This window comes from Colius striatus, chromosome 7 (assembly GCF_028858725.1).
Source record: "Colius striatus isolate bColStr4 chromosome 7, bColStr4.1.hap1, whole genome shotgun sequence".
Classification (NCBI taxonomy): domain Eukaryota; kingdom Metazoa; phylum Chordata; class Aves; order Coliiformes; family Coliidae; genus Colius; species Colius striatus.
The window spans coordinates 41088102-41228913 of record NC_084765.1 but is presented as its reverse complement, the minus strand read 5'-3'; the positions used below and the strand labels follow the sequence as shown (position 1 = coordinate 41228913).

The 140812-nt window shown below is 51.2% G+C and overlaps 3 protein-coding genes and 1 non-coding gene across 8 annotated transcripts; 1 reads left to right on the top strand and 3 right to left on the bottom strand.

The window, feature by feature from the left end:
- Window positions 1–22392: 22392 nt before the first annotated feature.
- On the bottom strand, window positions 22393–52610 carry UACA (uveal autoantigen with coiled-coil domains and ankyrin repeats). Of its 2 annotated transcripts, XM_061999914.1 has the most exons (19): window positions 52500–52610; window positions 39271–39404; window positions 38705–38793; window positions 38222–38286; window positions 37252–37309; window positions 36689–36759; window positions 36478–36584; window positions 35381–35562; window positions 34898–34935; window positions 34424–34510; window positions 32434–32541; window positions 31424–31456; window positions 30208–30306; window positions 29985–30021; window positions 28937–28989; window positions 24874–27564; window positions 23947–24099; window positions 23322–23387; window positions 22393–22551 (listed from the first exon to the last, which is right to left on the bottom strand). In XM_061999914.1, exons 1-19 carry the CDS (start codon window positions 52554–52556, stop codon window positions 22480–22482), a joined length of 4200 nt encoding a protein of 1399 aa, XP_061855898.1. In that variant the 5' UTR covers window positions 52557–52610; the 3' UTR covers window positions 22393–22479. The 2 variants fall into 2 exon arrangements, with proteins under 2 accessions (XP_061855898.1, XP_061855900.1); XM_061999916.1 differs by lacking the exon at window positions 23947–24099.
- Window positions 52611–70512: 17902 nt separating this feature from the next.
- On the bottom strand, window positions 70513–94894 carry MORF4L1 (mortality factor 4 like 1). Of its 4 annotated transcripts, none has more exons than XM_061999317.1 (13): window positions 94749–94894; window positions 90213–90259; window positions 88126–88193; window positions 85831–85917; window positions 84241–84321; window positions 81865–81927; window positions 76881–76906; window positions 76436–76524; window positions 76033–76134; window positions 74366–74454; window positions 72979–73151; window positions 72556–72640; window positions 70513–71186 (listed from the first exon to the last, which is right to left on the bottom strand). In XM_061999317.1, the coding sequence occupies exons 1-13, from the start codon at window positions 94786–94788 to the stop codon at window positions 71102–71104; spliced, it is 1035 nt and encodes a 344-aa protein (XP_061855301.1). In that variant the 5' UTR covers window positions 94789–94894; the 3' UTR covers window positions 70513–71101. The 4 variants fall into 4 exon arrangements, with proteins under 4 accessions (XP_061855301.1, XP_061855300.1, XP_061855304.1 ...); XM_061999316.1 differs by lacking the exon at window positions 94749–94894 and adding an exon at window positions 94232–94403; XM_061999320.1 differs by lacking the exon at window positions 81865–81927.
- Window positions 94895–95083: 189 nt separating this feature from the next.
- Window positions 95084–95156, bottom strand: TRNAK-CUU (transfer RNA lysine (anticodon CUU)). The gene has a single exon. It is a non-coding gene; the product is annotated as a tRNA-Lys (tRNA).
- A 1060-nt stretch (window positions 95157–96216) lies between these two features.
- ADAMTS7 (ADAM metallopeptidase with thrombospondin type 1 motif 7) lies at window positions 96217–140365 on the top strand. The gene is made up of 24 exons (XM_062000444.1): window positions 96217–96292; window positions 96834–97186; window positions 98994–99165; window positions 101821–102017; window positions 103078–103161; window positions 103936–104060; window positions 105079–105228; window positions 105934–106077; window positions 109917–110061; window positions 110171–110263; window positions 111112–111257; window positions 113621–113790; window positions 114002–114135; window positions 115133–115253; window positions 115730–115974; window positions 120053–120194; window positions 122115–122241; window positions 122733–122946; window positions 125390–127132; window positions 129202–129354; window positions 129874–130047; window positions 130559–130705; window positions 131349–131508; window positions 140211–140365. Exons 1-24 carry the CDS (start codon window positions 96217–96219, stop codon window positions 140363–140365), a joined length of 5370 nt encoding a protein of 1789 aa, XP_061856428.1.
- The last annotated feature ends 447 nt before the right edge of the window (window positions 140366–140812 follow it).

Below are 140812 nucleotides of genomic sequence, written 5' to 3'. Positions count from 1 at the left end.
CACATTCCTGTGTGACCTGATCGAGGTGGGACCTGCTTTAGCAGGGGGTTGGGCTGGATGAGGTCTGAAGGTCCCTTCCAACCCCACCATGCTGTGATGCTGTTGTCAGTGGAGCTCAGTGCTTGGGGCTGAACCCCAGCAGCAGCCCCTGCCCACGCGGCTCTGAGCCCAGCGAGTGCCACAGCACACGGCTCTGAGGCAGCTCACAGCCTGCTGAGCTGAGACCGAGGCAACTCAAGCTGTAGCCCAACCTCAGAGCTCCTCTTGCCCTGCCAGAGCCAGGCTGTGGGTGCAGGGGCTGGGGAGGCCACGGCTGGCGGCGGGGAGCGGGGCTGAGCTGCGCCCAGCGCCGCGGGGCCGGGCCAGGAGCTGTGGGAGCAGCGCTGGGGCTGGGCACCAGGCGATGAGAGGGGCTGTCCCAGCAAGCTGGGCTGGGCTGCAATTAGGAAGACAATCTCCTGTAATGTTTTTATTGGGAGGCTTTCACATGCCGACGGTCTCCCGAGGCACAATTCGTGCCTGTGAGGTTTTGCTTCTCAGCCCATCCCTTTGTGTGATACTCAGCTTAAGCTGTATCTGAGAGAATCAGTCTCTCTTATTATCAAAGCCACAAAGCATCTGGTTCCACTTTCCTGGGGAAAGGGAATGAGTGGAAATCTGGTTTCACTTGGGTTTTCCTTCCCTGGGTTATGGTTTGCTCTGTGTTTAATGTTGTTACTGCAATATGATATTTGGGCAGTGGGTGGCCTGTTTCCCCCATTTGAAACTAATTTACAGCTTTGTCTGGCAAAATTGTTGCTTCCAATCAATTAGCACTGACACAGAAATTAAACCATCCTGGGGTCTCGACACATAAGGAAGCAGGTCCTCATTTGCTGGAAGGAATCCTGTGTGCAGAGGGGAGTGTGGTGGCTCACCCTTCCTCTGTGCCAGGCTGGCTTCTTAGGAGGCTTAATAGGCGAGACTGAGACCCATCACGGATGCTATTTCTGTTTTACAGCCCTGACCCTCATTAGGGAGATGGACAAACAAGCCAGAAATGGAATGCTAATAAATAAAGCCTGAATCCATCAAAACATCCACCACTGCCTCAAACCATGTCTTCTCTGAAAACACACCAGAGAGCTCCCAGCACTTTCCTCTCCACTGTTTCCCACCAGCCTGCTCACAGGACCAGCTCCCTTCCCCTCAGCCACCACACACAGTTCCCTTCTGATGGCTTCAGCTTGATGTGACCTGTGGGTGGTAGAGTGGGACTGCCCATCCAGAACTCCCCTGGCACTGCTATCTTGCTGCCTTCTTCCCCCCTTCCAACCCAGCTTACAGAGAGATGCTGGGAAGCCCAGGTGAGACAGGGGCAGAGAACGCTTCGTGTCAGAGCCCACGCTTGTCCAAAGACTGCCTGGGGAAGCCTTGGCTTGCCTCAAAGGCAGCACTTGCAGACACAGAGAGTTCTGGCTGTAAAAGCTAAGAATGGAGAGTCCTTGGGGAACAAAGGCTGCCCTGAGACAGAGGCGAGGCTCCACAGCCTGGCAGCGATGGGACGTGGGCTCAGAGGAAGGAACACGACCTGCTGAGTGTGGCAGTGCCACCCAGAGCCCCCCACACACAGGACCTGGCCTAAGCTGCAGCCAGACACCCAAAGCCTGCTTCTGCTGGAGCCCTAGAGGTGCACCAGCACTGGGTACCAACAAGAAGCCTCAATCCAAGCCAGACTCCAAACCTCCTGCAGGATTTCAGCTCCAGCCCCAGGAGCTGAGCACCCACAAGCCTGGGAAGCTCCTCATTGTGCCCTTCAGTCCCTGGGCAGGGGCTACAGCCCGAGCTCCTGGCTCACACACAGTACAGGCTGAGGGCCATCAGCCCTGGCAGGGACAGGTGACCCCATCTCTCGCTTTCTCAAGTCTCTCTCACTCTGCAGTACTATGACTCTGCTTTGTCTCTGCCCTGCACATGGTCAGATGGCTCCTGAACAACCCTACCCCAATTTGAGGCAGGCTATCCATCTGCCAGCTACACAGAACTGATGCTCAAGAGCCAGGTGAGGAGCTCACATCTCGCTCAGGCACAGCTCTGGTCAAGGCTGAAGCCATCCAAGCCAAAGGAGAGGCAGCCAGGTCTGTGGCAGAGCCATGCTCAGCCCAGCCCGTGCTCTGGGGCCAGGGCAGCACATCAGCAGCCTCCCTGCAGAGGGGGAGTGTGGGGAGCTCTGGGAAAGCAGCATCACCCCACCTTCACTGGGGAACATGGACCTGCCTGGGACCATGGAGCCCAGGGAGGCTGCAGGGAGGCTGCAGGGAGGCTGCAGGGAGGCTGCAGGGAGGCTGCAGGGAGGCTGCAGGGAGGCTGCAGGGAGGCTGCAGGGAGGCTGCAGCTGGCAGAGGGCACCAACCACCATTTGCTGCAGCCCTTTCCAGTGGCAGGGTGCACTCTCAGGGCATTGGGTGGAGGAAAACTCATCCTGCCCAGTGCTTTGCTCAACACCAGCCTTTGCTCTTCTGAAGCCTCAGCACACAGGCCAACACACGAGCCTCTGCACTGCTGCCTCGAGATGCCAACAAAGCCCTGGCACTACACAGACAAGTCCTGCCAGAGCTCAGCAGCAGCAGCACCTCTTTCCCCAGCCCCAGCAGCTGCTAAGAACTGGGCTTTCTAAACCTTCCTTGAAGGCTGGGACCTGCAGCAGTGCTGCAGGAGCGTGGATTGCCTAGGACAAGCAAACACAACAGAAAGATGTGACCTCCTGTCCCCCAACAGGAAGGCAAATATTTTTTTGAAGTACTGAAGTTTTTACAGCTGGGGAGAGACAGGGAGAGGGAAGGCTGGAGAGCAGGCCTGGCCAGCAGACTGCAGCCAAAGCAAGAGCATGGGAGAACACCAAGCCAGCCAGGAGGAAAGGAGATGAAGAAGCAGAGATAAAAACAAGATAGCTGACAGTCTGGTACCCATGGAGAAGGGCACCAGAGCCTCAAAGATGCACCAGTTATAGCTGGAAAATTCCCTGGCTTTGAAGACTGGGTCTTCCTGGAGACAAACAGCTCTAATCCACACTCCTGGGTAATTCTCTCTTTGGCAACACATCATACCAGCATCAATTCAAACCTCAGGGCAGCTGTACTGGCTTTAATCTAGGTTTTATTTTTGTAAACTAGAGTTTCAAGGAGAATGCTTGCAAAGTGGATCTGGGATGGGTGGCAGGGAACAGAGCCAGAATCACTAATGTCTGCAGTGGAAACACTTGAGCTTCTTCAAGTACAGGGACCAAATGTGAAAAGCTTTGATCCTAAAAAGCTAACAGCCCTGTCAGGGAGAAAAGAGGTCAACCTCTCCACTTCTGCTGGGGCAGCTCCCTCTGCTGTCGTTGCCTGCCAGCTGTTACCCACAGACACAGGTCCCTTCCAGATGGACTCTCTGCAGTATTTCAGCAACATGTGGTCATTAAGTCTCCTCTGTAAAGTTATCACCTAAGAAAAATAAACCCCAGGCTCCCCAGAAACCAGCCTTGGAAAGGAAAATGCCACCCCTGCAGCCTCACCCAGACACCAGCTGCGCTGGCCACAGAAAACAAACTACAACCAGAGGTTAGTGCAAAGCCAGGCAGGAGTCAGTCCCTGCCTCTGCCACACCTGCCCTGATCCTAAGCATTCAGCAGAGGAATCTGGAAGGTGCACACACACAGCATGGCAGCAGCACAGCCCTTGAGCGTGGTTTGACCAGGAAAGCCAAGTCCACAGAGGCTGGTTGGGTACCACCCACCACCAGTTCACCCAGTGCCACCCGCAGCAGCCCTTTGGTCCCAGCTTCCCCCGAGGATGCTGCTCCTGGGCATCAGCAGGAAAAGTCCCTGGTCTGGGGGGACAGGGCAAGAGGCTTTCACTTCTTTAGAAAGGAAAGATGAGCCCCAGCTCTGTAAAGCAACACCTCCCTAAGAGATTGTGCCCAGCTCAGCAAGGTCCACTGGTTCCAGTGTGAACAGAGCTCTTACACCAGCCTTGTGCTGGAAACAGACATCCCCTGCAGCAGGAGGGACCAGGGACTTCTTTTATTAGAGTCTGTAGTTGACCCTCAGTTCTTACCAAAGTGCTTTTAACAAGAAAACAAACAGTCAGCCTGACATCTCTGGAAATTAAGAGATCAAGTACTTCAGCCTTGTGATAGCTATGAACCATGGCAGGTACACTGCTGCACTCCAGACATCCTTGTTTTCTCAATGAAGGAGTAATTTAATAGCCTGCCAGACTATCCTTAGGCTTTTATAAATTGTGTTAAGCACTCTCAGATTAAGAGATTAATGAAAATGTCTTCAAGGATATTCAGAACCAGGGGAGATGCACATGGAGCAGCCAAAACACGAGAGGGGACGGCGGCCGAGCTGCTGTGCAAGCTCTGGCACACAGGGCTGATAGTGGATGTGCTCCTCCTCTAGATATTCTTCTTCACAGGGCACTTAAATAGCAAACCTTGCTGCTTTCTCTGCATCCATTACCTTTCACTGCACAGCCAGGGCCCAGGACCAGACCCCGCTGCTGCTGAAGCTGACACAAGGCAGAAGACTGAAGGAGCTATAGAGATTTACTTTGGTAGATGTAAGGGACCTTTCCCACACCTCAGGGTTGTTTCCAGTGTTGCTCCTGCTTCAAGGGAATATTCTCCACCTAGCATCACAGAATGGTGGGGGCTGGAAGGGCCCTGCAGAGCTGCTGCAGCCCCAGCCCCTGCTCCAGCAGGTTCCCCTGGCTCAGGGGGCACAGGAACGTGTCCAGGTGGGGTTGGGAACCTCCTGAGCAGGAGCCTCCACACCCTCCCTGGGCAGCCTGGGCCAGGGCTCCCTCACCTCACAGTAAAGAAGTTTCTCCTTATGTTCCAGTGGCACTTGTGTGTTCCAGCTTTTGTCCATTGCATCTTGTCCTGTCACTGGACACAAGGGAAAAAAGTGTGGCCCCATCCTGCTGACACCCACCCTTCAGGTGCTGAGCAGTGTTTCTGAGGTGCCCCTGAGCTCAGCCTCCTCTTCTCCAGGCTGAACAGCCCCAGGTCCCACAGCCTTTCCTCACAAGGAAGATGCTCCAGCCCCTTGATCATCTTGCTGGCCCTGCCCTGGCCTCTCTCCAGCAGTTCCCTGTCCCTCTGGAGCTGGGGAGCCCAGCACTGGCCACAGGACTCCAGATGAGGCCTCAGCAGGGCAGAGCAGAGGGGCAGCACAACCTCCCTCACCCTGCTGTCCACACTCTTAATCCAGCCCAGGCTGCCACTGGCCTCTTGCCCACGAGTGCACATCGCTGGCTCACGCTCAGCTGAAGTGGCACATTCTCTACACAGCTTCCCCTGAACTCAGGAACACCCTCAATACAGACCCCTGCTCCCTTTCCACGTGCTTCCCTGCATCAGCTCCCCAGAGCCCCCATCCCAGCCCCCAGACCCAGGGGCAGCATCAGGAGCGTCTGCACCATGTGTAAGCAGAGCACAGCAGCTAACTCAAACCAAGCCAGCACAAAGAAGCCACAGTGTGCAGGTACCAGTCCCTCTATTAACATGAGAATCCCTCTGCTGAGCTCATTTAGGGAAGCAAAACTACCCAGAGCATCTCTGCAAAGGGCAGCGTGGTGCTTAGTGATGGAGCTGAGCTCCAGCATGAGCCAGCCCCCATTTCTGTGACATTCCATGTCTCACAGTGGCTCGTGTGTTTATCCTCCCCACAGCCCCAGGGGAGACAGGGCAGTGCTTTTATCATCAGCAAACAGGCAGAAAGCTGAAGCCAAGAGAGATTTGGGGACCAAACCAAAACCTGCCTGCAGCGAGTCCAAAAAGCTGAGCCTCTCTCCCAGCTCAGCACACAGCAGTCCTCTGTGAGCACAGACCCAGCTCCTTCAGCATGGGGGAAGTAAACATTCTCAAAGCTTGGGAGCTTAGGATGACTTCCAGGAGCTTTACAGGACTGTGCTCCTGGGCACATGCCCAGCACTCACCAGGGTTCAGCAGGAGTGCTCACAGGCCAAAGCAAGTCCACAACAGTGTTTATGAGTCAGGGATGAGAAGTGCCCCACGAGGTTTCATCACCACCAGAGGGAAAGAATGTACCAACTTATCAGACCCAAATTCCCCAAACCAAGGGCAGCATGCTCCCCAGCACCATGCTGTATTCTCCTGTCCCAGCTGCAACTGAACAGGCCAAGTACTCACCCACAGCAAGAAGAAAGCACTGTGGGGAGTGCACATCCCTGATAATCCTCCCTCTGATCCACCTCCCAGCCACACAGCCCATGGCCAAGCCTCCAGGCAACACTTGGACCCCAGCATGTTGCCACAGTCCAGGGACCCCAGGCCCACACCATGCTCCCCTTGGACAGTTCTACCTGCTCCCCAGAGCTCAGCCTCTGCCATCAGGAGGGGATGAGCTGCCAACTCTGGCTGAGGCACGTGTCCCTCCCTCCCCCAGCTGCATTTCACTCACACCCCTGCCTGTTGCAGTCCCTGCTGACAGGCCACTTCACCAGCAGTTGCCAGGTTTTGGCTGGAGCTAGGGCAGTTTATGTCTCATTCTTTGGAGGAGGAGACAGATGTGATAGTTACAGGGAGGGAGCTGAGGTGAAAAGCAACCACTGGCACAGGGATGGAGAGGTCAGGAGGAACCCTGGAGATGGGTGCAGCAAGGCTGGGCTGATGCAGGCACCTGGCTCCTCACCCACCTTGCACAAGCAGCAAAACAGCCCCAGGATTTCCACTGTGAGGGGAAGCCCAGCACCCAGCCAGACCCACTGGGGAGGGCAGATTCCTCACAGCAGCTTTGACCAGTCACGGGCTCCTGCTCCCACAGCACGTGCTGGGGTGGGAGCAGGCAAGGGGAATTCTTCACCTTGCTCTTTGGCACAGCCAGGGCTGGCTTATCTCACAGCTCTGCCAGTTGCCAGCACCTCCCATCAGGCAAAAACAAACAAGCAGACATGCTTCTGAAGAGCTTTTGGCTCTGGTTTCATCATGGAATGTGCTGAAGGTTTAACATTTCTAGTTGTGCTTTTCTAAACACCTGCAAGTGGTTCCTCAGGTATCTCCTCAGCACAGCTTGGCACTGAGGGAATTGTGTGTGAGACCTGCACCCCAGGGCCCTCCTGCACCCCCAACCACACACATTAGCTTCATCAGCATTTCAGTTACCATCCTAGTGCTGGGTGTGCCCAAGCATGGAAGTGGGAAAAGCCTCCATTTCACAGCCTTTATCACCTAAAAGGGTTTCAAAGGCAGCCCACTGCTGGCAGGCTGAGGAATGCCATGCCACTGGCATCTTTCCTTCCCCAAGACTTTGCAAAACACATCCCCCTGCAGCAAAAATCAAAGCCAGACTTCAACATCAAATGATTAAAGGTTAACTAAGACTTCAAACAAGTATCATATGATGGGTCATTCTCTTTAAGAATTATGGAACATAAGCTAGGCTGCAGTTTTAGTATCTGCATTTCATTAGGGCTGTGTCTGAGGGCGATGAGCACAAAAGCACAAAGGCTTTGGGACAGATGTGCAATTCCTTCTGCAAATTCTTTGGAAAGAAAAATATTGCTGCACCTGTTAGGTGCAAAATGCTGATGAAGCCTCAGCAGAGAGGGGAAAGCAACCCAAGTCCAGCGTGAGACAGAAGCGGCCCGAGTTGAGAGTAAGCACAAGATGCCACTTAAATGCAGGGGTTTGTTCTATGGGAAACAAGGTCTGCTGGCTCAGGATGTGGGAATGCAGACACAAAGCAGGCTAGAAGGGAGCTCTATAGAGTGAGTGTGCTGCAAAGCCCGTGGGTCTCTCCACTTGGCCTCCAGAAAACACGAGGGCTGAGCACAGCACAGAGGGAAGCAGCACACCCCACGCTGGAAAGCAGCATCTGCTTCCAGGCACATCCTCTTCACACTTCTCCCCATCCCTCACTGAAGCCTAATCACAGCAGCCTTTTAATTACAAGAGGTGGCTCCATGCACCTTTTTCCTATTGATCTGGAGTCAACACGAACTCATAAACCAAGAAATTAAAGCAGTGATTTATAGGCTCTGGCCTGGCTGCCTGCAGCTCTGCTTGCCACATTGCACACAATGGTTCCCAGCCTCTGCCAGCACAGAAACTCCACACAACTGCTCCAAAAGGAGCAAAACCATCCAAACCCAAACCCCCCACACACAACCCTGGAAGGCTTCCTCTAGAAAGCAGCTCCGAGGACGGGTTTCAGCTCACCCTTTGTCTGATGTGGGGCCAATCCTGGGTTCCAATCCTAACAGAAAACAGGGCAGATGAAAGGCCAGGCTGCGCTGGTTTGCAGCTTGGGCCAGGTGTACAGCTGGCAGCCGCAGCCCCGGCGCTAACGTGCTCCAGTGAGGACATGTTAAAGCAATCAAAAGCAAACGAGGAACATGTGGCTGGAAGCAGCCATTCATTTCCCTGCTTTCCTATAAATGAACTTTCCCAGGGCAGTGCTTTGGGGTTTGGTTCTGACAGCCCTCAGTTCCACAGGCATGGCCACTGCAGGCTCTCCAGGACGGAGCATCCCTGGCACAGGGCTGAGATGCCAGCGAGAAGGTCTCCTACCAGCTGACAGCCTGTGAGGGGCTCAAATAGCTGATTTCAAACCTCCAAATAACCCAAATTCCTCCGAGGCAAGATGCCAAAGCTGAGCAAACAATTTGTATGGTATGTTAAGTGCAGGGGGAAGCCATGGAGCTTGTAATGAAGCCACGGCTGGTGTTTCCAATCAGAGGCAGGCAGGACTCTGAGCTACTGAGGGAAACAACAAACCACGGGGGTGGGAGGGAGGGAGGAGGGAGGGGAGCCGAGGGCACATTCACATACTCTGTTCTGAGGCTTGTTGAACAACATGACGTAGTGGTTCCGTGGTGGGGAGGGGATGGGCTGCTGCACAGAGCACAGAGCCATCTGCTGCTCACCACGTTCCAGAGCACGTTACAGAGCCTGGCTGTTCTCATCAGCTCAGCTTTGGGGCTGGGGTTTTCTTCCAATCCCTTTTTTTTCAGTTGCCCAGCCCACCCAGCAATACCCACAGTGACAGCAGCAGAACCCATCCAGCAATACCCACAGTGACAGCTGCAGAATCCATCCAGCAATAGCCACAGTGACAGCAGAACCCATCCAGCAATACCCATAGTGACAGCAGCAGAACCCATCCAGCAATACCCACAGTGACAGCAGCAGAACCCATCCAGCAATACCCACAGTGACAGCAGCAGAACCCATCCAGCAACACTCACAGTGAGCAGCAGAACCCACCCAGCAATACCCACAGTGACAACAGCAGAACCCATCCAGCAATACCCACAGTGACAACAGCAGAACCCATCCAGCAATACCCACAGTGACAGCATCAGAACCCATCCAGCAATACCCACAGTGACAGCATCAGAACCCATCCAGCAATACCCACAGTGACAGCAGCAGAACCCATCCAGCAATACCCACAGTGACAGCAGCAGAACCCATCCAGCAATACCCACAGTGACAGCAGCAGAACCCATCCAGCAATACCCACAGTGAGCAGCAGAACCCATCCAGCAATACCCACAGTGAGCAGCAGAACCCATCCAGCAATACCCACAGTGACAGCAGCAGAACCCATCCAGCAATACCCACAGTGACAGCAGCAGAACCCATCCAGCAATACCCACAGTGACAACAGCAGAACCCATCCAGCAATACCCACAGTGACAGCATCAGAACCCATCCAGCAATACCCACAGTGACAGCAGCAGAACCCATCCAGCAATACCCACAGTGAGCAGCAGAACCCATCCAGCAATACCCACAGTGAGCAGCAGAACCCACCCAGCAATACCCACAGTGACAGCAGCAGAACCCATCCAGCAATACCCACAGTGACAGCAGCAGAACCCATCCAGCAATACCCACAGTGACAGCAGCAGAACCCATCCAGCAACACTCACAGTGAGCAGCAGAACCCACCCAGCAATACCCACAGTGACAACAGCAGAACCCATCCAGCAATACCCACAGTGACAACAGCAGAACCCATCCAGCAATACCCACAGTGACAGCAGCAGAACCCATCCAGCAATACCCACAGTGACAGCAGCAGAACCCATCCAGCAATACCCACAGTGACAGCAGCAGAACCCATCCAGCAATACCCACAGTGAGCAGCAGAACCCATCCAGCAATACCCACAGTGACAGCAGCAGAACCCATCCAGCAATACCCACAGTGACAGCAGCAGAACCCATCCAGCAATACCCACAGTGACAACAGCAGAACCCATCCAGCAATACCCACAGTGACAGCATCAGAACCCATCCAGCAATACCCACAGTGACAGCAGCAGAACCCATCCAGCAATACCCACAGTGACAGCAGCAGAACCCATCCAGCAATACCCACAGTGAGCAGCAGAACCCATCCAGCAATACCCACAGTGAGCAGCAGAACCCATCCAGCAATACCCACAGTGAGCAGCAGAACCCATCCAGCAATACCCACAGTGACAGCATCAGAACCCATCCAGCAACACTCACAGTGAGCAGCAGAACCCACCCAGCAATACCCATAGTGACAGCAGCAGAATCCATCCAGCAATACCCACAGTGACAGCAGCAGAACCCATCCAGCAATACCCACAGTGAGCAGCAGAACCCACCCAGCAATACCCACAGTGACAGCAGCAGAACCCACCCAGCAATACCCACAGTGACAGCAGCAGAACCCATCCAGCAATACCCACAGTGACAGCAGCAGAACCCATCCAGCAATACCCACAGTGACAGCAGCAGAACCCACCCAGCAATACCCACAGTGACAGCAGCAGAACCCATCCAGCAATACCCACAGTGACAGCAGCAGAATCCACCCAGCAATACCCACAGTGACAGCAGCAGAACCCACCCAGCAATACCCACAGTGACAGCAGCAGAACAAGCATTGAGTCCAGTCCTCAGGTAACACTTCAGAGTTTCAAAGAACAGTTGATGTGAGGGAGATAAATGGGAAAGAGCAGCACCAGGCAGGGCTTCAACCCAGCAGGCTGTGTGAGGCTGCCCCAGGAGCTGGTTTAGGTGCCTGATCCTCCCAGCAAAGGACAGGGGTGAGTCTCAGCTGTGCTGCCAGAAGGCACCTGATGCCACACTCCAGGGAGTTACCCACCTGGGATGGAAAAGGCAGCATGAAGAACCCATGAGAGAAGAGAGAGCAGGCTTTACAGTGCCTGTACCAGATTGCTCCTGGCACAGCCCTTCACAGATCAGCCTGGGGATCAAGAGGAGTTAACAGACAGCAGGTTGTTGATGCTCACAATGAGCTTGAGTCGCTGCCAGTGCCCAGGGAGAACAAAGCTCCACGAGTCTGGAAGAGCCTCACCACTCAAAGAGTGCTGGACTGCCCTTCAGAAGCACAGAGGCACTGAGAATACAAACAGCATCCATGCTGAGGGACACCACCACTGGTATGAGACCAAAGCAGGTGCAAAGCTGGCCATGAACCAGCTCATGAAGGCCAGAAGCCATGAGCACCAGAGCCACGCAAGCAGCAAGGCTTAGTGGAACAACCTCTTCCTGAGAGCAGCTGTCAAAGGCATCCAACCTGCTCCTGCTGCAAGGGAGATCATCACATTGCCAGGCAGGCCAAACTCCAAACCCCAGCAGGAGCCTGCACAAGCTACCTGCACTGGCAAAGGTCCTAGGAACCATGCCTGCTAAGTGCCTCCCTGTGCAGACAAAGGGAACCACATGAAACATACAAATGACAACTGCACATGCAGCAGGGTGAGGGAAGCTTAATCAGAGCTTGAAGGAGCTTATTGAACAGAACTGGAGCCTTCAGCCTCAAGAGCCTCCCAGCAGTATTTCCAGGGTTTGTGGGAGTCAATGGTATGAACAATTCAGCTGTTAAGGGCATGCAAATGGTCTCTAAAGGTTCCTTCCAACCCCTACCATTCTATGATTCTATGAGCAAAGGCAAAGCACAAGGCTGCCCACAGGCCTGTGCAGCTCTGCTCCTGCCAAGACAGGGCACAACCACCCCTTCTTTTTCAATGACACACAATATCAGCAGAGAGCAAACTGCCTTTAAATTGGAATGAATTGCAATGCCTTCCCCTAAGCTTAATCATTCAGGAGTCCTTCTTTCCCCATTTGCTTGCTTATGGACACTCTCATTTTGAGACAAGTTCTAGAATTACTTATTCCTTTTAAAAGAATGCATCTCCCACTTACTCTCCACCTTGTTCTCTCCACACCACACAACATTTCCACAGCAAACATGGGATGCTCTGAGCAAGTGCCCACACAAGACTCAGCAAAGAAACGTGTGAGCTTCCCACAGCCCACCATGAATTAACAGAAATGTCCCTTTTCCACTTCTACCAACAGCATTAACATACAACCCTCAGGTTTGCTGGGGTAGCAGATGAGATGAGGGGCTCGATGGCAGCACAGAGTAACAGCCCAGGCTGCAGAAACCTCTCTGTGGGAGCGGTGACCTGCTCCAGAGGAGAGCAGATGGGTCACAGTCCTAAAGACAAGATTCATCTGGGAGTGATGCAGAGCAGGATGCTCTGCAGTTCAATACCCATCATCTCCCTGGTACTGAGCCTCAGAAGGTTCCACATCTAGACCCAAAACTACACACACCAAACGCTGGCCCACCTAGGAATGTGATGCTCTCTGCTTACTGCCCAGCTCCAGAGTATTTCTGATGTTCATTCCTGCTTCTATTCCCTGGAGCACGTTCCCAGGATTTCAGGACAGTTAAAACAGTCCCACACATGCTGTGGGACAGTCCTGATGAGGCCAGCCAGCTGACACAGTAACACACCTCCTCCTGGCCCAAGGAAAGCCCCATCTGCAGCAGTTTTAGCCTCTCCTGGGCATCTCTACTTCAAGAGAAAGTCAAGAGCATCTCATGCCTGAGATGGGAATGTGCAGGATAAGTACATTCTTGAGCAAAGGCTTTGTGTCAAGGTAGAGCCAGGATCCTCTCACCAGTGCTCCCTCCCCCACAACACTTGTTATACAGTTTATGACTTGCCATATCAGTGCAGAGTGAATGCTGCCAATTAGGAAAGTCAGCTGGCATGAAAAACCTCGGAGCCACAGGGCAGAACATCATCTCTGCCAGAGCCTACAGGCAGAAGCTCTGCAAGTACACTGCAATTATATGCATTTGAAACTAACAGGGGAATGTATGCATCTTCCAGAGACACATCTGATAGGAACCTTGACATGACAAGCAAGATGCCTTCTCCCCTGAACAGTACAGCAGGCTCCTGCTGAAATAGCAGTTTTGTTAGTCAGTCTACAGCCCCTTCTAGCTCTTTATCTTGCCTAGAAAACCGCCCAGCCTTTCTGCTCCCTCTTGCCAACCTCCTCCTGGCCCCATCACCATAACAGTCATCTGGAAAACTACATGGCCAAACCCAGACCTGCACAGGAGAAAGTGTCATCTCCAAGTCTCACCCAGCTTCAAGAAGAGAACAGGGTTAAAATCAGCTTGCAGCACAACAGGCAGAGATGGACTGTACTGGGGACCCTCTGTTTGAGCTTTTGAGCTCAAACACCCTTTTGAGCTCTCAGGTGCTTGACACAGGGTGCAAACACACTGTAAACATGCAGCCCAGAAGTGCTGATCCAGGATAAACTCCTCGAGGCAGTTCCAACACATTCCAGCAGTATTGGCACATCAACTTTGTCCTGGCAGGCTCTGTGCCAGATCAGGTAACCTCTGTCCTCAGCCTAGCTTGATCTGATTGCAGAGAAGAGGTTATGCCAGAGCAGGTACCATCTGTTACCCACAGCTGGCACAAAACCCACAAAGGCAGCGTGAGCTCGGGCTTGCCTGTTCCAGCCAGTCTGACAAACACCATGACAGCATCAGGCTTGAGGCAGACAAACTTGTACACCCAGGTGATCTGAGGGCACACAGGCAGATCATCACTAAGGCAGTGGGAAACACTTGGAACACAGCCCCACACTGCAAAGCTGCTGCTATGAATTCAGCCTAATCCCAAGAAACACCAGCAAGAAGCACGTGTGGCACTGAGTGGTGGCGCTTTCTGCCCCAGAGAGCATCATTAGACTCAGAAGGTGGGAAGACAAGGAGCAGCACATGATGGTTGTGATGACCAGAATGGTGAAGAAGCAGCCCCTGAAGAGAGCAATTGCAGTGTCCTTCCCACAGTGGCTGGCTGAGATCAGGAACAGACATCTCCTCAGCAGACACACCACTGGGGGAGGCTTTGTTGTTCAGCTGTTGCCTTTTTGTTTCTTTAAGGTCAACTCAATTAGAATGAATAAAAATACCCTTAAAAACCCCTGCAGACAGTCAGTGTCAGTGTTTTCAAAGGCACAAGAGCACTTTAGAAGCAGATTGGTTTATTTGTTCCATGTAATTTACTTCAAAATGTGTCCCTGGATTCCCCATCAATTGCATTTGAGATATTGCAAAGGTGACCTGGGAAGTGTTTAAATCACACGCTCTACCAGATGCCACAAAGCATCAGCCAGCCAGAGCTGTGTGTGGATCAGGGGCATGGGGGCTGCACCCGTGTAGTGAGGGGGTTAAATAAGCTCACTTCAGCCTTCCAAGGTCACATCTCTGGCAAGGACAGCAGTGGATGCCTGCAGACAGCCTTGACTGGGGGGAGATTCAGAAGAAGCATCTATACAGTGGAACAAGACAGACATGTGCAATCTCAAGCAGGTGATCTGCTGAAGGACCAGTAACTTCTAAGCTCTGCCATCACCCTTCCTTTATCCCCAAAGTTCACAGCTCTAATACAAGCAGATGGAATATTCTCCTAACATTTGCAATTAATACTCCCCTGAAGTTCTCCCATGCACTGTCACATGTGTCCTCCCCCTTACCCTTCAGCCTGATACATCCTTTGGATAGGGGCTTGTGAGCAGCACAGAGCCCTCCCTGGCAGGGAGCATCTCCTCTGTCCCATGGAACAGAGCACTCTCCCCTGTCACTGACAGAATCATGGAACTGCAGAACCGTTTAGGTTGGGAAAGACCTTTCAGACAGAATCCAACCATTCCCCCCAGCACTGCCACAGCTACCACTAACACACAGCCCTTAGCCACAGTTGCACAGCTTTGGAATCCCTCCAGGGCTGGGGACTCCACCACAGCCCTGAGCAGCCAGGGACAGGGCTTGATAACCCTAATGGGGAAGAAATTGTTCCTAGCACAGGTCTCAAAGCAGCCCTTTCTCAAGATAGCAAGTTTTGGTCAGCCACAGCTGAAAAAGTCTTTTCCCAACAGCATCTCCCACAGCAAAATCAAAAGCTCAGATGCTAAGAAATAAGAAGGTGAAAGCTCTTTTGATGTGCTGTGCAGAGAAAAAGCACTCCCAGCCTCCAAGAGCCTTCTGAAGCTTCAGTCACCCTGGGAAGGGCCAGCAGTGCCAGGACCCTGCTGCCAGCTCCTGCAGCCACCCTGCTCCTGCCTCTCACAGGCAGCAAGTGTTCATCCTTTCTGTTGAAGGATTTGCCCCAGCTGAGTGCAAAGTATTCCTCTTTCCTCAAGGACTCCCTTGGAGGGGTGAGGAAGTGTCTGCCCTTCCCATCAGTAGCCCCCTGTTTGTGGGTAACACAGGGCAGCAACTGGGGAGGAGCCCTCTCCTGTGCACAGGGGCCTGTGCTCTTTGTGCTCTCATTTGGAAGAGAGGAGAAAATAGCACATGATCAACAGGATCCTTCAAAGCTGCCCAAATTAATGTACCTGTGGAGGGTGAGGGAAGTACCTGCATCTGAAACCCTGGGAGAACCCTGCTACCCTTTCTTCAGAGGCTGCTCTCCCTCCACCCTAACCTCCTGCAAGTTATTGCTTTTACCAGACAACTCCCTCTTATCACAGCATGTCACTAGCTAAATGCCCCCTGCTTTTCTTTACCTTTTAGCAGCAGTAGGATGCGAGAGACTTGACAGCCTGAGGCTGGGAGGAGGCTGCTGGAACACTGTAACTCTGCCTCAGACATCTCAAGCAAAAAATATGCATGAGCACAGAGGTCTCATGTTTTCTGAGTGCATCACACCCACTCCTTGTATGTGTGGAAGATATCAACACAGCACCTCCAGAAAAACCTCCAACAGCTTGAGAGTGTCAGACTGAAGAGCTGAGATGAGTACACACAGTTGTCAAATTCCCATGAATCAGAGTGAGACACAACTCTGTTGAGCTCCAGATCAGAGGAAGCTGCCAACAGTCCAGTACTCCTAGAAGGAGACAAAGTCATCTCCTTGAAGACAATATCAGTATCACCTTTTGAAGGCCCCATTGCAGAGGATGCTAGAATTCCTACCTCCTGTAAAACCTGCACTCAACAGGTCTCACATCTATTACCTACACTTTCACCTTGCACTTCTGCAGCCAAATACCTCCCCTGGCACTCCCCTGCTGAAGCTGCAAGCCTCCTGTCCATGCAGCAGCAGACTACTGTTGTTCTAGACACCAGCTGCTGTAGGGACATCCAAGATGTGAAAGCAGCTCCCTCTTTGTCCCTCTGCTTTCCCCCTGCTCTACTTCAAACTGTAATGTGCACACACCCTGCTGCCAGAGGCACTGCAGACATGGGGCAGCTCATGCCCTGCAGAAGGGCTGCTGTTGAACAGGGGAGCACTGAGCCTCATCACCATCAAGAACACATCTCCAGGTAATGAAGCTTGCCAGCTTTGTGCCCCAACCAAGCACACAGCATGATGCAGACTGATTGCTCTGTGGCTGTTTTCAACGTGCCACACTAGCATTACAGAGTACTCATGCATGTATCGTTTCAGCATCTTCCTCTGAGCAGCAGCAGATGGGATCTGGAGTAATTTTCACTTCAGATCTGAAATGCACAAGGCAAAAGCACGTGGACTTCCCTGTCACACTGAAGGAAATGGAAGACTCCACGACTTCCACACGTGTTACCAGGTAAAACAGCTGAGAGCTGCCATGTTTTCCCAGCTTTACCACACTAGTAGCAACGTTGCATTGTCTCCCTAGACAAGCCAAGCACGTCCTGCTCCAAGAGATGCAGGCTGCCAGCTTCCTCAATACAGTTGGACAGGTCACTTCATCCCTCCTAATCCAATCACTAGCAACAGAAGTCAGCGTCTTCACAGGTTCATCTCAGCTGTGACTGCACAAAAGCAGTCAGAGCAGGAAAAGCCCTTTGCTTTTGCATTCATTCTTGAGCTAAAGTTCAAGCTTTTCAGAGAGGGATGTGACTCACAAGAGCCAACTCACAGCCAGCTCTCTCCTTGCTGTAGCTTTCACGCCAAGAGGACAATGTTCTCTCTGATTTTAGGCCATGCACTGGTAGCTTTAATATCATACCTCAGCACTCACTCTGCCATTGCCAGCCCATTCCTGGAACAGCTCACCAGCTGGAACATATTCCAGTTTCATAATTTCAACTCACTCCCATAAATACTTAATGGGTGTTTCTCAACTTGTTTCATTTAAAAACCTGTCCATTACTCTTGCTTGCAGCAAGGGCTCCTTTTAAGTCCTTTGTCTCCTCTACACACAAAATAACCTCCCCAGGGCTCTGGCTCTTTCCCTGAAGCCATTTTCCCCATTCTGGCAGGGTTTTTGTTCTGGGATCCCACAACTGACACTCCCTCTACCCCCCAGGTTTCTGTTCTTACTTTTTTTCCCCCCAGTGAATTCTCATTGACAAAAAGATCATCAACTTTGCCTCTCCCAAAAACTCCTGCCCTGCTTTCTGAGGAACCTGTAAGCTGGGACACATCTGCACTGTGACACCAGCACCCTTGTTCAGAGCCACAATGTTTACAGACAACTCTAAGCCAAAGGCACAAATGTTTCCAGCCATCAAGCCCCAGAACTGCCTGAAGACAGTGTCACTCATCCAAATCTGTCCTGACCAGGTCACGCTGCAACTTCATCTCTATTCATCACTTGTAAAGTTGTCCAAATCTTACAAGACCTGAACTGCTGCAAGCTGTGTGACATGACAACCAGAAATGCTTTTGCACCCAAAACAATCCTTAGACTACACCTGACCCTCAGGTTCTGAGGAACCCTTAGGAAGATCCCAATTTCCCTTAAAACCACCCCATTAGCTTATAAAACCCCACCCTGCTGCCCCGCTCAGAACGCTTCGAGCCTTCCCCGCTGCACTCTAAGAGCACGGTAAGCAAAAAGCCCAACACTTCATGAAGTGTAAAGCTAATTATTATGACACAAAACTAGCTGTTCACAAAGTGGAAACGCCTCCCATTTGCATGTCCTGTTTTGCTTTAAGATGTGTTGTTCCTTTCCCATCAGCTGGCACACGCTGCAAATGCAAAAGTGAACGCTCCTCACAGCGCTGGCCAAGGAAAAGCTTCAGGATTTAATGGCCCTTCAATGCTCAACATCTTTTTCACTTAATGTAAAACCCATCTGATCTAATAGCTGTGACTGAATCACATGTATGTTTTCTCTATTAGGAGTTAATTTTCTGAGTTGGCAGAGCAATACAAGCATTAGATGAGAAAAGCAGTAATCTCTATGAACTTTCTTCAGGGGGATTTCCAAGTCATCTGCTCAAAACAAAAAGGAAGTCACATCTCCACTTCAAAAAGTGCTATTGCATAATAGGAGCATTGTGCCAGCAATCAGTTATCAGCTGTATTCCCTTTTTCAGCTAGGAAGGGGATACCTCATGCTTGATTATACCAAACACACACCGTGATGGGAGGCGCAGCAATGGACACACACGGGCCAGAGCTCACCTTCAGCAAGGTGAAGGCCAAATGAACCACACCAAAAAACCCTCTAACTTTTACACCTGCCAAATGACTTGTTCATTTGAGCCTGGAGGCACAGCATTTAAACATTCCACACCTATTAAAACTGAGGCCATCAAGCTTACCTGCCTGCACGCTGGGATTTTATAGTATCACCTACACCAAGGTGACAAAAAGTCTGAGCCAGCATGTGCTACATGAATATTGAATTACAGCCTTCCCAAGGAAATTCAGAGGTAGTTTCTCATCTCTGTGGCAATTCCTTACCTTGTATTTATCTTCCAAGTGGGAGCACCTGAAAGGCCAGGCAGGCCCTTCTTCCCAAGTACAGCCCCGCTGCTCGGAGCAGTGTCATGCAAAGGGCAGCCAAAACTCCCCAAGCACCCTCTGCCACCAAGCTGGCAGCAGCCCTGTGGCACAGCTCCTCCAAAAGGAAGCCAATTCCTGGTGTGCAACTGAAAGGCTACTGCAGAAGATGTGCAGCTGGGCTCGGTGGGTTTCTCTCCCTGTCCCACTCACCCCCTGGCAACAAACAGCAACTTCTCAACTAAATGTTCTCCTTTTTAGCACCACATGAGCAGCAGACACAGAGGAGCACTAAGGAACCCCAACACACCCACACAACTTCCCAACACCAGCTACCAATTCACACTTCACAGAAAAATGGCAACTTTGTCTTGTTTTTAAGGGATTAATTCTGTCCTGCAATGGACAAAGCCAGGAACCCTATGGTGACACTGGGCTGGAGCTGCAAAAGTGATCTTGGAGTCATTTAACACAAGGAGAAACCTCAGCTGTATGCCACTTCATTCAGCTGCTGGAATGGTAATCACAACAATAGAGTCTCAATACAAGAAGAACTTAGAAGTGCATTTCCAGGTATGTCTGGTATGGGCCAAGGAGTGGGATAACAGTATTTTCAAAGGTCAGGTCACCTTTGAAGATGTTTCAGGCTGGTGTTTAAGATTTATGTTTATCTCCCCCCACCACCTTAAAACAAGGATGGTAAAAGCAAAACACAGCAGCAGAAAGAGATTACTTTTATCCACAAAAACTAAGAAGGCATGTAAATGCAACTGAAAAAAGCTTTTAAATCATTAACTTCACTCTGAAGGTAAAAACCCCATGGCTGGAGATAAAAATATCCACATAATACACCTGAGAATATATAAAGCTATCAGAGAGTCAGCAGCAGAAAAAGCACTTGACAAAACCCTGTAGGGTAGCTGACTCAGTAAAGCTGACAGAACACATCTACCAGCACAGGAAAGGTTTAGACACATCAAATCTTGGAGCAGTTCTATCCAAATACCAGTTCTTCAGAAGAAACCCCACCTCAAATGGATATATGTGTCTACATATATACTTACCTTTTTATTTCCAAGGTCAAATTAGAGATGCACAAGAGCCATGGAGAGAGCTCCTGCTTACAGACTCAGAACACAAGCCAGTCCCTCAGACACCTTGCTCCAGTCACTGTTTAAATGCAGCAGAGTTTCAGCTGTGCTGTTGCTACCTTAACAGCTGAACCTTATTCCCTCTCATGTCCCACTGCCTGGGTGAGATCATCCAAATAACCAAACACTACATTGAAACTAAAGGTGAAGTTCCAGAGCCCTTCACCTGTGAGTCACCCAAATGAATGGCCTTTGGTAGTGCCAAGAAACGATGCTGCAAAGCCTGCTTGGCATGAAATACGTGGTGTGTAAGCTGTGAAGTGAATGTGGAGGTAAAACTTCACTGGCTCACCTCTAAACCTAGTGCCTGACATCCCTGCTCCGTGGGGATGGGCTTAGGGCCAAGTTACTCTGAAGAACTGGCAGAAGCTTTGAGTCTCCATCAATGTCACCAACATTTTACCAGCCATAAACTCTGGAAACAAGATAGAAAAACCCAGCTGACATCTCAAACCCAAATGTGGTGCCTGGTATTGGAGAGTGTGTTCAATACCCTCCACTAGCCAGACTATTCTGACAAACCATTTTCTTTCCTGTTTACAGAACTGACCATTACAATAACAAACCAAGAAACCATTTTATTGATAGTGTAAGATGGGAGAAATGTAGAAAAACCATCCACAGAAATCCCTCAGGAAGGAAACATACAATATCAAATATGCCAGAGTTAGTAGCATCAAAACAAATTCTCTAAGAGTTTCAAGTAATGCAAATCAGAAAAGAATTTGGCTAAAAAGTAACATGTATACTGAGATGTTTGCTGTAATAGCCCTCTAAGAAATCAAAGGAAAGCAGCAGCAGATCTGCTCAACTACAGACACACATCCAGTCAATATATTAAGTGTATCTCTATAATAAAAACTGCCCTGCACATTCATCACTAGGTCTGCATCCTCCTCTATGTGGCAGCTGTCTGTTCGATTCTACAACAGGCCTGCCCAAAAAGGGACAAAAAAGGGAAATAAACATAATGCTAAAGAAGCAAAGAGCCCTGAGCCTGAGAGAAACACAGGGCAGACATCCCTGCACTCTGGCTGAAGTCTGTAGCCTTCAGGAACACAGGGAAGGAAGTTTGTCTTTTCTGCATCAGGATGCCAGATCCCTGCTTGCAAGTTACAAGCAAATGCTTCCAACCAACTAAAACTGAAGTTAACACAGCTTCTGATAGCACTGACACCGTTTGCTCTGGGAAAACAGCCACGGACTTTATCGGGCTCATTTTTCAATGACTCCCTTTGAAAAGCCTCAAATTTCAGGCCTCCTTTCATAAAACTTACTTAGGGGAGTATCATCCTTCAGTTAAAAGTGAAGGCCTGTCTTGTTTAACAGGCAGACTCCAAGCAAATAAAAACTCTCCTTTCATTAATCCTTACTATTTGCATCTTCCCCCATAAATAAGATTATAGTACATCATTTACAGCTGAGGGGAAAAAAACCCACCTTAAACTTCCATGAGACAGTGTTTGAAAATCCAATACCTGATTTATCTAGTGTGCAGCTTAATGAGCTGCTCAGTCTGTGCCCATATTAGGCCTAATGAAGAATGAAATTATACACAAGCAGGACTGTTGCATTTGGATTAAATATGTTGCTCTGCAAACCGTGACGCTGCAGTGCCACGACTCGAGCTCCCAGTAATCAAGATTACAAAGCATTCCTGAACAGCTCTTGGAGGAGAGGGAAGGGGAAGCAAAAAAACCCCCTTAGTGTTTGATGGAAAAATTGATTTAAGTCTTGCAAAAAGCTAAGGCACTACATCTGAAGATTGTATTTAAATAAAGTCTGTAACTTGGCCAGCCAAGTTATAACACATACCTACACACCCTTCAGCTAAGCACGTTGCAGTATGTCCTCATCAGCTTCTGGGACAAAATAGCCACTTTCTCTTAGTCATTAGAGGAGATACACAGCTACAGTACTTAGCCAAGCTCATTGGAACATCCTTTATGTTTAAGCATACCATGAGAGTTCAAGTTGTAGGGTAAACTGGAGTTTCTGGGTGGAGGCTTTGCTCTAGTGGTCAATCAGACATTCAGATGGTGTAACTGCTATGCCATCATTTTGACAGTCAGCTTGTGTAACCATTTGGAACCATCTGAAACTCAGTTGCCCTAATTTTCCTGTTTGACAAGAAGAAAATGCTTCAGCCTTGTAAGTTGTTTCGTATTTGGAGGTTCTGATTGCAGCCCTATCATGATGATGAGATAAACCTCAGGAAGGTTGGCACTACGGTCAGCACAGCACTCCTGCAAGATGCAGCAGCCTTCAAGAGCGATGGCACCGAGCACGTCAGCAAACAAGCCCCTGTCTCATTCGAATGATCTGTAGTAAAGCAGCTTGGACATCTTCATCCATGTGACCCTAGAGCAAGCAAACACTCAGTTAAAAGAAGAATGTATAACCCCAGGAAATGTCAACTGTCCATGGCCAGCATCAGGAGGCTGCTCAGGGTCCCTCCCGCAGCTCTTCGCTCACTGCTGTGTTTTTACCATTCTCAGAAGAACAAAACCTCTCTGATACAGCAGTTTCATCTAGGGAAATCTCATGTGGGAGAACATTCCTGTTCCCATCCCTTCCTGCTGCTGCAGTAATGGGCCTTTTGTATGCAGGGGGTTGTGGAGGCTCCTTCTCTGGAGCTCTTCAAAACCCACCTGGACACGTTCCTGCATGACCTGATCTAGGGGAAGCTGCTTTGGCAGGGATGTGGACTAGATTATCTCTAAAGGTCCCTTCCAACCCCCACCATGCTGTTATTCCATGCTCTAGTATCCAAAGCCACAAGACTGTGAGGGTCACAGGGTAAAGTCTGCATTAACTGTCCAACTTCTGCTCCTCTCCAGCGTTGGCCTGGGATGATGCAACATTAACAACATGCTGGGATCAGCAGGCAGCATCACCCTTCAAAGCAGCTGCTTGTTACATAGAACAGACCAATGGTACTAAGCTGCCACTGCAGCTGGGGGTTAGGTTTGCTTCTTTTGTTGGATTGGTCCACTTTAACTTAAAACTCTGAACATGGACACAGGCACTTGATGCTGGTTTCAAGTTGATCAGTATGGCAGTTAGAAACTGGTCTCAATAATCTCTACATTGAGATGGAGTAAAGGAACCTCAACGTGGGACTCTCATACCTGCACAGCACTAAGCAGATGTGTCCGATAAACTGAGACCACCTCTTGATGCTGCCTTTTAGCATCCTGGAAAAAGGAAATGGGAAGAAGGAGAAGTTACCAAGCTCTTAACATCAACTCTTGCCCATTTCCAGGGGCCACAAACACATTGGTGCACAAAACCCACAGCACTTCCCACCAAGTGTTCCCTTTTACTCTCAGTACTTCATGATAAGCAATGCACTTCACAGAGCTTGCACACAAGGGAACACAGAGCCACATCCATTCGGAAGGGACCACCTCTCACTTGCTTTCAAAGTGAGCAAATACACAGCTGGTGCTTTCTGCAAGACATTACCACGGGATTTGTGTATTTTTGTCTTGGCATAAACTCTAGAGGCACATCTCAGCACAAACTCTGTCTAAATTGTGTCCTTTTTGTCTGGAAAAGTTCCCAAATGTTGCAGCTCTAACATGCAAAAGGAAACAGACACATTTCCAGAGCAGCAAGCAGGGAAAGGAAAATGATTCATGAATAGTCTCCTTTTAAAATCTAAGTCTCCAGTGAACCCCAGAGCTCGTACTTGTACAAGCAGCTGTGAGCAACGCCCCTGCACTTCAGAGGATGCTGGGCACGACTACTCACCGCTAGCTGCTGTTGCAGGGTTTTCACTTGGGTCTGGAGCATTTCAACCTGCTGGTTCTGCCTCTTGGAGGGAATGCCAGTGGTGTAGGTAAGCTGAGACAAGCCATTAAGAGCTTGTTTTAACCGCTCCACGTCGTTCAGTAGCTCTGTTATCTTTAACAAACACAACAAAACCCTCATTTAAGGATGTCTGTCTCTTAAAAAAAATCCTAATACACTTTAATATTCTTTAAAGACCAATCAAGCTCAGCAAGCAATGAAAGGCCTTTGTCCCAGCTTCCCATCACACTGGCCAAGAGACTTCAAAAGACAGAGGAGCTGATTTTCACGTCACTCTATCCCAGCTTCCTACCGTTGCAGTCTGTAAGGAATGGACTCTGGAGCCCTCTGTTCTAAAGACATTTTAATGCCTCAAAAGAGCAATGAACCATCAGTAGCCAAGTCTAATGGCCCAGGCTGCCCAGGGGGTTGTGGAGGCTCCCTCTCTGGAGTTTAACTCGCCTGGACACGTTCCTGTGTGACCTGATCTAGGTGGGACCTGCTTTGGCAGGGGGTTGGACAGGATGATCTTTAGAGGTCCCTTCTAACCCCCACCCTTTCTGTGATTCTGTGAAGCCAGAGATACACTAAGCACTTAGAGCTCCAATGAAAGAATGAGCTTATACTCCCAAAGTCTAAAACCCAGCTTGGAAGTTGTAACAGTTTGAATGCAACATATGATGCCTGAAACACGGAAGGAATTAGAAAAAGTCTGTCCAGACCTTCATCTTGGCAGATTTGGGCCAGTCCTGGGTATGTAATTCTCAGTACATAAAGTCATGCTTGAACACTGAAGTAGACATTAAATATACATAACTAGACTTCAAAAGCCTCGTTGACACTCCAGACACTTTCAGTTTAGCAGTAAGGAACTCTCTGATATCCCACCTTGTTATCCTTGGCTTCCACCTGCTTTGCAGATTCCTGTATTCTCTTCTGCAAGTCAATAATTGTTGTCAGGGATTTGTCACACCTTTCTTTCTGGTCTTTAATTTCTTGCTCAATGCTGCAGCTCCGTAACTGCAGCAACTCCTTCTCATCCTTTAAGGAGAGCTCACTCTTTTTAGCTTGCAAGGCTTCCTCACGAGCTTCCTCGTACTTCTTACTCATACTGGACAAGTTTTCAGCTGTGTTGTGAAGCTGGGCCTCCAGAGTGCTTTTCATGGAGTTGTATTCTGATAAATCAACCACTTCTTTGCTCTGCAGGTCTGTTAAAGCTTGGTGAGTAAGCTGAACCTCAGCCTGCAGCTTCAAGATTTCCTCACGTTTAGCTTGGTTTTCTTCTTCCTTTTCTTTCAAGCTGCTCTTGGTTGCTGTAATTTCTTGTTCCAGCATCTCCTTCATTTGTGTATATTCCACCAGAGGTACTGAAGTCTTCTTTAGATCTGACAATTCCTGCTGGAGTTCTCCTACCTTTAGTGTTTCTTTGTCATAACATTCCTTCCTACTTCTGAGGGCCTCCTTGAGATCCCCTATAGTGTGACCAAGAGCCTTCTTCAAGCCTTCCATTTGTTCCACAGGGAGATGCTGAGCCTGCACAGTTCTGGGCTGCTCAGCACTCTCTTGCAGGTCACCTTTCTCTTCATCCTTGCCTGTGTATTTCCACAGCAGCTCTCTCAACTGCTTATTCAGCTCTTCCATTTTGCCCACAAACATGTGCTCCATCTCCTGGGATTTTTCAGCGAGGACATAGTTCTGCTGCAGGTCATTCTGGATGGACAAAATGCCACTTTTGAGCTTTTCATTCTCTTGTTTGCACTTCTTGTTCTCCTCCTCACAATCTCTGCACTTCTGCCCCTGTTCCTGCAACTGTGCTTTTAACTCTTTCACCGTGGCCTCAAAGCTTTGTTCTCTGTCTTCAAAGGAGGCAACTGGGGCATATTTGGACTTGATGCATTCTTGAATGGTGTCGAGCTCCTTCTTTTGGGCTTCAATCTCTGCGTGCAACTGTGAAATCTCTTCTTGACCCCTCTTGTACTCAGCCATAATCACAACATTGTTCTCCTGGAGCTCTTGCATGCTTTTATTTAAAGCAGCCACTGCGGTTTCGTGATCCTTTAAACTTATACACTCCCTTTGTAACTGACCCTGTAAGAGTTTCACCTCATTTTTCAGAGCTCCATTTTCTTCATTTACCCTCACAACTTCTTGCTTTCTCTCTTCAGCTTCTTCCTTCAGACCTGACAGCTCCCTATTGGCCTTTTCTAGCGCGTCACTCAAGCCTGTTTTCATCTCTTCATGTGTCACAGCCAACACATACTGATCCCTGAGAGTCTCTCTCACGACTGTGTTCTCAGACACTAGTTTGCACACTTTAGCTTGCTCATCATCATATTTTTTCTGAAGCTCAGCAAGCTGCTTTTCAAGTTCAATACCACTAGATTTTAAAGCTTCCACTTCTTTTTTGTGCTGCTCTGGAGACAGGTACACAGCTTGGAGGCGGCCGATCTTCTCACTTAAGCTGTTCTTCTCTGCCAGCAACTTCTCAGCTTCTGCTTTGCTTTCATTGTACTTCTTTGTTACCTCAAAAAGCTTTTTGGTCAGGTCCCCAACAGTCAGATCATTTGTTTTCTTCAATTCTTCGTGAATTTTTAAAGGCACATTCTGGCTTTTCATTTCGGTTCTCAGCACCTGGATTTGCTGCTTCAGCATCTTGTTGTCCACCTGCAATCTTTCAAGTTCCTTCTGGAGAGTCTGATTCTTCTCTGACAATTCAGAAATTGTCTTCCCAAGTTCCTCTTTTTTTTGTTCAAATCCACTCCTCATCTGCTCGTGCTCCTCTGCCTTCACATGCTGAGCCAGTTCAGCTTTCTGACTCTCGGATTCCCTCTTTAAAAGCACAATCTCTGCCTGTAGCTTTTCATGCTCTCCTTCCATCTCTGCTAGCTTCCTTGCTTTCTCATTCACTTCGTTTGATAACAAACTCTTCATGTTCTCAAATGTCTCTGAAGTTACAGAGTGGGCTAACTTTGCTGTTGTCTCTTTGAGCTGCCCTTCTAACTCCATGACATTTCTTCCCCTTTTATCTCGCTCCATCTCCAACTTAACAAGTTCCTTCTGCAACCTTTTCTTTTCCTCCACCAGCCTTCCTTCATCTCTCTTGAATTCTGCCACCAGCAATTCATTCTGCTTAATCTGGTTCCTTAGTTTTCCCACTTCAGCAGAGGCTCCTTCATACTTCACTTTCATTTCTTTCAACTGCTCCTTCAGCTCCTCTGTTAGCTTGCTGTTTCCCGAAGCAGCTTCATTAGTCAGGTGATCTTTCAGAGCAAGAAAGTGGGTTTGCATTTGCTTAACTTTGCCTTCAGAGTCAAACATTCTTTTCTGTACATCTTTTAAAGCATCTTCCAGTTGTTTTATCTGTCCATCAGATTCTGCCTTGGTTCTTTCACACTCTGATGCCAAAGCTTTACACTCAGATACCTTGTGAGACAGCTCTCTCTGCAGCTTGCTAATTTCTTCTTTGGCTGCACTGTAGCAGGTCCTCATGTTGTCAAGTTCTTTCTTTAAAGTTTCCTTCTCTGAACTGGATGACTGGTTTGGCAGGGAGAGCTCCAGGGGTCTCAGCATAGACCTAGACTGAAGATAAATTGGCACAAGAATGGGTACACGTTCACAAGGTTGACAAGTCACACACACACAACTTGTCATACACATAACTGGCTCAAACCTATGTTGATATAAGCATCACATTTGTCTCAGATCTTCCTTGGAAACACACTGTTCTTGCCCATTTTATAGAATGTGGCTATTTCAGCTTTTAACAGTAAAAATCTTGGAATAAAGCTCTATGTTACTCCTTCCCAGCCATCAGACCCGACAAGTGCAGCTATAGTATATTGATTCCATTTCCCTGGTTATTCCTATGTAATCACTCATCCACCAGAAGACATTTAATTTAGGAGATTTCCTCTGTCCCTCAAACATGTGAAAATCATTTTGAAATGACTCAGAACAGAGCAGGTCATGGTTAACAGAATCTCTCTTCAAAAAGACTGAGGAAAATGGTCATTTACTTTCCTGCTCAGTAAAGGACACGTAAAAACCCCCCAGTTTTGCCCAGCTGCAATGGGGTCTGCACTGCCAACCTTCACTTCACTGCCAGCCATGACTGCACATGCTGCCATCACAATGCCAGCCATGACATGGCACAGGCTTGCTCCACTGTTCTCACTCACATTCAAAGGATGAGAAAGCAACAGGCGGCTTCCAGACGTGACCAGCTTCAAGCCACTGAGTCCCTGCTGCAGGACACGTTGGAAGGGTTTGGGTTGTTGCCTTTGTGCCCATTCCCCCCAATCCCTTTTTACTTTTTAATTGCACATCAAGCCATTGTAAGCCTCAAGTAAGAATACAAAAAGTCTTAAGAAGATTGGGGTAAGCTTATGTAAAGCATGGCAGAAGAAGCAAACTGGGGTTTGCTGTGTCAGCAGCAGAACGTACAAAGCACATGTATCAGTGAAACCTGGCAAGAAAGACAAGATGGAGAGATGTATCTCTATTCACCAGTCACTTCTGGAAGCATTACAGCTGGAATACACCAATGCAAGAACAGTGTGTCAGTTAGGAGCAAAGATACACAACTCAGGGTGGATCTTGTTTCTAACTGGACGATCCCTTTAGAGGTAAGTAGGTACCAGCAGACAAAACTGGCAGGAGATTTTTGGAACAGCTGGAAGGAAAAGAAAGGTTTCTGAATTTGAAGTAGAAAAAAACCACATGGAGATGAAAAAACCAACTGCAGAGTGGCTGCTGAGCCAGCTCTGAGCGCTCCTTGCCATGGGCCCAGCACTTAGAGCTCTGTCCCAGCTGCAACTCTAGAGGGCACCAGCAGTTAAATATAAACACTGAAGCGAGTGGTACTGAAAATGTTCCATTCAGAAGCAATGCTTTATCGAGTCCATTTCTGAGCACATTCAGCTGAGTATAACTAGCTCAGAATATTTATTACCTGTGATTCCACAGCAAGCACCTGGCCTTGTTTAAGCAACACATCTTCTTTTCCTAAATACACAAAGCAAACAGCATTTAGTCTGTTTAAAACACAACACACAGTCACAACAACCAGGATTTCCCCTCCTGTTTCTGTTGTTTTCAGTGGGACTGCCCTAAGGCTGCAGGCTGGTGTTTCAACTCCACCTTAGCTTAGCCACACTGGAAGTCTGGACAAACATCTCCTGAGTAAAACATATCCCTACTATGACAGGCTGGAGAAGTTGTTCTGCAAAACAATCACGAAGGCCACCTTGATCTAGATGCATGTCTGCACATGAACACACCAGGGAAAAGCATTGCCTTGCTCTCAAAGGAAATGATTCCTCCTGACAGGCAGCCACACAGCTCTCACAACAGCTCATGACAGATATTTTAAGTTACACAAGTGCAAGACAGCCCTGTAAACAAATTAGATGCAAAAGACTTCAGTTTCTGGAGACAGAATCATTTCTAATACAAGTGTAAACTGAGGTCTCGTGCTTAAAGTTGCTTTCAAACCTGTGTACACTTAAGCCTTCATAATGACCATAGCTTTCCTGTCATGAGCTACACGAGTGTGGTTTAAGACACAAAGACAGGAATAGGGAAGACTCAGTTTGGAGAAGAGATCTTGCTCAGCTTGTTTTTCACGTTATTAGAAGAAATAGCAGAGTGCCAAGACACATTTCACAAAGCTGGTCACTTGTAAGCCAGACTGATCCACAGTGCCCCAGCACTCCCACACAAACACAACTGCTGCCATTCTGAGGTTTGAAGTGTGGACACACATCTTGTGCTTCACTACAGTTAAGAGTAACAGAAGGAAGAGATGACAGCAAAAAGCATCTCCCTCTGTCTGTGAGCATCCCCCCTCTGTCTGTCTGTGAGCACCTCCCTCTGTCTGTGAGCATCCCCCCTCTGTCTGTCTGTGAGCATCCCCCCCTCTGTCTGTCTGTGAGCATCCCCCCCTCTGTCTACCCCAACGCTGCATCACACGTGGCAAGTTTTAAGTATTAAATACTTACTGTTACCAAAGTTACTTCCAGATCCCACAGAGTCAGCCTAAAAGCAAACAGCAAGAAACACCAAGCTGAAAACCCACTTCATGTTTGTACTGTATGTTAAGCCAGGGATTAAAGGGCAGGGAAAGCTTTTACACTGAGATAACCGTGTAATGTTTTAAACTGCTCGAGTGTTTATGACTGCAAATGTCAATTGCTGTATTGCATTTCAAACCAGTGAACCTACTTCATAATATTTGAGTTTAGCTTTGAGAGCTTCAATAGTTCTTAAATTTTCCTCCTGCTGCTTCTCCTTGGTAGTTAGGATTTTCTTCAGCTCATCTTTCTGAAAGAGAAAGAGCAATGAGCAGCCAAAGCCATAAGAATGGCCACATTTCATAGAATCATAGAATGGTAGGGGTTGGAAGGGACCTTTAGAGATCATCCAGTCCAACTCCCCTGCAGAAGCAGGCTCACCTAGATCAGGTCACATAGGAACATGTCCAGGTGGGTCTTGAAGCCCTCCAAGGAAGGAGCCTCCACAACCCCTCTGGGCAGCCTGTGCCAGGGCTCCCTCACTGAAACACTGAAAGAGCTTTTTCTTACGTTTAAGTGGAACTTTTTGTGTTCCAGCTTCATCCCATCACCCCTTGTCCTGTTGCTAGCTACTATAGAAAAGAGGGATGTCCCAACCTCCTGACACCCACCCTTTAGATATTTATAAATGTTAATAAGATCTCCCCTCAGTCTCCTCTTCTTCAGACTAAACAGCCCCAGGTCCCGCAGCCTTTCCTTGTGGGGAAGATGTTCCATTCCCCTGATCATCTTGGTGTCCCTGCACTGGCCTCTCTCCAGCACTTCCCTGTCCCTCTGGAGCTGAGGAGCCCAGAACTGGACACAGGACTCCAGATGAGGCCTCACCAGGGTAGAGTAGAGAGGGAGAAAAACCTCCCTTGACCTGCTGCCCACACTATTCCTGATGCACCCCAGGATGCCATTGGCTTCTTGGCCATGAGGGCACATTGCTGGCTCATATTTAGCTTATTATCAATCAGGACTCCCAGGTCTCTCTCTGCAGAGCTGCTCTCCAGCAGTTCACCTCCCAGCCTGTGCTGGTGCAGGGGGTTGTTCCTTCCCAGATACAGCACTCTACAAGAGGAGACCTGAAGGGAACATGCACCAACATAGTTTGCTGCTGTTTAATTGATTCACGTTTATGAGTCCTGCATTACTGAAAGTCACTGAAGAGATACCTATAAGTCTGCTCTAAAGGTGCCACAGGGATTACATCTATCACTGGTAGCAACAGAAATGCTGTGCAGCTGTACAAAGGGTGTACAGACAGCAGGCATTTCACTTAGCCAGCTTTGCTTCTCTCTGCAGTTTTAAATGCCATTACTCAAACACCACAGCTACCTCCCCCCTTCCACAGTTCTGTTACACTTTAAGGAGATGGATCCTACCTCGTTTTCAAGATCATCTGCAAACATTTGCTCCTGCAAAAAGAACAGAAAGATTCCCCCACGAGTCATTTTTGCAGTAATGTTTAAGAGGCTTATACACAGTTCAGTAGCTGACAGTGGACCCCAGTTTCTATCACTACATGCTTCTGACATCTCCTCTCACTTAGCTCTGGCAAGAGAAAGATAAACAGAAGTTAAGGATGTCTGACAGAGCACTGTCTCCTGACATACATCCTAGGACACTGGAATACCTCTTCCATTACCTAGATGCTACACCACTGAAGCAGAAGAGTACAGCTTTTCAGCAGAAGTCTGCTGATTTTGGAGTGAGCATTGAGGAGGCTGTTTGTGGGTTTTGGTTGGTTTATAAAGAGGTTCACACAAGTCCATGATTCTGAGAAGAAATATCCTTTCTATCCATGTGCTACACTTAGGGGAAGCTGCACACACATTTTAGATGTATGTCTGCAGAAATGCAAGGAAGGAACAAGTATCAGCCACCACAAAGCAAGAAAAACAAACCCTGTTTATTTTCTCTCTCAGTTGTACTGAGGGCACATTTGTTTGGAACAGGGTTTCAAATCTGAGTAAGAAGCTCCCTGCTGAAAACCTCTGCTTCTGATTTATCTGTGTTTCCACTTGCAGGAACAGCTGGAATACAAGCAGTGGCTATGCCAAAGTACCAACACACACCACCTGTGTTGAACTGTGCAGATGAAGTTTATTCTCCAAATGACATGCCACAGCACCTCATGGGTCATAGTATACTGCTCAAAGTGATGAGTATCAGTGTGCCACTGTAACAGGCCTCCTCATCTGTTTAATGTTATTACAAGACCAAAGACTTTGCAGCAGAAGGTGACAGTGATATACACAGAAATAACTCACAGGAGGTCAGTGAAGACTTCATCCTAATTGCACATGCTTGTCTTCTACTTACATCAGCCTTCACTGTCAGCACAGGAGCTCACTACAGCTTTGAAGTCAGGTTATCCCAATACTAGACTCACCTCATTCAGTTGCAGTTGTAGCCCACTGATTCTGTCCAACAGCATCCTTTGCTCCTCTTGTACTTCTCTCATTCGATCTTTCAAGTCTTGATTTTCTAACTCCAATTCCTTACAAGTAAAAACCAAACCCACAATTAAAATCCTCCCACCATACCACACACACACTGGGAAAAGAACAGAATCTGAACCAACAGATTTAAGTCATTAGACACCAAGCCTTTGCCTAATGAGCCCCCTCGTGATTTTATGGCCTCACTCCAGATCTGTTTCATTCTGAAGGCTTACAGATGTGCAAGCTCCAGAGTCCTCAAGCTTTTTGGCTCTAGATAGCTCATTCTCAGGTAAGTGTACATACAGGTTTTGAAAGTGTGCACAGAGTGAGATTACAGTCAATACTGACAGCACTCCACAGGCTGCTTATCTGCTGTCTGTTAACAGGCAAAAATAATGCTACAACAGCTCCTGGAACCCAACCACTGCAGCCAAAGGAAAAGCCTCACCAGCATGAAGCACAGCAGCCTTTAAATGTGTGTTCCAAGCAGCCCCAAGAATCACCCTGCAGCACATAATAAACCCAGCACATGAAAACAACATGTCTGTGCCATCAATCAGTCCAGTGCTCACACCCAAACAGCAAAGCACGTTTAACTCTTGCCTGATAATCGCCGCCTGAACTGTGGTAACTACTTTAGCTCAACCCAGAGAAGTTGTACTTAAGAGATCTTTATCCTTTTATTACAAAGCATTTCAGACTGCAGGCCTCAACTTCTCAGTGGTTTGTTCCCTATAGCTTAAAACACAGCAATGAGATGAGACAATTAACACTGGTTAGGAGAACAACCAACACAAGTTATTTTTAGCAGGACACTTAAACACACTTCTGGAGAGTGTTACAAACCAAACACTCCTGGTTGGACACACTTAGCACAGAATCTTAAGGGTTGGAAGGGACCTTGAAAGATCATCTAGTCCAACTCCCCTGCCAGAGAAGGGCCTATGTGTCTTTTAAATACCCCCAGGGATGGTGACTCCACCATTTCCCTGCGCAGCCTGTTCGAATGCTTAACAACCCTTTTCCTAATCTCCAATCTAAACCTCCCCTGCTGCAACTTGAGCCCATCTCCTCATGTCCTATCTCACTACTGGGGAAAAGAGATTGACCCCCACCTCACTACAACTCCCCTTCAAGCAGTGGTGGAGTGATCATGTCTCCTCTCAGCCTCCTCTAGGCTGAAAATCCTCAGCTCCCTCAGCTGCTCCTCCTAAGACTTGTTCTCCAGACCCTCCACCAGCTTCGTTGCTGGAATACTCTCCATCTGGGACACGCTGCTGGAACATGCAACATCTCTGGACACAATGTCCTTGTAGTGAGGGGCCCAAAACTGAACACAGTATTCAAGGCAAGGTCTCCCCAGACAATCACTTCCCTGGTCCTGCTGCTCACACTATTTCTGACACAAAATGAGACCCTGGACAAAACAATTCACCTCACCAGAACTGCTGTTAGGCTTGTTAATCAAAACAGGCTGCATGGCGAGATCTCTGGGAGGGAAATCCAGGTTTGCTTCAAGCTCCTGGAAGCTACTGCTCTGTGATGACTCACAACCCTGCTTCAACATCCCACACTTCACCTATTCAGATGACATCAGCTTTAGCCCCTCTGAACCCGCCCAGGCACCAACACATTCTCCCCATCTTCACTCACTATGAGTGCAAGTGGAAGCAGTAGAGAGAAGGTTAAAAGGCAGGAAAAGTTGAGGCATGAAGAGATTTGCCACTATTCATTACACAAACCAGTGAGGGCTTTTCCCTGAGAAAGTTTACAGCCGAGCTGCATAATTGCCACGTTACACACAGCCATGCAATTAAGTTGTAAGTAAACAGCAATATATGAAATCACTAATGCTTACTTTACAAGCACATCTTGTCTTCAGTATGGCTGCTTCATTATGCCTATGGGAATAGCAAGCCAGGAATCCTTCTCGCTTACCTGAGCATTATGTTCCTTCTGGTACAGCTTGACATTCGCCTCCTCCTGCGCATGCAGCCGATTCCACTTCTGTGACATACTGGTAACCTGTTATTGCAACAGCAAAGGATTAGTCTGTGTTCCTCTTGTGTTCTGGGGAGAGTGGGCTGCTGTCAGCCTCCATTCTGGCTTCCACTGGGGGGCGATACTACCAACACCCCATTCTGACAGGTTGCTTTGCAGTAGGGTCACCCGTGACCCCATCCAGGCAGCAAATGGGATGCTCGTCAAAACTCTAATCCTGGATGTGCACAACATGGAATACTTTTCAAACACAAATACACACATCATCTGATGACAGAGTCTTGTCAGCTGCATAGGAAGCCAAGAATTCAAAAAGCTATTGAACTAGATTTGTATCACAGCACAATCTTAACCCCACCACCAACAGTAGCAGGGATATACTGCCCTAGGAGAGAGCACAAGCAGCCTCACCTTTTGTTCAGCCTGACCTTTCTTCAGGGTACCTCTTGCTAAAAAAGCAACAAGAAAACAGGCAGTCTTTTAAAAAATGCATTTAATTCATGCACATGCAATACATTCACCTGATGCTATTTATTTTCAGTTTGGGGAGGAAAAAGCTACAGACTGGCCACCACCCCAGTTAAACCAACCCGGAGACATTCCCAAGCACACTGCTTTACTGGAAACGACTCATGATTGCTCCTGCACTGCCAGCTTCAGCAATGTTGAGAAATGCCACCAGGCATCAGAGCCTGTGTTTACCTTAGGAGCTTTACTAAAGCCACACAAACCCCAAAAGTCTTCTTTCCCCTCCCAACCAGGCAGTTTATCACCTTTGTGTTCGGTGGACTGCAGCTGCCCTCCAAAAACCAACTCCTGAAGACCCAGCGGTGAGAAGATCCCCAGCTCAAACGAAAGCACAACAGGAAATTGTTACAGCCACGTTCTCCATACCTTTGCTGGAATCCTCAGTGGCAGCTTTTATTAAAGCCAAAATGTCAATATTGTCCCCAATTCTGGCATAGTAAGCACAGTCATGCCCGAGGCCATCGGTCAAGCTGACGTCCGCACCGTTCCTGAGCAACACTTCCACTGCATCCTTGCAGCCGTACTCACAGCCTAACATCAGGGCAGTCCTGGGGGTGGGGAGAAAGGCTGCATTCAGAGGCAGGGGAGCTCATGCTTTCATGGAGTGATCACTTACAGAAATAGCCCTTTGTACACTTATGTCTAACCATGGTAATTGTGCCATGGAATGTCTCCTCTATCGAGAGAGGAAGCCAAGCTTTAAAGAGTCATTCAGCCAATGTTTAAATTTTTGTGTAAAAGTAAACAAACACTGTAACAGCAGGACTGCAGGAGATCCAGCATAAGCCTACTGCCTTTGAGAGAGCCACCCTGCATTCTGAAAACTCAGTATGACTTTGTCTTCCTCCCTATTTAGATAGAAATCTCCACAGACACAACAAACACGAGAAGTTTAGATGGTATTTCAGGGGGCAAGTGCTTGGGAGCCCTGGCAATGCCTTCCAAACACTGGCCAGCTTCAGAACACACAAGTATCCATGCCTTGTCCCACAGCAGATTCCTGTCCACTGGCCAGCAGGCAGGCACCATCCAAGAAATAACTGGCAGAAGTAGTAGTTTTCTATTTGAAAACCCCTTCCCTGAGCCCCTTCCATCAATACAGAAGCAAACATTTCAAGGCCTTTAGCTCCCTTTAGAAATCCAATGGGACCTAAGCACTTCTTCACAGAGTACTAATTTTGTCATGACCCATGTTGCATATTGATCCCAAAGGGTGTGAGATGCAGCTCTGGACAGACAAACCCTTACAGCAACCAGCTGCAGTGTCTCTGCTGGCAGTAACGAGCCTATATGTATGCAATAAAAAAGGCCAGGCTTATCTGCATTATTGAACTGGCACACCTGCTTCTGAACTAAATCCCAGACTCTTTTACACTGGATTTAGCATATTTATTCTGTAGTCTGAAAGCCAAAGGACAGCTTTCTGCTCTTTAAATGTCAGCAGGCACTCTGACATGCATTACCTGTTTTGTTTGTCCCTGGCATTAACATCTGCTCCTCTGTCTATCAGAAGCTGACAAACTGTGGGACGACACATCTGAGTGGCCAGCACTAGTGGTGTCCTCCCATCCTGAAAAGACAAAGGGTGAAAAATAAGAAGAGGGAGAGAAGGCAGAGAAAGCAGAAGAGCTCCAATGGGGTTTGTGCAAGAGAATGCTATAAGCAGCAACTTACTCCATCCTTTGAATTCACCGAGGCCCCATGATCACACAGCAGTTGTATGCTAGAGGAACAGTCTGACATAGCTTTCAAAAGAACAAGAGAGAACAAGTTATACTGCTGAAACCAGCCTCCATGAAACCCCAAGCACCTCCTGGGGTGTATTTGCTGCACAAAAATCCATGCAGCTAAGTTAAAGCATGACAAGGCTCTATGACCTCCACAACCATCTCAAAAGCACGTGAAAGAAGCCAAACTACCATTCAAGACCCTGCACAGCACAGTGAGACACAGACAATCCAGAGTTAGAGCATCTCAACCTAGCAACGTTGCTGCTCTAAAGCTCTGCTCACAACACTTGCTTGAGGTTTTACTAGGTAATACACTGGCATCAGAAGAGCAACCCTGACCTACCACCTCTGCTAAGACTGTTAACAAGTTTGTGGCTGAGGACAAATGTCATGGCAAGAACATTTCTCCTACTACAGTTACCAAAACTAAGTCTGTCCCATCTGAAAGTCAATCCATTGATTACATCTAGCTGTCATAGTGCAGTTACCAGAAGAACACACTTTTACCTGCATCATGAAGAGCAGTTCTTCCTTGCAGATCCACATTCTCCGTTGGACAATTGTACTGTTGAAATAAGTAACCCCAGCTATCAATTAGGCTTCAGACTGCACTTAGGAAACAGGCAACATTTTGAGGTTTGGCTTAAAGCAGAAAGAAGTGACATAAGAAAAAGAACACCTGAAGTTTGTAGTTTCCAAGTACAGTGACATACATGAAAGAGCACACTATGGGTACATGCACTGCAGTGGACCTGAAGTTGTAGAAGTAAATGAAGCCCATGCAAAGAGAACACACAATTCAGCACAGACTTTTCACAGACACTTTCAAGTGCTCCTTCACTATGGCTAAGGTTCTCCACTCATTGCTCTCTCACTACCAGTATCACTACTGCTTCTGGTGCTCCACAGAAAACGTACCACTTATCTCTGCATGGAGACATGCATCAAATGAACAGATGAACGGAACCCTTTACAAGTTAAAACATCCCCAAAGTATTATGAAGTGACCAGGAGCAAATGAAGCAAAACTAAATATCACACAGACCTAAGACAAGCCCACAATATTGCTTCATTAATAAAATACTGTGGATAGAAATGTCCATCTTGTGAAGAAAACATCACCCTTGAGCAGAACTTCCAGCGTTGCTGTCCCTAAATGGAAATGTATTCAGAAGAGAATACATGAGTGTCTTACACACTCAGCTCCATTTTCTTTAAGGGGTAGAAAGTATGAACTGATTTGATTGTCTACATGAAGAGACAAAAGAGGTAATTATCTTTATTTCAGCACTTTCAGTCACAATCTGTTGTTTCATGTGAAAAGGGCTTTTCCCCATCATTGTCTTGCATTCAAAGAAGAACACAGTTGTCTAAAGCAAGTGGCACATCTCAGTTTTGTATCAAAATATTGAAGAGCATCTTTTTTCCTCTCAAGAAAAATAAAGTGTAACAACAGAGAAGTTGCATTTTTCAGTACCTGCAACAGCTTCTGCAAACACAGAGCGTGGCCATACTTTGCAGCTAGGTGCAATGCATTTCTACCTAAAAAGAGAGATCAGCATCAATTCAGCATCTAGTTTGAACGTGACATTGGAAATATCAGACAAATTCAATATGCCCATGCTGTTCCCTACAAAGTCTATTACTTACCATATAACACTGATTCATCAGGAGTTAATTTGTGCTTCACTAAAGCATTAGCATACCAGTAGAATGATTGGGATGGGCAGGGCCCTGCAGAGCTGCTCCAGCCCCAGTCCCTGCTCAAGCAGGTTCCCCTGAGCTCAGGGGGCACAGGAATATGTCCAGCTGGGGTTGGAAACCTCCTGAGAAGGAGCCTCCACACCCTCCCTGGGCAGCCTGGGCCAGGGCTCCCTCACCTCAGCACCAAAGGACTTTCTCCTTGTGTTCAAGTGGAACTTCCCCGTGTTGTTGCCCTTGGACATTTGAGGAAGCCTACCTGCAGCATCAGTGGCTGTGATATCAACCCCATGAATGAGGATGGTGTTCAAGCAGTCCAGGTTTCCCTTTGATGCCACAACATGGAATCTGGAAAAGGAAATACCTTGCTTAAGCACAGCTGGTTTATACACAAAACTGCTAAAAGTAACCTGGAAAGTCAAAGCAAGCATCTGCACACTGAAAGCACTCTACAGTACAAAGGCAGCTGAGAGTTCTGTAGATATTTCTTTAAGGAACAAGCCACCTTTCTTGAGAATAGCCATTCTACACCTCAACCAATGAACCAGGTTAAAAACTGTATGCTTTCTGTTTCCCTTTAACATTCAAATCTGGCAAGAACAAGTATTTCAATAGCAATGCTCACTTTGAAGTGACGATGGATTACAAGGATGTCACATTCTAGCTGTCTGGCATTCCAGCCCAGATGGGGCTAGAATCTAAGATGATGTACTACTTAGATTTATTACATATACTTATATATTAAGAAGTTTAGAGCAGCCACAGGAACTGAGTAACTTTCAGTAGCTTCCCAAAGCCTTTACTGGAGCAGCAGAAGTTACTTACGCAGATCTCCCTTCCACATCCAGTTTAGTAGCACTAACTCCTTTTTTGGCAAGGATGGATGAAACCTTTTCCACATCACCCCTTTCAGCTGCTTTCATTAACCTGTCATCATACTTGCTCCAGTCGGTGTTCAGCTGTGTAAGAGAATTAGCAGGGTAAGCTTATGGTACAGTATTGATCTACTAAAGGAACTTGAGTAAAAAGCTGAATCCTATGCAACTGGGGAGATACAACAGATCCTGGTTTGCAAAATAGTTGTACCTGTTGAGAGGTTTAGTTATTCACGTGTATTGTCACTGCAGCATTTCAATCAGGCTGTCAGCATTGTGCTCTCTGACAGCTGGTGAAGCCACTTCAGGATCAAACTGCTTCGGTTTTCCACATTCTGCTATGTTCTAACAGGGCTAAAATGAAACCCACACACAGCAATTCCCTATCCTCATTCTTAGAGAAAGTTTTCAAACAGCTTCTCAACTTAGGCACATTGACTGCTCTCACATCAGCAAGGCAGTTAACTCCATCAGCTGTATGAAAACTGGAGGGCTCCTCATTCATCTTTATCAGCCACCACTTGAATTGTAACAGTCTAAACAAAACAATCAAGTGGTTGATTTCTAGATATTAAATACCAGTACATGCCTCAAAACTTACCAATTAATAAACAAGATGCAAAGGAGCAGATAAGTGAGGACTGCAAGTAACAGAGCCCAAAATAGTGCTGCTAAGAGCTTCCAACCTAATCACCTTCAGTATAATCTGTTCAGTATTCACTAAAAGACGATTTGATAAGGAAGAGCACAGATCAAACATAGCAGTTAGAGTTTTCCCCTGTCAGTCCTCACACAGTAAAGGCATCAGAGAATTCAACAGGTGAGCTGTGTGAAATATTTAAACGGGGTAATTATGAAGCAGATGTAATCAACAGCAGATCTCAATTTTGATGAATTCAGCAACACATGGAATGTGTACTAAATCTAACTCTCTCTGAACCAAGCTCCCACCTATCACCAGCAGCTCCCCAGCTTTACTGGAAGTTACACCAGTTTTCCTGTGCACCACCTGACTAAAATTGATGAAAGAACACCAGAAAAGCAGCCAGCAGAGACTCTGTTCTCACTTCACCAACTCATGCAAGTTGCTTTTACTCAAAACACTCTTTCAGCCACTCACAGGGCTGCAGAACCTGATGATGTTTCCCAGCCCGTGTACCCACAGGCTGCTGCCAAGAGCAGCATCCCTCCCTGAGCTCTGCACACCCTGGGCCAGGGGAGCATGGGGGGTTGGACTAGAAGATCTCTAAAGGTCCCTTCCAACCCCTACCACTCCATGCTCACCTTGCAGCTACCCAATGAGCTGAGCCCCAAGCAAGCACCCACAGAGCCACCACGGGAGCAGCTCACTGACCTGACCCACAGCAAGGGACAGCAGCAGATCCCACGTACCCCAGCCTTGCAGAGTAGGAAACCAAATACTGAAGTGCTGCAAATCAACGTAGGGACACACAGAACATCAGCACAGACATACACTTCACTGAACTCAGTGAATTTAGCCATTCTTAAAAATAGACCTGAACCAGCTCCCAAGCAGCTTTCAGACTTTTAACATCAAATGGAAGCACTAAAAATATTCAGCAGGACAGAGCTTTCCCAAGTGTTCTAAGGGTCACCTTTTAGCTAAGTGTGATATTGAAGAGACCAACACCTATTGAGCTGTAGAAACAAATTCAAAGGTCTTCAATTGCCTGCAATTACCAAAGCAGCAGGTCACTTATAAATAGACCACTATGCATTCAGTCTCAGGCATTTACCATCCTTCCACTTTTTCCTTCAAATTTAGGATTTCAGGCCACTGAGCAAGCAGCCCACCCCAAAACCTGGAGCTTGTTCTCTCTGGAGTCATAAGCATGATTCCCTCTGTTTCTCATTCTCCCATTAAACAAGATTATTGTCATCACAAAGTCTTACCAACAGCTCAGTACAGCATTTGCTAAAAGCAACAAGAACTAATGAAATGACAACCATCTGAGTTACCCAGCTAAAGTGCAGTACGGCTCTGTCAATCCATTAAAACATTCATTAGCTAAAAGCCAAGCCAGCCTGGTTGGCATCACAAGGGCTTTGCATTGGTGACAGCAAAAGCTCCATGCATTGCCAGGGGGAGGAAAGGCAGAATTCCTCTGCAGCTTGGCAAAGTTTCCCCTGCTAAGCTACCAAATTATGCAAGTTGTATGGTTTATTTTTAAATACCTTAGGGGCTGTTCACACACAGCACCAAGCTCTGCTCCCTCTAAATTCCTTCACACATGACATTTTGCATCCTTAGAGGAAAGCGATCACTTCTTGTCTCTTTGCCATTGGGTTGGGATTGCCGAGTTCCACACTTGCAGCTTACACCTGCCAGCACAAACCCACCGAAATCCACAGAAGAGCCTTCCCCAGCCACTCCTGGCTCCCCTTCCATAAATCTCCCAAGTACCAAGAGCATGTTTTATAGAAAAACACCATCTGCATTACTTTCTTTCACCTCTGGTACAACACTGAAGTGAATGGTGTCCATCTCCTCACATGTAATAAATAAACCATTGGCATCCCAGCATTTCACACTTAAGGAAAACTCCTCACAGGAAGAGCTGCTAAAAGTAGAAAGAACATTTAAAGAGAAACTGTCACAAGACATTTACAGAGCTCCAGCTTTTGCATGTTGACAGTTGTAAACTACCACCATGGATAGGAAATCCAAGATACCTACTGTGTCTTTAGCTGCACAAGAAAACCAACAAGTCATCATAGAGCTCGCAGCTTCTCACTGCCAGAGGCAATCCGTTTATCTTGCATCAAGTTACAAACCACTACAGCTCACAAAGCGCCGAGCCAGAGTTCAGACGGGCTGCTTTGAGAAGTGCGCTCTCTCTACCGCCCTGAATGCATTTTGTTCCATCCTTCACTTAGCTTGGATCCTCCAGGATATTTTCCCCATCTTCAGGGTCATCTTCAGACTTCATAACTGTTAGAGAACCGCAGCTACCGCCAGTGCCCAGGCGGTGATGGCCTCCGGGGCCTGGCCCTCTGCTCACCCCAGAGCCGGGACAGACTGCCAGAGCGAGGCAGGCTCACCAGCACATATTGCCCAGATCTGGAGTGTCTTGTAAACAATACGTAGACTGTCTCATCAGCCCACATCTATTTTCTGATAATCCAGCACTTGATAGCCAGGCAATAGCAAGCAATAGCTATTAATACATTCCCTGCGTGCTCAGGCGCTGAGTAAGGCATTTCAGCATCCACGTTAACTCAGGAGACAAGCACGCTGGAAACTTTACTATGGTGTTGTTATGTCCTGCAGACATGCAAACACTCACTTTAAAATAACAAACACGTTAGTCAAATTAACTGTCCACTGACACGGGCGTATCCCCACGAATAACACACCAGGACTCAAATACTCTCGGGAGTATTTTTTTCCCCCCCATTCTACCACAGCACAGAGGAGAAACCAGACTGAGATCAGCCCTCAGACAGTTACAAGTGCGGAGCAGATGGAATGCATGATCCTATTTTGACAGAAATGTAACCCATTTTAAATTAGAAAACACACATGCCTCTGCTTTAAAAAAAAGCATCCTCCTTTTGCAGTGCTGAAACCCATCCTGAACGGGAGCTGGTTTCAGCTTACGGCTGCTGCCAGTCTGTCTCCCAACATGTGAAACGAGAGGAGTCACAGAGGCTGTGCAAACATTAAATAGACAGCATAATGATTAACAGCAGAGACGATCAAGAGTCTCCTTTCACAAGTTTTAAATTTAAACGGAGATCTCCCCAGTGCTGTATTTAGAGGACTAGGTCAGCACGACAAGCAATGCTGTTTTGTCTGGTGCGTAGCCAGAAAACCCATGCACACGCACACCCTGGAGGACTTGCACAAGAGCCTTCAAACCACCTCATCAATGCACCTTCTCAGAAAAGAGATTTTTTCTGAATCACTCACATTTGTATTCCCACAAATTCGCCCTTTCCCAGCAACCTCTGAGCTACTCCACACCCCTTGCTGTGAGCACCAGCCCTTGGCCCTGCAGCACTTGCATGTTTCTCAGAAGAACCTCCCAAGACCTCTCTGCAATTAGTGTCCCTGTGACAAAGCCACTCCAAAACAGTGTGCCGACTGTGGCATCTCAAGTTATCTTCTAAGCAGAACCAAGTCTGTCCCCTCAGGCTAAAAATGGCCTTTGGGAGGAAAAAAACCACCATACACTTCACAGGTGACAGCAACAGCAGAAATAATCCCACCTAACTGCAATCAGCTTGGTAAGAAAACATCTGTGTAAGACTCAGCCTTCCAGGTGAACAGCCTTTCATTTATTTATCCCAAAGGTTTTACCTGGCTCCACTTACATCTGCCTGCAGACATTCCTGGGGAGCTGCACTCATCCTGCATCCTCTTTATCCTGACAATATGCTCAAGACAGCCTTGACCACAAGGCCTGGGATTGCTACACCTCATTCCCCAGTCCTACCCAGCTCAGAGTAAGCACAGACAGCAGCTCTGGGGAAAAACAGCTTTCATGTCTCCATCAGCACTGAGCAGCTTCAGTAAACACAGCCCAGCTACTAACTCACACCAATTAAATTGTTCTCCAAGGCAGCTGATTCTCAGAGAGCTCTGAGGGTAGAGACTAATGAAACATGCTTGTGGTGCATTTTTTTAGTGTAACCAGAGTTTGAAACCTACAGCAGATTTGTCTTTCCAGAACAAAGCTGATCACCAGGTACACCAGCAGTGCAGATCCTGGGAGGTGCTGAATGGCCAGGCCCATCACTGATGCAAACATTGCCTGTTTTCTGTTAACAGAGAGCATCTGTTTTCCCTAAGCTCAGCCTACCATGAATTTGAGCCTACCAGCTCTCCAAAGACAAGGAGCAGCCCACCTCCACCATCTGGCTAGGATCAAAAGCACTACTCTTCCATCAGCTGGTAGCTGGTGTGCTCTCAGTTGAAGGGCTTTATATTGAGCAGATACACTGGGTGTCTGCACCCACTCTGGATGTCCATCTGGTACTGCAACAGCCTCAGGAGTGCTGCAGAGATGCACACACACAGATTCTGCCTACACACTCAGTACACATTCTGAACTAATTCCTCTATTAACTTAGCCAGTTTTTCCTCAACTCCAGGTAGGCTTTTTGCATCCTCAACACTCGTTGGTAAGGGACTGTACAACTTAACTACGTGTTGCATGAACAACTGTCTACATCAACTCTCTCTGAACCCAGCCTCCCTTATCTTAGCAGGTGCTTCACAGACCAGAAATCAAGCTGCTTTTCCTATCTGCAGTCCTCATCTTTTAAAGATCCTTGGACCATCACACCACATCACTACACTCTCCTGTGCTGCATGCCACAGCTCTCTCAGCCAGCACCAATTCAGGCAGCAGATGAGGAGTATCATTCCTCTCGGTTGTTACCCAAGAAGAACACATAGCCCAGTTCAGAGGCAAAGCTTGTAGGAGACTCCTTGAAACTACAGCCTTCAAAACTCAGCCTGTTCCTCATCCATCATTACAATTAAGCATTTCAAGATGACAGCAGTGAGAGCACTAATGGCTGCCACCACAGGTATTTACACTTAGGGTATCTCTGGCACCAAGACTAATTACTCTCACTACTCTGAGCAAAGCAAGACAAGATGTTCCAGTGCTACCCAGAACAGAGGGGAGGACACAGCGCTGCTGGCACTGAAAGCCATGAGGTGCTATCAGCAAGGGCAGTTCCAACAGGCTACTAAAATAAATACATACTTGTACTTTGCTGACAACTACAGAAGCAATTGGCAAAAGTCGGTGTGTAAAGTTTATGACTGTTACAGGACACATGTTTGTCAATAAAATAGCACTATGCTTAGGGAAGCTGAGCTTGAAGCTACCAGGCATCATTTCCCTCTCAACCAAAACTCGAAGCCACACACAGCATTGCTGCACACTCTGCCACCCAAGGGTCCCCAGTGAGGAAAAGTGCTTTATTAGTGATCCCAAGACACATGGAGAGAATCCCAGTGGAGTCACCACAGGGACTCAGAGCAGAGAAATGAAGATCAACGCTGATGGCTTTGGAAAGCAATCCATAATACCCTTTAATCCCAGCAGCTCTCCTTTTTTCTCAATCTAAATATTTTCCAGAGTGAAATCCCAGCAGTCAGAAGGGAATTCATAAGACTTGATGCCAGCAAGAAGGTATCTCTGGTCACCAGCCTGAGCACAGTCAATGAGGTCTGATTCCCATTTGAGGATGCACTGGCCATGATGCTCTTCATACTGCAGTGAAGTAAAATGTGATGAGTTTACTTGTTGCTGAAATAGTATTGCTCAGGAAGCTTCCACCCAAACTGGGAATTGCTCATCCAGACACTCAAAACACTCCTGCAGAACATGGGCTACATGACAGACAGCTTATTTAAATAATGCAGGCACAATCTTTAGCAGCCACCTAACTCGCTTCAGAAATACCAGTTGCAATTCAAAGCAGTTCTTAAACCTCTCAGCCCAAAAGCTGACATAAACCTGTGAAAGTGAGCACAGCTCCTCGTCACTGCTGGGCTAGGCAGATAATCCTATTAGCACAAAAATCCAGAGGGGACACATCCTCCTCTAATGCCATTAGCGGGTGACATAAGCACGTGAAATACAGAGAGCAAAGAGCTGCCACCACCACTCACAGCAAGTGCTCCCAAATACAGCAAATGGTCATGAAACTATCTAAACAGACCAACAAGTGGCTGAAATAGCTGCAGAAACTGCAGTTTCTGAGGTCTGTGGAGACCACCAGATGGAATAATTCTTGTCAAAGCTGACAATAACTATTCATTTAAAGCCCACCTTTGTCACAAGACACTAACTTCTCCAGCTGAGGTCTCCTGGGGGTTTCCTGCAGCGAGAGTGGCACACACTGACAAAGGAGAATTAATTGGAGAGTGTACATGTGTCACATAAGCTGGGCACAGACGGGAAGGGCAGGCTCAGTGCATCCAGGAGCCTGCACATTCCCTTCTCATGCTCTTCCCACAGAGGTCAGAGTACATTAGAGATCTAAACTACCACCTGAACAGACACACCCGTAACTTTGCACAGCACAAACTGATGACTGCTTTTGAAGTTTGATTTATTTACAGACTGCACAGCATGACAAATGAAAGGAGAGGTTTGACCATTGAAACTGGTTGTTTTCAAGCCATTCATCAGGTGCAGCTTCCCCTGACAGGTCAGTTCCACAGCAGCCAATGTCCATCTGTCTCACTGACTTTGGCTTCATCTGCAGACGCCTAGAAAATCCTGCAGGTACCAGGTTTGGGAAAGGCTTAGTTCACATAGGGAGAAGGAGGGGGTATTTATACCTTATAAGCCTAGCTTATCAGACTATGGCTGAATTCCCATTTCCATGTTTCAGCATCCAAAACTGCTGGAGTACAACGTACTGTTTAGTCCCACAGAAGGGCAGAACAGACACAGCTTGAACACACAGTTTATGTCTCACCCAGCAGGTTCCCACACGCAGCACCACGTTATTTTACCATCTCATTCACTGCAGTTTCTCCATCTAAGGAAAAACTGTTGAATGGTAGAGTGGGAGAGGCTTAGTCAAAACTGTGATCAGAGTAACAGCCTTCCTGGGCTTGCTCTGGTAACGCACTGCACAGAATGCTCGTGTCGTTTCTTATGAACAGCCATGCTGTCTGTAACTAAGGTAACAGCCTCCTAAAACAGGTAGAAGCAAAACAAAAGCCACCATAAACATTTCTGTTTTCATCCTATTTTTAAGGCATTTTCCTTCCTACTGTAGGTTAGCACATCCCACCATCAGATGATGAAGCATCAAGAAAGTATTCAAATCTCCTTCTAGCGATCCGTGTGACATGTCAAGCAGTCTTCTCAAAACCAGCAGCAGGGCTCCAGATCTGTGTTCTATCTACAGAGTTACACACAACTAAAGCAAAGCCAGTTTCTCTGCATGGCTGGGGCAGAGTGAAAAGCCCCCAGCATCAACTACAGCAGCACTCGAGCTACAGTGCAAGCGTCACAGAACTCCACGTGCAGCTCCTGAAGGATGCAGAGCCTGCGAAAATATTCTCCACTTTGCCCTGAGACACAATTTCCTCGTGTCTCATTGACAACATTCAACTCAAGAGCACTCTGTTGATAAAACATCACCAAGTTCTCTGCCCTGAGATACAGATTAACTTGGACACTAATCAAAGTGATCAGAACTACTTCTGATACGCTCTGAAAACAAACCAGGGTTGTTGCAGCTGCATTTTAAAACACTCTGTCAAGTACATTTTATGTGAAGTGGGGCCAGACTTAACACACATCAAAGAACATCCCACCCTTCCACAGCAAGGGAAGCATCACAGCTTCCACCACAAAAGTAACAGGGTGCCCTGAAAGTCCAGGTCCTGCTGCTGCCCAGGAGAAAGTACTTCCCCTTTAACAGGGGAGAAAGCCACAGCAAGGTCAGAGTCCAGCTGCCTTTGTCCACCATTAAAAGCTGCCTGTCACACTGCCTTCCTCGGGACTCCAGGCAAACCATTAGTTTGCAATCCCAAGTTCCCAGGCAAGGACAGATTGATTTGTGTACTCCCATTTATTAATAACAATGCATCAGGAAATATTAGGGGGTGATGAAACGTGACATGACTGTTACACTCATCACACAGGGAAGCTGCCTCAATGCACATACATGTGGAGAGAGAACACCACATTTACAGCCCAACTCCATCCTGTTCAGTCACAATGAAGTAATCAAAGCATGGGGACAGTATCAGTCTCTGAGACCTTACAAGCATTTGCTTGCTAATAAATATTAATACACTGACAAAGCACACAGAAGTTGCACCTGAGAGAAAGGTCAGAAGCACTTTCAACAGCCTTATCTGCATAATGATGGCCTCAAATCAGCTGAGGGTATTTAACCTGCACACAGGCACTCGTTGTGCCCCCAGTTTCAGAAATATTTTGAATTGCTGCGTTCCAAAATGATAAAGCACTGATAAATATTCCTTTCCAAGGAGCCTGGAAATTACAATGCACCTGTAAACAGACTGCAGCACAAAGCTTCTGCTGAACCACAAATTGCCTGTCTTGCTTAACCTTGTGCATCTTCAACCTCAACCACAAACATCACACAAACAAGCACCTCATTCTATTTAACTACATGCAAACAAATCAAAAGGGGTTTTTTTGCAAGGCACACACACATTAGTAGGAGCCTTAGTAAAGCTTCCTGGAACCTAAACACACTACAGAATAACCACAGTCAGTCCAGTGTCTGACATGGTAATGCTTCATAGTGCTGCTGGTTCTCAGCTGTGTTGCCTGAAGATGACATTGTCAAGTCCCCTTGGAGGAGGGAGGTGGGGGAGAGGAGCAAGCAACTTTGCCCCATCCAACAGCAGCAACGCTCCTGACAGGTCAGAGCACTGTGATTAGTGTGGCTGACAAAGTGCTTCACTGAGCAGAGTCACACAAGTCTCTCATGGCACTTTGCACGTTTACAAACCAACGTGTGCCACCAGCAGCACAAGGGGCTTTTCTTTTGTCTAAGAAGCTCAGCAGAGAAGTGCTCTTGAATCTTTGGTTAAAATGAAGCTACCAAAAATCGGGTTTTTACTTCATTCCTTCAGTCAGGTGGTACACCCCCTCTCTGCTGCTGAGAGGACAGCAGCAGCGTGTACTGGACAGCCCAAACTGCCACTCCTTGCATAGAGAGTAAGTCATCCATTGCACACAACTGGGCAGTCTCCACAGGAAAGAGTTACCACAACCTTAAACAAGTCCAACTGTCCCCAACTGCAGCACATGTTCAGATATTAATGTAATAATCACAGACTATCATACCAGGACAAGTGCTCAGGTGCCTTTGTTTCTTGCACAATGGTTTCCACTAATTATATGATGTTCAGTTTCTCCTAATTAAAAAAAATAAGTCCTGCACCACTTTTCCCAGCAGAGAAAGGACTGATGGAAGTTTCCACATGGATTTATACCTGCTCATTCTCACTACTTGCAGGTGCTCCAGGCAGCGCTGCTGATTCTCTGTCTGTGGTGTCGGATCATGGGATGCAAACAGCTCTGAAGAGCTGCAGATCTGTCAGTGCAGGGTGAGGCAGCTTTAGCTGTGCACAAAGTGCTATCAAGAATCCCACCTTTCACAGGAGCAGCCATCCTCTGGCAAGCAGGCCAGAAGCCCCCTTCTCTACATTGCAGGCATCATCACGTAGGACAGAGGTTAAACCCCCCATATTATTAAGATGATGCACCTTGAATTTAATAGAATACCCCACAGCAATTTCCCAAGGGTTAAAGAAATAACTAGGCATCCTTCTCCCCTCCAAAGCCTACAGTTAGAGTCTCTCCAGTAAAAGCTGATTAGCAACAGTCTGAACCAAAAATAACCTCACAGAACAATAAACCAATCTTTGCCCAACCACCTTCTCAAGTTAAAACAACCAGCAAGCGTGTCACGTTTGCCTCTTGTACAGAGAGCATTTCTGACTCCACTGGAAGAACACGTTTCCTAAACACAAACTGAATCACAAACACACAGATGATCAGCGTGCAGTTTGGAACATCAGAGAATGAGGCATCACCTCTGACAGCGAGGACCATGCCCTCAAGGCTTCATGCTCCACAGAATCTGGTGTTAAAAGTTTCCAGCCTACACTACTGCAGATGACAAGCATGTGTCTCGCTATTCAGAGCACTGAAGTTACCCAACAGGCTGCTCAGATTATTTTCCAAGCACCAGCAGCCAGCTGGAGTTGGCAAAAATCAGATCATTCCATTCTCAGACACAATATTCTGGATAACTGTGGAATTGCTAATAACGATCACTTTTACTTTCTGCTGCTTTTCGTGGCTTCCCTCCGTGGTGAGACAGGTAGGAAAGCCACTTCCAAAAGATCCCCATCAGAGGACAGAGCATGTAACTGTTACCTCAACCTAGAGGGAAAAATCTCAGAAGAATGGTCAAAGGATTAAGTTTCTTTCCACCCCTGAGGAAATAGCACTGGGTGGGGACAGGGATGAAGTTTCTCAAACAGGTGGCCCTTTCACACTCTTTTCAAGTGGGATCTGTAAAGCTCAGGCTGGCAGGACTTCTCCCCTCTTCCCTCCTTCCCCAGCAGTGAGGAACAGAGAGCAGCTTTACCCAACCATCTCGGCTTTGGCCTCACCATTAACACCCACCTATGTGGATGACCCACATCCCCCCACACGGAGAGGCATAAATTGGTGTTACATGAGCCAGTGAGGCAACTCTGCAACCAAAATACGTAATAAACTGGGCAAAGCAGCCCATTTTTCAAAGGGCCTCACTGAAAGCCATTCCTCTTCATATATTTGGGGATAACTTCAGCTCTTCAAAGTATTACAACTACTCAAACCTGCTCTGAAAGGAATCTGTTGAGTCTTCAGCTGTGGAAGTGAAGAATCTCCAAGTCTATTAAAAACCAAACGTGATGCTCTAAGTGTTTGTTGAAGTTTAATTCTTGTAGGCTTACTCTGAAATAACAAACAATTCTGAAGTACAGGGGGACTAATGAGTAACATAAACCAGCACCAGCCTACACATTAGAAGCTATCATAACAGCCCTCTGAATCACTCCTTTGTGCGCTGAGACGTTCAGCAGTGATGCACTGCCACACAGAGCTGTCATTTTGTCAGATGAGTACGGTCAGCAGTTTACAAGCCTGAGTATCTACATATCTTTCAAATGAGCTATTATTTTCAAGTAATAGCTTCAGCTCCAAGACAAACGTGCAGGAGTATATTAAAGACAGCTAATATGTTAAAAGACGACTGATAGAAGTCGGTTTATCACGTTAAGCTGCCCTTTTCCGCTACTCCACGGAGCCAACTTCAGCAAAGCAGCACCCAGCTTAGCCGTGGCACTGCCTCAGCACACTCCCAGGGAGGTGTTTACCCAACAGCCACAATGAAGAGATGTGCCACACACAATCGTTTCCCCACTATTGCTTTCTTCAGTGACAAAGCCTGGTCTCACCAAAAGCCATCTGCAGAGAGGAATGGAGTAAAAATAAAGACCGATAAAGCCTTTTAAAGACAACTGACAATAACACCAAGCCACGGAGAACAAGACACAGACCATCACATGGCACATCACATCATAGGATCATTTCAGCTGGAAAAGACCTTTAAGCTCATTGAGTGCAGCCTTTGTCCCAGCCCTATCAACCACTAGACCGTTCCCCTCAGTGCCACATCCACTCTGAAACCCCTCCGGGGACTGTGACTCCAGCACCTCCATCAGTCCCCACGAGCATGTCATTTCCAAAGGCTGCAAATACCCCAGCCCAGCGTTTTCAGACTGGATGATCTGAAACCTCAACTGAATCAAGTCACCAGCCACTTCACAAGGGCTTTGTCCACTCTCTAAGCGAATCCACCTTCTGTGCACAGGGAAAAGCGCTCCAACTTTGCCACGGGAAAGCTACTAATGCTGAACGAGCTACTGACAATGCCATGCACACAGATCTCAGCAAGCCCCGGGGCAGGCTGCCAGTGGGAGCTCAGCACTGGCTCCTAAGGCTCTTACGGGGCAGGGGGGGGGGGGGGGTGAAGGTGTTACTTTCTGCTGAGGCCAGAAAGCAAAACTGGAGGCAGAGGTAACGTGCGTTTACACGCTTGTTTCCCGAGCTGCCGGTCACCAAGGGCAGGCCGGGCTGAGGCTGGGCGCCAGGCGCAGGGGGTGTTCTCCCCAGGCCAGACCCCGCTGCCGCCTGCCCGGGGGCTCCGCGCCCGCCCGGCGCCCCTCGCCCCGCGCTGCTCCCGCGGACCCGCAGCTCGCCGAGGCCCTGCCTGCCCCCGCTGCCTGCCCCCGCTGCCTGCCCCCGCTGCCTGCCCCCGCTGCCTGCCCCCGCTGCCTGCCCCCGCTCGCTCCGCACACGGCTCAGCGCCGCTCCTGCCCCCGAGCGCCTCTGCTCTCGCACGCGCTCCGTCCCCAGCACAGCCCCAGCTCCCCCCGAGCTCTGTCCCCACACCGCCCGGCCCCGTCTCCTCCTCCCACCGCAGACCACCGCGATCCCCTTCGGCCCCAGCCCCCTCCTCACCTCCACCGCTCCCCCTCATCCTCCTCAGCCCCTCCATGCCCCCCTGCAGCTGCCCTCCGGCTGGGCCGGCTCCCACCGCCCCTCCTGCCCCCCGCCCGGCCCGGCCGGCACCCACCGCGCTGCCGCCGATGACCGCTTCGTGCCTCTTGAGGCGGGACTTGAGGCTCTTCATGGCGGGGCCCGGGGCAGGCGGGCGCCGCGGCGGCCCCGACGCGCACCCGCCGCCGCCACGGCCGGGACGAGCCGAACCGCCCCCCCCGCGCCAACCACGCCGCGCCAGCCCCGGCGCGCCGCCCCGCCCACACGGCCGCCGCAGCCAATGGCCGCTCGCCCGCGCGGGCACCGCGACCAATCAGCAGGCGGGGAAGGAGGAAGGACTTCCTCACTTTAAAAGGGAGGGGGGCGGAGCCTCAGGCGCCGCGGGCAGGGCAGAGGCGGAGACGGGCGCTGCGGCACCGGGACACCCCCGGCCCGGCCCGAGACCCCCGCGCGGCACGGGGAGCCCGTCCGGGTCTGCACAGGGCCCCCAGGGACACACGGCCCCCAGCCCACCTCCAGCCGGGGCTGTGGAGTCCACCTGGCTCTGCCCAGTGCCCCTAGCCCGGCCCGAGACCCCGCCGGGGCCGGGGGAGCTCGTCTGGGTCTGCCCAAGGCCCCCAGGGACACACGGCCCCAGCCTGGTCCCAGCCCAGCCTCAGCACCAGCCGGGGCCGGGGGAGTCCGTCTGGGTCTGCCCAGGGCCCCCAGGGACACATCACCCCCAGCCCACCTCCAGCCGGGGCTGTGGAGCCCCTCTGGCTCTGCCCGGTGCCCCCAGGGACACACGGCCTTGATCCTGCTGGGCTGGAGCAACAGGGAGGGCAGACGGAGCTCCCAGGCTCGGGGGCAGGAGGGAGAGGGAGGGAGGGAGGGTGGGAGGGAGGGAGGGAGGGCGTTTAGCGCTTGGCAGGAGCTGAAAATGCAAACAGATTGCTGTCCTTGCAAACATCGTCCCTCTTAATAAAGGAGATGCTTATTCACCAGAGACCTTGCAGGCAGCGCAGGGGCAGCGTTTAAAGCAGTGTAATTAAGTCCCAGCATCTGTGTGAGGAATGTCCCAGGGTAGCACTTTGCTTGTTTCAGTCACAGCTTTGTCCAACCCTGCATCTATTTAACGTCTTTTCATCTCATTACTCACGGCCCGACACAAGCAGTGGCCCAGCACTGGGAAGCTTTAGGTCACGCACGGTTTGGAGACTTATTTAATTACAACCCGTGGGTTGTGTTTGAAAACCTCGCTTATTACAGCTGGATCCGAGCTGTTGGATCAATAAACCTCTCTAACACAAGCAGAGCTCAAGGTAAATGTCACTGCTTTTTAATCAATTCAGGCAAGCCACGCACTCAAACGGGTTTGTCTGCAGGTGGCTTGTTCAGAGGGAAAGATGCTCAGTGTCTTTAAGTATACACTGTCACTTTGTGCACATCAGGGTCGCTGGGAAGAACCATCATGCTCTGAAATGAAAACCTTCCTTCCCCAGAGACAAACTCCCAGCCTTACCTCATCTAAAAGGGATTAAGTCCAGATCTGCACTCTTTGGAGAGATGTCCATGCTCTGAGTGCCATTCAACCACTCTCCTTGCAGAAGCCACCTCTTTTCCCCCTGCAGATGCCTTTAGGATTTCAAGGGACCATCATCTCCTCGGAGCAGAAGCCAACACCTCTGTCATTCAACCAGCACTACTCCCAAAGGCCTGTCAGTCCCCTTTGAGCCCTAATTCCCACCACTTCAGCCTGGTATAGCCATCCTGTCACCACTGGCACAGGGAATCTATCCCTGCCTGGCACAAATCACTGTGACCTGGGGGATAAAATGACTGCAGCATCTGGAAGTTGGTGAGATCAGGATTCCCTGGTTGTTTTCTACCCCAGGCAATGCAAGCAGTGGTTTCCTTTAGCTGATGGTACAGAACTGGAAAAGACAATTCCTGGAGTGCCCCCAGGGCCAGCACTTCAGAGGGTGTTGGATCTGCACAAGCGTGAGCCAGAGCCTGCTCAGGAACCCCAGCGCAAGGCTGAGCCCCAGCTCAAAACCAGCTCCCCGCTATCGTGTCAGTGCTAAGAAGTTCCACTTATCAGTTCCAAGTGTTCAGCCAATCTCAGAGCTGTTCCTGGTCCCCAGATAACCAGAGGCATCCAGGCACTGGCACCACCCAGCTGGGTCTCTGCTCCAGCTTGCTCCCGCCGGAGCCCATCGTGGGTGCAGCTCATCCCAGGCACACGCTGGTTCTCACTAGCCCAGCTCTCTGCAGGGTACAGCCAGGTCAGATAGAGCAGAGCCTTCCTCTTGTTTCAGTTCTGTCAAAGCAGGAGTGAAACCACCTGATCTGAACACCCCCTACGATCCCCAGTGCTGCGTGTGCCAGCACAAGAGCAAGATGGTTCATGTTAAATTACAAGGGACTGACTTGCCTGGCATCCAGGCCATGCAGATCCCCAGGGATGCAGCTAACCTCAGAGCCTCATCAGCACACACTGCAGCCCTCACCTTGGGCTCAGTGGTCCGAGCCAAGACACAGCAGAGCAGTCTGGACAGACATCCATGCTCTGGCCCTTGCCCTGACCACCCTGCCAGAACTATCCCCAGATTCTGGATACATCTAGTGCAAGACTTCTCACTTTGCTTTCCAAATTAATTCAAGCTGCTGCTGCTAAGATTCTTGGCATGTAGCTCCCACTACACCACCCCTCTCCACATCCCATCCTCTCTCTGCCTATTAACTAGATATATCCTCGTTTGTTCTGCAGCATGCTCTCACCATCACTCTATTGCTAGTTCTTGGCTTCTGTTGCCTCATTCCTTCCTTGTCTGGCTAGACTTTCTCCCAGCTCTCTCGTAAGCGAGACGAGCCAACACAAGCCAATCTGCTATGGCTTGTATTTACTCCATGTGGGCACAAACAGCAGAGCACAACCCGAGGGTGGTTCAATAAGGTCACTTCACTGCTGACAAACAGAGACCAAATGGAAGTGTGCAGCTCTGCCTGGAGGTTTGTGCAACTCTCTCCCCAGCTCCACACATTTCTTCCCCTGTGACTTTATCCTGCAAAGCACAGGTCTCTGTAGCAATGACTGACACAGACGGCGCGTCCCCTCGCAGGCTGCTGTGGTGTGGTGGGTGCCCATTAGCTTCTGGTCCTCAGCAGTACTGGTAGGCAGGGGCTCCATCTGCACTCCCCATTGCTGTGGTGGCAGGCACAGGCCCTGGCAGTGCCCCACACACCCTGATACACGCTGCCTGCTGCTGCAGTGACCCTGCTGAAAACCTGATCGGAGCGAGCAGCGTCTGGAGCTCAGGAACAGTCACCCTCAGTATCTGCTCCAATGCTTCATCTTCCTGACAACCTTTGCTTACAGCAGCACAACAAAGGGTATATTTATTCCAATGATGTTTGTGGGATAAGCACTGAGTTAATGGCACACAAAATTTGCTGGCCCGTCCTCTAACAGGCCTGGGATCTAATTAATCTCTGGCAAGCTCCCTTGAAATAGAAGCAGCGTTGGCCTCCACATCCAGCAGTCGAGACAAACTAACTGGAGCCAAGCTGTACAGTGAGACAGAAGGAAGGAATAGCTTCACCATGCTGGAGGTTTTTCAGAGTCACAGTGCCAAAGTCTGCAGTTCTGCTCTACTAGAAGAGCACCATTGGTGCAATGCTCTTGCCCTCACTCAGAGTTTGAGAAGTATTCAAGTCAGAAAGTAGCACAAAGCTAAGTTGGCTGCACGCTCCACCAAGTCAGCTCATACCCACCTTCTGAGCTTGTGGGCAGCAGAGACAACTGAGCAGTGTGTTTCCATACAGGCTGTGACCTCCACCTGCACTCAGTGCCATCCCCCCTGCAGGCACATGGGGAGCCAGTGAGGGAGCACCCCAAAACAAAGCACCCCACGCAACATCTGTCTCCAATAAGCCTCAACAAGCTTTGGTTCTCAGCTAGTTTCTAAGAGAGAAAAGCAGATCAGTCTGAATATATCACACTTTTCTGGGCATTTGACTTCTCAATCAGTTTGTAACAGGACATACAAATCAAACCCTGGCATGACTGAAAGGGAAATGTGCTCCTCACTTTCTGTTTCTCCCTGGGTCATTAAGTGACCCAGCCCCTTCCTGCATCGCTTGCTGCCTTAATCATCCAGACAAATTAATCACCACACCAGGCACATGCATGGAGAAGGATATCATTTTATCTCCTTTTGCTCTTGGACCCATGAAGAGCCACAGTCTTCACTCCAAGTGTGTAGTAAGGCGTTGTTCTCACAGGGCCTCTTCCAGCCCGTCCCATGCCCACACTCCTCTACCTGTGGCCTTCCTGAGCCAGGGCTGCTGCCCACCAGGCGCTCCCGGCAGCAGCCTGTGGCGATGGCCACAGAACCAGAGCACACAGGCAGTCTGTAGGCACGGGGCAGCCCTGGAGCCTGGCTGCTCTGCCTGTGCCCTGACTCCCACCTTCCCTTACGGCCACCTCTCCCCATCCCCAGAAGCAGCAGCCGTGTGTGCTCAAAGCTGCCCGCACGCACGTCTCGCTGCCGCGCCGCGGGGATGGCGAGGAGACGCGGCCAGTGGGACGTACAGGCAAGCAGTGAGAAGCCACACAGCCACGGCAACCCGCTGTCCAAGCTTTTGTGTCACTCCTTTCACCCCCATTTTGTTCTGGGTTCCAAGAAAGAGAGAAGGGAGGAAACGTGTTTAGACGGAAGCCTCGGTGCAGCCAGTGTTTACACACTGTGCTCCGGAGCCAGCCTGGCACAGCGCCGAGCTCAGGAAAAACAAAGCGTGTGCCAGCCTCCTGGGAGCTGAATTCGACAAAGGCTCGGCTGCCAACTTGGCTGCTCTCGCTTGTTACTAGCGGCTATTTCAGCACAGTGCCTGACAGCCACAGGAAACACAGCCCCGCACGCCAAGCACGGCGCCCGGCCGTGCCCGCCACGCAGAGCTGCCTGTGCTCAACCAGGGGAATGGAGCAGCTGCCATCCGGCTTCCCAAAGCCATCCCTCAGCTCACAAGTGGGTGTAGAAACTAGGGCTGCTGCCCAGCGCCCACAGCCAACAGAACACGCTGTCCCGGGCATTCGCTGCCGCTTAAACACGCCCCAAACGACGGTAACACCCCAAAGGAAGGGAATCTGTTGTGGCAGCAAGAGCGGTGAGGTTCGGGTTGTGGATGGAGACTGAGACAGAACAGCTCCTTGTTTTTCCCCTCACTCATGCACTTGCAGGAAAGTAGCTCATGTAATTCTCAAGGCTGTGCACAGTTGTGGTTCCAGTCGTAAGGGGAAGAGTTTGAACTCTCGCTAGGGAAGATGTGTCTGTAAATGCATCTTATCTTGGGTCTCCCAGCCTTGAGAGAGACAGCAAATATGTTGTCACAGAAGTGGAACTGTGGCAAAGCAACAGCATGGAGACAGCCAGTACTAAGCAGCATATTCCAACTAGCATAAGGGAGCTGCAATTCCAAGTGAAGCTAAAGGCAGTGTGTGACACATTGACACATTCAGCCCCGAAAGCTGAGACTGACCTGTGCCACACACACCATGGTCCTGCCCACGGGTGTGAACGCTGCATTGCCACAACCAGAAACAGAAGTGGGGGCAAGACACACACCAAAAACTTTCCTCATGAGGGAATCCTCACTGTTAGATTCTGGTTCCTCAGGTGTTTTCTGCTGCCTTCCTTTAGCAGCAACAGCCATCAGGAGCTTCACTCTGGTAACCCAAGGGGTGTAACGCAGGAGCTCCTATCCCTGGGCCTCCCAGGACCCCGTGGTACCCTGGGCAGATGTGCAGAGTGGAACAGCAAACACTGTGCCAAAAGCTCTGCTCAGAGCAGAGGCAAAGGGACCACTGGTACCCCATGCCCAGGGCAGCACTTCTGGGGCTGCACCCAGTGAAACAGCAATGGCAGGACAAAGCCCCATCATCAGCCATGGACTGACTGGGCCACAGAGATGGAGCCCTACCATAAATATAGTAAAAAGGAGGACAAACAAATAGAAGGGATCAAGAGAAGTGATAAGGAGCCTAAAGGAATGTAAAGATCAAAAGGGACTTCATCAGACCTGAATGCCTTCGTGCCCTGATAGAGCAGAATAGGCAAGGAGTCACCATGCTCTGGGTTAGCAACTCATTCATGTGCAGGGAAAGAGAGGGAGAAAAATGTGTCTCTCTGGGAATGTCTAGTGTGGGAATCCATCTGAACCCCTGCAGAGCCGCAGATGTCTTCAGAGAGAAAAGGCTGTGTCTGCAGGGATCCTGTTCAGAGTCTGTCAGGAGTGTGTCTCTTCCCCCCCCTCCCTGGGGTCATGCTGCTGCCTGCACAAGCAACCACAGCTCCCAGGCAGCGCCAGCCACGCTTTCCAAAGCTTTAGCAGTGGAGTCAGTAGCACAGGGACAAGAAACAGGTTTCCCTATGTGTATGATGTCTGAGCTTGGACCAGCAACAGCCTGGAGCCTTGTTTAAGCTCAGCAGTGAAACCAGAGCCTCTTGACCTTCAGCAGCTCCCTCACACTGCGTCTCCTCTTGGGAACTCCTGTCAGCACAGGAGAGACCCTTGATTCATTTTTAGGTTGATGAGGAACAAAGGAAGCTGGGTCCCAGGTTGGCAACCATCCAGGCACGGATTTGCAAGGTAATAATAGCAACTACACCGTCAACCACAATGTCTCCTGAAGCCAGAGAAACACCCCACAGCTCTCCCAGCCTCACAAAATAGCTTCATTATCCCTGCCATACTTTGTCTGCTCTCCATCTGGTCTGATCAGCGGGAAACCAGTGGGGTTTGACATCCTGCCTGCTGCTGAGGTAGCAGCCCAACCTGCAACCACAGGGGCAGCCCCAAGCTCACAGGTGGAGTGAGGACAAGGCTGGAGCAGCAGCAGGGGAGCTGGGGAATGCCCAAAGCCTGGAGCAAGGCAGGGGGAGCAGGAGCACCTGAGGCTGGCATCCACTGGCACTGCCCAGTTCCTACACCCACCCATTTCATGGTACCCCTGCAGGATAAATCTTCCACCTGCCTTTACTGCTCCCTCTTGGACACTGTCTGAGGGCAAACGGGGTGTGAATTTCCTGTGAATGGGCTTCAGTTCTGGAAAGGAGCTTTGGCTCACGCTGGGCAGCAATCTGTGCACAAATCCAGGAGCAGATCTGGCCCTAGAGCAGAGGCCTCAGCCCTTGGAGCAGACCTCAAAGGCAGCAGCAGGCACTCTGTGTCCCAGTTCCTGTGCCTCCCTGCTGGACCAAGGCACGGTGCAGCAGGAGGCTGCCCCAAATCCCTGCCTGCTGGGTTCAGCTGTGTAACGTGAGCCCGCTCTGTGTGCTGCAGCACTGCCAGGGCTATTCAGGGATGGCTTTTCTCAAGAGCTGCAGCACTGCCAGGGCTATTCAGGGATGGCTTTTCTCAAAGTCTCATCGTTTCAAGAGAGAGGGGGAAAAATACCCGTGGGTCAAAGCATCCAACAGCCTGAGAGCTGCTCTGAAAAGCATCCTTCCCGCTGCCCCTTTCACGTGCCTTTGCACATGCCCAGTGCCAGGGTGCCCTCAGAGCACTGTCTCCACAGCCCAGAGCTCCTGCAGCCCTGCTGGGACAGCACAGACACCTCTGAGCACTCCACAAGCCTGCTCCCTGCCTCCTGTCCCTGGCTACATCGGCACCTTCTTGGTGCCTGAATTCAGGGCTTATTGTAGCTGGTGGGACTCCAGTGCACAGTGTCAGCCTTCAAAGAACAAAATGCAGGAGACACAAACACAGTGGTTTAGTTACTTGAGCGAGCCATCTGCATTGTAACTCTGTTGACAAAACAACCTCTGTCCTGCTAAGGGGGCAGCTTCCACTTTCAAACTCCTCCCTGCTCACAAGCTGGGGGGGCTCCCAAGAGGCCCCTGAACAACGTGCAACAGCCCATGTGTGTGCAGTCACTTGCTCCCTCTGCACATCCTCTGGCAGGCCCAGGCAGGGGGGTAGAAGCACAGGGAAATCCGTTTCAGTTCTGGTTTGCTGGATGGGGTGAATCCTGCCATAAGGATTTCCCCTCCTCATACTGCCCTCAACAGTAGGCAGCTCCCTGGCTGCACCCTCTCTGCATTTCCAGCTCAAGTGAGGACAGGAGGAGCCCGAGTTACTGCAGAAACATGAACTACAAAGACTTGGAAAGCAGGACTCAGGAGAAAGGAAGCAGTGAAAGGCATTGAAACAGGGACTGGACAGTCTAATGCAAAATAATTTGAAGTGCAAAAAGCCAAAAGCCCAGGAGATGCTGGTTGGGTGCAAAGCCCTTCTCTGCACAGCCTCTGGCCCGTGAGGCAGCTTGGCCCACGGTGTGTTCTGCAGCGAGACCAGTGGGTCTGTACAGACATGCCCTACTCACACACATCTCCCTAAGGTTTGTGTCCTGGTTTGCACAGTCAGGCCTGAAGAAAAACCGAGTGCCACGAGCCACACAGGCTGTCTGCCCTGACACTGAGCCACTCAGCCCCTCACCCTCAGTGACAGCCTCTGCAGGGCTGCTGCTGCTCACACTAATAAACCCCTATGTCCATGTGTCCCCAGAGGAGGCTGCAGACACATCTCCCTGCCCTGAGTTAGAGCTGATGCATATTTTGACACTTCTGTTGTTTGTACTGAGAGAAAGAAAATTACTTGTGTTTTTAACAAAAGCTTAAATCCTGAAGCAGGAGACTGAGGTATTGGGGCAGAGAGCCTGTTGCCAAGCCACCCTAATCTGAGCACTTTCCTCCTCTGTACTCAGCATTCCTCTTCATGGAATTTGGACTACAGCTAATGCTGATTAACATTTTGATGTTAGTTATTTCACATAAGCTTTTCTCCAGCTGTGGCAGAGACTTTTACACTGGTTCAGTCGCTGATTAAGTGTCCTTTCCCAGCTCCTGCCAGCTAAAGCCTCTGAGAGCAAAGTCCACTGTGTTCAGCTGATCCTAATATGGATCAATTCCTAAATGCAGGAATGGTGTCCCTTCCCCATAAGCCTCTGCCTGGATAACAAGATTCTGATTGCAGGCTAATCCTGGGCTGGGAACACGGCAGTGGGCAGTTGGGATGAAGCATGGGAGGCTGAAGCTCTGTACTTTTTGGTGATGGAGCATTGGTAACCGCCAGCCCATAAATAATGCCTCTAATTTTACACCTGCACTCACTCTGCCGTGCTGGGAATTCAGCCCTGATGTACTGCTGCCTAAAATTAGAGCAGGTTACAGACATGATCTTTAATGTGTTAAAAGTAGAAACATGCCAGTGGATGCAATGTCCTCGCCCCATCACTCCAGCCTGTTTCCACTCAGGGTCAGCAGGAACATACCAGACACTGCTCAGGGCACCCACAGGGGCTGGTTGCAGGGTTTGGGCAGCACGGCACAACCACGGGATGATCACAGCACGGCCACAGCTGCTGCCCACCAGGGGAGGGAAGTGTTGGGGGGGTCACAGGAAAGCATTCAAAGGAGAGACTCTGAGGGTCAGCCACCAAAACTGTCAGTTCCCTCTGTCAGAGGCTGACACTGCCCAGCAGAGCCACCGCGCTCCCCGGCTCAGCCCCAGCTCCTGCAGCCGTCACCGTGGCAGCACCCGGCAGTGAGAGGTCCCAGAGGGCAGTGCCAGCAGCCCCCAGCTGCCAGACACAAGCTCCCCATCCTACTGCACATTCTCCTTCCAGCACAGCCTGCTCCATCTCCTCTTACCTCCACCTGCCCCCCTGACTGATTGCATCTCCTTGCATGCCTCAGAGGAGTGGCTCAGGCACCAGCTTGGGATCATTCTGGAGCAGCTGGGTTTTCCCTCATTTACACCCAAAATGTTTCGTGCCACACCAGCTCTTAATCACAATTAATTTTGATGTATCATTAATTCTCCTGGTATGAAAAAGCAATCAGCCCCAGCACATGCAGGGTGTGTAAGTGCTTCTGCTTGGAGGATGTCATTTGGGCACTGCTGTGTGAAGATGGGAAGAGCAAGTTCTGGAGAGCAGAGGATCCCTGGCAAGCAGAGGGAAGAACCAAGAACCACACCTCCAGCTCTGGGGGCCCCTACCCCCACCATAGATGTTGGCTTTACATAGGACCAGCCTTGGCTCACCTTGACACATGGGCAGGGGAGGTTAGGGCTGCCACACAGGTTCAGCTGGGGCAGAGACACATCAGAGCAAATTACGGGGAACAGCTGCTGATGTGAAACTCCCGTGAGAAAGAAGCGAGAGGAGAAACTACTCCCCAGCCACTCCCAAGTGCTAATTGCTGAGCCATGGCCCCAGAAGCACGCAAGGAAGCCCCAGCAGGTCATTATCCTGCAGAGGGAGGAGGATCATCACCTTCACCTGCAGCCAGGTTCAAGCAGAGGCTCAGAGGTTCACGTGGGTCAGAGCTCCCGAACGGCAGCCCTGTCCTGCTGGTTTGGGCACAGTGGGGATGCCAGTCCTGGGCTGGGCTGGTGACAGGACCAGGGCATCAGGATGGGCAAGGGCAGGAGCTCGGGCAGCCCTGGCACTCCTCGCTCCTGGGGTCCCACACCACCAGCTGCCTGTCCCCAGGGCCATGTTGCCACCAGCCTCTGCCCATCCCGCGGGAGCTCCCTGCTGATGGGCATTCCTGAGCCAAAGCTACAAACCAGCTGGGACGTGGTGGAGACATTTCCAGGCGTGAGCTGCCTTCCTGATGAGGTCTCACCTCCACATCCCCCAGCTGCAGAGGGCTCTGAGGTGAGGAACAGGCAGCTGGGAGCTGCCAGGGTGACATCAGCATGATTTTATGTCAGCATCTCTGCCAGGCCTGGGGGGGGGCACAGGGCTCCTCTTCTTCCCTGCCTGCTGCCCTCAGTCCTCCCAGACATGTTTCCAGGCAGGAACAGAACAAGACAGAGAAGGCAAGGACTCAAAGCTACAGTTGCCCAAGGCCTCACTGCTGGATAACCCTATGCTGCCTGGAAGGAGGGACGCTCTCTTATGCCCCAGCATTCCTGGGGACACATCCAGGCACCAGCAGAGCAGCTTCTCCCTCTGGTGACACCACAGAAGTCTGGTTGCACTGTGTTCCAAATTGAAAGAGGGGAGATTTAGATGAGATATTAGGTAGAGGCTCTTCCCTGTGAGGGTGGTGAAGCCCTGGCACAGGTTGTCCAGAGAGGCTGTGGCTGCCCCATCTCTTGAGAGGTTGGACAGGGCTTGGAGCCACCTGGGCTAGTGGAAGGTGTCTCTGCCCAAGGCAGGGTGTTGGAACAGGGGGAGCTTTAAGGTCTCTTACACCCCAAACCATTCTGTGATCTCGTTTTGCTATCAAGGGACTCAAGACTTGCTCAGCCATTCACCAACTACAGCTCTGGGGCAGAGGGAATGCAGCCCCTTTCCCCCACAGGCTTTCCACAGGCAAAGAGCCCAAGCCTCTGTGGGTTTGGGTGTCCCCTGCCCTGCTGCACTGTGCCCTGACACACCCCAGCACACAGCTCAGCTCCCTCCTGGGAACAGGGGCCGAATCCAGCACCCACAATCCGAGTGGGAAACGGTCTGTGGCAGAGCACAGCGGGCAGCTGCCAGGACATGGCTGCGAGGCCCAGACCTGTGCCTGGCACAAAACCCTTCCCCTGCCCACACAGAGGCTCTAGGCAGTGTCACAAGGCAAACAGGCTTTGAGGAAAGGAATGCACAGGCACGTCTGGGCACTGGACGCCTCCGGGGAGTTGGTGCAGGGCTGCTGGGGCACCCGGGAGCTGCTCTGCACCAGAGGCAAGTCAAGGATGAGCTTTTACTTCCCTGAGGACAGGGAGAGGCTGCACAGAGGGAAAACATCTCAGCTTGGCAGCTATTTCCCCCCAGGGCTGCAGGAGGGACCCAAGGCCTCCCCACAGCCGGTCCCTCTGTGCAGCCTCAGCGTCAGTGTCCCCACCTCTACCTCTGAGAAGGCGCCTGGTGACCTGCCCTGACTCTGCTGTGACTCTGCAGCCCCAGGGCCTTTGCTGGGAGCACCAGGAGCTTCTAAGGAGACTGCTTGGCGACTGGGGGAAGCACTGGGAGCTGGCAGAGGTCAGGGGGTGGTTAGAAACCCTGTTCTGACAGGGCAGGTGGCCCCACACTACCCTTGAGAAGAGTTTTGGGGTAAAACTTCTTTTTTCGTACAACATTCTCCAAATTTAAACCCCCAGACTTCCTAACACACTGGTGCCCCTCTGCTCCCTGGGGGCACAGCTTCCTGCAGCTGCCCCATGTGCCCCTGGGAAGGAAGAGAAGGAAGGAGCAGGGCAGAGGAAAAAAAAGGGAGAATAAAGCCAAGAGAACGAAAAGCTGCACAGCCCTGTTCAAAGCATCTCCAGTGCTGATGGGGGAAGGAGGGCTGGTGGCAGCTCCTACTTTCAGGCCATGATAACAGACCCTGTCACCCAGGCTTTGATCTCCACAGTCTCCAGGGGCTGCAAAGGAGGGAGCAGACACACAAGTTTGTTTTTTCCAGCTCCATTAGCTGATCTAATGAAGTAATGACAGCCCTCTGCAGCCCTGGGAGAAGGAAGCATCTCCAGGATGACTGAGTTGCTCCTGAAATGCTGCTTGGAAGAATAAACTAATTAGCAAACAGCTTTTGTTTCTGGATTTAGCAACCCTTCAGTGCAAATTAAAGGTGAGGTGCAGCATCTGAGCCACATGCAGCCTCATCCCCTTGGGCACTCCCTGTCCTCCTGCCCAGGATGGGTGTCAGTGTGGGGCTGCACTGCCTGGCCAGGGGCACCCAGAGCCCACAGCATCTGCTGGGGGCCAAGGCTGAGGTGAACCCTTTGAGAAACAGGTCCTGGGCAGCAGCACTCACTGCAGAGGTGCTGTGTGTGCTGGGCATCCCTCCTCCCACACACAGCTGAGAGGGCACAGCCAAAGGCTGACAGGGGCAGGGGTGCCTTTTGAAAAGCATCAGGCACTGCAGGCACATCCATACACTGCCATTGCTGCCTTCCCAGCCTCCCAGCACTCAGATTGAGAAGAAACACTGACCTTTGCACAGCAACAAGCAGTGGGCCAGGCACAGCCTCGCAGGAGCCAGCCTGAGCTTCACCCACACAGGGCAGTGTCAAGCAGCTCTGGCCAGGAGTACAGCAAGGTGCCACATCCCACATCCCCTAGAAGGGGCCAGCAGGGGCTGTGGTTTCACAGCACAAGGGATGCCCTTGACAAGCCCATCTTCCTGCAGCCCCACAGGTGGGCGATGTCCCACTGTCAGCCACTGAGCCTCACGTCTTTCCTCAGCCCCTGACCCTGCTGGGGGTTTTCATTCAGCATTAGCTGGAGGAGGTGACAGAGAAAACCCCCCAGAACACTTGACTGCCCGGCTTTAGCTTCCTCAACCACTCACTGCAAGCATTTCTTTCAAGATGCTGACCTTGGCTAATGAACTTTGAGGTGCCCTCAGAGCCCTCCCATCTGATGGTGAGCCCCTGCAGGATGGCTTGATCCCCAAAGCAGTAACCCCAGTCTTTCCCTTTCTCTCCTTCCCATGCTGCAGATCAAGCTCCCTCTTTTGCACAGATATTTAACAGCCATGGGGAGGTTCAGACAATGCTTTGTAAACTGACTTGGAGAGGAGCAGCAGCCTAGTGCTGTAGTTTTTGGCATAGTGGGCTCTGGATTTACTGAGGGGGGAGGAAATCCAGGCTTTCCAGAGGGATGTGCCATTCCTCTGAGTGTCTGTCCCCCAGAGACACCTCCAAGTTCTCAGAGCTAGTGTAAGATACCAAGAGGGAAAAAAAGAGTAAGAGAAGGCGATAGAAATTGAAACCTAATGGTGCCATCCAGCAGCAGCTGCTGGAGGATCCTATAGAGAACACAGTTCCTGGCAGCCCCAGGCAGCCTCTGCTAATTCCCAGCCCAGAGCTGCTGTGGAAAGCTGATTGATTTGGAGAGAAGGTGATTACTTTCCTGACACCAGGAGGGCAGCAGAGCCCGTGGGGGGACTGGAAGGCTTTTGAGCAGCATTCACTGGAGGGGCACGGGCAGGTCCTTCGGGCCAGGGGTGTGCACAGAGCTCTCCACATTCCTCCACTGTTCAACTCACTAATTCCACTTTGTGCTACCACTCCACAGGTGTGAGCAGGACGAGGCTTTGGCACAATCCCACATGGCATCAGAGCACGTGTGAAGCCCAGTGAGTGCCTGCACACAGCAGCCTATTGCACTAACAAGCAGCCACACACAGGCTTAATGGACTCTGCCTCAAGCCCTGACGGGGAATCTATTGACTTGGCTCTGCATTCCCTGACAAGAGCTCCTTCCCTCTGGCACAGAGGGAAGCTCCTGCACCCCTGGCAGTGCCCAGCCCCCTGTCCAAGGGCAGCTCAGATGCATGAGTGCAGCCACGTATTGTACCACTGTGCCATGGTTCAACAGCCACCCTGGCACAGACCCCCAGGAAGGCACCCACCACAGCACAGCTTCCCCCAGGAGGGCACCCACCACGGCACAGCTCCCCCAGGAGGGCACCCACCACGGCACAATTCCCCCCAGGAGGGCACCCACTGCCCTGGCACATCCCAAGGCGCTACAGACACCACACACACACACAGAGGCCACAGTCTGAGAGGACGCACTCACCTGTAAGGATGCCATGGCTGAGCTCAGGCAGTGTCAGGGAGCACTCTGGTAGCTCCTTCTCTGTCCCAGGGAGTCTGAGCAATGGCCAAGGCAGCTGAGCTCGCCCTGAGGATGGAGGAGTGTTAGGATCTCATTTGACACAAAGGCTGCTGTTCTGGGCAGACTTTAAATGGCAGCAGGAAAGCAAGGCAAGGATGCACCCAGCCCTCTGCACCCCCCAGCACAGGAAGTCACCCTGGGACTGGAGCAAAGGAAGGAAAAGGGCAAAACAATGTGTGGGGCAGGACAGGGCCAAAGCACTGTTGCTGCACTGCACCACCTTGCAGCTGCAGAGCTGGGGTCACCTCAGAGGCACAGTCAGTAATCCCTGCTCCTCAACCATCTCCTGAATAAAACCCTTTTCCACGTGTAAAAGCCTCTTCTGCAGCAGGGAGTTTGGCCAGTTAAGCTTCCCCAGGCTCAGTCACTCCATGCTGCATGTCAGGAGGGAGGCAGGGGCTCTGGCCCAGTCAGCTCAACATGGGGCTTGTGCCCCACTGCCAAAAGTCTCCCTTCTAGGTCATCCTCTTTGGGCTCCAGCATTCTGCACTTGGAAACATTTCCTTCTCTGCAAACACTGCCTTGTTCTGTCCAGCAGGTATGACCCTGAGGCACCAAGGCACACGAAGGTCTGGCCCTATGAGCACACTCTGCTTCTCCAGAGTCTGCATGAAGCAAGAGCTCTGAGTCCAGCATCCACCTCTCCAGGGACAGGAGCCAGCCAGCCAGACAGATGCTGGCACAGCTCCACTCACTCTTTCCATATGTAGCTGAAGAGACACTCAGCCAATGAGGGAGATGAGTCCCCAGGGGTGGTCAAGGCCTTGGAGCTGTGAGGTTGCTGTGCCTTGGGACAGGCCACATGTATCTCAGCATTTGGGGCCAAGGGTGCTTTTAGTTGAGAGGGTACAGGGCATGTGTTGTAGCCCTTTACCCTGACAGACACAGCCTGTACTTCAGCAGGGCTTTAACTCCCATCTTTGAACACCAGGAGTTCACTGTTCCCAGGAGGAGCTGTGAGAAGCAGCAGCTCCCCAGCTCAGAGGGGCAAGCACATAGTATGTGTTCTCTCTCTGAGGAGGCCAAGCACCACAGGAGCAAAGTCCTGAGGACCTTCCCCTCCTGCAGCCAAAACACCTCACACCTGAAGTGCCTGGGCCAGAGCTGCAGTGCTCTAGAAGCCTCAGTGCTGCTGAGCCTCTGGCTGCCCGCTCACCTCACTTCTGTGGTGTGCTGCATGGCTGTGCAGGGAGAACACAGCACACACGGAGAAAGCACATCATTCCTCCTGACTTCAGCAGCAGGCTCTCCCACTGCTTTGTGACCCCACTGGGATACAGGCCTTTCCCTAATGGGCTGGCACTGTCTCCAGCTCCCTCTCCCACCCTCCTGCTGGCTGTGTTTTCCAGCAAGTGACCAGGGAACTACTCAAGTAGCCACCAAGGGATCACCAGAAGACCCACTGGGGTCTGGGGTACAAAGGCTGTTCAACAAACATGAGTTTGTAGCAAAAGGTTGTTTTCACTCTTGGGGCAGTTTGGCAAATGACAAAGCCATTGTTCAGACTCAGAACACAACCTTGGCTCTTGCCTGGGCAGTGGCCATGATAAATAAAGAGCAGTAGCTAACCAGCATCTCAAAACTGTTAGTGGAGCACACATCTCCTCTCCAGCTTGCCCCTTTCCCATACAGCTCCAAAGCATCTCCTCCCATCAGCCTGGAGCTGGGTGAGGGACCCCTCAGCCCCCCTCCCTCCCCTCTGCCTGCCCCTGCACTCCTCTGGCCAGGATTCCTACCTAGAAACACCCTGAAGCACTGCTGCCGCTCCCTACCACTGCCTCCATTTCCATGGCAACTTCCACTCACAGCATTGCTCAATATTGTTCTTTTTTTCCATTTAATGAGTGATCCCTGCTGCTCCTTTAAATAGTTCATTATCCTTTGTGCTCCAGCAGAACATCCCTCAGCCAGCACCGCCCTGTACAAAACAGAACCAAGGCAGTGAGCATTTGTGCTTCGGTACCAAGGGCAGGGAGAAGAGGGGGAAAACAGAGGCATTCTCCCCAGGAGAGAACCACCAGTGGCTCCTGCCACCCTCCTCAGCCCAGGCTGGCCCACTCCCATCTTCAGTCCCAAGTAGTTGCTGTGGGAAGGGTGCAGCCCTGCTCCAGAGCAGTCCCTCAGCCCCATGGCACTCCCTCCCTCCCTCCCACACCAGCCCAGCCCTTCCCACATCCTGTCACTTCCTGCAATAACATCTATGATTAAAAGCTGGTATTTTGCCTAGAAAGAGCAGCTGCTTCAACCACAGCCAAGTCATGCAAAGCCTTTAATGGATGTGACCAAAAGCCTCATTCCTCATCCCATCCTCACCCCAAAGAGCACTGGAGCTCCCTGCTCTGCTCCCCCCAGGACATGAAGTCACTTGTGTCCTGCAGACATGGCATCATGGCAAGGAAGCCTTTGCCACCCAAAGCAAACCTGACACTTGAATTAGGTGGGACTTCCTTGCTCATTAGGTTGGGGAATTAGTTACTAAGTAATGAGGTGTGGAGGCAACACAGTTTGTAAACAGGAGATACTATAAAATTGATGTAAATGAGCCCTTAGTTTCTTAACAGGCCTCAGGGCAAAAGGAGAGCAGACAAAAGAATGAATCAGGAGATGGTTCTCAGCCAGTCTAGCTGAGGAGTTTTAACTGCAGGCTGCCTTTGCACAGACAAGCTCCCTTGGGAAATGCCCAGGGAAGAGTCAGGAAAAGAAACAAAAGCTAGACAGGACAGGCTTACACAACAGTGCAAGCCATGGATTGTGCAGCTCGGCCTTAATTCCATCAGTGACCTTCCCAGAAGACGTGCGTAAGCGGGCAGGGAACTTGCACCACCAAGATAAGCTTGACATGCCTGAAACAGAGACATCAAGGCCAAGTACAACACAAGTCTGCCCAAGAAAATAATACATGCACAGCACCTTGCAGGGTCAGACCCTCTCTCCTGGCAGCGTTAAGGTCTTAAAATCATTTCTTTAGCCCCAGCTCCTCTTGTAGCAGTACTGAGAGAGGGATCGGGAGCAGCTGTAACAGACATTAAACAGCATCCTGTGCAATCCACAGCACGCCTCACCTGCCCTCCAGGTCACCATTTCAGCTCCTACTATGCATGTAAACTGGAATCAGAGCAATGGCCAGAGCCAGGCAAGATGGGTTCTCAGGGTTCAGGCTTTTCAGAACAAGTCTGTCAAGAACTCTTAAAACAACTGTCATGAAACTGCTTCACTAGTGACTCCAGAACAGAGAATCCACTTCCCCCACTGGAAGCAGGTGCATGGGCACTAAGCAGCAGTCCTTTGAGTTGAAAAGAAACACAGCATTTCCAAGTTAATATTGCAGAACTTTATGCTACACTTGATACACTTGGATCATACTTTGACAGGACACTGTCAGAAGGCAGTGACTGATGCAAACACAAGTATTAGAAACACCATCTGAAATGTAAAAAGTTTATTTGGAGGTTTGTAAGACAGCTCTGTGAGCCCAACGTTGCCAGGACACCACAACAAGATAATGCATTCTCCTACTGTCAGGATATAAAAAAGTCACAGTCCTTCAGCTAGCTAAAGAAAAGCATACATGTATGGACCAAACATTTTACTTCCAACACCGAGAAAGTAAATGGGTTTGAAAGGCAGACTACTCAATAGCACCAACACGAGGTGACCACAGCCCTCACGGGTCTGAGCCCAACAGAGCGGAGCAGTGAAGCAAATCTCAATGTTGAAATAGACCCAGGGCACTGAGGAGTCCCCACAGCAAAATACCACAATGCATTCTTTACATTCCTTTGATGCAAACAACAGCAGCAAGCCAGAAACACCAAGGAGTGCCCGTTCAACTCCAGGCTTCCGTGTCGGGGCAAGAAATCTTCAAAACCTACAACCGCCAGCTCCACGTTAAAGACACAACTTTATTCACTTGATGGGTATGTGATCTGTGCAATAGGAAGGTGAAGAATGAGATGTGAAGTGGACAGTACTACAAGGAGCCAGGTATCACGGTGCTGTGAAGCGGAACAGTATTATACCGCTTTCCGATGATACTCAGGAGGGGCTACTTCATAGTCACTGGCACTAAACAAGGCGGAGGAGTTCTTTGCTAAATACCTACAAAAGATAATGGAAAGATTAGGTTACCTCCTTGCCTAAAGCCTCCCTTGTTTAGCATCAGATGAGTGACTTGTTAGGTGTTTGCTGAGGCCATAAAATGTGATTTCAAGAGCAGAAAACCAACGTGTATTACTAAAACGTTGTCTGTGTAAAGCAACTGGAGATTCGACAGCTCGTGCAAAATAAAACTCAACTCCAAACAAGTTGTCAAGCAACTCTGGCTCCAGGTGAGCCCAGGGAGGTGAAGATTAACAGGATGAGACAGTTCACATTTAAGGCTTAGTGAGCTGCTGGACCAAGAATCAATTTACTACTGATAGTACTCAAAAGGGTTAGAGATGAGGAGTAGGGCTCTGACATTCCGTCTGCAAACATGGAACTTAAATGGCAAAGTGAAGGGGCAGCTGGAGATCTGCACTGTACCATTGCTTCTCAAACAGAGGCTGGGCTTTCTGGTCAGTGCAGGGCCTCCACATTCCTGTCTTCACAGCTGAAAGCTCCACGTTTACATGTAGCGCTTGTGTTTACTTCAGACTGATCCCAGAGACTATGATAAGCTGAACAGTTTCATACCACATGCCTGTCCCTACACATCCATATAAACATGCTGTAGACACATACTACAGAGTTCCTCTGGTGTGATACACATGCACAGAAGCTGAAGTCATGCTCGTATGTACCATGGGTGGACACAGGATTGACACCTCAGACACTAAAATGAAGTTTAACTCTGAGAACCTCACATCTAGGAAACATTTCTACAGGGGAACAAAGCAGCAAGGGACTCCCTAGGTCCTTACAGCAGCCAGGAAGCATTTCATCACCTGTCTGAAATCAAAGGTCTGACTTTAATTTTTCTTAGAAAGCTTTTGTGGTGAAGCCTTGTATAACTCTTCAGGATGAGGTTTTCACCCTAAGTGTAACGTGTCTGCAGCACCCCAGGGTACTGCAGGGCACTAAAGCTGCAATGACAGTCTGTCCAAGAAATAACATCAGGAAGGTCCATCAGTTTTTCTAACATTTGCTCAATTGTTGTTGAGTAACTGTTGTGTAATTTAATAGCTGGCTGTAATTGTCATCAGCTGTTTATAGCAACTACAAATAAATGCTTCAACATTTGTTTTGCAATAAGCAGCAGGCTTGGACAGCTTACAAGTGCAGACCAGCAGATACATAAACACAGGCCCAACTAGCTCGAGCTGTGCAGTTTGAGAAGGCTTCACTGCAGCCTTTGATGAAGACACCACACTCAGGCCCAATGTATACACATTAGTGTCATAAAGCAGTTGTTCACTCAAACAGGCCCTGTGATAATCACTTGGCTAACTGAGCTTTTTCTATCTTGAAGGACATAAAAAGTACTTACTTTAAGAAGTCATGCAAATAGTTTAACAGCAAAGCCAGACTCTTCTCATCAAGAGGAGTGTAAGCGAGCATAGCTCCAATCCGTACTGTTTCAGAAGAAGTACCACTTGTTAGTTACAAACAGCAGCTTTAAGAGATATTTAAGTACAGTCTCAAACCTTACAGTAGCATACAAAAGCAGCCCAGGAATCCATTCCAAGATATACAGTCTCACTTCAATTAACTAGACTGTTCAAAACTCATTTCCATTCCAAAGCCTTGAGCAGCTCCCAATATTTTGGGTACAAGGAGCAAGGAAGGAATGGAAACACGTTTCATAGTTGCTTGGCAAATTTCTGCAGTTCTCCCCCAAGGCTTAAAGAGGAAAAGGAAGCATGTGAAGACTCCCAACTGCTCTTCTGCACTCTCTGGAGGTCATACTCACCAAATAACCTCAGTAGGTGTGGGGCACCGTAGACTTGAGACATTGGAGCATCTGGGTGATCCGCTAAGATTTCAGCATACTGGGGCCTCTCAAACTTGTACAGTAGTTGAGTTCCCAGCATGACATTGAAGTACTCTTTGATTCCAGCCACAACCTCATTGACTGCATATTCCCTGGTAGACAGAGAAAACACTGCAAAGCCTTGTCCTAGTGACTGGATGGACACACAAGAGTTGACTTCAAAATCATCCAGAACAATCCTTCAGAGTTTAAGGGACTTTGTCTTGAGACCATAAAATACATGGTCAAATACACAGCTGCAGGGAGCAATGCATGTCAAGATCTCCTTTAAAAATGTACTGCTCTGACCTCAGAATTTAGGCAAATCAAGAAAAGCCTTGCTTTCAGTCACCCACATACTCAGAGAAGTTAACTTTCAGAGCAGCCCTCTCAAAGCAACAGTGGGCACTTAGAGGACACTTACCAGCTCTTTTGTGTTAATCCCAACTCACACCAGCTGAAAAGCAGAGCACTAAACACAAATACACTTTCTGCTTAACAGAAAGAGACAGCCACCAAGAACTTTAAGTAACTGACCCTTCCTAATTAGGCCTCTCAATGCCATACACTCACAGGCCTCCAACTTCATGACTAATTGAAGAACAACTACATGGAATTAGCACTGACACTGCACATCTGAGAAGCACAACCCTCACTCCACCCTGCAAACAAATTTAGAACAGGAAAATTACATTAGGACAATTACATAAGAGAATGTTAGAACACCCTGACAAGTCAATAACATGCTTTCTCTTGAACAGAAGAAAATAACTTCCCATTTCTAGTTCCTGTCCTATTAAAAACAGGAAATCTTTGTTCAAGAATTAACACACCTTGTTTGCTGTCAGGGCTGGACTGCTGGGGTGATTACAAGCAACCACCTTCAAAGCTACCACCTCAATTAGCTTTGCCCATCTGATTCTTTCTGAAGTCATCCTCTGCCTCCCTGAGAGTCACCCACACAGCAATGCTTTGCTCATCTGCAAACTATCAGCCTTCCTGATAGTTTGTTCAGCTCACACAGAGCACGTGTTAAGAATGTCATTCATTCAATGAAGGAAGCCTGAGCAGGAATGAAGGAGTGGAGAACTATTCACCTGCCTTGTATCAGCTTCCTTTAAGAAAAGGCTTAGAGAAAGTGGGAGAAGCAGAAATAGTATCCAGAACTACATCACTGAATTGCCTCCTCGAACTCCTTGATCACCTCAGTCTTGGAACACACAGCTGGACATAGGGCTGGGCCACTTAACCTTACTACATTCTCCATGAAACACGAGTCCAACAACAGCAAAGGAAGTGTTTATGGTTTGAAGTGATCATCACTTACTTGTTGTCAGTATTTCCTCGTGACTTTTTGTAGTTTGCATAATCCTCCAAGATGGAGTCAACATTCTTCTTGGCAGGAAGATAGAAGAGCTACACAAGGAGCAAGACCAAACACATATAGGTTGTCCAGTTTTAGCATGCAGATAGAAATGGCTGCATAATCTAAACCAACATAAGGACATTTATAGAATGAAGTTAGCAGGTTCAAGTGTTATCAAAAAAAGCACTGTTTTAGTTGTGCATACCAAAAACCCCCATAACAGTGACTATATCCACATGTCCATTTAACACTCATGTTCCTCAACAGCAGCCTGAGAGGAACTGCTGAAGACACCCCAAAGGGTCAAAGGTTCACAGCAAAACACACAGCTGCCAACAGACCTGCATACACCAGGCCACACAGCACTCACAGCAGCCACAGTGATCTTTTTGCCTATCCTTCTGTCTGCTCCTCTTCTTGCACCCACAGTTCAGCACCTGACACTACTGCTGCTGCAATGTAAAGGAGCCTGCCAAGCACCAGCCAGGAAGTCTCACTGCCTGCACCGCCTGAAGAACATCAGAGCTTAGAGAATTGAAGCCAAATACTCCCAGCCATCAATCACCAAGGACTAACTTCCATCTCCAACACCATACACAGATGACCTGCACCCACAGACACTAGTTCAGTTGCACAGAGCAAGACTCATTACTACAGCAAATTCATGTACCTGGGGCCTTTGTTGATGCATGACACCCAGTTCACTTATCCATCTCCTTTCCTAAGAGCACCATGGTCTGAAGATATTCAGGGAGGAAAAAAAATCCCCTAATTCTCCAGAACTAGAGTCAGTGCAACATACAGCAGGGTTAAACACCTTCACTGCTGATGTAAGGGTAAGATTTGCAGTTGCAAAGAACAGCCAGCCTTATCCACACCAGACTTGAACACGGTTTTTACATTTCTGGGATTGCAAGGACAGAGACAGTACCTCAGAGCAGCAGCAAGAGTGTGGCTGGAGCCTATCAAATAGTAACAGGCAGTTTTCAACTCTTATTTTCCATGCTTCTTGTCAATTTTAGTAGCTGTTTCATACATGAAAAAGTCATAATTCATCAATACAGTTTAAGTTCTCCAAGTGCTTTATACTTGGAAAATGGAAAGCAAAGGTTAATTCACTGTATCAGGGAGGTTTATATGGATCCAGCCTAGCAGAGAGATGAGATGCTATCCTAAACAACAACTTTGTCTGAACAACTGAAGATACTGCACAAGTGGGCAGTGAGTGACACTTCAGCAAAGCAGGAAGGACCTGAGGTAAAACAGGCACCACACCTGATATGCCTCAATGCCAGTTCTCTACCAAATGAGTAAGCTGTTCAAAACACCCCAGCAGGCCAAGCATGCAGAGTTACCACCACACTTAAAGCTTCAAGAAGCTCTAAAATAATTACCTTTGCAGCTTGATTAGATCAAGTCTATTCTACAAATATACAGGCAACTCTGCTGGGCCACAGCCCTACTCACAGGTGACCCCTGGTCAAAATCCAGGCAGAATGAGTACTGGCAGGTAAGCCACCAGGCTGCTGCCAAACTCTTCCATTCACTACACTACTCTCAAAGAGGACATGAAGTTGTAGTTTCAGCATCCACCTCTACCTGGCCAGGTTGTTCTTTTGGCAAGTTACCTGCTTTTGCCTGGTGATCAAGTCCCAGTCATCTACCAGCCATGGTTTCAGCTCTTCTGGAATTTTCACCTTTACTTCAACTCTGTTCATAAATGTTTCTTCCTGCAAAAAGTGAAGGCAAACTAATTACTTTCAGGTAACTGTCCAAGCCAGGAGTCACCCATATTCCTTGTTTTCACAACTGAAATACACCATTGGACTGAGGAACTAGTACAGTAACTCCTGTAGGCTCCACAGGGAACAAGGAAATAGCTTAGATTTCTCAAGGTTTCCACTTTGGAGCCTTTGTTTTGCAAGCTGTAACACTTCACACTGCCATACTGCACGACAAAGCATTGCTGTCTGTATTTGTGAGCAAAGCAACCTCCCTTTATCAAACAGCTGTGAGATCAGAAATACATACACTTTCAACCGTTGGATCTACTCGAGCCCTCTTCTTCCTGGGAGGCTGAGGAGTCTCACTGGTACTGCTCCCTTCTCCAATCCCTGGAGCTGTACAGAAGACACACATGAGGCAGCTTAAGAACTATGGTATGTCAGTAAGAAATCTCAGTAAAGAAAGATGTAGAAGGAGGTTTTTACAGAATGATTTAAAAATAAAACTGGAGTTCCTCTCAGATCATTTCTCCACTGGGGTTTTGCTCTTCATTTGAAAGAGGTCAAACCAGACACCACAGACAGGTTGTGGACAAACCAGGAAAGTATGTGTTCCTCCTGAGCAAGAGGAAGAGACAACTGAAGCCCAAGAGGAACGAGAAGGTGACTGTAAGCAAACTGAGGCTGAGATAGATTGCAGTGAAGGATTCTGAGTTTACATCCACTTACATACAAAATAAAGACATACTTACTTTTCTGTTTGTTCTTTTTTGTTTTCCTGCAAGAAGAACACAAATTATTGCAAAGATAAAGGGAGTGGTACAGAATCCAAAGCAGAGAGCCAGAAAAATTGTCCATTATGTTCAGATCACCAAGCAAACCCTGAGCAGCCCATGGAGTGTTCAGATAAGAGCAGGTGAAAGAATGGTCAGACACAACTTAGACTCACAGTTTTGGTGCTACCAGATTTTTCATGTAACAGGTTCAAATCCCTCTTTTTTTGTGGGAGGTGTGTGTGGAATCACTAAACAAACCTACAAAACCCCAGAAGGCACAAGCATTTAAAGACAGTACTGACTGGCACTTGTGCAGGGAACATCTGGACACTTTAAGTGCTCTTGGAAAACTGCACTACATTTATTTCTGTTTCAGGGATCTGCAGAATATGGGACAAGGAAACACAAGTGCTGAGAATTCAGCAAGTGAATTAACTCCCAATACTGAGGACAAAACAGATTTACCACTCCAGCAGTAGAGGGGAGTTCAAACAGTACTCACAGGATTACATGCATGGAGCTGCAAGCACTGCCTACAATTCCACCATCAGATCAGCTTTTAGGGGAGATCATGATTAGGCTTGCCACTGATTTGAAATATTTGCAACAACACTAAGTTGCATTGCCCCTAATGCTTATCTTCTGCCAAATGCTTCTCACCACTTACTGTTTCTAACTTAGACATCTTCTAAAGTCCCTGTCCTTAGCCCTTATTTCTATTCCAAAGAGCTGTACTTTCAGACATTTAAGACACATGAAATACAATGCACACAGCCTGTAAATATTTAGATAGGTAGAGGGCACCAGTGACAAAAGCTAACAGGTATTTTTGTTGTTATTGTCTGAAGCTTGTATATTATGGACCATTTTAAGAGGCTTTGAATTAAGCATACTACTAGCCATGTTTCAGTTTGCTTGCTAGTAATAGGAGTCCACTTAAATCTCTCAAAAAATTGAGTGTGTGTGGATAAAACTCTTCACCAGCACAAGTCTATTTCCTTAGAAATTCACCACTAGACCAAGTGAGGCTTGTATTCAGGCTTTGAACTAGGTTTATCTGGGCCAGGAAGTAGGCAGTTTCTGTAAAGGTCTGAAGATAGGAAAGGTAAAGGTTTTTTTCAAGCTTCAAGTCAAACAAGGATTAGGCTGAAATTGTGGGCAAAAGAAAGATCATCTCTCTCCAGGAAGAAGGAACAATTGTTAAGCCACTGATAACAGGCTTGGGTGTTGAAGAGAAAGTCTTTTCTTCCAAACCTAGAGTAACCAAGGAGGAAAGGGAGTTCTCTTCAGAAGTAAATCACAAGATAAAAATAATGTTAAGCATTAGTCTAGAAACAGTCTTAAACTGGAAGAGACAGGCAATATGAAGTACTTAAAGAACTACTGCAATCAAGGCAGTAAACCACATCTATGTTCTAGAAGCACAAAGTCTGGAATAAACCAGCCTAGGCAGCTGCTTGGGCTCTCCCACCTCATGCCTTTGTATTTCAAGTCATATGCCTCTACTTCAAGTCAAAGCAGCCATCTGTTTGCAAAGACTAAGAGAGTTAGGGAACAAACAGAAAGAGCTGAGGTTAGAGACAAAGCATAAGCATTAACATTTGGCAGACTTCTCATAGCCTGTACAGCAGGCTGTCTCAAATGATACCCTGTGCAAGGTGAAGTGCTGCTGTCATGTACAGTAACTGAAGCACACAGTGCACTCAACACCCAGGAGAGAGATGCAGCATCTTTATTGCAGAGGTTAGACAGCCCTACTGGTAGAGCTTGTAGCCAAAGATGAGCAGAACATCTTAGACAACAAGATTCCATTAATCAGATCCAGCAGACTCATTTGCAGACAGACTGCTGAAGAACACCACGCGTGCTCCTCGTGCTGGCAGACAATGCCTTCCTGCAAGGACAAGTGGAAGGCAAGACCTGAAGTGACACAAAAAGATGAAGCATATCTAGGATAGGTTAAAACACATCCTTCTGTGCCACTTCACAACTACATTTGAACAGCAAGCCCTATACTGTGCTCTAGAAGCAGCATAAAAGCTTTCATTACCTTCATACAGCAAGTACAGCCCAGCTGCCATTCTTCATTCATGTATTTCTCTGTTGATGAGCAGTTTTCACTGAAAACTGACTAAACTAAGGAGCAGCAAGTTTCAAAGAAGCTTCTGTGGAAAGTTTTAATTAAAAGACTGAAAAGAGGTGTAAGTTGCTGAAGATCTCACAGTTCAAACTTAAATGAAGCAGGGCTAGTGACTAGTTGTGGTAAGAAGCTAACCCAGCCCTTGTTGCAGCTTACAGAACAGTTCACAACAGTGACATGATGTATCTCAAAGGTGATACTTGGAAGGAGAGTAAGCAGTCCATGGCACAGGAGATTAACACTCAACTTCCAATCTCAGTACCCAAAACAGGACCACAGTGAAGTGGTGAGAATAAAGATGGTGCCTCAAAAGGCAATGTACTGAAAGACTGCACTTCACCTTTCCACAGACATTCATCAGAAGAAAGATTGTCAGTTATTCTGTCCCAGACCTTGGGAACCACCTCAAGAAGCCAGTAGTCTCTGCACAAAAGCATTAGTGTTAATGCTTAGAGCTCTAAAGTGGAGTGTCTTTGAGGACACATCTACAAAACTGTCAGGAGACAATAAAAATAGCTTAGAAAACAGAATTCACAGACAAATGACATCAGGAATAAAACCAAAACTCCACAACAGTTAGGAGCCCACAACCAGGTAGATAAATTGCTGTGGACAACAATATTTTACTTTCCCAAACCCCATGTGCCTTTGAAAGGGACTTATGAGGTCTGGCAGACTCTCTCTACAATAGTTGGTTCAGATACAACCAGCAGAGAATGAAGGTAGCAACCACTTGGCCTCAGGCATTTGGGTTCCAGGCATTTATAAATCCCAGCAAAAGGAGATCAGGCAGCTGTTTGTGGATAAAATAGTTGTGATGAAGTTATATGTAATAAAAATCTCCCCTAATACACAGGATCCCAGAATGCTAGAGGTTGGAAGGGACCTCTAGAGATCACCTAGGCCAAGCCCCCAATACCAGGTGTATGGTAATAAAAAGTAAATTAAAAGATTCAAGTGTGCAAAATAAGTACATTGGATAAAAGTGTGAAATGAACCACTGTTGCTCAGCAGCTGGGTCACTAACTTAGCTGGGAGAAGCAGCATTCCCATAAAGATCCAACTAAAGCAAACATTACTCATAAAAGGATAAAAAAAGTCAGGATTATAGATCCAGGGGACTTCACCTTAAGGTACACAATGAAACTAGAAAAGGTAAAGAGACCAAAGAGTAGTTGGTAGTGCATGACAGCTTCTACACCAGGAGTAACCACGCAGACACAGGCTTCCTCAAGCTGACAACTGAGCAGGGAGAAGGGGGAAGTGATAAAAGGTGAAGCTCAATGAACTAACCAATCTTTCCTCAAGATAGATGAGAAAAAAGACCAAACAAACAACACAGTTGACATTAAAAAGACAAGAAGAGTCATTGCTGCCACACAATGATGAGGATGCTCCAAGTTCATGTGGTTCAGAAACTATTAGATACACGTAAGTCAGTCCTACAAAGGGATATTAAACCCATCCTGTGGATACAGCCACCAGCTCTGAAGTCCCTTAATTACAGACTGCTAAAAGCAAACAGGAGAAGAGCAACATTCTAGACTGGTACCCTGGATCATCCCTCAGCACATGTTACTGGTGACCATGAGAGAGCAGAAGAGGTCAGAAAAATCTCCCTGTTGAGCTGGTGTAGCCATTCCGGTGTTGCTGCAGCCCAAGACCACCAAGGCAGTGTTCAGATGCCACGTGACATTCAGAAGACCTGAAGTAGCTTGTAGAGCTACTGACTGTGCCAAAGATAGCAGAGGCTGCCACCAGAGACATGCAGCAGGAGCATATGCTTTTGAGTAATGTGTTCAGATTAAGAACAAGGCTTCTATTAGAAGGGAGTTACTGTTTTCTCAAGTTGAGATACTGTTTTGAGAGCATCTCTGATGAGACTGCTTACATGTATGTCATTTAAAAACAGATGCTATTCTCAAACTTGTTATTGAGTGCCATCTCCTCCCTCCAGAACACACACAGCCCTTATTTTCCAAGCACCCATTAACTCTGTGTACTGAATTTTTGGAAGTTAATCATTAGGCCCATGAAAGGTAGCATAAACTCCTGGAAGTCAGTAGAGCCACATAGAAAACAGTCTGGATAAGCCAGAATCTGCAGTCTTGTATTTTTTGGCAGCCTGCTGTATCCATACAACTTTTTTTATCTCTGTGATAGTGTTACCAAAATCTGTAACAGGAAAGTTAAGATGAGTAATTGTTTTCAACACAAGTGTATACAAGCTGCATTTCATGCATACTTCTGTTTGATCAAATATTGCTTACGAGTAGCTTCAAGAGCTTTTTGAACCAGTTGCTGCAGTTTACAAAACTGTTATTCTGAACACTCAAGCCAACAATAAAAATACAGCATGTTGAGGAAGTTCAAACCTCACACTTCTAATCCCACCTATCCCAGCAGCCTCGCTTCCAAGACTTACAGAAGACAGTGCTGCTTGTTACCCACTTCCACGGAAGCAGAACTCCAGGCTGCAGTGAGCATGCAGAGCAAATGTAACCTTCCAGAACCATGCAATTCAAAAACCTGAAGGCAGTTGTCCCCCATTTTTAGAAGTGGACACACTGAATGCATTGGACTACTCATATCACACCCTATCCCAACTGAGAACATGCACATTTCAGAGAGGCTACAAACTGGCTTGGAGAAAAGCCACTGCCACAATACACCATAGTACTCAATTGTTAACTCAAGTGCTACCAAAGCTTACATTATTACAGCTGAGGACTTTAAGAGTCTCCAAAGGAAATCTAGGAAAGCAAGCAGGTTTGGATTTCAGGATGAACATCCTGGTTTGACAATCCATCCTTAACTCACCGCGTCGATATTGTAGGGGTCTCCAAACAGCAAACAGTATGCGCTCCATCTCGTCTGAAAAATCTAGGCACAATGGGGGTTGAGTTAAGGAAAGAATGTCAGACCTAGTGTTTAGCCTTAAAGAGAATCTATGTAAGATTCAAAAATCTAACTTTTTAGCAGCATATTATAGCCTTAATGAACATTCCTGGAGGATTAGTTGTGTTTAGGCTGTTGTTTCCTTGCCTTGATCGTTTGGCTTATCTGAGGATCCGAGTTTCAAATTATCAGTTACCTTGCCCTTTGTTCAGTCCTCCAAGAATGCTACAAAAGGTAAATTTTGAGGCCCAAACAGGTTGACAGAATCACCCTTTTAGAACAGTTGTGTGATCAGATTCTCCCCCTCCCCACCATCAGCACTTTATGTATCCACAATCACCTCGGATTTACAAGAGAACAACCCAGAGTCTTATTTTGGAGCCGTGGTTTCAGATTCTTTTTTTCAGAAGCCATCTTGCCTTTAGCTGGAAGCAGGATGCAAACAGTAGCACTCTGGTCAATAATGCACCAGTATCACAACTCTGCATCACTGCCAGGGTATGTCAGAGCATTTCCTCTCCCTCAGTCTCCAAGCAGGGAAGAAAAGCAGCACAGGTGTAATTTAGCAGGATGCATTGGACGATGGTAACGGCTAGAGACTAGGAGCAAGATCAGTGCAACAAGCATATGGAACCCTGTTATAAACAAGTCTCACAATGCAAGACTGCTGCTCTGATGACATTTGTTTTCCTTCTTTACAACTCTGAAAGTCCACCATGAAGGAATTAGTTTTTTCCAATCAACACAACCCAGAAGTTCCAGAGAGTTACCTTACTGCCTGTTTTGCCATGCTGGAAATGACCACCCATGCTTACAACAGCAAAAAGCATCTACCAAGATGACTACAACTGACAGCACAGGGAATCTAGTCCCAATGTCACTATTGGCATGTTCTCATTAATGCAAGTTGTAGACATTTACAATTGAGTCAGCACTACCTGTGTCAAAAGGACACTGAAATCAATCCCTTTCCCACTAAAATGCAGAGCAACTCAGCTGCAACAAGCCTTTAAGCAGCCACAGTAGTAATAGTCATAATTTAGATCTGATTGATGACATTCATTAGGAACTGTCTAAACAGACATTTGCTCTGGGGGGTTTTTTCCACCTTCAAATGAAGGCAAAGAGGTGATTAGGTCCCTTTCAGTGGCCTGTCCTGAGCTGACAGATGACACCAAACCCACTGTGTTAAAGCACCTCAGAACCTACAGCAACGGCCCACCAGGGAGCATGCACACAGCATCACGGCCAGATCCATCAACTCCCCATTGCAGAGCCCAAGGGCCAAGTTACAGCCTTAGCTAGGCTTTGGCTAATCCCAGAGTGAAGTCTGCATTCAGAATACAGAGTAAAACTGTACCCACTACCACTGTGCTTCTCAAATCAACCATAAATATTTCTCAACATAGAAGCTACCTATGTGAGACATGAATTGTGAGGCTGCTACCAAAGGCTTTTCGTAGGAACTGATGCCACTTCAGCAGCTGCCACACAAAGACTAGACTCATAAATGGAGTTTGGAGTTGAAAAGATCACATTAGTAATGGCCATCTTCATAATTAAGTGAAGTACCACCCCAAGCAGACAAGTTTCCTGGCACATGAGCAAAGCAGTAGGGCTGTACTGACTGGGTGATAATCCAAACACAACAGCAAATATAACACAAGGCTATTCTGAAAAACAAATAGGATGGAATGAAAGAAATCTGACAGTTACACCCAGAAATTCTTTTATCTATTAAGTGGTCTGAGCTTGCTTCTGGTCTCTTAAGATGCAAAACCATTTTTCATACCATACAGGTTTAGTTTTGTCAAAACCAGCAAAACAAAGACTCTTTCAATGCATTTTTAACAGTTATACAGTAAGAAGGCAAGATATTTTAAAGACTATTCAAAAGTGCTTGGACACCTGTAAGAACTGTAGAATTCTACACAGGAATCAATTTCACCAATACATGACTCTCATGAGGACTCATCACTTTTTGAGTGTCAGTTCACTGACTTAAGAGTAATGAGTGCAAAACAAGGAGAGAGTGTTAGAGCCCACTCAGTATGTTCATTCAGCATTAAACACTGCACAATCCAAGAAGGCACTTTAGTAAAGCACTTCAAAGGCCTTTCTGATATCACAACACAGTGAAACACAGCTTTTGTATAGGTTCTGGCACGAGTACCATAGTTTAGCCTACAGAACCATTCCAAGGAAGATACTATTTGAAGATGGACAGTAAAACTGACAAGCAAAAGCTTGGGAGGGGTATTGGTGAGGGTGTTACTTTTTAAATAAGAGTCTTCTTACACTTCAACATTTTTCTGCTGCAGACCAGAAGTCTTCTTGCCTGGAGCAGCACCTCTCATCTTCCCCTCTGCATATTGTTCCCTTTAAAGAGAGAAAATTAATAAGTAATGGAAAAAGAATAAGGTCTTCTCCCAAAGGGGACCAGGTTATGCAAAACACTTAGAGGATGTCTTGTAAATGGCTTTGTAAATCAGTGTGTATTATGAATAGGAGCAAATCCAACTCATTATCAAGAAGATTCAGGCTTCCTCCGATAACACTTAGCAATATGAGGCCCTTTATCCCCCACCCCTCCATCCTTGTTATCCTGAAGTGTATGGAGGCAGCACCCTGCTTCTTAAACATATAAACACTCCTCAATAAAGCATTTCTAGTACAGAAACACAAGATTAGCATTCCTAAAAATCAAAGTATCTGTAGGAATCCCAAAGCTGGCTGAGAAGACCCTTACAATATATTTTAGGGATATTGCCCAAGAGCTGTTTTTAGCCACCCAATTTCCACATTCCAGGTTGTGCCTGTGGTTAGTCAGGCTGCCCCTGTTTCATCAGCCCTCCTTTCCTTAAAACCTCAAATCACTGTTTTAAACTAAGCAGCAGTTTGCTCTTTCCAAAAATGCTTAAGAGGACAGAGGAACCTCATGAGGTTCAACAAGGACAAGTGCAGAGTCCTGCAGCTGGGAAGGAACAACCCCCTGCACCAGCACAGGCTGGGGTCGAACTGCTGGAGAGCAGCTCTGCAGAGAGAGAGACCTGGGAGTCCTGATTGATAATAAACTAAACATGAGCCAGCAACGTGCCCTCGTGGGCAAGAAGCCAATGGCATCCTGGGATGCATCAAGAAGAATGTGGGCAGTAGGTCAAGGGAGGTTCTTCTCCCTCTCTACTCTGCCCTGATGAGGCCTCATCTAGAGTCCTGTGTCCAGTTCTGGGCTCCTCAGCTCAAGAGGGACAGGGAAGTGCTGGAGAGAGGCCAGTGCAGGGCCACCAAGATGATCAGGGGAATGGAACATCTTCCCTACAAGGAAAGGCTGCGGGACCTTGGGCTGTTTAGTCTGAAGAAGAGGAGACTGAGGAGAGATCTTATTAACATTTATAAATATCTAAAGGGTGGGTGTCAGGAGGTTGGGACATCCCTTTTTCCTATAATAGACAGTAACAGGACAAGGGGTGATGGGATGAAGCTGGAACACAAAAAGTTCCACTTAAACGTAAGAAAAAACTCTTTCACTGTTCAGGTGAGGGAGCCCTGGCACAGGCTGCCCAGAGGGGTTGTGGAGGCTCCTTCCTTGGAGGGCTTCAAGACCCACCTGGACACGTTCCTATGTGACCTGATCTAGGTGAGCCTGCTTCTGCAGGGGAGTTGGACTGGATGAGCTCTAAAGGTCCCTTCCAACCCCTACAATTCTATGGTTCTATGACAAAGATCAGAGCATCTCTGTGAGCCAAACCATCTCAGGAATAAAAGAACATAGGAGCACCTTGAAGGCTTTTTGTTAAATTTACCAACTTCCCTTGAAATACAGTTGTTGGACTCAAGCTCTATAAAAAACTTTATTTACTGACAAGGACTTGTAACAAAAACACTCACTGATTGGCCTTTTGAAGTTCTTTTTGCTTCTGCAAATTGGTATCCACGTATTTGAGCACTCTGCTTTCTGGAACCCATTCATCCCAGCTGAAAAAAAGATTCAATATCAAGTGATCATTAAACACATTACAGAACTGCACTCCACACACAATAGTCAGTTCAAAGCTTCACAGAATTCCAGACTGAACCCTGCTTTTGTATCAAGTCATGGACTGGCACAACTGAAAGTGTGAGTTACCAAACACATTCCCCACTGACTGAAGCTGTAATGATTTTTATTTTTCTAGGGAAGTGCAACCCTTGGTCATTTCCAAAGAGTTTCCCAAACTTGAAGGTGGGCAATTGAGGAGGGAAGGGACTTTAATCCAAAGGAAACATCCCAATAAAGATTTCCTATGCTTACTAAATCATGGGACACCTGTAGCTATAACTATGTTGTGAAGCAAGTTTCCTTTATTCCAACATTTGATAGGTTAACAAATTCAGCAATAAGATCTTACTGTAAGAAGAAGAGCTCTGATTTCTGTCTGTGAAGGAAACCAAGATGGCATGAATATTTGCAGAATCTGAACGATTTAAGAGAACAGGTGTTGGGGAAATTGCCACTATGAGCAAGAATTCCACTGACAAAGAGTGGGTCATCTGAGCAATGTGACAACTTATTTCAAATAAAACACATTAAAAGTGGCCAAGTTGTTCTGAAGTATGCAAGTTAAAGCTGTCCTGTCATTTTCCTTTCGTGGCAATAGCTGCCAGTCTTAGAACACCAAGGTGTCAAAACCGGTACTACTACAGGAGCACAAGGTGAAGACTGTTAAAACAAGGCAAGCTTAGCATTCAATGTAAGACTAACACATGGCCAGCTGTACTCATTCTAAGGCTATCATTTTGGAAAAGTGCTTGGCTCAGGTATTAAAGCCACTTATCTTACTCCTGCCTGTATAGCTGCAAGAGACCTTCAAAAGAAGTGCTATGTAACTGTGCAGCACATTCTACAGTACGATGAAGAAACTTTTTAGCATCCTAACTGCTGATATTCACAAAAACAAATTACAATGTTGAGCAATTAAAGTAACAAAGGACCATAATTAAACTAAAATTAGGGAGCTGTATTGTCCCAGATATCTGTATCTTGCAGCAATGCCACTTTTAATGTACTTAATTGGAAGCTTGAAGACAAAAAAACCCTCAAACAGCACAAGCGAGAAAAGCAGGAGTCACAACATCACTTACAGAGAGGAAGTATCACATTTATGCTGCCTCATTAATACACAGCAGCCACTGTAAGAACCAATTAGGCTCCCTCCCTGTGTCTGTGTTAAAACATCTGTCTGCCCATTTGGCAGGGAGGTGGGTGGATGCATATAGAATAGTTATGTACTAAGACAGGGAGTTTAACTTTGAGTCATGTCAGTGAGATCAAGCTGTAGAGTGAAGACACTCCTGCAGTACTGAAATGAAACAACAAAACAGCAAAGTGCTCTCTGAAAGACTTCTGGAGTCTGAAGAGATGAAGCTTTTTAATCACCAATAAAAAAACCCCTCTACTTTTCCTAAACTCAAAACCAGGACAATTCAAATGGAAGAAAAAAGGCAAGTACATAAAGCAATAATCTCAGGGAAGTATTCACCTTTCATGGGCTCCACACTTATTTCATGGAGACACCTTTATTTTTCCTGCAATCTCTCACCTAGAATCCCACCATTTTTTGCACAAGGGAAAAAAACCTCTTTAACTTGATCTTGGCATGAGAGGCAAGAACTGAAATACAGGCTAAACCTGCTCCTGTGAAGGACTAGAATACACAGCCCTTCCCGTTCTGAACACAGCTCCAAATCTTTGCTGTTACAAGTGGTGTAACAGTAAATACACTGTGTATTTGAGTAGAGGGTTTTGCTCCACCTCAGTAGGGTTTGCCTCTGCCACCAACACCTAACAAGGAAGCTTTTGTACTAGATATTTCTGCCAGGGAGGAATTACAGTAACTATTTTCCAACTTGAACAAACAGAATGCTATAAGCCATTCCCATGGGTCTATTGACACCCTAAGCTAGTTTGTGTGTACAACCAAAGCTCTGCAGGAAGTGGTTAGTTAGGCAATTCTATTTTGTGTTGTTGTAAGTCATTGTCTTCTGTATAACAAATGTTTAGGCCAATTTCACAAACAAGTTCCTGACGATGTTGACACAGGAGTGCTAATCCACCAAGCTCTCATTCAAACTGACAAAAGCTTGCACTTGTCCTGTAAATGAAAAGGAAATGGAAATGCTGCTTTCATTTTGTGCAGTACTTACTTTTTATTCCAACCACTGTAATGGATAAAGTATTTCACTTGCTTGTCCTTTATGGCAACCTTTACACACTGGAAAAGAGAAGAAAGCTCTGTCAATGACAATGAGAAAGAGATCTGAGTGAGTGCTGCTCTTTTAGCTCTCAGAGTTTAAACATGCAGAGATTTCCATGCAAGCAACTGAGACACCAGCAGCTATTTCAGCAGAAAGTAAGGCCTCTAACACAAGTTACTGCCTGTTTACAGACTTGGAAGGGCTAGGCAAACAAGCAACTCTGCTCAGCTATCCCAAGGGACACCTTCATTTGCCAGAAGGATCAGAAATCCCTGAGGATGACCAGAAGAGTAAACAAGCAGTCACTTCACTAACCCCACGTTAGCCAAAAGCCATTCTCTAGAGAGCTGGTTCACATGCAGGTCCCTACCTCACAGACAGGTAAGCTGGCTGAAGCAGAGGAGTCTTCAAAGTAAAATAAATAATATGGATCTCTACAGCCACAGAGAGAGCATTATATTCAATAGGAAGAGTTGCAGTAAGGGCTTTTTCTAGGTTAAGAATGTATACATGAGGTGAATAGAACACAGTTATTTCCATCGAAGTACTGGCCTATGAACAGAAACTTCCTCATTTACTGCTGTTAAGACTAGGCCATTAAAAGAGGGAAACATGTCTAACCAGGCTGCCTCAGCCACTCCACGACATCACACCAGTTCAGCAGCGTCCCTCTCAGACATTTCTGCTTTATAGTTTAGCATAGCCTTACTCACAGCCTGCAAGACTCTACCCCAGCTCAGAGGAGTATGTTCAGGTGAGCTGGTACAACCGTGCACACTGCCCAATAAGGCCACAGATTCCTCCTGTCCCTGCAATCAGGTACATACAGGCTCAAGCTACCACATCTATGTTAAAGAAAAATTACAGCCAGAGGCATGTCTGTCTCTTCCAGAAAAAAGCCAGCCCAGAACAGAAGCTACGTAACAGTAGAGCACAGAGAAGCACACTGCTGTGGCAGCTCTGGGCTGTTTAACTGACCAACCAGTTAAGATTGCTGCTAACAGAAGGCTTTTTTCCACAAAACCAGAAGCTTTGATTACTCTCCTCTCTGTACTATCCCCCGGGCAGGCACTGGCAGAAGACAATATTCTGAGCATACACTCACAACAAACTTGTCATCCAGTTCTAGAGTAAGTGTGAGAACAGAACAGAATCACTAAAGCCTTTCAAACAGACACAACATCCCTTCCAGCACTCTGGATGTTGTTTTAACATGACAATGACTATTTACTGATGGCATGAAAGAAGCAGCCAAGTATTTCTAGATGCCTTTCTACTACTACCTCTCAAGTTGCCCCATCAACTAACATTTACCATGCTAAAATCTAATGGATTTAAATATCTGTTGAAGTTGCCCCAGGAATTTCTGCACATCTAATCCACACAGCTACAAGATCCCTATGTCTCAGTTTCATAGGAAGGGGAAAGAGGCAGTCAGATTAGAGACTATACAGGTGGCACAGCAGTGACATCAGTTTAAGGCCCACAACAAAAGCACACCATTGAAAGTGCTGCAGCAGAGGCCTGCAACTGAAGCTGTAGGTACACTTCCCCAAAGCTGCAATGCATGGTTTCTGCAATGAAAAAGCCAGAAGGGAGAATGCCACATCCCTTGTCACTTTGATCCAGCATTAATCCTCCAGAGTGTTGTCCCATTTGAAGATCAACAATTGTACTCAGCCATCTACACCTCTGAGCAAGCTCCAACTGCAGGTAACTCACTGGCTCATGCATCAGGCCCAGCACTGAGTCTGGTAGGCACAAAGGCTTTCCCATGTTCCAGGGACATGGGTGCAGCAGATGTTCAACACACCACCACCTGGCCTTCAGAAGCCATCAGAGTAGCTGCACAGTACCACTGGCTTGTCTGAAGGTTTTCTATAATATAGAGCTCCAGGATTTAAAACTGATCCCATACATTACATTTCATTCATTTTAGTTTCATCCTTAACTCCATCCACTAAGGCACAGCAGGCAAACTAATGTAACTCGGGTGGGTTTTGTGAGGGTCAGAATGGATGAGCAACCATACATACCTTTGCTTCATAAAGGAGAGGTCCATGAAAACAAAGCACTCGTTCACCTGAAAGAAAGTTGCAGATAAACATCTTAGAACACCAACAATGTGCTGCTTCTGTAAATTACACCCTCAGGCAGGACACAGAATGAATCCAGTGGTAGCCTAGAATGAAATTCAAAGGCAGATACCGATTTGAGAAGCAGGCTGCTGTCTGAGGAGCAAATTCACTTTCTAATAAAGAGGATCAGTGCTCTGGTCATTTAGGCCCTGAAGCCAAAATTCCAGAGCAGCTCCCTGAAGAGCACCCCTGTGAGGACAGTCACATGCAAACAGCATACCCAGCCTGCCCAGAGCTCCACAGAGCCGCTGGGGAGACAAACAACCAGCACCAAAACTTATGTTCCTGTCCGTGCTTCCAGGCACTGCCAACTCAAGTTATGGACACTCCTGCGTCCTCCTGCAAGGCTGGCAAGGAGAACACCCTCATAGCCTTGAATTTTAGATGCACATACCAAACCACACTGTCTCAATACAGACTACTTCAGCCTAAGTAATTAAGCAGGTAAAACTGTCTTTAGTCTCCATGAGATTGCATTTTGATTCAGAGCAGGAAATCAGCTCTCCTAAGAGATGTCACCTCTGCACCTTAGGCTTCTGACAAGAGGAAGCAAGCATTATCAGCACTCCTTTTCCTGCAGGAAGCACAGCACCTGGTACTTCATGTTCAGTAAGTCAGGAAGAGAAAGACCCTGACATTGTTTCCCCACCTGATCTGCAGGACAGAAGAATGCCAGGTCTGTGCAACAACAACAAAAATCATTCACTTTGTGGTTTTTAAGTAGGAAGAGATTGTTCTTCAGTGTGGTTTTTTCCCCCTTCGTGGCAAGGTCTTATTGTACAGCTACATTATGGGAATCTGAACGTATTTAACACAGGATGTCCAAGTACAGATGTTTCCTTCTTGAAAGCTGCAGTACCTCGCCTTTTGAGAGACAAGCTATGTAACACACTCCAGGGTGTAGCACACATGCAGTTCTTGCCAGGATTTCCAGGAGATGCAGTACAAAAGTGAGCTGTCACATCACATTGGTGCTGTGCAGTACATACACAGGTACTTACTCATTGTGACCAGGGTGGAGGAAGGACCAGCTCATGGGTTACAGCTTTAACAGGACCCTCCACTGGAAATTTTAATCTACTCTTCAAAACAGCTTTCTGCATATTCAAGTGATAAATACAGTCAGTGGCACACTGCACTGTTAACTTTGACTCTCCCAGATCCTGTTCAATTCAGGCTTTGCCTCTTTACCTCACAGACATGTAACACACTGATGATACTTTTAACCAAACAGGCTTTAACAGACACTTGCTCTGCAAACAGAAATCTAATGTCCACTCATCATAATATTTTTTGGTGAGGAGACAGAGCAGTCCCTGCACTCCTTCCCAAACCTGCTGGCAGGGGCAGGGCAGTTACACAGAATATCTGGTGCCTGATGACAAACTTCTGGATTTTGCCCCCAGCAGATGAGGGGGAATTGAGGCACACCGTCTCACCAGGACTGGAGACAAGCAGAGACAGCAATAGCCTCTTCAACCTGCACAACCGCTCTCCCCTTTTATTTAACAAATCCAGACGTCCATTGAACCAGATGTAAATTTGCTGCTTCATTCCTATGTTGACTAGAAAGAACTGCTTGTGATTTAAGATTTCATTATTATCCAATCTGTAGGCTCTCACACCCTCCAGAGAGCTGAAATAAGCATTCACAGCAAAGTCTAAGACACAAAACTAGGTCAGAAATGCATTTCAACTTGTAAAATGCTCCTGTGTGTCAAGAAAAGAAAAGGTTTAGGAAAGTTCTCATGCAACTGCCTGTTTTAATACATTCAGTACTTTTAGTTTTTAAAACACATCTTCATAACCAAGGCTGACACCCAGAAGTCACATCACCCTCTCGTGTCATGGTGCTGATTAGTGCTACTGGGAAACTCCTCTCTTTCAGTTACTGTGCAAGGCCTTTCCAGGTAAGATGTCCACAATTACCAAGAACCATTTTCTTTATTTTTAAAACACACAACATGAATTGGAATCTTGCAGGAAGGGTTCTTCTGTTTCCACCATCACCCCACAGGCTCCTGCTCCTTCACAGCTGCCTGCAGGCACACACAAGACCTCTCCTCTGAGCAATTCCTTCCACATGCTGCCACTGCTGTGGCAAAACACCTCATCCCAAACACAGGATTTGTAGGAGAGCAGCTCTTTGCTGAAATAGGTGGCAGAAAGTATTGGCACATGCTGTGTTAACACCTCTGAGCTATGAGTGGCTGCTACATCAGCACCTGGTACTGCTCAAACATCCACCGGGCTCTGAGCAGGCACACTTCTGGCCTTCCTGCCCTGTCAAAGAGCTTAATGTGAGGAAAAGCTCAGGGGAGTCAGAACTCAACTGGCCACTCCAACTGCTTTTCCATGCAGAGTATTTCTAGAAACAAGACTCTCAATCTGTGGGTCAAGTATGTGACTACCAAGGAAGCCTTCCCCACTGACATCAGTGCTAGGCTAACTAGCATTTCAGAACAGGCCAGGAAACAGGGGAGTCTCATCAGCAGAAGAAAAAAACCCCTCCTGCCTTCAGCAACTCAGAAGTTGAGCCTGAGCTCTGAGACTGTCTTGTCCTTGCTTTAAAAACAACACAGTGTCAATCAGCAGAAGACCTGAAACACTGTGAAGTTGCCCCCAACACCGCTCTTGTTTCTCATGCCTGCAGAAACACACCAGTCCCTTCATTTTAAGGAGCACTCTGATTTGAAGCTTGACAGTTGAGTTTTCCTAGCTCTTGTTTTCATCATAAATTCAGTCTGCTTCGTGAGAAATGCCAATATGGATAACTTCCAAGTCTACTACCACTCCTCAGTGGAGATTTAGCACGAAAACCTGCAACTGAAGTAACTTTCATTTGTCATCCTGTGAAGGGCCACAACAAAGCACTTAAGTTTTAGGCCTGCAGGAGGCTTTATTCATAACATTTTTCTCCCTTTTCATGTTACAGTCAAGATCACAAACACATTTATGTGGAATAAAGCCTAAAAAATGTAACTTCTGTACTAAATTTAGGCTGTTCACATTCCTACAGCTGTCAACATAACCTCAGCCTGGAATTCCACTCAAGTTTTCATTTCTGCAGCTCCTTTGACTTCACATTAACTACTATAACATGAATCCTGCATCAAAACCTTGATGATTCCTGCAGGTTAATACTGCCATTGGTATCCACACATGGCACAGAACGCTGACACGTGGTCAAACACGTTCTGACACAAGATGCCATGAAGCACAGTGACAGTGGTTTTTAAGCTACCCAGAATGGCCAGCTTCCAGCCATTCTCCTGCAAAATGGCCTTTTGATTATCAGCCACAATTCTGTCCTGCTCAGAAGCCAAAGTGAGGGACAGACAGATGGGAAACGGTGATGCAAGTCTTTGTGTACCACTATCTAGCATTTTCATTTACCTATATTAGTATCAACCACAACCATTACCTAAAACTCAAACTGTATGCAAAATAAGTCTCAGAAGATGCATAACCCTAGCCCTTAGTCCCCCCAAAATACATAAACCTGGTGCTTTGTTGCAAATATGGATTCCACCACAACTGCCAGCTACAGTCCAAATGTTGTCTCCATGAATCCTCCTGCATGAGGATCCCTCACTGAGCTCCTGTTCAAGGAAGAGCAAACAACAGCTATGTTTCAAACCCTAAGAAAGTCTTGACAGGAGTTGATTTCAAGGGTTTTAACACCAATGAACGTTCACACCTCCAAGTAAATGAAGCATATTTAGAATAAGAGAGGACAGGAAGGCTCCACATGCCATCGGCAGGGAGGATGAGGAACAGGAAGAGAGACAAAGACTGGGAGATTTTTTTTCCTCATAATGTTAGGACTGAGCAGCGAAAGCTGAGAAACCAAACTACCTTCGGTGCTGAGGGATGATGAACACCGGAGCCCAAGCCCGGCCTGCCTGAGGCCTTACCCAAAGCTTGCCTCGGAGCCACACGCACTGCAGGACGGAACGCTGTCATTACCCTCAGTGATTCACGGGAGAACCCTGCCCGGAGGCGCCTCCGCTAGAGCCGGCCCCAGCTCAGCTCCACGCCGGGGGCCCCTTATGGACCTGCCAGGAGCCCCCGCTGCGGACAGATCCCCCCGCAGCCTCCCGCACCTCGGGCTGCGGCTCTACACACCAGCAGCGGCACCGCGCCCCCTCCTCCCCTTCCGCCTTTCCTTTGTTTCTGCTCGGCCCACCCCCGCGAAGCCAAGGCAACGAACGGGGTGAACGCCGGGCTTCGCGGCGAGCGCGGGGGGCTGCGGCAGCGGCAAGGGGGCCGGAGCCGGGCCCGCAGTGCCGCCCGGCCTCCCCTTCCCTCCCCAACGGCCGGCGGGGCCCCGCCCGCCCAGGCCTCTGCCCCGCGCCTCCCCTCAGGCCTCACCCTGCCCGCTTCGACCCACGGGCCGCCCGCCGCGGGCACAGCACCCCGCCCCTCACTCACCCTCCTGGAATTTGGGCTTGGGGTCCTGCTTGGGCGCCATTTATAAGTGAGCGTCCCTCCTCCCGCCCCCTCCCCGCGGGGGCCTCACCACCTCCGCCGCATCACGCGCGGCCGGCCCGGCCCCGGACCCTCCGCAGCGCGCAGGCGCGGGGCCGCCCGCCCCGCTGCATGCTGGGACTCGTAGTCTGCGGAGCGGCAGGGACAGACCCCGCGCCGGGGCGGGCGGTGAAAATATCCGTTTGGTTTCCCACAAGTGCCGTGAGGAGCGCGGGGCAGGGAGGGGAAAAAGAGAAAGAGAGGGGAAAAAAAAAACAGGGAATGGGTAAAAAATGATACGCCCAACGTGGGGCTCGAACCCACGACCCTGGGATTAAGAGTCCCATGCTCTACCGACTGAGCTAGCCGGGCGCTACGCGCCGTGGTGTCCTTCCGCGGTACTCGGCGCTCCACCCTCAGCCCGCGCCCTGCCCGTTCCCCCGTGAGGCCGCCAGGGGGCGCGAGCGCGCGCTGGGGCCCGCTCATTCGCGTGATTAGCATCATTAATGACACATCCATTTAAGTATGTTTCGTTAATATATGTGGAATTAAAGATGGCCAGGCAGAGGGGGAGCCGGCAGTGTTGGTGCCAGCGGCTGAATATGAGCCAGCAGCGTGCCCCAGGGCCTGGCTCAGGAGCTGATCGCTCCTCTGGGCTCGGCTCTGCTGAGGCAGCACCTCCAAGACTGTGTCCAGCTCTGGGCCCCTCTCTACAACAAGGACATGGAGGTGCTGGAGAGCATCCAGAGCTGGGTACCAAGCTAGGAAAGGATTTGGAGCACGTCTCATGTGAGGAAGGGCTGAGGGATCTGGGGCTGCTCCTGGGGGCTCAGGGGAGACCTCCTCGCTCTCTACAGCTACCTGAAGCTGTAGCCAGGCTGGGGTGGGTCTGTGCTCCCCAGTAACAAGCAACAGAACAAGAGGAAACAGCCTCAAGCTGCAGCAGGGGAGGTTCAGGCTGGATGTGAGGAGGAATTGCTTTGGTGCCAGGGCTGTCAGGCACTGGAACAGCTGCCCAGGGAGCTGCTGGAGTCACCGTCCCTGGAGGGGTTTCAGAGCTGGTGGGTGTTGCACTGAGGGCAATGGGCTGGTGGGTGATGGGGCTGGGACAGAGGCTGCACCCCATGAGCTGGAAGGGCTCATCCAGCTGCAATGATTCCGTGGTTCAGCGACTCTGCGACGGCCTCGTGTTGCTTCTCCCACGGGAACGGTTCAGCGTTCCTCGCCGCCGCCGCCAGGGGGCGCCCTCGCGCCGCACCGTGAGGGCGGGAGGCGCGCGCCCGCCGCAGGCGCGAAGCTCCGCCCGCCGCGGCCGCGCCGCCGATGTGGGGTGTGCGGGGCGCCGAGCCGCTCCGCTCCGTGCCCTGCCGTGCCCCGCCGGTGTGCCCTGCCGTGCCCCGCCGTGCCCCGCCGGTGTGCCCCGCCAGCGCCCATGCCGGCCCCGGCCGGCCTCCTGCGCGTCGCCGCCGCGCTGGCGCTGGCCGCGGGCGGATGGACGGCGCGGACAGGTCCGCGGAGCGGGGCGCGGGGGGTGTCGGCCGGGTGCGGGGTGCGGCGGGGGCAGCTTGGGCTGCTCGGGTCACGGGTGCTTTGCCTCCAGAGGCGGCTTCCCAACACTGTTTCAGAAGTGGGGTCTGGGGGGGGCGGGTGTAGCGAGTGTTTTGTTGTCGCTTGGGGTGTTGGTTTTGGGATGTTTTTGCCCGGCGGCTGTAACTAAACGGCCAGATCGAGTGCGTGGAAACCGGCACCAGCCCTGGCCAGAGCAGAGCTCCGAAGCGGCGTGGCCCCCCCTTCCCCATCCCTCTCTCCCTCCATACCCCTAACTCTGACCTTAACCCCGGGAAGATCCCAGCTGACCCCAAGCACCCCACGGCCGTGGGGTTCCCGTCCTCCCCCGCTCCATGGCAGTGCACACCCACGACCGGCTCCAATTCATGTTTGGGGTCCTGACCTCACGGGGGTGCCTCAGGAGTTCAGCATCCAGCTGAAGGGATTAGGGAGGAAAGGGGATGAGCCCTAAAGCTAACCTCTGCATCTCTTTCTTCCCAGAGCCTTCTCTGCCGTACTCCAGCAGCGACATCGTCCATCCCATCAAGGTCGACGAGAGCGGGTCGTTCCTCTCCTATGACTTGTCCCACCGAGCGCTTCACCGAAGGTCCCCTTCCTCCAGGAGCAAGTTTCTCGCCTTCTATGAGCTGCATTACAAAGGGCAACCCCTGAAATTCAACCTGAGCCTTAACAACAAGCTGCTGGCGCCCGGGTTCGTCAGCGAGCGGCGCTACGGGGGCATCGCTAATGCCAAGATCCAGCCTCACGCGTACAACTCCTGCCACATGATCGGGGAGGTTCGGAGCCGGGCGCTGGCGGGAGGCCTGGCTGTGCTCAGCACGTGTGATGGCCTGGTAAGTACATGGATCTTGAACCAGAAAGCAGCAGATGCTGCACAGAATCCTTTTGTGTGTGTGTGTGCTGAAAGCGACAGCAAAACTCTTCCTGACAGCATCAGGGTCAGGAGCCCACACAGAGCTTTGATGCGGCTGTGGATGAGCTGGCTGTGAATTTCCCCACAGATTCCAGTGGTTTGGGAACTCTCTGGGGCTGTATTTACTTGTTTGTGTCCCAAATCCCAAAGAGAGCAATTCTCATATCACCTCCACCTTCTAGTGCATGAATGTAGGATTATGAGAAGCACATCTGCAGGCAAAGTGTTCAGAGCCTGGAGGCATCTGTGGTAATGCAGGTGGTGTGTAGTGAGGCTGCTTCACCTTTAGTGAGCACCTCTGCTGCCTCCTGCCACTGCAAATACTGTCAAAGGCGGTGGTGACCTGTAAGAGTGGCAGATTTGCTGAGAGGTGAAGTGACATCCACAATTAAGACTTGTGTCAGCACCCAACCAGGCAAATTCAGGACTTCAGCACAGATGTCTGTCCCTGCATGAGCTCACATCCAGCTGGCACAGGTTTTGGGTGCCCACGGGGTTCACAGCCCCTTGGGGGCTTGCAGAAGTCTTAGCAGGTAACTTGGTGGGTCTGTTGGCGAGCAGGGATGGCAGAGGTGCAAGGATCATGGGATGGCAGAGGTGCTGGGGGTCCCTGGAGGCTGTGGGTGTAGATGGGGTTCTCCTTTGGGGGCAGAGGGAGGGATCACCAGCACTGCTCGTGCCCAGCATCCCTGGGTTTGGAGGGTCGGTGACTCCATCGCTGCCGCAGGTGGCTTTGTTCGGCTGGGGGCTGTGTTTGCCTTTTAAGCTTCCTGTGTTTAAATAAAGGCAGTTGTGTGTCTCTCTGCTGAGTTAGCCCAGGAGAGCAGGGTGGCTTTTAAATGGAGGGTCTGCAGAGGCCACCCAGATGGCTGTGCATTCTGTGGAGGCACAGAGCGTGCTGCTGGCTTTCAGGGAGAGCAGAGCAGCAGGGAGCATCGCTGCTGCTTCTCTGTCACCTGGAGCTGCAAGAAGAGAGCTCAGACCTTCCTCTCCAGTCCAGACCTTCCCCTTAAATCCAGTCTTGCAGTGTGCACCAGGAAAAACCCAAGCTGCTAATAGTGAATGGCCTGAAGGTTGTTCACCCAGGTTGTTTGGAATCCTTTCTGGTTCAGAGAATTCAACTTCTCTGTGAATTCCTCCTCCCTGGAGGTTTGCTTGTGTTTGGCCACAGGAAGTCTGTGAGCCCATGGCTCAGAGTGGTGGTGCTCAGGCTGTGCAGAAGGCCAGGAGCAGCTGGTGGCGAGGATATCCTCAGGAAAACACCTCCATTTGTGCAACACTTACTGAAAACACTGGTGCTGCACTATGGTCAAAGCCACCCTTCGGGGTGTCTCCCTGCCCTCCGCGGAGCATCTCCAGGAAGGTCAGAGAGAGGCAGGGTGAGCACAGTCTGGGACTGTGTGTGTGCATTGCTGGTATGCTCTGGTCCTCTGCAGAAGGCATTTCTCTGCAGTCCCTGAGCTCCTCAGTGTCAGACACGCACTGGGTTCCCCAGCCATCTGCATGGTGTGATGTGATCTCTAGCTTTTTGCTTGCCAGTGATCACTCCATGCTTATCTGTCCCCTTTTGTCTGGGACTTTGGAGCTCAGAATGTCCATGAAAGCAGTTTCCTTAGAGAAGGACTGTTTCTTCCTGCAAAATTTTACAAACCCTCTCCCACTCCCAGGTTCTTCAATGTGAGCCTGTGCTAGGTGCAGGTGGTGCCAACTCTGTCTCTCCCTTGCAGAAAGGTGTGTTTCAGCTCATGAACGAGGACTATTTCATCGAACCAGTGTCTGACAGCTTTCAGGAGGATGAAGCAGCGCAGCCCCACAGGATATACAAGCGCCAGGTGCCTGAGCACGGGGCAGAGCAAGGCAGGAGGCCACCAGCTCCAAGGGAAACCTGTGGTGTGCAAGGTATAGTCCCTGTTGCATTTTAGTAGTGAGCTGGAGACAGCTGGCTCCTGTGATTTGTATGAAGCACATCACAGAAAGGTAAAGGGAGCAGGTCCAAGTCTTAGCCCCTTGTGTCGCCTCTGCAGACTTGTTTGTCTTAAACCCCAGCATTCAGTTCCCATCTTGAGGTCCCAGCATCCATCAGTGACACTGACTGCTCTTAGTTTGGGTTCTGCACTTTGGCCTGGAGGTCCTTCTTGCCACAGAACCAGATCCCACAGCCTTTCCTTATCAGGGAGGTGTTGCAGTCCCCTGATCATCTTTGTGCAGCTGGTGCTGAGGGCTGTGGGTTAGTGGTGGCCGTGGCAGTGCTGGGGGAAGGGTTGGACTCAGTGATCTGAAAGGTCTTTTCCAACCCAAGGGACGGTGTGGTTCTGCAGTTTGGTGTGGGAGGAGGGTGGTTGGCAGTGCCCTGGTGCTGCTGGTCAGGGGGTGCCACTGGCTGGGAGCAGCTCTCCAGGCATGGCCCCGCTGGCCCAGGGTCTCAAACAACCATTCCCACAAGCATTTTCCATGCAGGACAGCTCGTTTAAGCTGCTAGTCAGGAGAGCTTGTTGGCTGAGTGCCAGGCAGTGGGTTTGTGGCATTAATGAGTGGAGCCCACAAGTCATGGGAATCACTGCAGAGCACAGGGTTGCCTTTTCTTCTTCTCCTGCCAATTTTTCTGCATTTCCTTATGTTTCTCACATACTCCACTCACTGCATGCCAAACCTCAGGCTTCTCACTCTCATCTTTTCCTCCCAGCCCTGCTGCAAGCATCCTGTGGTGTGGAGACTGAGTACTAGTTTTAATTTCCTTGCAAATACCAGTTTCTGACCTGCTGGGCTTTTGGAGTGGAACCCTGTTGCTGCCTTGGGAGTCTCTGAGGGATTGCATGCCAGTTCCTTCTCCTCTCTCTAGAGCAGATGGGGTGGATAAACTTCCAAACCCAAGATCTCCAGTAATGAGGAATTGAGTGCATCCTCAGCAGCTCAGAGGCACATTGCTCCTTGTCTGCATCAGTGAAGCTGCATCTCCCAGGCAGTGGAGTATCATTTGGTGCATTTCCCAGAGCTCTTTGCTTTCAGATACTTCTTTTTGTGGTGTGGGTTTCTTTTTGCCCCCATAATCAGGTTATCTTCAGGCATTCTTCTGTTAATCTCATTAATTACTTAATCTATGGTAACAATCATAAAGGCTCCTTCTAGGCTTTGAAGTCTGCTGACTGCAGATGACTTTCACTGGGTGTAATGTGGCCGTGTGTCACGCATATGGATCTCTGCTGCAGCCTGGGCCAGCACAGTGGATGTGATGTGTCTGCCCTGGAAGGGAAACCCAGAAGTCTGTAGCATTGTAATTACAGCAAGCCTTTCATTTCTGTACTGGTGGATTGCTGGTTTTCTTTGCAAAACACCACACAGCCAGCTGGTGTTAGGCTGTGAGGTGTTGTTTAGCTTCTGTCAATATGTAGTGCAGCCTGTGTGTACAGCTGGGAAAGTGTCTCAGAGGGATCTCAAAGGGAAAATACCACTCCAGCCCTCCCTGGGACCCAGGCAGCCCTCTGCACCCGTCCTCTCTGCCGTACCTTCAGGCTCCAGCTGGAAGCCTAGCAGCAAAGGACACAATGGGAACAAGCTCCAAGGAAGCTGTTGTGATTAAACTGCCACAGTGGTATTAGCAATTCATCAAATTATCCAGATAGTTGGGATTTTTCGGGCTGGGGGATAAACTCTCTTTCACAACTAACCTACAGTATAGCCCATGACATGTTAAAGTCCATTGTTAACAAAGTAAAACTGAGCCCTTAGAAACTGGTCATAAAAGCAATTCCCAGTGTGTGGGATGGGGTTTGTAAAGCCTTTACCCAGCTTGGGGCTGACCCTGACCTTGATCTTGGAGCAGTGTCACAGGAAAAGCCTCCACATGAGAATTCCCAGTTGCTGGTGCGTGAGGAGCCCCTGAGCTCTCCTTCGCCCCCTGGCCCCTCTCAGCCCAGTGAATGTGCCCCTTGTTTCTCCCCAGGAGGGAGCAGAGTTCAGTCTCCATGCAGCTGAGGAAGTCTCTGGACTGTCCTGCAGTGTCTTGGCCTTGTCTGGGACAGGGATGGTCTGCAGGATTTGTCTCAAGGCATCAATCCGGCTTTGGGGGTGCAGAGTTTGTCATGTTGGGGAACTGTCTCTCCCTGCAAAGTACAGATTGGTGATGGCCATCAGAAATATTGAGCCACTGGGGCTGTTTCTCAGCAGTGTATCATGCCCAAGCATCTCTGCAGGGTTGTCTGTAAACTCAAATGTCAGTGCAAAGCCCAAGTGCTCTGCTGTGAGAGGCTCTGTGTTCCTCGTGGAGCATTGCAAACTCTGTTCCAGACAAAGAAATCACTTCAGATGCTTGCTTTTTGGGTTTTTTTCCCATCATGCTAATGCTGCTGTGCAACAGACTGAGGTCAGAGCCTTCACCACCCCCAGGGATTTTTTGAAACATACAGCATAGAAAAACACATGTAAGTTCTGGGTCCAAGTGTGGAGCCTTCTCAGGACCAAAAGGTTGTTTCTTTGAATCAAAAAGAAAGAAAAAGCCAAAGTTACAGACGTTGCAGCAAGAAAAAAAGGTCTTTTCTTCCCCCTTTAATCCCTCAGGATCTCAGGAAAGCCTGGAGAGGTCTGAGAAGCAGAGGGAAAGATGGGAACTGAAGCAGCACAGGAGGAGAAGAATAAAGCAGCGCTCCATTAGCAAGGAGAAGTGGGTGGAAACACTGGTGGTGGCAGACACCAAAATGATCGAATACCATGGGAGTGAGAACATAGAGAAGTACGTGCTGACTGTGATGAACATGGTGAGTCCTGGTCCTCTAGAGCAGAGCTGCCATGGCCCTGGGGACATGGCTATGAGACATAAAAACCACTGGGCCTGCCAGGAGTCATCCCTGGTGGGACCTCAGCAGACCTTTCACCACTCAGGTTGTTGCCACACGCACACTGGCTTTTCTGCATTGCTCAGGGCTCCATCTGCCACGGAGGATGGGCCAGTGTCAGCAAGCCCAGGGCCAAAACCTCCATGCAGGCAGGAGAAACTCACCCTGCAGTGGTTTCACCTTCCCTGTGGGCTCAAGGGCTGTTCCACTCTCTGTCCCTCCGTGAGGGTGGATAACGTGGCCTCCCAGGGAGACACCCCAAGGACCATGATGCTCCAGGGAAAGGAGGTGCTACCCACAGCAATGCCACCTCAGCTCCCCCCAGGCAGGCAGGCAGCTTGGGCACAGGGATGCAGTGGAAGCTGAAACCACCCTGAAGCTTGCATGAGGGCCACCCACCACCCTCTGATAAGGAAACCTCCTTGCAGGAGGAGAGACCCACAGGGAGCTCAGACTCCCTTGAGCTCAGGGCTGGTGCCATAAAACAAGCAGATAAGTCAGCATGAGGTGGTTTAGTCTGTTCACTCTTCTGCTGATGTTGTAGCACTTATTTGCCTTTCAGAAGAGGGCTTTGGTTGATGGCCAGAAAAGAGGGTGGGATTAGGCAGAGGACCTCACCATAGCATCTCTGTCTTTCTGGAGGCTGATGAAGACACCCAAAGAACACAGGCTTCCTTTGAGGTGTTAAACACATCTCTTAGGAGAGAAGGCAGAGGTGTGCCCCCAGGCATTTCTGGTTGAGTTTCACTGTGTTCACAGATTCTATAGATTGTAAGTGGGTATCACTGCACTCAGAATGCTTTAATCCAGGTCTGCATCTGGTCTTGCCTTTCATTTTGGGGAATTCCCTGAGATGTTGTCAACAACTTTCAGCAGCTTCCCCTCGAGCTGATGTTCCCCTGCAGATGTACTTACCAGCAGCAGCATCACAGGGACAGGTCTTGCTGTTGGGCACTAATTCTTTGGCTTTTGCCCATTGCAGGTGGCAGGGCTGTTCCACCACGCCAGCATTGGCAACCCCATCAACATTGCCATCGTGAGACTCATCCTGCTGGAGGACGAGGAGGTAAAAACAACACAGAAAACACAGTGATTCACCCTCTGTCCTGGCAGCCAGGCTGGGACCTGAGGGTATCTGGCCTTGAAAGCCCCTGAGCTCTCTCTTGAGCTGTCTTCACAGCCTGGTTGAGTTTGTGTGAGGTTAGGGGAAGTGTCCCTCACTTCCTTGACTTCTGCAGGGGCTGGAGCCCTGGTAAAGTCAGGGGGGTCAACATGGTCAGAGGGATTGAAGAGGGTTGGCATAATCAGAGAGGTTGGCACAGTCAGAGGAGCTGCAGAGTCTGATTCTGATACCTATTTCTGATAGCTCAGCATGGCTGCTGGTAGCAGAGGGCTGTGAGCTCCTGGTCATTTGTGCTCTCAGGGAGCCCAGTGTCCTTCACCATCAGCCAGGCTGGAATATTTTCCCACAGTGTTTCCTGACCCTCATTATGAGATTATTCATTTCAGTTGAATCACAGATGAAAAAAAAGTCAGAGAAGGACAGTATTCCCATCCAGTCTACAGCCTATTGTGGAGCAGTTCCCATCCAGCCTAGAGCCTCTGAATGTGGAGCAGTTCCCATCCAGCCTAGAGCCTCTGAATGTGGAGCAGTTCCCACCCAGCCTAGAGCCTCTGAGTGTGGAGCAGTTCCCACCCAGCCTAGAGCCCATTGTGGAGCAAGTCCATCTGGATGGCAGTTAACTCCAATTTCCATCTGATGTGTTCCCTCCCCACTGCATCCTAAAATCCAAACAGATCCAGCAGCAATATGACAGCAGGCTTTTAATTATGTTGGCAGGAGGATCTGAAAATCTCCCACCACGCAGACAACACCTTGAAAAGCTTCTGCAAATGGCAGAAGAGCATCAACGTTAAAGGAGATTCCCATCCCCTGCACCACGACGTGGCAGTGCTGCTCACCAGGTATTGTGCTCCTGTGATGGTTCTGTGCTGTAGATGCTGCACTGGCAGCTAGAAACACAACTGCCAACACAGGCAGGGGGGTGGGCAGGCAGCCAGAGGAACATCTTAGTGGGAGCATGTTGAAGTCTCAGTCTCTATGCTGGAGCCCTGCCTGGATACCTGCATGTAAGAGATGTAACATGCAATCTGAGGATAACCTGTTCCTAAGAGCTGGAACTCAAACTTGGAGACAACTCCCAGTTGACTAGCAGTTCAGGTTTCCAACCCAGGTTTTCACCATGGCCCTACTGCCAAGCCCCAGAACGGCTTCCCAGGAGATGTACACAGGGGTTAACTCCCTGTTTTCCCTTGGAGGCTAATGCTGGGTTGGCAGAGGAGCCTCTGAGAAGGGCCCTGGCCTCCCATGAAGCTGTCAGGAATTCGTGCCTCTGGCCAAGTTTATATACCTTGCAGTAAAAACATAGTTGGATAGTTTCAGGCTGCAGTGACTGGGCTGTTGGCAGTGTCGTGGTGGTTTGTGTGATGATTCATCACCCACAACAATTTGATCTTCTTCTTTTTCTTTTGGAAGTTTGCTTTGTAGCAGAAATAAGGCACTTGAGGCCGTGTGCTCCAACTGTACTTCAATGGAGTTGCTCTTCCTGGGTGGCTGGGGCTCCTCTGCCCTCGACCACGGCACCCTTGGGATGTGCTTTCCCAGGCAACCTAGTAATGGCTAAATTATTGCCAGCATCAGCTTTATTTATACAGTGCAATCAATGCAGCCAGGCTGCCTAGCAGCTCCCATTAATCAGGCTTAATAACAAGCTGGGGACACCAGGAGAGGGAAGGGGAGAGGAAAGGCCATAAATCTCTCCGTGCAGACAGCCGTTGGTTGTCTCCATTCTCACTCCCGTTTGGCCAGTGCCTGTGTGTTCTCCCCTGTGGGCTGGGGTGCACCCCGTGCTCCTTCCCCCCTGGGGTCCTGCTGCTTTCAACCCCCCTCTTTGCTGTGTCTCTGTGTGTCGGTTGTCGGAAGGAAGGACATCTGCGCAGCGATGAACAGACCCTGCGAGACCCTGGGGCTGTCCCACGTGGCAGGGATGTGCCAGCCCCACCGCAGCTGCAACATCAACGAGGACACGGGGCTGCCCCTGGCCTTCACCGTGGCACATGAGCTCGGACACAGGTACCTCCGGCTTCCTCCTCCTCTCCTCTGCCCTCTGTCCTCTGCACTGCTCAGTCGGGGCATGGGGGGAAGCTGGCAGGAGACTGGCCAGCAGTTCCTCGCCAGTGCAAGTTCTCCCCTGCGCCCACCAGAGCTCACCCCGGGAATTTCCTCTCAGAGCTCAGTTTGTGCCCACCCTGGGCTGTCTGGGAGTCATCCAGGGCAACCCAGACAAAACACCTCTGTGTGTTACCTTGTGTTGCTGATGCTGAAGGGTTTGGAGTAGAGGGTTGCCCATTAAGAAGCCTTAAAGTAGGGTTTGTGTATAGAGCCAGTGACAGAGTTTTGCTTGCCCTGATTTCTATGCTGTTTTGGCAAGATCACTCGATTGGGTGGTCCCTAACAGATAACAGGTACCTCTGGTGCCACAAACACCCACCCACCAGGTTTCACTATCTCCATCTCCTTCAATATTCTCCTTGCTTTTTCCCTTGGCTGAGTTTTCTGTAAGAAAGCTGAAATAAGAAAGCAGGAGGCAGTCTGGGGCAGTGCTGGTGGTGTCAGTAGGGTGTCCCACACAGCCAGAGCCCGCAGTGAGCACGTCCCTGCCAGGGCACGGCGCGGGACGCCCGGCGCCGCGTGTCGTGGTGCTGGAGAGCAGAGGGGCTGCGCGGTTGTGGCGGCGTGTGGCTCACCTCTCCTTTGTGGGGCTGTGCTCTTACACAGTTTTGGGATTCAGCATGATGGAAGCAGCAATGACTGTGAGCCAGTTGGGAAAAGACCTTTCATCATGTCTCCACAGCTCCTGTATGACACGTCCCCACTCACCTGGTCCCGCTGCAGCCGGGAGTACATCACACGATTCCTCGAGTAAGTCCTCCCTTCCTCTTCTTCCTTGCTGGAGGGTGCTGAGGGTGGCTGGGGGCTTGGGTTTGCAGCCAGGGACTGACCCAAATTGTGCTCAGAAAACAGCCCCAGGGCAGTGGGGGGATGATTTTATCTCCTTGCAGGAGGGAGAGCGTTTGGGCACTGGCACAGGATTGGTGGCTTGAACAAATAAAGCCAGAGTGGTTTGCTTCGATGCTCCACACAGTTTTCTTCAGTGCTCTGCATGGGCAGATGATGTTTGCCTGTAAGCAGGAGGCATCACGTGAGAAAATGACACTGAGCCAAATTCTTATGTGTGTTTATTTTTAGCACCCTGAGGCTGATGTTTCAGCCTGTTGTTAAGCTCCTAGGAACACGGCCCAGAGACTTAAGTTTGTCAGCCAGTGGCTTGCACTGGAGGAGCATTTTCCCTCCTTTGCTACAGGAAACTGGGAAACAGTGAGAGCATCAGCAAAAGGGACTGGCAGCTACAGGGCAGGGGCTGCCTGGGGCTGAGCTCCCCTTTGTACATCCCAGCCTGGAACACGTGGGCTTGGCCCCCAGGCAGGGGGAGTTATGGGTGATTGATGGCTTTTGGTGCAATGGCGCTTGCTCGTATCCGCAGCGTTCTTGGCCCTCTGCTTTTAACCTTCGCTTTTGGATTAAGAATTTCCTGCTTGCAGTGACCTTGGGCTGCTCCAAGCTGCGATGGGGAAGAAACAGAGCAGCTGGATGCTTCTCCTGTTGGGTTTTGGTCTCTTTGCTCTCCTCAGAAGGGGCAGCTCTTCTCTGAGAGCAGAGCAGGCGTCTCTCACCAGCCACGACATCCCCCAGGCAAGGGAGAGGTCCCTTGCCAGCACAGACATGAGTGTGTTATAATACAGTGCTGGCAGGAGAGTGGGAAGGAGTGAGCCAGAAAATGAGAGCCTACTGACCTGGGGTTGCTGGATGGGCTTGGAACAGACCTCACATTTTGGGGGAAGGGGAGGGGGGAATAAAAAAAGCCCTGTCAGCTGCTGGTTTTCACTTTACAAACACTGCCAAATGCTTCAGCATCTGAAAGGGATCCCTGACATTGACTGTGGCCCAGCCCTGGTGCTGTGGGGCAGGTCCTGGGTGCAGCTGGGGCTGCAGGACCCTCTTGGTGAGGCTGTGGGTTGGGGTCTGGCAGCCAGGGCTGGTGGAAGAGGTCACCTCCTGGCGTGGTGGTGAGGGTGTCCCCCAGGGAACTGGGGTAACGAGGGTGGGCAGTGGTGCTGCGGTGGTGGAGGGACCACTCCAAACTGGGCATCTCATCAGCCCCAGCTTGTGCCAGCACTTCTCAGACGAGCTCTTCTTGACATCCTGTGATTTTCCCCTCTAAGCCTTGGAGGAGCTGGAAGGTGCTGTAAGGCTCTTTGCTCTCTACCCCTCTCCATGATGGGAGCTCTCTCCCAGCCCAGCTGCTGGAATGCCCTTGTAAATTTGAGTCTGGTGCCTTGTGGCTGCCCTGCCTGCACCAGAAGCGGGCAATGGCATGGAGCAGCATCTCAGCAGCAGCCTCAGCACAGCCACAGGTCGTCTTGTCTCCCCCTCTAGTCTTTAGATCAGACAACCAGTTTTTCAGCCTCTTTGCACAGTGCTGGCGATCTTCTTCCACCAACCTCCTATGGGCTCTTTCCAGCCACTCCCCACCTTCCCAGAGCCCAGGCAAGGCTGCTGTCCCCCTGCCTCTGCAGCCCTGCCTGCTGCATCTCTCCTCTGCCCCTTCTGCCAGGTCCCTTGTTTGTGCAGCTGATTGTTCCCAAGTCCCAGTCATTGCTTTTGTTTTCGTTGTATTTCATCCTGACTTTTTGGACCCTTCCTCCAGTTCTCCAAGAGCTTTTGGAATTTTAATCCTGCTCCCAAATGTATCTGCAGATTCTCCCAGCCTGCTCACATGTGGGGATTTAATCATCATCCCATCTCCTCTGTCATCCAGCTCCTTAAGGAAGGGGCTGCAGCGGGCAGATGCAGCACAGCCCCCTGCGCTTGTTTCCTGCAGGCTGTGGTTTATTGCAAATCCCTGCAAAGCCAGAGGGAAACTCATGCCAAGTTCTGCTGGCTCAGGAATGTGTTTTGGCTAGTTGAAGAGACCAGTAGGATGATCATAAAATATTTAATAAAGAAGAAATAGGTTTTGAACACAGCGCTGGAAGGCTGACAGCAAATCTAAATCACCCTCCACGCTGGGACAGAGACCTCTCCCGTGAGCTGGGGCAGGACAGGAAGTGCCTGGAGCAGTTCCGAGGGGAAGGAGGGTTGGGAGAGGAGTTTGGGGTGCTGTGTGGGGCCCCTTGGGCTGGTACCTGGGTAGGCAGTTGGGGAACTGGTCCAGAGGAGGACCAGGGTCACACAGCTCACTCAGGCATCTCGTGCAAGGCTGGACTTTCCCCATTAAATAATTCTTTCCATTTTTAAAGAAAATACTCTTTTTAAGTGTTTTCCACCAGCAGATGATGAAAATATCTCTGGAAGTGCAATGCAGTGACCTCTCTTTATGCCTGAAGCAGGCTGCACCGTGTCCAGCTGCCTCACCCACCCTTAGCTTGACTATTGCCCACGGGGGCCTTTCCCTCCCCGTTGGGCTGGGAGAGGCAGGATGCTCCTGCTCTTACATGGACTTGGGGGCACAGACTTTGGAACCCCTGGGTTGCTGAAAGCAACTTGTTTGTTATCTGATTTTTCCAGTAGAGAAGCTGCTTGTCTCCAGCCAAAGGAGCTGTTTGCAGGTTATCCAGTGCAGACTTCGCTGGGCTGGGATGGGGGAGGAAGGAAGGGATGTGGTTCTGCCAGGCAACACCCCATGGCACTGCCAGCACCCCAGAGCAGCAGCTCTCCCGTGCTGACTCTTATTTCTGTGTTGCTGGTTTGGGTTAAAAAGGAATCTTATTTCAAGTTAATTTAGACTCCTTCCCAATCACAACAAGACAAAGTAATCTAATCTGCTGAGAAGCCCTTGCTGGAGACTTTGCCTCACTGGAAACAAGTTTGTTTAAAGCAACACTGAAAGCTAACCTAGTGACAGCTTCTTGTGTGTTTGTGAAGTTATCACAGCAAAAGCACTCAGAGCAGAGAGGGGCCAGGGACCTCTCTGGTGCCTGCAGCCTGGCCGCCTGCCACCAGCCGCCTTCGTGGCTCAGCTTTAATACCTCTGTTCTAAAGGGGTCCTGAGTTCGAGCACTGTTTGCAGCAGCAAACGCGAGGGTGCGTGTGTTTTGCTGCTGACAGTCTGTATTTCTGTTAGCAGGGCGTTGACACGTGGGTTGTGGTGTCTGCAGGGACGGTTCTGGGGTCAGCATGATGTCCAAGCCCTGGGACAGCATCTGTTTCTCGTCAATGACATGTTTATTCAATGAAACCCTTCACCTGAGTGGCAAAAGTGGGGTCCTGGCTGAGGGCTGAGCCAGTGACCTGGTTGCCAAGCAAAAAGCCAGGGGATTATTCCCAGGATGTCTGGCTTTCTATCAGGGGGACAGGGGCATCTTGGTGGGGAAAGGGAGAGCATGCAAGGCTCTGGCCTGCAGAAGCCACTGCTGCCTTTGCTCCTTCTCCTTCCTCATAACCCAAAGTGCCCAATGGCCACGGGGTGATCACTCTGGGAGAGGACACCCACCCTGAAGAGCAGGTACCCACACATACCCATCCTCACACTGGAGCAGCTCCAGAGTTGGTTGGAGAGCCAGGGTCACATCACCTGGCAATGCTACTTGCTTCTCACCGTGGTGGGACATTAATGAGCTGTTTGGTTCCTTCGTTAAGCTGCTGGAGCATCACCCACGTGTGCAGAGCCGGTGGCAATGCCACTCTCACCTCTCTTTCAGCCGGGGCTGGGGGCTGTGCCTGGATGACCCCCCTGCCCGGGAGGTGCTGGATTACCCCTTGGTGCCCCCGGGTGTCCTGTACGACGTGGCCCACCAGTGCCGGCTGCAGTACGGCGCCTACTCCACCTTCTGCGACGACATGGACGTAAGCCAGGGCCCCCCTGCCGTGACACGGGGCTCTCTGGGGGTTGGGGGCTTTGCCCATGGGGTGGCCAGGGCAGTAACAATGTCCTGCACGTCTGTGCTCTCTGCAGAGTGTCTGCAACACGCTGTGGTGCACGGTGGGGAACACGTGCCACTCCAAGCTGGACGCTGCTGTGGATGGCACGGCGTGCGGGGAGAACAAGGTAACGGGGAGCTCGTCCCCTCCGTGGCTGTCAAAGCTCCACATCCCACACAGGACCAGGCTCACCTCACTCTGCCCGAACACCCACTGCTGCCAGGGAGCCTTCAGTGAGGCTGAAAATGCCATGAGAAGGTGGAACCCGCAGTTACTGCGGGTGGCAGGAGAGCACAGGGCTTGTTCTGCTCTCCGTCTGCTGCGGTGGCAGATGCTTGTCCCCAGCAGCTGCTTCGCTGCAGGGAAGGCACCTCTCCCAGGGCAGCTTGGTGGGTGCTGTGCTGAGCATGGGATGTTGAGGGGACCAGCTCTCTGCTGTCAGCTCGGGTCCCCCTTGCAGGGGTGGCACTGGCTGCTGTACTGCAGCAGTGCTGGGATGGAGCATCACATGTTGCTCTTCCAGAAAAGGGTTTTCCTGCACATGGTATCACGTTAGGTTCAGTGGCCCCTTCAAAAGCCCTGGCTCCAGAGCACTGGGGATCACGCTGGGCTTAGCTGCTGCTCCCTACAAAACCTCCCAACCTGCCTCTGTCCGTGGCTATGCCTCACCAGCTCTTCCCTCCGGGCTGAGGCTGAGCTGTGAATGGCTTGCTGAGGGGTCTCAGTGGAGGTTTGGGCACGTTGCCTCAAACAAACCCTCCAACAGTCCAACATCTCCAAATTTCCTGTTGCTTAGAGCTGTGCCAGGCTGTGGCAGAGCCCAGCAGGCCCCCAGGCACCTCAGTGTGAGCCAAGTGTGGACTTTTCACAGAGCAATACAGATACTGGGCTTCAGTACCCCCCTGCAGCCAAGACCTCTGACTCAACATCAACAACTGCATCCTTAAACCTCATTTTCTCCCTGTCTCCCTGCAGTGGTGCTTCAATGGCGAGTGCGTGGCCGTGGGCTACCGGCCCGAGGCGATCGATGGCAGCTGGGGCTCGTGGGGCTCGTGGGCCGCGTGCTCGCGCAGCTGCGGCGCCGGCGTGCAGAGCGCGGAGAGGCACTGCAGCAGCCCCACGTAAGTGAGCACCTGCTCCCCTGTGGCTCGTCCCAGCCCCGTTTAGGAGAGGAACCCAAAGCTTGCTTATTGCCCCGGGGAGCTGTGAAGTGTCCTGTGGTCAGTGTGGTCCTGTCCACAAAGCCAGGCCATGGTGCGGTGACCAGCTGAGCAATGTGCTTGTGAAGCCCTTGGGATTCGTTTTGCAGCGTTAGCCAGCCAGTGGGGCAGTGGAGGCTGCTGGAGGGGCAGAGTCTGCTCTGTCTGCTTCCATGGGTAAATTGTTCTGTGCAGGCAGAGAGCAGCTGCAATGTCATAGAATCATTTCAGTTGTTAAAGCCCTTGAAGCTGCTGCAGTCCCAGCACTGCCCTCACCCTGCCCAGCCCAGCACTGACCCCTCAGCACCTCAGCTCCATGGCTTTGGGATCCCTCCAGGGCTGGGCACTCCCCCAGCTCCCTGGGCAGCCTGGCACAGGGGCTGACACCCCTCTCAGGGAAACAGTTCAGCCTCAACTCCAACCTCAACCTCCCCTGGGGCAACTGGAGCCCATTTCCTCTTGTCCTGTCACTCACTAATGGGGAGAAGAGACTGACCTCTGTCTCACTGCAACCCCCTTTCAGGTAGTTGTAGAGAGTGCTCATGTCTCCCCTCTGTCTCCTCCAGGCTCCCAGAGCCCTCAGCTGCTCCCCATCAGACTTGTGCTCAGCCCCTTCTCCAGCTCCAGTGCCTGGCTCTGGCCACGCTCCAGCCCCTCAATATCTTTCTTGTAGTGAGGGACCCAAAACTGAGCACAGTATTTGAGGTGCAGCCTCACCAGGGCCCAGTACAGGAGGACAATCGTTTCCTTGGTCCTGCTGGTCACACAGTTTCTGATACAAGCCTCAAACAAGGAGCAGGCTGCATGCTGTAGATGTCAAGCATATCCAGTGTCCTTTAATGACAGAAAAGCAGGCATTCTTTCAGCCTGATTCAGGGTTGTTTTGAAAAGTCCTGCTGCTGTTTATCACCTCGTGGCTTTCCGTCAGGGATTTCTGTCTCCTCCAGGGCTGCCAGCACTGTGCTGCCTCCCGCCTGGAAGCGTCCAGGCACTCACAGGAGCAGCCTTGTCCATCCTGTGATGTCTGGACTGACCCATCTGCTCCCCAAACGTCCCCTTTGTCACCCCATCCCTGTTATATCGCATCCAGGCAAAGCCCCTGGCGTGCCCAGGCGTTGGGGAGCCGTGGGACAGGGACAGAGCAGGGCTTTGTGAGCAGTGTCGCAGCGGCCGTGGCTCTGCAGTGGCTGCAGGAGCTCTGGCTGTTTCAGGAGCAGGTTCTCCAATGAGCCCAGATGTGATTTCTGCTCAGCTTCTTTCCTGGGTGTGTTGTTTTTAGCACGTGCTGCTGAGCTGTTTAAAGAAGTGCTGTGTGATCTCGGTCCCGGGTCAAGAGCTGGGCTTGTGTTTGACATGAGTTCTGTGGCAGAAGTGCAGTTGTAGTTTATGGAGTGTTTTAAACACAGCTGTGGGCAGGCAGGAGAGCAAACACTGGAAAAGCAGCAGAATTTCCCTGGCCAGTTGTTTGCTTTGGTAAATCTTCAGCCTTGCCTTTTGGATGGAGTGAACGAATGTGTGCAGTGGGCAGTGCTCCTCCTTCAGGCATTTCCTCAGGGCAGGGTATGTAAACACAGCCCTAAAATAATAACAGTGTTCTCTCCAGCAAAGTGTGCCCAGATAACTGCCCAGAGCAGCTATCAGTAGTTTCCCTGAGGCTGTGGGGATGCGTGCCACGGACAGAGCTGTGACCAGAGGAAGGGGCAGGAGGCAGTGGCTCTGTCTGGAGGGTCTGTTGGCATCTGAGAAAAACACTGTTGTTGCTTTTAAAGTCTCTCTTTCTTTAAAAAGACCAGCTGCAGCTTTGCCATTCCCTTGAGCAGTAGGGGAACAGAGTTGGAAATGCATCCCAGGGGGGATGGAGAGCAGCTCCTCGGGAGCAGCCACAGAACAGGCACCTGTCTGACCTGGCTGGGGGGCTGCTGGCATCTCCTCAGCCAGGGTACCTGGGATGGTGAAGGAGGTGTTTTACCCCCCAAAGGAGAGGTGCCTGGCTGTAGCTGCAGGAAGTGGGAGGCTTCAGACTTCCCCTTGCATGGAGGAGAATGAGGTAGTGGTTTTAAATTAGCTTTAGATTAGCTATAAGAACATGTTTTTAAATGAGGGTGGCGAGGCCCTGGCACAGGCTGTGGCTGCCCCGTCCCTGGAGGGCTTCAAGGGCAGCTGGAAGCAACCTGGGCTAGTGGAAGGTGTCCCTGCCAGGAGGGTTGGACTGAGTGATCTTTAAGGACCCTTCCAAGCCAAACCCTTGTGCCATGCTCTGATTTCCCTTTCCCCCCCGTGGCCAGGCCCAAGTACGGGGGCAGGTACTGCCTGGGGGAGCGGAAGCGGTTCCGGATTTGCAACGTGAGGCTGTGTCCCCCCGACAAGCCGTCCTTCCGCCAGGTCCAGTGCAGCCACTTCAACCCCATGCTCTACAAAGGGAAGCTCTACAAGTGGACACCAGTGCCCAACAACAGTGAGTGGAGGGCAAAGCCCACTGCTGCCTTTCTGCCTGCAACCCCGGTGGAAAAACCTTACTTGAGGACTCGCTTCCCGCTGTTTTGTGTCGAGGATTTGCCTCGCAGCCTGTCTATGCCGTGTTTTAAATTGTGGCTGGGCTTGCAGGGTTGATTTGTGTCGTGGCTCCCAGCTGCTGGGGTTTAGTTTCTGCCTGTTGGGTTCCCCAGTTAACCCCTGCGAGCTGCACTGCCGGCCGGAGGACGAGTACTTTGCAGAGAAGCTGCGGGACGCCGTCATCGACGGGACGCCGTGCTACGAGCTCAACGCCAGCCGGGACATGTGCATCAACGGCATCTGCAAGGTGGGGCCCGCTGGGGAGGGGGCCTGGGGACCCCCAACCTCCACCCCCGAGCTCAGGGAAGTGCGAGAGGTTGCCCTGACCCATCCCCGAGCTGGGCATGGTCCCCTCTCTCCTGCACCGGCTCCTTTTGTCATGCACCACTCCGGAGCTTTCCTTTGTTCTGTGGGGTGTGTGGCAGGGTTGTGTTGCAGTTTGTGCTGGCCTCAAGGAAAGGGAGCAGGAGCCTAAGGAAATAAAGGAAAGTTTCACTTGAAAGCAAGGTCAGGGGTATGAAAGGATGTGGGAGAGGATGCTCAGCCCAACCCAGCCCCCCAGTGCTCACCTGCAGTGGTGGAGGTGCCTCCCTCAGCTTGGCAGCCTCTCACAGCATTGGGATCTGTCCTTCCTTCTCAATGTTATTTTTCTTTCATGGAAGCTCCCTACAGATGTGCTGCCAGACAGGGAGGGCACTAAACCGGCGCTGCTTCTGCTGCAGGAGTGTGCCAGCAGCACGTGGGCACCTCCTCAGGCAGAGAAGGCCGGAGGCTTCTCACTGGCACGGGACCCAGCAGGACCCTTTGGGGTCTTGGCTGTGGTGCAGAATCCAAGGGAGGCTCTTCCTCTGTGCAGGTCAAGTGGTTTGGCACAAGGTGTAGAGAGTTTAAGCAGGGTGTAAGAAGGGCTTCTGGGAAGTGTTTTGGAACAGCACGAGCAGGGCCAAGGACCAAGGGGCTTTCCCAGCTGGGCTCTGCTGTGCAGGGACGTGGGTAGGAAAAGGTGAGACAGGGCCTCAGTGTGTGTGAACGGGACAGCAGGGCTGCAGGGGTGTTAGAGGAACCCCTGTTGCAGCCGGTGCGGCTGCATCGCTGCCCGCCTGCGGACAGGCTCCGTCCCGTCCCTCTGTGCCGCCCACGTCCCTGTTTGCCAGCGCTGCTGCTGGCCGAGGCCGCCGTCCCTCCCGCTGTGGTGGCCGGGGCGAGGCCGGGGCCGTGCGGGGGCTCACGGGGTCCCTTTGCAGAACGTGGGCTGCGACTACGAGATCGACTCCAACGCGGTGGAGGATCGGTGCGGCGTCTGCCACGGGGACGGCTCCACCTGCCACACCGTCAGGAAGACCTTTGAGGACAGCGAGGGGCTGGGTAAGGGCACTCAGCTCCATCCCCAGCCCCCAGGCTCCGTGCTGGGCTCACTGCTGCTGCCCACTGCCAGGCTGGTCTTTCGTCCCGACCTGTCCGCCTGGATGGGATGAGAGCCGAGCGGCATGGTGGGGAAATGCCGTGTAACCCTGCTGCTTCTTGCTCCTCAGAAGAGAAATATCCCCTTAGTGCTCTTTGTGTGTAAAGGCCTAAAGCCAAATCTTCATGCTGGAGCTGCTTTGGAGAGGTCTGAGGGGATGTTGTGGGTTGGCAGGGTGTGCTGGAAGTGTGGCAATGTGTCCCTCTGCCACGGGCTCTCGCAGCGGCGGGGCTCAGTGCAAGGTGGGATTTGGTGCCTGCTGGTGCCTTGCTAGGGGCTGGCACAATGCTGGTACCCAAAGCACACCAGCACCCACCCCAGGGCACGGATCATCTCTGCCAGGTGTCTGCCCTGAGAGTGGGGCTGGTTCCATCCCCAGGTTACGTTGACATCGGGATGATCCCCGTGGGAGCCCGGGAGATCCGCATCGAGGAAGTGGCAGAAGCTGGGAATTTTCTGGCCCTGCGGAGCGAGGACCCAGAGAAGTATTTCCTGAACGGTGGCTGGACCATCCAGTGGAACGGGGACTACAGGGTGGCAGGGACCACCTTCACCTACAAGAGGACGGGGAACTGGGAGAACCTCACCTCCCCAGGGCCCACTGTGGAGCCCGTGTGGATTCAGGTACGGTGCAGGACCTGTGGGTGGTCTGGGGGGGATGTGGGAAATGGAGCCTGTGGCTGCTCTGAGCTGCTGTGCTGTGTCATGGCACTGAGCTGCTGTGGTGTGTCATGGCAATGAGCTGGTGTGGTGTGTCATGGCAATGAGCTGGTGTGGTGTGTCATGGCACTGTGCTGCTGTGGCGTGTCAGGGCACTGAGCTGGTGTGGTATGGTGTGTCATGGCACTGAGCTGCTGTGGTGTGTCGTGGCATTGAGTTGCTGTGGTGTGTCATGGCAATGAGCTGGTGTGTGTCATGGCATTGAGTTGCTGTGGTGTGTCATGGCAATGAGCTGGTGTGGTGTGTCATGGCATTGAGTTGCTGTGGTGTGTCATGGCACTGAGCTGCTGTGGTGTGTCATGGCAATGAGCTGGTGCTGTGTGCCATGGCGTTGAGTTGCTGTGGTGTGTCATGGCAATGAGCTGGTGTGGTGTGTTATGGCATTGAGCTGCTGTGGTGTGTCATGGCAATGAGCTGCTGTGGTGTGTCATGGCACTGTGCTGCTGTGGTGTGTCATGGCATTGAGCTGCTGTGGTGTGTCATGGCAATGAGCTGCTGTGGTGTGTCATGGCACTGAGCTGGTGTGGTGTGTCATGGGAATGAGCTGCTGTGGTGTGTCATGGCAATGAGCTGGTGTGGTGTGTCATGGCAATGAGCTGCTGTGGTGTGTCATGGCAATGAGCTGGTGTGGTGTGTCATGGCATTGAGTTGCTGTGGTGTGTCATGGCAATGAGCTGCTGTGGTGTGTCATGGCAATGAGCTGGTGTGGTGTGTCATGGCAATGAGCTGGTGTGGTGTGTCATGGCATTGAGTTGCTGTGGTGTGTCATGGCAATGAGCTGCTGTGGTGTGTCATGGCACTGTGGTGCTGTGTGTCATGGCACTGTGCTGCTGTGGTGTGTCATGGCAATGAGCTGGTGTGGTGTGTCATGGCATTGAGTTGCTGTGGTGTGTCATGGCACTGAGCTGCTGTGGTGTGTCATGGCAATGAGCTGGTGTGGTGTGTCATGGCATTGAGTTGCTGTGGTGTGTCATGGCACTGAGCTGCTGTGGTGTGTTATGGCTCTGAGCTGCTGTGGTGTGTCATGGCACTGTGCTGCCAGCCCAGCTCTGGGGCTGTGCATCTCCTGGCTGAGTGTGTGAGCGTGAGCCGAGGTCAGGAGCAGCCAAACACGTGCTGCCAGCCCAGGGAAACATTTCCAGCCCCTGCTGTCTCCAGCTGAGCCTCGTCCCCTTTGCAGCCTTCCTCAAAACCTTTACCCAGCAGAGAGGCGTGAGGAGAGCCTCTGTCCTGAGGCCTTTCCCACACTTGATGGAGAGCAGGGGCCATGCCCGCCCTGCTTCTGGCGGGGCTGCAGCAGAGGCGGTGGGAGCTGTGAGCCACCCTGGTGCCGTGCTCAGTGGCAGGGAGTGGCCCATGGTGGCTGAGGGTAGCCCACCAGCACCCCTTGGCTGTGCTGTGCCCTGCTCTGCACCACCAGACCTGTGAGGAGCTCAGCCCGTGGGGTCCTACACCAGGACCTAAACCCCTGTCACAGCACTGCAGTCAGGCTCCACTTCCCCACAAAAACCCTTGAGGCAGAAGGGAAAATTCCAGAAGAGGTATTTGCAATCCCCTGAAACCACTAGAAAAGTCTAGTTTTAAGCTTTTTTTGTGTGTGGGGATTTCTGTAAAGCTACTTCCTTAGTGGTTATTGTCATCAGAGCCTCGAGGCTTTGAGATGTCAGGGAGCGATGCTGCCTGGGCTAGGGAGGCACCCAGGACCTGCTGCTCTGCCTGCCTGGGTTTGGGCAGGAGAGGTTACAATTAGCCTCAGAGCCAAAAAAACCCAGACTCCGCATTTAAGAAGCAATGCATTGCAGCAGTGTGTTTCCAGGATGGCAGCTGCAGGCAGGAAGAGAGCATGTGCCCAGCTCCTGCTCCCACCAGGCATTGCCTTTGTGCAGAGCAGGTGAAGGGGAGAAGAATTAGCAGGTAATGAACTTCAGGGGTTACTTATGTCTTTGTGACCTGCTCACCCCGATGGTCCTTTTACTTCCAGCTCAGCAGGAGAGTCTCAGCCTTTGCCCCAGCGATGAGAGCACAAAGTTGCTTCCTTAATCTTGTGTGACTGCTTAGTTGGTCCTGCTCCTCGGGGAAACCTCTACTCGACTTCACGTGCCCTGCAGACGCTTTTAAGAGGAGCCCAGCTTGGCTGTGGCTGATCCCCTCCTCTGCTGCAGCAGTGGCAGCTCGAGCACTTAGCTGGAAATTGCCTTTTTGCCAACCACCCATCCCACTCTTACTTTTCCCCTTGTTTCCATGGAACAGAGTTGCCTGGGGGATTACATTTCAGCATGGTTTGTATTTCAGTTGGCTTTGCAGGGGTTACAAGTGCTGGCTGGGAGGGCCATGGGATGGCAGCGTGGTGAGGGGGCTGGTGGCCAGCCCTGCAAAGCAGCTCTCTGGGGACCTCACCAGGACAGTCGGGAGAGAGGGAGCTGCCAGTTAATGCGAAGCTGTCAGAAGCCAACGGCCTCATGCCTGTGAGGCTGAGCTTTGCCCCAGATGAGCTGGTGGGAATCATCCTGGAGCTGATGGCACTGCCAGCACCAGGCTGGAATTCCTCATGGTGCAGAGGCAGTGACTGCCATGGGGTGCATCCCCCAGCTCCAGCAGTCCTGGCTCAGCCCCACACACTCTCCCTGAGAATCAGCCCTGTGGCAGAGGCTCTCTCTGCAGCTCAGCCATGCTGAGTAGCCAAAGTCTTTGCCTTTGTCATTCCTTTCAGCAGAGGCTCTGGCAGAGGCATGAGTGGGACACTGTGCTCACCCGCTGCCGAGTGCTGCTGGGGATGGGGATGACAATGGGAATGGGGATGGGGATGCTGCTGTGCTCAGCGCCTGCAGCTCCTTTCCTGGGGTTCATAACCTCATTCAAACCTCTGGACAGAACTGTTCCAACGTTCATAAAGAGGTTTTGGACAGATGCCCTTCCTCCCACTGAAGCTCCAAGAACAACAAAGCTTTGGCTATAATGGGAGCACTTAGGCTAAGAAAAACAAGGCTAAACTCCTGGCCTCTGCTGAGGGCTGGGGCAGGAGGTGCTTTGGGCAGGAGCTGCTTTGTGCCTGATGACAGCACAGGGAACCCCCTGCAAGTGAGAAGCAAGTCCCAGAATTCCTTCAGGCGCGTGTCGGGCGACGGCTGCAGCCCTTCTGCTGCTGCAGAGAGAGAGGAGTGTTCCACTGGGGCAGGAGCACCCGCAGCCAGGGCCAGGGGGCAGGGGCAGGCAGTTCAGCTGGTGCCCCTCAGGCACACCAGTGGCATGTTGGAGGTGCAGATGGGGGCAGGTATGGGTACTTGGCATCTCGAGCCGAGCTGTGCTGTGCTGCTTCCCCAGGGCGGCTGCTGGGGCAGCTGCAGCTCTGTGGGACACACAGAGGCAGGGGGTTTGATTCCTCCTCTCGCTGCTGTCCCCTTCCCGTCCTCTCCTGCCATCCCAAAGGACAGGTGCCTGTGACTGATATTCACCTGGGTGTGTGTCCAGGCCAGCAACCATCAGTGTGGTAGATGGGATGGGGAGCAGCCATAACGTCCCTCCAGCCATAACATCCCTCGCTGAGCGTTCAGGAAGGGGGACAGGCAGGAGGATGTTGCTCAGCAGGCTCCCAGCCCGCAGGAGCGAGCAGTGGCTCTGTCCTTGCAAGGAGGATCATTCCTGCCCCACAAGCTGGAGGCCCTGGGGTGGGCTGGGGCTGGTGGTGGCATGGGTAAAACCTCCTGCAGTGAAAAGGATAGAGAGGGAGACATCTGGCCCTTCACCGTGCTGAAGCTTGAGAAGCTCTTTGGATGGGGCTGCAGTGGGACAGGATTAACAGGGGACTCCTTGCAGTCTCCTCATCACAGGGGATGGAAAACCAGAGTCCTGGTGGTTCTCAGTGCTCTCAGTGTCATTTTTCTTTGTTACCTGATGTTACCTGCAAAGCCCCTGGGGCTCATTGGCCAGCCCCAGCTGCTGGGCCACTGGCCACCCCTCTGACCACCCCCTTGTGTCCCCACAGCTGCTGTTCCAAGAGACCAACCCCGGCGTGCGGTACCAGTACACCGTGCAGCGCCCGGCCGACAGCCACAACGACATCCAGCCCGCCCAGTTCCTCTGGCGCTTCGGCTCCTGGACCAGCTGCACGGCCACGTGCGGCACCGGTGCGTGCGGCCCCCGCGCTGGGGGAGCGGGGCGGGCACAGCAGCCCTCTGCCATGGGAAACTCCCGGCGTTTGGGTTTCAGGAGCTCTTCGAGGGGGCAAAAACAGACAACAGGGGTCCTGTTACCACTCAGTGATGGACACAAAAGAGCTTTAGAGAAACCTTGGGAGCGTGGAAGGGCCCCTGCAGGGGGGATCCCTCCCAGGGTTTTACAGAGAGCACAGGGGAGGGTGCCCAGCACAGGCAGAGCACCGGGGCCTGTGCTGCCCTGTGGTGTCAGATGCTTTGCTGCCCCACTCCCACCCCGCTGTCCCAAAGGCTGAGTGTCCCAGGGCCGCTGGGGCAGCTTTGGCGGTGGCTGATGGAGGGGGATTGTCTGGAAACACTGCAAAGGGAGAGGCTGGGACCAGCAAGCGGTCCCTTGAGAGCAGCTGCCACAGAGTAAGGGGGAAATCAAGGACCCTCATCCTTTCTAGGTGGCACAAAGTGTCAGGAGATGTTTCCTGCCCATCCCTGGGAGAGAGGTGTGGGTTCCTGCTTGGAGCAGGAGGGCTGTGCTGTGGCAGGAGCTGGTGGGGCTGTTTGACACACATTTATGCTGAGTGCTCTTTGCTGTGGGTTTGCACAGCCCCTGCAGCGTGGGGAGTCGGGGGGGACTTGCCTTTGTTTGAAACCAGCTTGCCTTTGCAAGGTTTGAGCGCTCAGCTTCCAGAAGAGAAGGGGAATACAGGAGCAAACCAGGCAGGAGCTGGGTGAGGATGCTCAGCCCTGGCTGCAGGCGCGTGGCTGGAGGAGGGCTGAGCGCCTCTGCCTGGGCTGGATGATGGTGTGAGCTGGGGCAGGGGTTTGGGAGAGCTGAGGCTGAGCCTCTTCTGCAGGGGCAACCCCCCAGGCCCTGGCCCTGTAAGCTCCCAAGGGCTTGGGGCAGAGCACTGCTCAGTAGCTTCAGCAGGACCCTGTCAATGGCAGCTGATGGCCCTGGTTAGTGTTTACAGCTCTCCCAAGTCACGGGTCAAGTACGTGTTACAAAAGGAGGACAAAAGCAGGCAGCCAGCTGCCTGTTCCGGGTGAGGTCACCCTGAGGAGCAGCCCGTGAGCTCTGCAGGCAGGAGGTGATTTATCTGTGAGCTGTGGCTGGGGCAGAGGGCTGCCAAAAAAGAGCTGTGCTGCTGCCAGTTGGCCCCCCTTGCAAGACAGCCCCCTGACAGCCTGTGTGTGTGTGTGTGTGTTGTCTCTCTGAGATGGAGTCTGCCAACAGCTCTGGACATGGTTGTCCTCACCTTGCCTTCTGTGGAAACTCTTGCCATTCCTTAGGGATTTCTGACATCCCTCAGGCCTGAAAATAAACAGGTATGGTCTGTCAGCCTGTTTCTAAGGAAGCACAAGATTTGCCCACTCTTTCTGTGATCTGTTTTTAGCTGGGTGAGCAGCCCTGGCCTCAGACTCAGGGCAGAGGCTGAGATTTGCCTTGTGCTGGACAGACAGACACTGTCCTGCAGCCTCAGGGAGGGCCTTGGGCTGCAGTCTGCTGCTTGCAATGCGCAGGAGCCCACGTCCCTCCTTGCTTCCCTCTTTCCATCCCCCACCCACTCACCCTGTCCCAGCTGTCCCTGCTTTGCAGCTGCATATCCAGGGTCATTTTCTGCCCCAGTTGAGCTCTGTGGGTCTCATCATACCCATGTCAGATTGAGACCATGTGCCTGGCTCAGCTTTTCCCACCTGGATACCCTGGGAGCACCGATGCCGTTGGGCTCCTTGGGTTCACTGGTACCTCAGCAGAAGTGGGCTCTCGACATCCAGGTTCAATTTCAGTGGCAGTTTCCTTTCCTTTGCCCTGGTTTTGGGGAGCTCAGGCTTGCCTTAGGGCCTCCTGTCTGGCAGAGGGTGGCTGTGTGATGCCAGCCGTGCCGGTGTCCGCAGGGGTGCAGCGGCAGGCGGTGCACTGCGTGGAGGAGCTGTCGGGCATGGTGGAGGAGCGGCACTGCGACGCGCTGACGCGCCCCGACGACCGCCAGAGGCCGTGCAGCGAGGAGCCCTGCCCGGCCAGGTCACTGCCTTTGCCTCTGCACGCTGCCCTGAGGGAGGGGGGACCGGGGCTGGGGGCACCACGTTGTGTGCTGCCCTTTGCATCCTGGGTTTGCCACCTCTCCTCTCCCTCGTGCGTGAGAACGGGACCCAGACCCCACCTTGGCCCGTGGGAGCAGATCCCAGTGGTTGCCCGAGCGTGCTGCTCGTCTGCAGAGCACAAGCCACGCAGGAAGGCACCATCCTGGCGCGGCCAGGAGCCTCTCTCTGCCTCTGTGCCAATAACCATCCTCAGCACAACCCAGGACTGGCCCACCCCGGGGCCTCGGTGCGGGCCCCCTGACCTTGGGCTGGAACACAAGCTGCGGTTGGCATCCTGATTCCCCTGGGCCACGCTGGTTGCTGCAGGAGCCCACGTGCAGCTCCTGAGCATCTCCTGTCCCACAGCCCTCTTTGCAGGCAGGGGCTGGGGCCCAGCAGCCTCTGACACGTGTCCCCTCTCCCCCTTGCCAGGTGGTGGGTCGGCGAGTGGCAGAAGTGCTCAGCCACCTGCGGTCCCTCAGGGCTGATGAAGAGGACGGTGCTGTGCATCCAGAGCGTGGGGCTGGATGAGCAGAGGGCGTTGCAGCAGGCAGACTGCCAGCACCTCTCCAAGCCAGAGGCCACCGCTCCCTGTCACCGAGACGTCCCCTGTCCGTCCCAGTGGGCCGTGGGGATCTGGTCTGAGGTGAGAAGGGACGTTGGGGAAGTCTCAGTGTCTTGTAAATCTGGGGGGAGCCGAGGACAAAGTGCCCTCAAACATCCTCAGCCTGCCTGAGAGTAGTGGGCGTGCTCCTGCTTGCAGGGAGAATTCATGGATGTGTTTCTGGGAGCTCACATTGTACCAGCAGCTCACACAGGTGGGAATTCAGTGCACGGGGAGGTCTCAGAGCCAGGGAGGAGCACTGAGCTCCTTGACTCTGCCCCATCTTCTCTGAACCTCGCTGCTCCCTCACTCAGGGTGACTGCCACGCTCTGTGCTTGGTGCAAAGAGGGCAGAAGCAAGAGGCTTTCAGCCCTTCAGTGTATTTTCCAGCACCACAACTCACCCTCTGTGTTTTGACAAAGGACTGACAAATATTTCTTGCCCGCCGATGGGAGGTGTTAGGGGCAAGCTGAGGTCTGGGTGGATCAGCTTAACCACAGGTTGAGGGTTTTAACCAGGAAATTGTAACTCCTGATTTAAGCAACTGTTTCAGAAAGTGTTCAGCATGAGGACAAGTATCAGGAGAGAAGTGAGAGAGCCTGGGAACTGGGCTCGTTGCTGGGAGACAAAGGGAATGAAAATGCAAACAGGGAATTTGAAGGCTACATGAGAGCTATTTGGAAATATTTTTCTAGGGGCCCACAAAACCCACAATTACAGGGCTGAGAGAGATGGCTGCAAGGGTTTAAAGGGAAAAGCATGAGCTGCCAGTGGGTCTGTGCATGCAGCCAGCCCAGGCTGGCACAGTCATCCTCTGTGGTGTTGACATGGACAGATCTGTCAGCCCCGGAAAAATGTGCTCAAGGTTTTGAGATGTCTGTAATTTTTCTGTCCTGCCTTCACTTAAAGTGAGAGGACACTCCTTTTCCATTTCCAGCACCACCAGTAAACAGAGAAACCCAAGGAGCTTCCCAGAAACACTTCTGCCCAGCAGGAGTGATTGGGGGTTGTTGCTTTTGTTGTTCCTGCAGAGCCTCGGGCTGGGCAAGCACGTCTGGCACGGGGAGCAGCCACGGGGCTTGTTTGCTGCTTGGGCAGCCCAGCAAAGGGCTTAAACACTGGGACTTAGTTCCTTCAGAAGGACCCTAAAGCAATGTATATCCAGCTTTAGGGGCTTCTCAAAGGAGTTACCACAGTGGTCAGAAGCAGGAGTGTGTGTCTCTGGCAGGTCTCCCCATCCAGCCTCCTGCAGCCTCCTGCAGTCCTGGGCTTGGTGCAAACCCTCCTGCAGCTCTGGCTGTGAGGCTTCTGACAGACATCCCCTCTTATCTGTGTCCCAGAGGCTTTCCTGATAACCCAGCCTTGGCAGTTAATCCCCTTCCTCCCCCCTGCAAGAGCTGCCTTGCCTGGCATTTCTCTCTTGGATGGAGCTGAAGGTGTTTACTGACATATTTTCTCTCAAGGTGCCTGCTGTGGGGATTTTCCCAGGTTTGGCCAGCCCAGCATGGCCTGTGGCCTGGGGAGGCCATGGCCAGAGCAGCACTGCATGGGGGTCCCAGCTGCTGAGTCAGCATCTTCTCCAGACAGCCCCTGCCTGGGAGGACACATCCCAAGGGGTGTCACAGGCACCCACCCAGGACCAGCACAGGGAGAGGGGCAGGTCCTGATCAGGCCCCCAGCCAAGCTCTCAGCCTGCCGTGGGCTGGGTGGACGTGACTAAGGCTCTGTGCGTCCAGCAGCCCCTGGTGTGTGCAGCCCACATGTGCTGGCAGCAGCACTGTGATTTACTTATCCAGCAGAAAAGGCTGCTGCCCTTTCCAGTTTGTGGGTTTCTTTGATACTGAGCAATGTCAAAGGGACCGTTATGGTGAAGGAGGGAGTGTCCTCAACAAAGCTGCTTATTGACCTTTGCTTTTTCCCCACGAGGACAACACCCATGTTTATTATCCCCTGCTTCAGAAAATCCTCTTCTGGAAGAAGAGATGCAATTCATGGCAATAGGTCACAGACAAGACCTATTAGATCATCTTACTCAATGCCCTTCACAACGTCCATCCCCTGGGAAGGCTGTTTCTGGCTGGAGTGCAGGGCAAGGATCACCCTGAGCAAAGACCCAGCAATACCAGCCCTGCCTGGGACATCTCCAGCAGGGAGACAGCCCTGGCTGTAGGTTTGGTCACACACTGCTTACCAGTGTCACCAGTACCCCCTGCTCCTTTGTCCTGGTACAGTGATCCCTATGCCATGCCACCATGGCACAGGAGACATCTCAGGACCCAGGTGGATGGGGGAAGAGTGACAGAGGGACATGGAGCCCCTTCACCCTGTGCCCAAAGCATCGTGGCCCAGGGGCCAGTCGAGCAGTGGTGTCAGTGTGCCAGGCACTGCTGCAGCCCCTTCCCCAGCTGCACTTGCCATTGCTCCCACTCCCCTCCCTGATGGCTGTGTCTCTTGTGCCTGATGTTTGTGTCCCTTCCTTCCCCAGTGCTCAGCAACGTGTGGCAACGGGACCCAGAGGAGAGCTGTGTCCTGCAGCAACAGCACCGGGGCTGCCTGTGACCCCACAGAAAGACCCAACTCGGAAACTATTTGCTCCTTGCCACAGTGCCAGGAGAAAATGGACAACGCCAACACAGACTGGTCTGGCAGTGGGTCCTCCAGCAGAGAGGTGTTTAATGAAATCCATTACATCCCCAGCAACCACATTGCTAAGTTGAACCCTTTGATTCCCAACGTCCCCGAGTCCAACGACGTCAATCTGATCACGGAGGAAGGTTTCTCAGCCAGGAAGGGAAACGTCTTTGTGGACGATTTTTACTATGATTACAATTTTATCAACTTCCATGAGGATCTGTCTTACTATCCCTTCATGGAGAAGGAGACCAAAGGGGAGGGGCATCAGCCAGAGCTGAGCACCAACCATGTGGAGGGGTCCCGTGAGATGCCTGCTGATGTCCTGCACACTGTCAAGCCAGGAGGAGGAACAAATGCAGACCATCTGGTGACCAGCGAAGCAGATGCTTCTGCTCCTGGGCACAGCGAAGGAGAGATGGAGCCTGGGGGTTTAGCCATGAATGACCTCCTGAGCATGGTCCCCGAGGATGCAGGGACAACCTCTCCCAAATATGCCATCCCTGACTTCATGGGTGAGGAGGAGGATGTGATGCTTGTGCCCCGCTCTGAGAACCACCAGCCCACCCAGGGCACGAGTCACAATGCTGCAAACGGCCACAACCACCTGGATGAACCCCAGGGAGCTGTGCCAACGACAACCATTCCTGGGCAGGATGCTCCAGCCCATGGCCTTGGTCCCCAGGCTCCTTTCCTGGCCCATCCCTCCCCACTGCTGCCCTCTGACACAGACGTGTTGGACAGCCTGGGAGAGACGGGGAGCAGCAGCCAGGGGGAGGCAGGGAACGCTGGCATGGAAGAGCACGGAAGGGAGGAAGACCCAAGGGAAACGGGTCCTGTCATCAGTGATGGTGCTGACAGTGCTGCATCCAAGGCCAAGGAGCAGGGAGGGTGGGCAGGAACGCCGGTGCTGGAGGGGACAGAGGCCACACACACAGCACCAGTGGCCAAGGAGCAAGCCCATGGGACAGAGAGGACGAGTCCTTCCTTCCCCACCCCACAGGGACTGGGGTGGGAGATGGGAAGGACTGCTGGCAGCACCCATCCACCTGCAAGTCCTCATCCTGTGAGTGCTGATGGGGGTTCCATAGGGCACACAGGGCACCAGCCAGAGCTCCGCACCCCCATGACACTGACCTCAGCCCCCTTGGTGGCCACCACAGTCGTCCCACCAGCAGTGTCCTGGTCCCCTGCCATGCCCGGGACAGCCACTCAGCTCTCCTCCAGCGGCCTCACTCAGCAGGATGCCCTGGCACCAGGGGTACCCACAGCCCCAGCTCACAGCCCTCCTGCACACCCAGCACCCTCCGGGTTCCCCCCGGCGTGGGGGGCCATGAGGGTGTCCCAGCGTCCGGAGCCGCCATTGCCCCGTGCCCCACAGCCCTCCCGTGGGGTCAGTGCTGTGAGGGAGCACTTGCCATGGGCAGCCCCAGGGACAGTGGCCTTCAGTGATGGGGAGCAGGAGGTACCTCAGCCCAGCCCTGCCCCTCCACCTCTGTGGAAGGAGGAAGAGATGGAGAAGGAGGCTTTGCTCCCGCCGTCCGGCAGCGTGGCAGCCACCGCAGTGCCCAGCTGGGAGGTCGGGAACTGGAGCGAGGTACGTGCTGAGTCCCATTGAAAGCATGAGGTGGCCAGTACAGAGGTGAGAGACCCATCCCTCTCCTGGGGGGTCTCTGGAGCATTGCTCTTTGCAGGCTGAAAGCCCCTGGCACTGTGGGCTGGAGCAGCCGAGTGGCCAGGCCTCTGTGGGCCATGGTAGCCAGGAGCTGCTCCCTGGCCTGAGCCACCAGCCCCTGTCCCAGCTCCCTCCATCCTGTCCCACTCCCTCAGGCACCAGCTCCTCGTGCTCTGCAGTGCCCAGCTCAGCCCATCCTGGCACATTTGCAGCAGCCCTGGCACCTCACTGTTCCCCAGGGCTGGATCCCTGGGCACGACTCCCCCAGCTCTGCAGGAGGGTCCCAGGGCGGTGGGTGCTCGGGCAGTGGTGGCAGCTCAGGGTGAGCAATGGAAATGTCAGTTGTAAGGAGCACCAAGGGTGCATGTTACCAGAGAGAAGAGGCTGAGTGCAGTGTGGGGGGATTATCGCTGTAGTCAGGACTGTCCCGGCCCTCTCACTGCCTGCCTGCCCCAGCAGCTCTGTGTAGTGTTTGCAGTGACAGAGTGGTGGCTGCTGCAAGTCACAGGGATGGGCTGTTATCAGAAAGCACAAAAATAACAGGCCTTTTAAGAAGGCTGCACAACAGACCCAGTAGTGGTCAGGAGAGTACTGAGTATCAGCAGAAATACAGTTCCACGTGGGGGGATTTTAAAGAGCTTTGAGCATCGCCTGGGCCGGGGCGTTGCGGGAAGCTCTGCTGCAGGGATGGGGCTGGTGGCAGCCCTGGGACCTGGAGACACACAGGTGTGTTTTGAAAGCCCTGCAAAGGCTTTGAATTTGAAAAGGCTGGTACAAAACAAATCAGATCAGTCTGGATAGTGAGAGGTCAACCCAAAAGAGGAGGTGGAGACACTGGGAGAGAAATCGTTACTGGAGCTTTTAACATTGAAAGAGCAGGGGACACAGCCATCACTGGTGAGGTCACAGCATGGTAATCCTGCTGCAAGCCAAAGGCTGGACAGGAGGGACAGCACCAGAAGCAACCAAAATGGCTTATGGAGGAGGGTTTTCCTACTTCTTCCCCCAAACTGAGGGCTGCCCCATGTGGAACTGGTTAGAGAGGAGCCCCTTGCTGTGAGGAGCTGTGGGGTTGAATCCCCTGCCAGGCAGTGCTCTGGCCTCAGGAAAAGCTCTCTCCACATCATCCCACAGCCCTGCCTCGCTCCTCTCCACATCATCCCACAGCCCTGCCTCACTCCTCTCCACATCATCCCACAGCCCTGCCTCTCTCCTCTCCACATCATCCCACAGCCCTGCCTCACTCCTCTCCACATCATCCCACAGCCCTGCCTCACTCCTCTCCACATCATCCCACAGCCCTGCCTCTCTCCTCTCCACATCATCCCACAGCCCTGCCTCTCTCCTCTCCACATCATCCCACAGCCCTGCCTCTCTCCTCTCCATATCATCCCACAGCCCTGCCTCTCCACATCATCCCACAGCCCTGCCCTTCTCCTCTCCACATCGTCCCCCAGCCCTGCCTCTCTCCTCTCCACATCATCCCACAGCCCTGCCTCACTCCTCTCCACATCATCCCACAGCCCTGCCTCTCTCCTCTCCACATCATCCCACAGCCCTGCCTCTCTCCTCTCCACATCATCCCACAGCCCTGCCTCTCTCCTCTCCACATCATCCCACAGCCCTGCCTCTCTCCTCTCCATATCATCCCACAGCCCTGCCTCACTCCTCTCCACATCATCCCACAGCACTGCCTCTCCACATCATCCCACAGCCCTGCCCTTCTCCTCTCCACATCGTCCCCCAGCCCTGCCTCACTCCTCTCCACATCATCCCACAGCCCTGCCTCTCTCCTCTCCACATCATCCCACAGCCCTGCCTCTGAACTCCCCAACTTCCCTGGCAGCCCTCCCGATGCCCACAGGTCAGGCAATGAGCTGAGGCCCCTTCCTGCTGGGCCATGGGGCTCCGTGCCGAGGCAGAGCCAGGCGCAGGGCGTCAGGGGCAGCAGTGCCAGCCCCGCTGAGAGCCGTGTGCCTCCTGCCCCGCAGTGCTCGGTGACCTGCGGCGTGGGCGCGATCTGGAGGAGCGTGCGCTGCAGCACCGGCAGCGACGGCGGCTGCGCCATGGCCAACAAGCCCGTCCCAGCTCGGAGGTGTTCCCTCAGACCCTGCTCGTCCTGGCGTGTGGGCAACTGGAGCAAGGTAAACGGGCACATGGAGAGTCCCCAGGAGGAGGAAGGCAGGAGGTGCCTGCCCTGAGCCCAGCGCACTGCCTGCTCCTGGGGTGTGTTTTACCTCGTGGTTCACAAAGGCAGAGGGTAGAGGTTTGTACTGGACACAGAGTTCAGTCTCCTTCATCCCACAGTAATATTTTGATCTTCCTGCTCTTGGGCTGGTTCAAAAGCCAGGAGCATGCACAGGCTGAACAGAGTGAAGTGTTCAGGCCACTCCGCACTACAGGGAGGTGTTTGCAGGTGGTTGGGTGGATCCAGTAGGGGCAATGGTGGGAACAACCCTCCTTGCTTTCTTGGGGCCATCCCTTGTCTAATGCTGAAAGACTCTGTTGCCACTACAGTTGCTTTCAATCGTGACAGGTTCAGAGCTGCACTAGAGAAAGCGGTGAAAAGTGTTTGAGTATTAATCCAGCCCAAGGCAGAGCATGTCCCAGAGGGATTCCCCCTTGCTGCCCTGCCCTGGCCTGATGTGTGTGTTGTGTCTCAGTGCTCCAGGAGCTGCGGCGGGGGGGTGAAGGTTCGGGACGTGCATTGTATCGACACCAGAGAGCAGAGGCTGCTCCGGCCCTTCCACTGCCACGCCGTCCTCTACAAACCACCGGCACAGCTGCCCTGCCAGAGCACGCCGTGCCTGGCCTGGTACACGTCCTCCTGGAGAGAGGTAAGGGCTGCTGGGGGTGGGAAGCGCTCAGCCCTGAGCACTGCAGCAGGGCTTTGTCACTGGGATGGGGTGTTTCACACCCATGGTTATGTTTCCTGCAGCCCATGACATTTGCTTGCACAGAGCTCAGTAGCCAGGCAGGCACGTGGCCGGGGAAGGGGGTGCTGAGGTGCCTGCAGCAATGTGCTGATGGCAGGGAGGCAGCAGGCTCAGCCTAGCTCTGGCATGCACCTGCAAAAGTGAAGCACATAGCTGCAGCAGGCCTGCCGTGTCCTCCTGCCTCTGGGAGCCTCCTGGTGAGTTTCCAGCACGGAGAGGGAAACCACTCTGTGGGGCACCCACGCCCGGGGAGCTGCAGAGCAGGCACCCGCCTGGAGACAGGGCTTGCAGGTGCTGATGTGTCTGTAGGGTGGGTTCACGGTGTGTTCCCGTGAGCCACTGCTGCGTGGGGCCTGGCTGCCTCGTGCTGTGCCGCTGGCTTCCCCTGGGTGTGCCCGTTGTGTCTCGGCAGTGCTCGGAGTCGTGCGGCGGCGGCGAGCAGCAGCGGCTGGTGACGTGCCCGGAGCTGGGCCGCTGCGAGGAGACGCTACGGCCCAACACCACCCGGCCCTGCAACACCCACCCCTGCACCACCTGGGTGGTGGGCTCCTGGGGAGAGGTGAGCCCCGTTCAACAGGGCTTTTGCCCAGCTCCAGAGGGACAGGGAACTGCTGGAGAGAGGCCAGGGCAGGGACACCAAGATGCTGAGGGGACTGGAGCATCTTCCTGATGAGGAAAGGCTGCGGGACCTGGGGCTGTTCAGCCTGGAGAAGGCTGAGGGGGGATCTCATTAATAGTTACAAATACCTCACTGGTGGGTGTCAGGAGGTTGGGGCAGCACTTCTTTCTGTTGTATCCAGTGACAGGACAAGGAGTGATGGAAAGAAGCTGGAACATAAAAGTGCTATTTAAACATAAGGAACAACTCTCTCAGTGCTGAGGTGAGGGAGCCCTGGCCCAGGCTGCCCAGGCAGGGTGTGGAGGCTCCTGCTCAGGAGGCTTCCAACCCCACCTGGACACGTTCCTGTGTGACCTGATCTAGGTGGGACCTGCTTCTGCAGGGGGTTGGATGATCTCTAAAGGTCCCTTCCAACCCCCACCATCCCGTGATTCTGTGAAATGGGGGAAAAGCCAGCCCTCAAAACCAAACTGGGGGCTGTTGCAATGACAATGTGCTGTGCCCTGGTGCTGTGGGCTCAGCGTGGCGCTGGGGGCGGCTCTGGGGGCCGTGTCCCCGCTGACGGGCTGCCCCACTCCCGCAGTGCACAGCTCCCTGCGGCGGCGGCATCCAGCGGCGACAGGTCAAGTGCATCAACACCAAGACGGGGCTGGCCGAGGAGGACAGCAGCCTCTGCGACCATGAGCCCTGGCCTGAGAGCACGCAGAAGTGCAACCCGCAGGACTGCGAGAGCTCCGAGGCGGGTAAGTGACCGCCCAGCCCGGCCTGAGAGCTCAGTGTTCTGTCTTTCGTGTGCTGAGGCTCCCCAGGAGCCTGTGTGTGCTGCTTGGGGCCTGTGCTGCATTTTGAGGCGATCTGTGGGTGCTGGTGTGCAAACCACCCAGCTGTCAGCAAGGCAATGTTACCTGGAGAGCAGGTGGCTCTGCACTGCAGCATCCTCCATCACAGTGCACAGCCATGGCTGAGACTATCCCATCATACAGCCCTGCTGAGGGCTGATACAGTGACACTTGCTTGGGCACTCTGGCGTGTGCAGCCTCCTTCTCCCTGTGTGCCCCACAGCAGCAGCATTACCCGGTGCTGTTGTGCCAGGGCGGCTGCAGTGGCACCGTGGGTGTGCTGGGCGCCGGCCAGCTGCTCCGCTCGCTCTCTTCAAAGTTGAGCTGCGAAGCAAAGCAAAGGCTGTGTGAGAACACGACCTGTTTCTGGGCCTGGTAACTGGAGATGGTTTTTCTAGCCAAGTTTAGAGCCGTTTGTTATTTTTCTCCCCCACACCTTTCACTCCTCAGTCCCCTCAGACAGGCTGGAGGAAGACACCAGCCCTAACTGGCTGTGCTGCATTCTTTTTTCCCATTAACTTTTGCCCCGTGCTCTCCCAGGAAGGGACCCCAGGAAGGACTGTGCAGCAGCACAGATGCCAGGGCAGCACATGTGGGGAAGGGCGATGGGCACATGATGCTCACGGTGCTGCCAAACAGAGAACCGGTGCCAGCTGAGAGTGATGGGGGAGGAAGGAAAAACCAGTCAGCCCACTACAAAGCAATGTGTCTGTGGGAAGATGAAGGGGGTGTTTCATACATGGGCTGTGTAAGGCTTGCTTGGCTAATCAGTGATGAAGTGGGAATGTTATAACCCATCTATAAATGTCCAGAGCATTTGGCTCTCAGAGCATGGCTTTAGTGGCGTGAGCATGAGCTGGGCAGCAAAGGGACCCTGAGTGACTGCACTGGGGTGGCACAGGGCAAAGGGACCAAGCTCAGGAGCAATGTGGGAGATGAGAAACAGGAAGGAAATACCAAGTGATGAAGCTCAGTTCCTTGTAAGCCAGAAATCTGTGAGCTGCAAGGGTTAACAGCACTCAAAGGGAAAAGCAATACGAGGGGATTAGATGTCATGATATTAGCATGTTAATCATTAGTCAGCCTTATCTTTTTAATGTGTCTGTGCAGAAAAAACCCAAAAAAGTCTTTTTGTCTGGCCAGAAAGAAACCTTAGACCCTCAGGAGGTTCCCTGAACAAAGAGAGGGCCGAGAGCCAGAGTTGGGCAGGAGGGCAACGGGTGCCCCACGGCTGCCCCACACCTTGGGCAGGTCCCTCTCTGCAGCCTGGGACACACCTCCTAATCTCTCCAGCTCTGTGTATTTGTCCTCTACCCACCCATGTTCCTCCCAACAGCTATTCAGGAGAGGGCAGAAGCACTGGCTTTGGTTAATGGGATCTGGGGATGCTGACTGCTGGCTCTTGCGATGCTTTTGGCCGCTGAGCTGCTCCGTGTCAGTGGCTGCACGACCTTCCTGCATTTGCAAGTCTGTGGGGTGGTTCAGCATTTAGGAAATAATTAGTCAGGCTTGCTCAAGAACTGATGTGTGCTTCCAGCTATTTTAGTCAAGGGAAGGTTTCCGTGCCGGGCGCTTGGTGATGAGAGCCCTGGAGCCGTGCGGGCAGCCAAGGCTGCACCAGAATAACCACTGAGATGAGTAGGAAGCACACAAATAAATGTTCAAATCCTGGATTCAAAATGACATAAATGCTCTGGCTGCAGCCCAGGGAAGGAAACGCCTCTTGGAAATACAAACAGCTCCTGCCAAAGCATGAAGAGGAGCAAAACTTTCACATGGCAGGAAATCACAGATGTGTAAAGCCACAGGCTCCCAGAAAAGGCATGAGCGTGAACTCCAGCCCTTTCCCAGTTGTAAAGGATCTGTAGTGCACAAGATGGATGCAGGCTGGAAGGATGCATGTGTTTGTGTTAGGAGCACAGGGAGCCTCTGTCTCCCCTGCTGCACAGAGCACTGGCAGCAGCAGAACCACGGGCTTGTGTCTGTGAGCAGCCGGCTTCTCGCCGGACACAAGAGTGCAACAACCTCGGTAGAGCTGAAATGTTCAAGCCACGATCAGATGGATGTCTGACAGAGATGGAACACATCAAACATAAACAAACATCTCGCTGGCAATCAGCCCTCTTCAATTAGAGGAGGTTGGAATTCATTAGAACCAGAATCCTGTTCTGTCACCAGGTTATAAATTAATTGGTGCTAACATCCGAGGTTATCTCCAAACGCGCCCGAGGTTGTACAGCTGCCTCCAGCTGTGAGCACAGAAGATAAGGTTGGCTGTGTCCTTAGATGGCTCCCAGCGAGCATCAGAGCCCATGGGGCACCCAGGTGGCTCCAGCCCTGGCAAGGCTGGGGACACTGCTCTGAGCTCCACGCTGAGATGAGGAACTCGACCAATGTGACTCCAGCGCAGGAAGATCTGCACAGGGGCTGAGAGCCATCGCTCACCCACGCCAGCAGCAGAGTATTGCTTGTGGTTCTGAAGGCTGGAAAGAAAACTCCCTCACAGCGTGTTTATTTCTGTGTTTAAGCATTACACTTTGGTTTATGGCCACTTTGGAAAGGAGCTGAGCAGCAGGTCCTGCTGAGAGCTCCGAGGAACTGGCGCCGGTTTAAGCAGCAGGTGAGACAGTTTTAGACCAGAGAAGCAGCAATTGCTGAGCATTGGCGGAGGATGCTCATGGGTGACCCGAGCTGCCACCACCCTGCTGCTGCAGATGGAGTGGCTGTGCCTGCATGATGGCTTTTGGCCACATCCCGTCAGTGATGGGCAAAACAGCCCTGTTTGGGACTGTGTGCGGCCCCTGGGGTGCTCACTGTGGTAAATGTCATCAAATTCATAGTTCTCCTCGTGCCTGGTTCCCTGGGTCTGGTACTGGGTAGGTCTGCAAGTTCCCCTGATTCACTCCAAGCAAGTGATGGGGCTGATTCCTCTCTCCAGCCAAGGCACCTCAGCAAAGGGCTGCACCCCTCATCCGTCTCAGGCTCTAAATGCCAAAGGAATTGAAGCCAAGCATTCAGACAGCCCGAGAACAAATGTGTACCAAGTGGCCCTGGGAAGGGGATGAAGGTTTCCAGCCAGTGGGATGGGATGGAGAAGGATAGGTGGGGAGTTCAGCCTTGTATCCAAGGCTGAGGGCTGAGCTGGTGGGGCTGTGAGAAGGGTGATGCCTCAGGGAGACTGAGGGGCAAAGCCCCCCTGCTCTGCTCACACTGGGGACATGTCCCAGGCACTCAGCACCTTCTCTTACTGCTGTTTGCAGTGCTCCAGGCTTATTATCCAGGATCTGGCTGTATTTCTAGTTGCCTCGAGATTAATTGGCAATTAAACATTATATTCTTTCTTGCTTTGAGTAGGGAAATTAAATTATTCATGGTTGTGCATGTAGCTGAATTTGCCCACAGGGACACACTGGGAGTAATTGCAGCCAATTCCAGTCTTCCCTGTCACTCGAGCCTGTGGGTCTGGAGCCAAGTGGTAAGGCAAGGAGGTGCTGCTGAGCCACTCATTAACTGCCCTTTATTTACTGCTAATTAGCAACAGCTGGGAAAGGACCTCCCTGTTCTTATGAAAGGTAGGGGAATGGGTGTTACGTGTTTCAACCTTACAGAGGAACAGGTTTCCAGGGACAGGGGCTGCTCAGGCAGCCCCACCTCAGCCCTTCCTGCTCAGGGGGTGATGTGCATGCCAGGCCTGGTGGTAACAATCCCCTCAGCCCTCCCACAGCAGCTCCTGTGGAAACCCAGGCATGGAGAAGAAGAGCCCCCATAGGCAGCATGCGGATGGGGCAGGAAAGGCCCCTGTCCCTGCCCCGAGCAGCACAGCAGCGCTTCCCTGCTGCAGCATGGCACGCTTTGTGTGTAAAGGAGCTTGGTTTGGCCAGTGGCCCTGGGAGATGCTTCTCCCCTGGCTGTGGGAGATGCTTCTCCTCCCTCCTTGGCAGCTGTTGAGAACAGTTTCAGAAAGAGTAAATCAGGATGGACCTCAGTAGCCAGTGCAAGCAATTAGGAGAGAATTGGGAAGAATCTGCCTCTCTCCTGCCTTGGGTGCAGGTGTGTGGGCACTGGCACAGGCTGCTCTGCCAGGAGCCTCTTGCCAAGCCTGGCAGGGAGGAGGCAAAGCCTAATCCCAACAACAAAGATTAACCCTCCAGAATACATGAAAGGTGTATTTTTGCCTGCAGAAGGAAGACCTTCAGCAAAGAGGGTATTGGCCTTGGCCTTGAAGTGCTGAAAACAGGGAAAGCAAGGATGAAAATGAAGCGATGGCTCTTTACCCTGGCTGGAGGAGTAACTGTGCTCATGCACAGCGGTCACACTCCGGGGGTCCTGCCTGGAGCCGGGTTCCCTTGGCCTTGCAACAGAGGAGGGCTCAGTGCTGCTGCCAAGCATCCTTACCCTGCCTAATCCTCAGGTTAAAAGAGAGGCAAAAGAAGCAAAGACTCCGTTAGGTGTGGCACAACAGGCTGCTGAAGGCCAACTGCTCCCGGCAGGGCTGGCTGTGGGAAGCTGGACACGGCGTGTTTCGGGTTCTGGAGAGGAAGCCAGGGTCACGTTCATTTTGGCACAGATGACTTCTCCCACTCCCTCCAGTCCTGAGAAGGAAGGAAGAAGACAAATGCAGAGCATAGGGAGAGTCCTGGCTCTGCTGCAGCTCTCTGGAAATGAGAGTTTCTGTCTGACAGATCCAGGGAAATGGATAATCCCTCGGCACCCCTCAGAGAGCAGCAGCTTCCTCTCCCTGGTCTGTAATCCCCAGGCTGGATGCTCAGGGGCTGTCCATGGGAGCTCTGCGATGGTGCTGAGCGAGGCAAAGACAAGGAGAAACTCCTTTGGTGCTGAGGTGAGGGAGCCCTGGCCCAAGGAGCTGCCCAGGGAGGATGTGGAGGCTCAAACCTCGCTCCCGGGGAGGCCCCGCAGGACCCTGCCGCAGCACTTGTTAAATTCAGCGCTGGCTCTGGGAGCATCCCGAGGGCCAGAGGTCAGCAGCTGAATTCTCTGCTTTTGCCAGCTCAGCTCTATGCTCAACCTTTCCCTGTTTCCACAAAACCTGCTCCAGGAAGTTTATTTTTCCCTGAGTGCTTAGGTCTGTGTGGCAGAAGCTTCCATGAAGTTTAAAGCGACTTCCACGCCAACTTAAAAAAACAACCCAAAAAAGAAGTGGGGGTTTTCAGTTTCTGATGTGCTGACTTAGCCTGGATTTTAAAAGCCCTGCTTTAAGCTATTTCTTTAGACTAAAATTTGGCACAGACCTGAAGGCTGGAGCATGTGTTCAAATGAAGTGTTAGGGCTGTATAAAACAAAATGTTAATAGAAAGAAATAACAGTAAAGGGATTACATGAAAATTGGGTCAATTCTGAAGGGACCTTTCCTGAAGAGCTGACAAATTAAGTGCTTATTACAGCTTCCCTTGCCCAAGACCAAATTCCAGGGAGAAATTGTGAGCTTGGCCAAGATTTGCAGACCTGAGCCTGACCCCACACACATCCAGGCTGAGACCAGGCCAGAGCACGGCCCCATCCGGAGAGAGACGAGTGCTCAGCAACTCCCCTCGACTTCATCTGATTAAAATGCTTTGGAAAACCAGAGTCCTGCAGGGCCACAGAATCCCAGAGTGATGGGAGTGGAAGGGCCCTGCAGAGCTGCTGCAGCCCCAGCCCCTGCTCAAGCAGGTTCCCCTGGCTCAGGTGGCACAGGGACGTGTCCTGGTGGGGTTGGAAACCTCCTGAGGAGCCCCCACACCCTCCCTGGGCAGCCTGGGCCAGGGCTCCCTCACCCCAGCACCAAAGGAGTTCCAGTGGAACAGTTTGTGTTCCAGCTCGTGTCCATCACCCCTTGTCCTGTCAGTGGACCCCACAGAATAAAGCATCCCCCCATCCTCCTGACACCCACCCTTTAGGTGCTGATAAGTGCTGCTGAGCTCCTCCCTCAGCCTTCTCCAGGCTGAACAGCCCCAGGGCTTGCAGCCTTTCCTCCTCACAGGGATGTTCCATCCGCTCAGCACCTTGGCAGCTCTCGTGGAGGGTCAGCAGCCTGCTTGCAGTGATGCCTGCAGCCAAGGCTGGGGGCTGCTGTGCCCACCCCAGTCGTTGTTCCACAGTAGGCCCCTACCTTTGCAGATAACGTGGTGCTGGCAGGAGGTCAGTGGGCTTATTTATGCCTTTGTGTGGCTCTGGGTGAGGCAGGTGTGGGAATTTCCTACCGGTGCTCATGGTGTTGGCCCTGAGGAGGGATCAGAAGCGAGTTAAACCATCAGCTCTGGTCCTGGAAAGCGACCGTCCGGCTCGGCCCATGCGGCTCTTTCAAGGGAAGGCAGGAGGCAACTTGGTTGTGATCCATAAATAGCTTTCTAGGAAGGCAGCTGCGATAAGCAGAGGGCTTGTGAGCAGCCAGGAGCCCAGCAAGGCACAGTGTCAGCGTGCTAAAAATACGGCGGCGCTCGGCAGGGCCTGTTGCGGCACGGCGTCCCCGCAGCACGGCGGCACTCACAGCCATCCCTGGGGGACGTGTAACTGAGCTCTGCTCAACACCCTGGGCTTTTTACTGCTCTTACACTTGCTCTGAGAGGGATTAACCCCTGGAGCATGCCAGCCCTTGTCTCTGCCTGCTGGGAGCCATGTGCCAGGCTGCCCAGGGAGCTGGGGCAGTGCCCAGCCCTGGAGGGATCCCAAAGCTGTGGAGCTGAGGTGCTGAGGGCTGTGGGGCAGTGCTGGGCTGGGGCAGGGTGAGGGGAGGGCTGGGACTGCAGCAGCTTCCAGAAGTGTTTGTGTGATTCAGTGACTCTAAGCACAGGTGGAGCGGGTGGTGGTGACCCAGCGGTCCTGCCCTGGTGAGGAGCAAGTGATCACCAAACCTGTGTGAGGGAGGGATGGTTGAGGTGAGGGTGCTGGGCACCAGCACGTTCTGAGGGTCTCAGAGCTTCAGGGGGTGCTCCCAGGGAAAACCATCCCTGAGACCCCATGGAACATGGCAGGAGGAAACGTTTCCCTTTCCCTGAGGGGTTCTGGTGCTCTCACCTGATGTGGCTGCTCTCATGGCAGTCTGGGGTTGGGTGCTGCCCCCAGCACGTCCCTCCCTGGGCTTTACAGCCGTTCCCCATCTGCTCTGCTCAACCAGCAGGAAGGATCTGTTATCCCCCAGCACCTGGGGAGTCTGAGCAGAGCCCCAGCCTGGGAATGTGGCACGGGGCTGGGATCTGGCGCTCCAGTCTGTCGGCAGCTGTTGGATCCGACGGCGCTGCCGGGCAGCAGCTTCTGTGCTAAACGGATTCTTCAGGGCACCGAGACTCTATTGCCAGGCAGAAAGAGCTGTTGCTCCAGAGGAAGAGAGGAAATACCTCTACTGAAATAGAAGAGTAATTTTAGACCAGTGTAGTGGCCTCCTTACTGATGGGCTGGGCAGGGGGGGTTGAAATCCCAAACGGGGGGCAGGTCTGTGCTCTGCATGTGAAGTGCCGCGGGTCGGCCCGTCCCCGTGGGAACGGGGGCAGCAGCCTTTCCCTGAGCAAAGCCTTTTGTTCACTGAGGGGAGATGCTGAGGGGCAATGGTCAGCAAGAGCTCCCCTGGCTGGGTCCTGGTGTTTCCCCAGCAGGAAAGTGTCCTGAGAAAGAGCAAAGACTATTTCCTTGCCCTGTTTCTTCATCTGCTCAGCAGATGGTGCCCAGGGAGAGATGGTGCGGGGGTACAAGGGGGTGCAGGCCCCAAACCTCTGCCCTGGCAGCATCAGCTCTGCCCTTTCCTGAGAAGAGCTGTCATTTCATCTGAGGAGGTAAAATTAGACAGCTCTGATGTGATTTAACCGAGTCTTACACGGCTGGGTGAGACACTGGAGGCTCCACGAGGCACACACTCGTTCTGGTATGAAGCAGCAAAGGGGGACATTACAAAGTAAACCAAACCAACTGTATATTGTTATAAACAATGCCTGCTGGCTGATGGCTGTCTGCCACTGTCACCAAGCCGAGCTGCTTGAGCCTGGCCTGGCTGGTGATGGAGCTGGGAGCTGTTGGGGCTGACTCCTGCAGCCCGTGCTGCCGGTGCAGGGGAGGGCTGGGACGGGAGGGGACCTCCTGCCCTGTCCCACACCACCCCACACACAGCCCTGTGGTTTGTTTCCACCAGCCCCTGGTTTGCAGGTGGTGGATGTTGCCCTGGAGCAGCAGTTCCCAAAACAAAGCCCTTCCTCCAAGCAACGCCTTGCTGTTCTGAGGTTTGACACCTGCAGGAAGCAAACCAGATGATGCAGGTTCTCAAAATACTCTGAAGACAATGCAAAGACAAATGAGTTCCCACCGTGGGGAAGGTCTGTGGGGGCTGGGAGGAGGGGGCATTGTGGGGGTGTGTGTCACCTCTCCCAGGCCTCCAGCACTCATCCTTCTCCCTGGAGAGCGAGTCCTGGGCTCAGCCCCACTCCTCCACATGGCTTCTCTACGCTGGGAAGCGGCTGCAGCCAGCAGCAGGGTGTTATTTCTGCCGGTAGTTAGAAGTGAGGAGGATGCTCAGCACCCAGGCGAGGGCGGGCTCTGCCCGTGCTTGTCTCTGCCCCCACGCACACCCGACGAGGCGCCGGCACTAACGCGCTCCCTCTCCCCTCTGCCCTCCTCTCCAGGCCTCGTCTGCGAGCGCGACCGCCTGACCTTCGGCTTCTGCCAGACCCTGCGGCTCCTGGGCAGGTGCCACCTCGCCACCGTCCACCTGCAGTGCTGCAGGACCTGCGGCCAGCACGGGCAGCGCCGCGGGGACGAGCGGCTGTCCCGCAGGTGACCGGAGCACGGGGGTGTCCCGGCGGCCGTGCCGGACGAGGGGCTGCGGCTCCGTTCCTGTCCCTTGTGCCTCACTCTAACGGTGCTCAAACCGGAGCTCGGCGACCCGCGGGGGAGGGAAAGCCGAAGCAGCCGTCACGCGGGGGACGCCGCTCGGAAATGCTCATGGTGCTATCGTTGGACGTTTCAGCCTCTCCGTGGTGTTGGCAGGCCAGCACAAACCCCCTCGACCTTTGTTGTTGTTGTTTTTCTGTCTCTGAAGCGAGCCTCTGCCCTTCCAGACACACGCAGGCAGGGGCTGCTGCTTTCTCCTTAAGGGACTTGAAGCTGGCAACCCCTTGCCCTAAGGGCCACTGAATTGCTGATGCCAAAGAGCAGAGGAGCCAAGTGTTACCCCCACGAGCTCAGGGCAGGAGCGAGGGCTCCGCACCCTCCTCTGTGCCGAAGC

Excerpts from the sequence above, each read along its gene's own strand:
- UACA (XM_061999914.1), bottom strand. The coding sequence starts at position 52,556 with ATGAAGAGCCTCAAGTCCCGCCTCAAGAGGCACGAAGCGGTCATCGGC. Across the intron at positions 34,936-35,380 it reads CACTGAGGATTCCAGCAAAG|CAAGAGGTACCCTGAAGAAA; the intron begins GTATGGAGAACG and ends TTGCTTTTTTAG. Across the intron at positions 34,511-34,897 it reads AAGGTCAGGCTGAACAAAAG|GTTACCAGTATGTCACAGAA; the intron begins GTGAGGCTGCTT and ends TTGCAATAACAG.
- MORF4L1 (XM_061999316.1), bottom strand. The coding sequence starts at position 94,280 with ATGACAGCGTTCCGTCCTGCAGTGCGTGTGGCTCCGAGGCAAGCTTTG. Across the intron at positions 81,928-84,240 it reads CAGCAGAAAAATGTTGAAGT|ATTTTTCAGACGAGATGGAG; the intron begins GTAAGAAGACTC and ends CATTGTGCCTAG. Across the intron at positions 76,525-76,880 it reads AAAAAAGAACAAACAGAAAA|CTCCAGGGATTGGAGAAGGG; the intron begins GTAAGTATGTCT and ends TCTTCTGTACAG.
- ADAMTS7 (XM_062000444.1), top strand. The coding sequence starts at position 96,217 with ATGCCGGCCCCGGCCGGCCTCCTGCGCGTCGCCGCCGCGCTGGCGCTG. Across the intron at positions 105,229-105,933 it reads GCACATGAGCTCGGACACAG|TTTTGGGATTCAGCATGATG; the intron begins GTACCTCCGGCT and ends GCTCTTACACAG. Across the intron at positions 130,048-130,558 it reads ACACGTCCTCCTGGAGAGAG|TGCTCGGAGTCGTGCGGCGG; the intron begins GTAAGGGCTGCT and ends GTGTCTCGGCAG.